The 119,822-nt window shown below is 41.2% G+C and overlaps 2 protein-coding genes across 4 annotated transcripts; both read right to left on the bottom strand.

Annotated features, from left to right (window-relative positions):
• Window positions 1-17,826: 17,826 nt before the first annotated feature.
• On the bottom strand, window positions 17,827-32,389 carry ppp2r5ca (protein phosphatase 2, regulatory subunit B', gamma a). 3 transcript variants are annotated; one of them, XM_084013883.1, is made up of 14 exons: window positions 32,178-32,389; window positions 26,849-27,048; window positions 25,097-25,207; window positions 24,894-24,986; window positions 24,659-24,789; window positions 24,504-24,563; window positions 24,256-24,364; window positions 23,917-23,970; window positions 23,593-23,763; window positions 23,385-23,512; window positions 22,655-22,756; window positions 22,402-22,474; window positions 21,163-21,279; window positions 17,827-20,053 (listed from the first exon to the last, which is right to left on the bottom strand). In XM_084013883.1, exons 1-14 carry the CDS (start codon window positions 32,269-32,271, stop codon window positions 19,919-19,921), a joined length of 1,578 nt encoding a protein of 525 aa, XP_083870009.1. In that variant the 5' UTR covers window positions 32,272-32,389; the 3' UTR covers window positions 17,827-19,918. The 3 variants fall into 3 exon arrangements, with proteins under 3 accessions (XP_083870009.1, XP_083870011.1, XP_083870010.1); XM_084013885.1 differs by having other exon boundaries at window positions 21,163-21,244; XM_084013884.1 differs by lacking the exon at window positions 21,163-21,279.
• An 18,566-nt stretch (window positions 32,390-50,955) lies between these two features.
• On the bottom strand, window positions 50,956-68,861 carry htr1d (5-hydroxytryptamine (serotonin) receptor 1D, G protein-coupled). The gene is made up of 3 exons (XM_084012949.1): window positions 68,596-68,861; window positions 51,549-54,076; window positions 50,956-51,448 (listed from the first exon to the last, which is right to left on the bottom strand). The coding sequence occupies exon 2, from the start codon at window positions 53,325-53,327 to the stop codon at window positions 52,167-52,169; it is 1,161 nt and encodes a 386-aa protein (XP_083869075.1). The 5' UTR covers window positions 53,328-54,076; window positions 68,596-68,861; the 3' UTR covers window positions 50,956-51,448; window positions 51,549-52,166.
• Between the last annotated feature and the right edge of the window lie 50,961 nt (window positions 68,862-119,822).

Below are 119,822 nucleotides of genomic sequence, written 5' to 3'. Positions count from 1 at the left end.
TTACGGCCGTGCCTAGCCTACTGATACACGGACCGGAGAAGGAGAGGAACGATGTAGATACACGAGTGCATACAGTATGCAAAGTAATGGTGCAAACAAGGAATAAACTCCACAAACAGTCAAGCTACCGAAATGCATAAACAATGCAATGCAACATTTCCTAACCTTTGCACATCTCTCAAAGAGATGCTCTGTTTGCTCCCAACTTTTTGAAGGTGACTTCAATAAAAAAACAAACAAACAGAAATCTCCCGTGTCAAAGTCAGTGAGACATACAAATCATTCCGACTTTTTCCCCTACGACCAGCTAGCTAATCAGATTTGTCGTCTGATTGCAGAGGTGGCAGACGCCGTTCGAGGTCGAGCTGAAACGGCATTTCAAGAGTGTCCAGCTTCCGTAACGTGACATATTTTCCGAGTGAGACAGGATAGGCGGGGCATAACGTTGGGAGGAATTCGTTTTGATCGTTCAGGATTGTTCACGACCTTCTTGGCTCTGCCGAATTTGCAAATTAATCGATGGAATGTCATAATATTGATCAAAATTTGTTGGAACTAGCTACGTCACATTTTGTTTTCCAGGAAGAAAATTATAGCTTTTTATATGAATGATTTTTTTCTGCATTTATTGTTAAATAGATGCACAATATGCATGCACACAATATAAGTCTTAAAATGGTATTTTTCATTTTAACTCAACTTTAACAATCCCGTAAAGAATGAGAGGACAGTAATTACTCAGACTACTGCAAGAGGTTGCTTGTCAGAAAAAAAACATAAACATAGGTCATTTTGCTGGTATTTTGTTTCCACTTTGAGATGAGCCCAGACAGAAGATTGACTCAAAAGTATTTCATGAGCTGTAAGACTAAAGAGAATGTAGAATCTCTCCGGCAAGACTTCACTGTGTGTCTTATGTCTCATAAGAGAGAGAGAGAAAAACAGTTCTCCAAACATGAGTTTCAGTCTGGCGAAAGCTGTTGTTGATGCCCTCTGCCTCCTACACAGAACTGAGAAACATTTTGTTTGAAATCATCACATCTTGACAGTCTGGTTGCATAAGGAGTCAACACAAGTCCACTTTCAATTTATGATTCCATATTTAATGTGTTTGTGGGGGAGGTGAGAGGTTTTTTTTTGAGGAGTAAACACCTACCTACGTACCAGCCAATGTGTTAGAGCTGTCTGGAAGGAACATGAGAGAGCCACGGGGAAAGATGCATACTCAGAAGTTTGAGCTGCAAGCCTTACTGAGAGCATTTTAAAGGGCAATAAAACGCAAGTTTCACAAAACTCATTGAAGCAACTTTGTTCAGATTTGAGAAAATAAAGACTTAAAGAAAAGTGTCAAATTCCTAATCCATGAAAAACATTTTCACTGTTAAGGCCCACGGTATATGATGATCAAAACCAGAACTAAGAATTGTGTTTTCGTTACGTTCAAATGAGCTGTTTCTATCTTCATCTTTATGGAGGGGGTCCACCACACAGAGTCCGCCATGTGTCTACAGCAGGGGTCTCAAACTCGCGGCCTGCGGGCCAATTGCGGCCCCTGGAACGATATTTTGCGGCCCCCTACCTGAAATCGAAGCTTTGTGTTAGTGCGGCCCGCACGTTTTTTTCTTCATTTTATCTTCGTTGCCCTGTACGTTTTGTATTTTTTAACACTTGTGGGCTACCATAGCTCAGGCTCGTGACAACACAAATTAGCAACGTTGGTCACTTGTACCGTAATTTCCAGACTATTGAGCGCACCTGAATATAAGCCGCACCCACTAACATTGGTCCCCCTTTTTTTTGTGGAATACTTGATGTGGCCCAGCCTCACCCAGACTCTACCTCCGGCGGCCCACAGGTTAGTTGAGTTTGAGACCCCTGGTCTACAGTAACCCAGAAGAGTCGAAGCAAACACTAGCTCTAGAGAGGGCCTTTTAACGTTTTATTCTACGTTACCTGAAGGCCACCGCGGTTCTCCGACACGCTTAGAAAGGGAGGGGTGTGCAGAGGTGTGTTCAGTCGGATACAATCTGTAACGGCACCACTGCTTCTGTAAATAACGGAATAATCGGTAGAATACTCGATAACTAATGGTCGATGGCTGCAGCTCTAAATGTGACAGAAAAGTGTTGGGTGGTGGGGAGAGCGTTTTCTTTGAGTACATTGTGGATACCATTTACATCTAGTCAGTACTCAGAGTTGTTGTTACCAACCTCTCAAAGCACAGCTATTATACATGCTATTTTGCCAAAACAGAATCAGGTCACTTTTGAAACAGGTTTTAATGACGCCAAGTCATTGTTGGGAAAAATAAGCCCTGACAGGGTAAGTCAATCTGCAGATGAGAAGAAGAAAATAGCAAAACCTGGCTTCACCGCATTCACAACAGGTATTAAAGTGCTATTTGAATCTGAATCGAAAAGTGCGATTAGATCTGCCAGACCTCCAGAGGTGATCTGGCTCACACTGTTATCAGATCTCAGCCATCGTCTGCCAGGTGTCATTTAATGCAGGCCATACAATGTGTTTCTGACATTTGTAACAAAGAAAGTAGGTCATAACTCATTCTGAAGTTTTATTTCGTCCACTCAGACCTTACATTTCACAGAAAGAAGCACAGCTGCAAACGCTGTTACTTTTCATCGTTTCTGTTTCTTCCTGCAAAGAGCCATAAAATCGGATTCACATGGAAACCAAATATTGGCTATAAAGTATCACGTCTACAGACCCCGACGGTAGTCAGCGGAATCAGGTTGCTTGCGGCCGATCATCAGCTCACGCTGCCAATGGGAGCCAGCTCCGGCCATCATCTGGCTGCCACATTTCTCCAAGTTATGCATGTATATGATATCGAGGCATTTAGTTTTAAAGAATTCCACCAACAGGCACGCCGCCTTTACTTCATCTTTGTTTGTTTGTATCTGGTTTCATTCTTGAACAAACCACTACAAATATGCAACCCCTTGCAAAAAGTAGCTTATTTAGGCTGAACGAGGCCACTAAGGCTAGCAGTACATGAACACATCGGTCTACTCTTGGGCCATGCCATTTTTACGACCAGGGCTGTGTCCCAAATCACTCATGTACTATCTAGTGGAGTATATTAACTGTTTTCCATTTCATTTTTTTTTCTGGTAATTTAATAAATAAGTGATAAGGATCAGGACAATTAGTCGACTATTTGATTAAAAGTTGCTACCCTGGTACTATTAATAATGGCAAAGTGAGCTGTTGGGACATTCAGAAGATATTCTTGGTGCAAATGGAACCTTGGCCGCTCTATATATTTCTTAATTGGGTGATAAGAATGAAACCTCAGCCTAAAAGGAACTAAAGCACTTGAAGGACTGAAGTGGGAAAATATGATACACCGGAATCAAAAATGGATAGATGTTCCCAAACAATCTATTATCATCCGAATCTGTTATGCACCTTTATATTGCCTTGTCTCGGTTGTTGCTGCGGAGAGCCGCCACTCCTTCCGCAGCAGTGACAGCTCTCTGCTCTAATCCGAACTCATCAGACGCTTCTGACTCACGTTCTCCGGGGCCCCCGCCTGCCACCGCCTCCTCTTTCCGAAATAGCGGCTTGGATCAGCAGTCAGTCTGGTTCTTTCCTGACCAACTGGCTTGGCAGGCAGACAGGGCCGTATCCAATGTAATAGTTCGTTACACTCCCAAGCTTTGATTGATGTTTCCGAATGTCAGTTATTGAAAGATGCGACCAACATTTTTTCAGTCGCTCTTATCCGCAATATTTAACCTCGGAGGTTCATTCAAAGACAATAAATGATGATATTGAATTATCGCCCAGTCCTAGACCCAATCACAGACCAATTTACAGGTGAGTAATAAAAGCATTGCTAAGTACCTCACATTGCTAAGTAAGTCGCTGAAGTACATCTATAAATGAGCCCAGCAGTTCCACACGCAAGTGATTGATATGTCTGAACATAGATAATCATCTAGAGATCTATCTAAGCCCTTATGAAACTGCATGATGAGGGAGACTGAGCCAAGACATGCTGTTTTAGGGGAGGCTTAAATTGAATTTCCTTGTTTCCTGAATTCTGTGTACAGGCAAAGAATTCCATGAAATCATGGTTCTATATTGTGTAATGCACTTGTTTGCCTTGGTTTTGACTATATAATGTACCTCCAGTGGATTGCCTTTAGTAATCATATATCATAAAAAACATCTGGACCTCAATCGGTGTGTCCCTCAAGGATTACACAGCGAAGGCCACAATTCGCTGATGGAAAGCATCAACATCTTGCGCTGTAGCGTGTGACTGTAGCAGTGGAGGGAAGTTGCACGGCTCATTTCCTCAAGTTGCAGGGGGAATATATTTTGTGAACTGTCAGTATCCTCGTCATCCTCGTTTTTTGGACTTTGCTCGAGAGCAGTTTGGAGATAAAACCTCGCTGTGGTCGAACAAACACAAAGTCAGTTGGATTTAACGCTATGACGCAATGCAGCACTTTTGCTTTTTCCTGCTCCTTCCGTTTGCCCTGGTTGCCACGGAAATAAAGCCCCTCCGTTTTTACATCCATGTCATTGCTGCACTTTTCATTAGGAATGAGATGAGCGGATAGCTTTGCCTACTGTTTATACAACTTGCTTTGCGGGTCAGTGTGTGTGCGTCTGCGTGCGTGTGTGTCTCCTGACCGACTGCATCCCTCTGCGTCTCTGTCTGCAGCTCCCCCCGACTCTCCGTCTTCTGCCATGAATTCCAAACGACATTCCTTCTCACATAGTTAGACCTGACGAGAGTCCAACTTGACACAGTCACATCTCAGATCTTACTTGTTGACATGCTGTGTGCGGCCGGGAAGCGATGGAGCAAAGCAAGCTAATGCAGAGAGAGAGAGGGAGAGAGAGAGGGGGAGAGAGAGAGGGAGAGAGAGAGACTACGCAGCAGCAGGACTCAGCTGTGTATTTGCAGTTTCATCCACCCAAAGTTCAGATGAGGACAGGCTCGTACACTCGCTGCCTTAAGATTAGCCACAGTTTTTTTTTGGAAAGGCAGCAGCCAGGAGAGAAGGAATGAATTTAAACCATGCAAAATGCATCCCATCTCTAACGTGAAATAAATTTAGCTGCTGGTATGTGATGATACACACGAGCCAAAACCTCTCAATCTTTTTTTTCAGACTATTCCTTCCTGTTTGTAAACCTGTTATTCAAGGTCTACAATGAAAATGTAGGCACCATAGGGGACCTTTTAAAGCTCATCAAGCATTAGGGAAGGATCACATATGGAGTTACACATCAGAGCGGGACAAAGGGCCGAAGGAGGAGAAAACGTTCATCTGAGACAGTGAATCGTCTCCGTGGTAATTCTGTTGACACGTAAATGGCTAAAAGGCTATAGGCCTGGGGAAAGGATGGCCTGGACATAATGAGAAGCATGTAAGTAAACATAATGAGGAGCAGAACATGCTCCTACGTGCTCTGCATGTGTGAGGGCCAGCATATCTGTTAACTGGCTTATGTACGACCCTGGTCTCTTTCTGCAGATGAATGTCTCCGCTCATATTTTGTTTATAAAATGCTGCTAAAAAGCACAAATCATTCTTACAAATGTCCTCAAGCTTGCGGCATATTTGGCAGGAAATGCCCTTGTTTTCCAGCCTATGTTCTCGGTTATGTCTCTTGCATTTACTGTGAACTAGTCCCTGAGGTTTCCTTAAACTATGCAGTGAGGCCCTCCTGCTACAGCCTACAGTATGGAACGGTCCAAGAATCTGGGGGCTGTTAACCTAAAACAGCTTTCCCTTGCCAAAAAAAAAAAAGAATTTGAATGTCAGCCTAACAGCTTGCCCTTGGAATAACCAGAAAAGAGCCCGAGTGAATGAGAGTCCATGGTTGCTTTCCACATTAGCCTTCACCCAAAAATGTATGTGGCTAAATAGATTTTTAAGCCTTTCTAATAGGTGTAAGATGCTGTCAAACGAGAGGAAGAACAAATAAACATGCAAATTAATTTGCAACAGCCAGTGCGACCCAGGAACACACTGACCTACTTGATAGAAAAGTTTACAGAGACAATTATTCGGGACTAAAAAAAGCAAAAAAAAAAAAAAAAGAGAAGCTGAATGGGTATCTTTGTCCCATGTCTTCAGTTCACTCGTGTGAAATAGGTCTCTCTTATCTACTTTTTCAAATGAGTTACAGTAAATTTCACAAAGAGCTATGTGATGACTAATCACTTTTATTGTAAGGAGAACATTGTTGGGAGGCAGTGAGGTCTTTCTTGAAAATGGGGGGATGCGTTTGTGATTTGCTGGTTGCATCAGCCAAGTCTCAACTTACATTGTAGAAGAAATGATGCATTTCCAGTAGAAGCTTGGGACTAGTCAAGATACTTTTACTGGAAGAATGAAAGGATAGTTGAAAACAGACTGACTCACTCAAGTTCAACTGAGTGAGACAGCCTGGTTCTGGTATAATGCGCCGGGTGTTTTAGTATCAAGTCAGCTCTATAAACGTGTGCTACAGCTATTATTATTTCCCTTTGCCACAGATGTGCTAAAAATACATTTTTCTACATTCTCATAGTATGTGACCATCTGAGAACCTTACTCAGGTCATGACAATGAAAGCTTTTGAAAATATGACCTAAGCAAACTTGGCATAAAAGATGGAAGCCGCCTTCTTGTATTGCCACAATTAAACTCATCTTAACGTGAGCCATGAAACCTGAGGTTTGTTTTCTGTAAAGCAAATCATTCCTTTACATTAGTTTGTCACTGAAAACGGAGATTGATGGAAAAAGGAGAGGGGTAATATTTCTCAGGATTTCTGCTTGCTTTTGTTTATACCTGTGTAGATTATAGGGTATCTATGTTGAAATGTATTTGCTATCATGATGCTAATTATAGCCCAACCATCGCACCAATCAATAGGTGATGGGAAAGAATACCAATTTGTTCACCAAATTATCAATATCGTACAATTATATGATGAGATTGTCAACTATTTAGATTGTATGGAGGTCAATAGATTTGAATTTAGCCTTTCCCATTGGTTACTGGCAGTAAATGTTGACTTGAAATGTCAAAAATATCATCACCTTAAAGAAAATAAAAAAAATAAAATAATGACGTGTGGCCCATCTCCAGCAATGAATCCTGCACCAATCCCGGAAGCCCATGCAGAATTACGGAATAGTCTAGAAATCATATCAGAACTCAAGGCTAATCGCTCACCAAGTTAGGAAGCCGAGAGCTGCAATCTATCGTAAATGCTGCGGTCCATGTGCTCACTGGGGTCGAGGTTCAAAGGAAGAGCTTAATGTAATTCTCAAGCACAACAGGATTTGTATTAGTCCCAAAAGGGTCAGTGAGGTTAAGAGCCGCTAAGTAGTAGTGTTTAAATCCTTCCTAAGCTCAGCCACCACAATGCAGGGCCCCCCACACTCCTCTGGACTCAGTTCACCTCAGGGTGTGGTTTGAACAACTGGAAAGGCAAAAGGGGAAGGTTGACGGTGAACGCACACATAAGCCAGTATTTCCTTTAGGATTCCCCGTGGTATGTGGCATGAAACACACAGAGCCAGAGTGTGGTGTTGGCTTAAGTTTTGACCTGATTTTTTAGCCAAGCTTGTTATAATTTCAAGGGTCATCCTGGGTAACTCAGACACCCGGGGCTTAACTGTATCACTGGCTAATGTGACTTGGTTTTCTACTAACCGTGTAACTGTAGGTCATTGATGACTCGCCACTATTCTTCCTGATCTTGTTCGCCAAAAAAAAAAGCCGATGTGGTTTGTAATTAAGGACAGATTTACTTGAGATTTCATTAGACATTGGCACGGATGTAACCAGGATGATGGCCATGTTTACGGATCTGCACCTTCGGGTTGGAGGCCAAGGTGTCACATGGTGCATTAGTAGAAATCACGCAACAGACAGTCCTGTTAATACAACACAACCGCGGCACACGCAGGAATAAATGGTAAAGCTCTAGAAGTACTACTTACGATGTTAACTTGATCCGACTAATGTTCACAACCACGGGGATTATTCCATGACCTACGATGATTTTTTGGCAGGATTCACAACATTTGTTCCTCTATGTGCGATCATTCCATTTATTATTCACATTTTTCAAAAGTAGAAATGTCATTCAATTTGGAGCAATTAGGACTTGTGTGCTATTACTTTTCTCATTCACATGTGAAATGTTTTCTGTGAAATGTTCTCCATTCAAATGAATGGGTGAATGTTCAAATTTCAAGTGCATGCAATTTCAGCTGCCAGCTACTCATTCACACGTTCACAAAGATACATCTTTCATACATTTAGGTTATTATTCGACATGTAAATCCTATTAAAACAAGTCACTATAGGACATTCAACTTTCATTGAAGCTTAGCAATAATGCCTGTTTCACATTTATACATTGGTGTGTATGGACCGAATGTTCAGAGTGGGCGAGCCAACAGTCATCATTCCTACAATTTTCACTCTTCATACAATATTTCACACCAAAATGCGGGCTCTTACATACAATGTCACCGTGGAAGCAAACAGACAAACAAACACAGACTCTCACGTCAACTGACACCAATAAAGAACAAACTGCAGGCTACCAGTTTTCTAACCTGCTTGTCAGTCAGATGCAGCTGATTGAGATGAGCTAATTAGTGCAGCGGTTTGATGCACGCACACACACACACACACACACACACAAGCCTTTTCCTATCATCACGTTCCACCACCTCCCCGCTCGCTGGGTGACGTCAGAGGAGAGAACAGTGTCTCTGAATGTTGTTTACAGTGCCATTAAAAGTTATATTCATTAAATGATAGATGTTTGATAAAGTGTCGATCTCCAGACAGGAGCAAACTGGTTTCGTGCCGACGGAGTTTTCAGACTCTTGGTCTAAACCGCATCCCCGATGGAGGTGATTATTTACCCAGTGCAGATTTACCTCGGATGAACCGAAGTATTTGGCTGTGGGTAGACGTGGGCGAGAGAGTAAGTGAGACAGAGAGGTCGTGAGAGAGAGAGAGAGACAGACAGAGTGACAGGTTGAGAGACAGACATAGAGAGACATTTTGTTCCTTTTCTTTATATTCTCATCATTCCTTGCTTTGGCAATATTGTCCTTGTTACATTCATGCCAATAAAGCATATTGAATTGAATTGCGAGAGAGACAGGGAAAGAGAGAGAGAGAGAGAGAAACAGATGGAGAGAGAGGGAGAGAGCTGATCTGAGCAGGCTGAGCAGTGAGAGGTTGATTTACAATTAGAGTGAATGTCTGTTCAATACCCCTGCTGTTCTGGTGATGGCTCCATTGCATAGAGAGGCAGCTTTGCTGCTGTGAACTTAATTTGAATTCTGAAGCGCCACACATCTTTCCAGCATTTACAGATAACCTTGCATGTCTGGGATAATGAAGACTTTAAACAAGATTTTCATTTCTGGATGTACTGCCATATCTCAGTGGTGACAGTCACTTATCAAATATCAGCTATAGCTCGTCTATAAGGATTTAAATTGGCTATCAGATATTATTACCACAGATTAAAGGGAAAAATCTTGAATAATTAATAATTCGGAAGTGCGTTTGCAACAATATCAGCAATTAAGTAAAAGAGTAAATCAATTATATGTTTAGTCAATACAGTGTATTACTGTAATAATACATCATGATAGATAGATAGATAGATAGATAGATAGATAGATAGATAGATAGATAGATAGATAGATAGATAGATAGATAGATAGATAGATAGATAGATAGATAGACAGACAGACTTGTGTGAACTGAACTCATAACAATATGGTATACAAAATCAGGACCTACACGAATACGAATATATAATAATAAAAATATGATGGTGTGGTCAATAAATGAATACACCTGGAGAATATCCAGCATCATATCCAACACCTAGAAATATGCTGAATTTTATTAGGAGTTTAATGCCAGTTGCGCTCATTACTTTGACATCAACATACAAAACACTGATGACTATATGCAGTAGAGGGAATGATGTCATGAATTCCTCCAGTCTCTACACCGCCCACGGCTATAGGTTCCATATATTTATATATATATATATATATATATTTTGTATTTTTCAGTTCCAAGTGTAAACTTCCAGCCATAAAAGATAATAACAGCTTTCTGCGGTTCTTGCGTTCCATTCCAACGTATAGCCAGTAGAGATATACGTTCTCTTTTATTATGCATATAGAAGTTTATTGCCAATGTTCCTGCAATTACTGTAAAGAATGTGTGCCGTCTGAAAAGTGTTCTTCAAAGAGGTATATAAAGATTTAATAACGACAGTTGGTGATGAGTGAACATTCCGTACTTAATATCATTAGCTGCCTCAAATCTGATTCAAATCTCCAGGATATTTGGCTCATAAAAGAAAATGGTACCCGTTTGCACCTAATAAAAGCCACGAACACACATTCAGGAGAAACTGCAGTGTATGTAACATCTTGCCTTCTCATTAACGTGATATTAAAGCGGCGGCCATTATCCCCCTATGCCCAAGCAATAGGTGTTGAGCACCTTCCACATGTTTGATCAGTGTAACTTTCAAACATGCATTCTGTTTCATGTCGGACTGGAGAGTGATGGAAGAGATGTGTGAGGGGGGCAGGACATGTGCACTTACTCAAACGTGGAGGGATCAGCAGGAGACAAGAATGAAAGAGGAAATGTCTGAAGAAAAATCACTATGTGGGAGGAATGCATGCCAGATCATCTTTCATCAGTGGTGAACATTTTCGTCATCACTGCTAAATTCACTAGTAGAATATCGTAATCGTTATTTGATAAAAAAAAAAGGGTTTAGTCTAATAACATGTATGCAATATAATAATATAACACCTTTTCAAATAGTTTAGAATGAGTGTACAGGGATACGACTCCAGCCTTATCCCCGCCACTGATGTCAATGGCAGCAAGTGAAGCAGAAAAAAAAACATTTTTCTTGGAAATAAAATGCAAAATTCTGTCTATTATTGTTATTAATATTGCATTATTATGTGTAACTTTTCCTCTGCCAATAGCTCAAGTCAGGGTATCCGCTTGTTACTATTTTCAATCCGATACCAGTTATTCCCACATTTCAAAGGTGCATCACTTCATACTCAATGGAAGCATTTTTATGCTAGGTACCATGTGGACAGGTATTAATGAGGCACTAAAAACTTGACGATTTGGCTGCACACCATGCTAATTAGTAGTTTAGATTAAACTTTTTAGTACAGTAAAAGTCCCGACTCAACGTGCAGTTCAGAAAAATTGGAAAAAAAAATAAATAAATCATCAAATGGCCTAAGTCCAACCAACAATCCAGAACCTGAAGACATTCAACAGTTTACTATATTGTTAGACAATACAAAGCAGCCAGTTCTCACATTTGACAAGCTGGACCCTTCAAATGTTTGTGTTTTGCAGATTGACTGTTAAATATACTCTGTCAAGTGACTAATAATTAATCATTTTGGCTGTAGTTTCAAGAAAGTCTTTTCTTTTATTTTATGCAGTAAAGTGCTTAAAAAAAATCTAATAGGCCAATTTATTCTACAGGAAGCTTCAATGAAAGTATCAAAGTCTATTCTGCAATTTTTCAAGCTATATGATCACACGAATGTTTCCATACAAGGTCATGTATATGACAAGTAAAAGCCTGCACTCCCACATACCCTATAGCATGGTGACTCATGCACTATTAAGCCATAGGGTACATTTAGTATGTTAAAAGGACAAACACAATTGTAAGTAATGTAAATATTGTCTCAAGGCATAAGCCATGATGTAAACCTCAATGAATGCAGCGTGAGGGTCGGACCCTTCTGAGATTTGGGCTCCAGTGTGTCGAACACTAACAATGCTGCCAACCTGTCTTATTCAACATATTCAGTGTGGCAGCTCACAGGTGGATGGGTTCACTTAGAAAAGACATAGAAAAGACAGTTTGTCAATAGTCTTCACTGATTGGTTGATTAAGTAGTGAATAAGAAGCCATATATTCTAAACATATCCATCAGAGTGCAATTCTAAATGTCCTGCTTCAGGTCCGTGGTCTCTTTGTGACAACAGGTGAACAGGCCCGATTAGCAGGATGACTCTTGCACGCTCTGTACACTCGACACCACTCCAAACAGCCACCCACTCTATTCTTCTATTTCTGTGGAGGGTTTAGTTTATCGCAGTGCACGAAGAGAAAGAAATTAAAAACTTGCATTGGCGCTTGTCAACACCGTACAAAAGATATCGAGAAATGTGTTTGTAATTTGTTCTAATTTGTTCTGCTCTGACTTGAAGGCTCAACGTCCCGGTTGCTGCGAGTGCACGAACCCACTGAGCTGAATGCGAAACAAAAGTTAGAGAGCATTTAACTATACTGAGCCTTGTTTGTTTCATGGTTGAAAGATCATTATGGAGTAAATTTCATGCGGCTCCGCAGAGGATTAGTTAATTACGTTACTATAATAAAACTAAACGGAACTGTCAGCTTCGATTAAAAAAGTACTATAGAGCCGTCTCTGTCCTGCAAAATAATAATAATAATAATAATAATAATAATAATAATAATAATAATACATTTTATTTCAGGGCGCTTTTCTAAACAGCCAAGGTCACCTTACAGCTGAGGTGGGCGGCACCCTTGTCTCCGTCAATGATTGCCTCTGCCTCTGACTCCCGGTCTATGACCTTTGACCCATTCCCGCCCCACACAGGTGGATTGACAATTTTGCGCTACGGTAGCTTTCACCTTTGTGTCGTACTATTTTTACTAAATTGAACATCACAGCGGAGCGAAGGAAGCACCGCCCCCCACGCCCCCCCCCCCCCCCCTGACGCGTTGCGACAAAGTGAGTGAGTGAAAAAGTGAAGGGATTTTCATAATAAATTGCACTAAAATGAAATGCGTTTTTAAATAAAATACAGCACACTTTCAGCATTGGCCCTAAAGGGGTTTACGAGCAAGAGGAAGTGTTTTGTTATAAATCACAATATCTATCAGAAGTACTTTGTGTATCTGAAGTAGACAGAGTCCCACATATGAAGGGCAATTTCACCCACAAGACAAGCAAAGATTAAAATCAACCCACAATCAAAATACACTAAACCATGGCTTCCTGCAGGAGGGGGGGAAGGGGGGGGGGGGGGGGGGGGGGGGGGCTGTGTTTATCACTTATTTTCAAACCACCACATACCTGATTGAAGATAATGAGATGAGGCACATTACAGCTCTTCCCCATCCCCAGAGAGTGAGTGTGTGTGTGCGTGTGCGTGCGCGTGCGTGCGTGTGTGTGTGTGTGTGTGTGTGTGTGTGTGTGAGAGAGAGAGACAGAGAGAGAGAGAAGGATGCGGCGCTGAAGCAGCCAGCAGGGTAATCTAATGGGCTGTGGTGAGGCTTCAGGCTGCGGCGGCCACCGCCGCCTCTCACCTCAGCTGCCCTCTCCTCCCTCTCCATCTCCAGGTTCGTGCTCCAGTCCCTGCAGTGTTACACCTCCCCCTGTAGGCCCGACGCAGCACTTCAGCCTAGAAAACCTCAAACGCTTGGCTGCTTCTCGTGAAGGCTTCTGAGGTGAGTCAACAACCACGGCACGTGTTATGAGTGGATTAACAAGATTGGCAGAATAAGGACTATTTTTCCAAAATCCCATATCTGAACCGAGTGAAGGGCTAAAAGAAAACAAAGGGAATACTAAAACTGGAGAAAGAGCACATTCAAACTCTTCATGACGATGTATAGTGTCCTATATTTGTCATATGTGACAGTTTCTCTTATGCAACCTTTGGGGCAGGTGAATATACTCCTTTTCAATTCCTGCCTGCATGCTATAAATGATAGCAGATTATGACAATTCAGCAAAGGAAATTACATTTTGAGAAACCACACTCCTTAAAGATCATAAACAATGATGGGTATCAATAGGTATGTGTTACAACCGCCTACCACCACCAAAAAAAAACGAGTCAGGATTCATTAGAGACCTGTCGATGAATGTTGTCCAGACTGACTCATGTCTTACTGAACTACGTCACTCACATGAAATGAAGCTCAGTATCTGAAGGAATAAATTGCGGGTAAACATAACTAACTCTCCCCAAAAAGAAAGAGTGAGGCAAAAGCTGTAATCATAAATGTTGAAGATGGTTGTCAAAGTCAAGCCGTCCTCCATCATAACATGTAATTGTGTGTCAGCTGGCCCTGTCGTGCATTTAGCTGATGGTCTACAGATGTTTGTATTAAAGAGCACAACAGAAACACCATAGTTTCTGCTTCAATTCACATCTGTAATGTTAGAATTACAATGAGGGCCCGTTTTGGGGGGCTTCGGCGATCTGGTTTCATCTGGTCATGTCGTCTCAGGGTCGGAATGCCGGTTCCCTGTAATTACTTTCAATTTCACACTTGTGTTTTACAGAGTAAACCTTGAAGTAAATCCAGAGGAATAGAACTCATTCTATGCAACACTATCTTGATTTCTAGGTATGCTGCGTCTGTTCAGGAAAGGCAGACAGACAGATCGACAGCCAGGAAGGTAAGAAGGAAGGCAGACAGACGGACGATGTAACATTTTGCCTATGAGCTGGCTGTTACTGGCAGTCTGTGGTGTTCCAGATGGAGGCAGGTTTCCCTTCCAGCAGTCTGTCAGTCTTGGCTCTGAGCCACCTGTGAGTCAGGTAGGGCATGCGAGGACAGCTTGGCAACAATACACTGTGATGCACAAGCCCAGGAGATGCTGTGGGATTTGAAAGAGCAGCTCTGCCCCGGATCAGTGAGAATTCATTTCTGAATTGCCTGTATTTCCCCGACGCATCACAAAAATCACATAACGTAATTCCTTTTTATTCTGTCTTTTCATGCTACATCTTCCCAGCCCTTGAATGTGTATAAAATACCACATTTCGAATGTTCCTCGAGGATTAGGTGTCATAAAAGTGACAAACATTCTGGCGCCGTAGCAGAGCCCCATGTCACTGGCAGATATCCAACAACACATATCTGATAATTGTATGGTTATGTTAGCAATATAGCTGTCAAAGGAGACACGCACAACAAAGCAACCACAGGGCATTCGGGCCTGCAGTACCCAATCAGACACTTTGATGTCATGCCAGGTCGAATGCACAGATAGAATCGCTCTCTGTTTGCAACCTGTCAGCGACGATGCTTAAAAAGAAAAAAAAAGAATAGATAAAAAAGCAAACGGAGACACCTTGGCTTCAGGTTCACTGTGAATACGCAGAAAGATAGAGAGGCAGAAATCGCTTTGATAATCTTTCATTATCACCGAGGTCACAGCACATTACTAAGAGCAGATTGGCAGCTGCACGGCTGATTTCCCCACCAGGCTACTGAAGACGCTTGTTATGTTATGTTGACGACGTATATCAAAATAATTTGAAATTCTCACAATTACAGGCTCTCCACACACATATCACATGCATTTTTAATCAGAATCCAGTCAGATGGCCAATGGAGGTGCAGAAAAGGGTGAAAAGAAAGCCAATATAGGCAAATGCATACTGGCATCATGGTATATATGATGTGAAATAAGCAGCCAATTGGAAAACAAATGACAAGAATATTAACCAGATAATGTCACAAAAAAGGGGGATTGATTAAACAAAGTATTTCCCTGCTGGAGTGCAGCAAAGGTCTCCAGTTCAGACGGAGAAAAGGAGCACATTGAGTTCTCGTCGGGACCCCGGAGCTGTGCTGGAATGAATAGCATGGCTCCAAAGAAGAAACTTTGCCTGTGGAGACACATGTGATCACATTAACTATTTAGACATCAGAGGACCGAATACAGAATGAGGGTAAACATAAAAAAAAAACTATTATCAATGGTCACTGTAATAAATAACGATGGAACTATTTTTAAGAAGATGGCTAACAGGATAGTAAACAGAATGTTTGCCCAGACTTTTGCTGTGGTGCTGTAACATTTGAGGTTTCTGCATGAGTAGTAGGTCAAATAGCTGAAACAAACCTGAGAGGATAAGCAGACTAAAGAAAATCCATTTCCATACACAGTTATTAATGACTATAATACAGTTTGTTCTTAATAAACCTTATAAATGCATCAATAGAAGTTTTTTGTGCTGCATGTCTGAACATCTAACAGGACTATAAACTAGTATATAAGTCTAGTCATCCATCCTGCTCACCTTGCTTTAATGGAGGAAGGGAGAAGTTAGTTTACAACATTGGTACTTCAGGCCAAATGTGTATCCCGGGTTTATATCCACCGGGGCTGTCAGCTCGGGACAAAGCAACAGATCTTGTGAAAAATGTCTGGGAAATTAAAAAATGTTGACTTCCCTGAAAACACCCCCCCCTCCCGAAAAAAACCCCCCAAACAAACACACTTTGTGACTGATGGCTTCATGTTCACCTTGTGTAACATCGAGATTTAATACTCTCTCAGCACCGGGAGATAATCTACTACAGCCAACTGTTAAAGAAATACAACGATGAAACAGGAAGTAATCCATAAAGCACGTGTTGCAATAAAAAGAAATGTTGATCCTTACTTTTCGCTACTTCTAGGAAAATCTAATTCTTCATTTCTACCTATGAAGGAGCTTTGAACACTCACATCGCTTTCCTAGATGTAGTCTGCTCGTTGCAAAAGAAGAAAGGATGACAGAGATTACTTCATTAAATTAAATCCATGGATTTATATTATGATTACTTTCTTTATAACCTGCTGATTTTTTTTAAATGTTTCTATTGACCGAGTCATTGTTTTGTAAGAAAGTGATTTTCAAATGTCTTGTTTGTTCAACCAACAGTCTAAAACACAAGGATATTCAGGTTATTGTCATATATAACAAAGAAAAGGAGAAAATTGTTATATTCGTGAAGCTGAAATCTGACAATGTTTCACGTGTTTGCTTGAAAAATGACTGAAACAATCAATCATGAGCTCATAATTGATTCTTTTGTTTTTCATTTCAGCTCAACTTCAATGTTAGTTTCTTTGTCATATCAACAAAAACACTGATGAATCTTAAATGACAAACTGTGATGACAATTACTCAAAATTATGACTAAAAGAAAATGTGTTTTTATCAACACGAAAGTAGCAAACAAAGCAAAATGTCAAAGAATAGGACAGTTTTGGCATTGTTTGATATGATTGCATTGCCGACAAGTTGAATCAATTAAAATGGATGTAAAAACAGTCTGAGAAACAGAAAACATTGAAAATCACATGTTAAACTGCTAAGTTTATTTTTGAAACTTATTTTCTGGTGGAACAGTTCCAGAAGAGTTTCTATTATGGAGAAACATTTGTCCACTGATGAACACTGATGTCAAATTATTTCACATTAAGACTAAGTTTGTCGTCGCAAAGGGTTTTTCTTGTCGGGATGTTACACGGAGCATCTGACTGACTGTATTTTTGCTTGGATGGATATTTGTGTACAAGTAAGGTGTCGTTGAGTGTCCTGAAAGGCTCCCATAAATAACATGTATTATTATTCTTTGCTGAATATCATATATATCAAAGATGAGAGTATTGATACCGGGAGGATGAATGCTACCAGTGGTGTTGCAGATATCAGTCTTTGCATTCTGATCAAGACCACTCTGAGTGAATATCCTATTTCAGGTCTCTGGCTCCCCCTTGTGTTCAAACTCACTCGCAACAATACTGCTGTTTAATTCATTGAAAAAAAACAAAACCTCATTGTAATACTAGCCTTATTCACCTTGTTACAGCCAATGGTATAGAGTTTATATAGTGAAGCACACAAGTATGGTTTCAAAATAATAATTTAAAATGTGCCCTTCCAGTCAAGTAAAGCCAAAATGGATGCATGGTTGAAAATATATATTCAAATAATCTCTTTATTCATCCTATATAGTTGTACACCACTAAAGACAGTGATCGGATCACAGAACGGGCATGAACATTTGTCAGTTATATAGAGGAGGGAGGAAATTCCTTGTAGATTTTAATAATAAAAATAAGAACATTTTTCTCAATCCTTGTCGTCACTGAAAGTACATCCAAAAAAAACCCAGGAAAAATAAAAGACGGTATGTGCCAGATTGACTTCTTTCACTTGCTATTGATGTTTTATTCTGTACAGAGGGACAATTTGTACAAAATTAATCTAGATATATAACACTACATGAAACAAGGTAAATCATATATACAATATTAAATGAATCATATAGTACAGATCACATACAAAAGGACACTTTAAGTTATCATGTTTTGGAAATAATATGTGAAATTAAAAAGATCTGCTAAGATCCTGCAGAAAGAGAACAAGCCACCAAATAATTTTTAAATCATCTCTCGCTATCACGGACGACTCGTTTTCCAGCACTAAAATAAAAACCTCAAAACGTCTCTCGACTCCAAACTCATAAAATCCATAAAACATCTCTCCCAGCAAGCAGGACCGTTCCATAAATGCAATGACCTCGACAACAGAAATCAGTTTGGTGAATGGCATTCCTCCAGGGGTAAAAGGTACATGTTTAACATGGTAGTTTTTAATTTACATCTTTTTGCATTCAAGCAAATACAGTATTAATACAGTTAACAAGCCAAGTCACAATGTCAGTTTATTTTTCAGCATCTGGTATTGTTTGTGGCCATTTGATACCAGTCTGTTTCAGCGTTGGGCATCCTGAATAGCCAGAAACAAACAAAATAATAATAATAATCCGAAAACCTGACATCCACACTACTTAACCTCCAGAGACAGGACAAAGAAATACGACACATCAAATATGAAGAAAATCTAGCAGACCTCCTTAGTTTAAACAATGGTACTGACTGAAGAGATTTACTCACCTCCAACACCATGTGGCCGTCCATCTCCTGGATATTGCTCCTGCAACTTAGGTAGCAAATTCCCCCCAAAAAAGCTTTCATTTAGGTTCATCCTCATCTACTAAAATAATAATAATAAAAAAAAAAAACAGCAAGTACCATTGTTTCAACTGTCAAAGTGATCACACTATGGTCTGGTTTTCCAAATATTGCCAATGAACGTATGGAGAGCAAGCATATAAAAAAGAGCTGCATGGCACAAAACAATAAAATGTAAAGTGTCTGATGTCCACAGGACAACTTCTTCTTTTCCTCGCCACCTTTTCTGGACATTGCAAGGCTAAGGACGAGCCTCAGTTTGGTCTGGTGCGCTAAACTAAAAAGAAAAAAAACAACAACAAAAAAAAACACCAGTGACCAAAGACAAAGGCAGGTGTCCCCGTAGAAGTCACAGATAAAAACATGAAACAAACAAACATATAGAACACAAGAGTCTTGGCACTGACAAGATGTCTGTTAGAGCAAAAAATTAAGAAAACATACAACAGATGACAGGAAAGTCTCGTCTTTCCTCGGACCAACAAGGTTCTGTTTTTGTTCCCTTTGACGGAAAAGAAACCCAAGCAGAGACCAAGAGACGATCCTTAGACAGTGAGTCAGTCAGTTCCTATGTTTCAACATCCAAACCACTGTGTTTGCAAGAAGGAATGAATGAACCAGCGCCGTGGCATCCGTACTCCCAGGTTCCACATTTACAGTGAGCGCACACGGGGGGGAGGTGGTGGAAGGAGGAAGGAAGGTGAGAGGAACCTATGTGGGGGGGTGGGGGACACAATAAATGTGGCGAGGGCTAAGAGACACACAAACAAACGCCCCAATCCTCTCCAAATAAAGAAAAAAACCTGAGAAAGCAGAAATCGAAGGAGGAGGATACAGGGCTTCTGCGCTGGGGCAGCAGGAATGAAGGAGAACTGAGGATTCTGGGTAGAAAGAAAGTGGGAGGAGGGATGGATAGCCCAACATGGGTGCCAGTGTAATTCTGGCACCTGGGCAAAGAGGATGTCCATGGCTGTCGAGGGCAAAAAAGGGGGGCAGTTGAAGAAAGAGCCGGGCAGGTGGCGGGACCTAGAGTCCATCGTGGGTGGTCAACATGTCGTCAGCTCTGCGGTGGGACTCCAAGGCTTTTGTGGTGTAGATATCCTGAGGCAACTCAGATTTGCGTCGCACCATAGGCCGCTCTTTCCGCTGCTCATGCTGCAACTGTCGGATCGAGCGGGGGAGGGAGAGAAAGTCTAAATTAGAAGGTTTCACATCGTCCTGTCCACATGTCAAATCATCCGTGATTTATATCTAATTTACAGAGGAAACACAAGACTAATGGAGTTAACACGCGGTGGACAGTCAAGCCATAGCTGGATAAAACTATTAATACAAACACCACCTAAACTTAAACACACAACAGCAGACATTTACGGAGCCCCAAAGTGTTCAATAGGAAATAAATAAGACATTATGAGATAAACAATTACATGGATAAAATGCATCAAATATATATGGATCAAAATGTAATCAAAGAAATGATTGAAACTTTTATTAGACATATTTAAGAAGGAACTTTATTCAATTCGAAATGCTACTTTTTTCCCAAAAGACATTTTGTTTCATGCCTGTTTTACTGCATAATGTAACATATGCTGACATATTGGCTCGTTCATATGGAAGCATAATGCATTTACTTGAGGAAAAAAGATTGTCCCTGTTTTTCTGAATTACCCCTTCATCTCTGAATTTTTGAGAACATTTTTCATGGAAAAAGCTTTTTTCTGCTCCGTTTTTCTGAATTAACGAGATACAACAGAATCCTGTGGGTAACTCTCACCTGCAGCATGGTTGCTACTGCTAATTAGCCAGAGAGCTTCACCTTGGGATTTTGAGCTCCTTTTATTAATTCAGAAAAACAGCATGAAAATGATCCTGGCGATTCTGAGAAACCTTAATTGTCAGGTGAAAGCATTAAGCTTCACATATACTTTACAAAATCTATTAACGTGGTTATTTAACTCATACTTCCTCATTTATTTAGCTAATATTGAACACTTTGGGGCTCCGTACTACTTAGACAACATGCGAGGAGAAGCAGGGACACAAAAAAAGCTCTTGATTCCAGTGTTCAGTCCACATCTGTTTCAATGTTTTAAAATGTTTTTAAAAATCTAACAAAATAAAACACAGACTATCATTTATACAGAAATTATATTAAACAATAGTGCTAGCAGCGTAACTGCAAGCTTTAGTAACACACAAGCCTATTACTATAGAGTGATTATAAGAGGAAAGATGAATAGAGACAGAGAGAAAGTCAGGTTTACCTGAGTGACGCCCGCCTCAACTGTCTTTTTTAACCTCAGAACATCTTCTATCAAAGGGACCTCCGTCTCCATTGCTACAGGACTATTGAGGTCAGAGGAATCAACATACATAAAGAACTATGTTGAAAAGAAAGAGAAACAAAAACAAAACACCAAAAAGAATGGAGAACAGACTTTCAGTCGCATGCAAAGAACAATGAATCATGAGGCTCGAAGGGGATTGAAATGAGAAGCTCTGATTTATCGCATATATCCGTTTCATATGATTTAATGGAGGTGTAGAATCAAAACACATGTTCATTACTTATTTATTGGGATTTAAATCATCAGTGGTTGGGGACAGTAATATTAATTTAAAAATCATTTACTCAAGATTTTGGGAAACATGCTTTTTTTTCTTTGTTGCCGAGACTGAACAGAAGCTAGATACCACTCACATGTTCTCTTGTCTAAATCTGTAAAAAAACAACAACAACTGTTGTTTTGCTGGGGGGGTTATGTGTTTATGTGGTATCAATATTTTCATCTTACTGCAAGAAAGTGAATAAAAGCGTTTCCAAAAAAATATTGAAGTGTTACTTAAATGTCCAACACTTAAATAATATTGTACGTTGGTAATCAGTTTCCGTATAGTTCATCATTAAATGAATCAAATACTTGTTTGGAGCCTTTTAGAGCTGTCTGATTCAAGCATTCACCACAACCAAGCACATTCTTAGACACTCATCAAGATCTTTCCATCTTTATCAGCACTAGAATTTGGAAATCATGATCAATCAATTCATTGGATGAACAAATTGAGTCCTTAAAAAAGGGGGCGTTAGATCTGTCCAGAAAAAAAAAAAAAAAGAAGATCACCAACAGAATCTTTTAGAGGTTTGAGTGTGGAAAACTGGAATGAGCATGCTAACCAGCTAGCCCCGTCTTGTAATACCACTTATAAGTGAGTCACTGTAGCCTCAGTCCAACATGAGTAGAGCTGCCCCAAGGAAGAGGAGCTCTACTTGTGACTGTAAATGTAGATCATATGGACTAGCAGATTGTATGTAGTAGGGGTGAAATGCTGCCCCCTGTCACACATTGCACCCTTAACAGGATAAGATGGAAAGGGAACTACAATTCAACAACACAACTGTCAAAACACAAGACAAGCATTTCATAAAGACGAGTGCTACACCCACACATACACACTCACACCGTGGTAGTAAGGGAGGCTGGATGACGGCACACACTGCTCACCTGTGGATTTGACTTGGCGAGGTTCTCGATCTTGATCCAAGCCTCTTCGCGTTCTTTTGACTTTGCCTTCTCTCTGTTGAACGACCAAAAACCGCGCGTCATTAATCCGTTCCATCCCACTGATAAATGTGAAACCCAACACTCATTCAGCTGCTGTTGGAAAGGCTGATTGCAATTATGTGTCACCCAGACATCCATTGTTTAAAAAAAAAATATATACATAATGAGTGGGAGAAGAGTCTGCGGTGCCTACTTGTTTTTCTCAGCCCTGAACTGCTGTGTGCAATCATCAAAGAGCTTCTGATTCATCTCCATGAAAAGCTTCAGAGCGTTGTAGATGAGGCCGTGGATGGTCCTGGGAACACACACATAGTCTTTATAAGCACATGCAACATTACTTTAAAATGCCGCTTATGTCCCCCAGCTGGAAAAAAACACGATGAAGGAGCCGCAAAATACAAAAAAATGACGCCATGAACTGTTGGCTGGGACAGTTTGATTGGATATTATTTTTAATAAAAAGCAGACATGCTCAAAGTCTTGTCCATGCAACAGTCCAAAAATATTTTTTTTATAACTTGGCTTACTTTATTAAAAGTAGGGATTTTTTTGGCGATCGATTACATTAAAATTATTTTAAAAAGTTGCTGATTTCGGTTTTGTTCATCAGCTAATCAATAAATTGCTTTTGCTTCATATTAGGCATCAGATATCTAAAAGAGTAATTGAAAATATTTTGTTGCAGCTACTTGTATAAAAGGACCTGCAACAGTATGCAATAAAGAAAGTACATTAAACTAGCAAAGTGTCCAAGCGATGTACAGCAGAGTACATTCTGTGACCCAGCTGGAATATCTACACACACTTGAGAGAGATGTCACCACTGTGAGCTGTTCTGTCAGACTGGTGTTGCATGCAGTGTGAAGCACAGAGGTTTCTGAAGGACGCCAGTAGAGCACGTGTGGGGAAACCACCCTTCTTACTTGTTCCAGTGGGTCTTGGAGTTGCGGTACAAAGCCGGGAACATAATCGGCAGAATCTTCGCCGCGTTGTCGCTGATCAGACTCATGATGTACTCGTTGTTCCAGTAGTACAGCGCTCTCTCCGCCACCTGTGGAAAACAACCTCAGTCAGCCTAAATGACTTATTCCCCACGTGACGAAGGCCAGATTGTGATCACCCGTGGGTTACCTGGAAGTGCGGGCTGGACACACACTTGGCCAGCTGTCTGAAAAGAGGCTCCTGCACTTTGACGAACTCGGAGGGCTCAATGACGTCCAGGATCTCCTCCAGCTCGTTTAGGAACATCACTTCCTTGGGACTGTGGGTCTTTGGCCAGTACTTTAGTAAAGCCATAACCACCTGTTGGGTTGAAACAAAGATGAGGGTTAAAAAGTCAATGAAATTATTTGGCAATTCATATTCTTGCATCACTGGTTTCATGTTTTAAAAATCGATCTTCATTCAAAGTGATAATTCTTAAAATGATTAAATTCCTGTTTTTATGGGACATACCGGCTCAGTTAGAGTGCTGTCCTTTTCCAAAAACTGCACCACGCAATAGGCCAGCTGCAAAATGCATAAACAAACAATCATCGGTTAAAAGTATAAAAAGTTACAACGCTAACAGTTAAACGGCGGGAGGGACACGTTGGTGCCTGAGGGACGGACTAGGACATGCAACACCAGTTTCCGACAAAACCTGCAGAATGACCTGCTGCTCTCGAGGAGGCGTGCACTCACAGCAGGTTGGGAGAAGAATATTTAAATACATTTGCAATAAATTGCCCTTGCAAATTATTAATGTGCTACGTGTCTCCTTTTCCATACAACTCCACTGTTCTACAAACTCACCTGTGGATGGTAGACACTGAGTGATTTGACTTTGTGCAGAGGCAATAAAACCTTCAACAGGAAAATCTTGTGCTCTTCCTTTAGTGGTAAGGCAAATCCATTGATTATGCTGTGAAATGAAACACAAAGGAACTATTAGAGCACATTAAAAAGTAGCCAGACGTGATTACACAGCGTGTGTGGAATAAAACAGCTGATCATTTGGCTTTTAAAATTCATGTTAATGCACTAAAACAAAGGGGCCATACCTTCCAAGTATTTCCAGTAGTTCAGCTATACCATTATGGTGCTCTGTCTCATAGATAAACCTGATAGAACAAACACAAACAGAGTCTATATCAACTAACAAAACTAATTATTCATATGTTGTTGGTAAACATAGCAGTGGGAGACGTGCACTGACCTATAGAAAATGTTATTGATCTGTTTTCTGATGTATGCTCTCAGCCCCAGAAACTTCCCATAGATCCTGTGGAGGGTCGTTTTGAGGAAGTCTCTCTCTCTGGGATCCTCACTGTCAAATAGGTCTAGGAGCTACAACGCAATAGAAGTGAAATGTTACCAGAATGTTACTCAAATGTCATACAATCATTGTTTTTTTTTTCTATAGTCAATTAGGCAAAAATGTTCTTTCTTACCTGCATAACAAATTTCTGGTCGATGTATTTCTTCGCTATGTTAGGCTGAAAGTCGGGCGATTCTAAAAACCTAAGGAAAAATTCATAGACGAGCTGCAACAGAAACAAGAAAACTTACCAACCGAATCAACCACCGTTGTCTAACGTCAAATAGAATTTAAACATTTAATGCAAACGTGCGATTAAATGATCTAAATGTCAACCTGGAGGTGTGGCCACGCAGCTTCAAGTGTCGGCTCGTCTTCTTCTGGGTCGAACTCCGCTCCGGTGGGGTTGGATGATGGAGGCAACGTTCGGAACATGTTCACCGCAAACTGGAGGAAGCGACATGAAAGGATGATGTGAGCGTTTATTCCATCGGACGCTATCGGAGATTAATGCCTTTGTTGTTTTGTTAACCTGAATTTTAGAGTTCATGTTGCAACCACAGCAAATAGCTCTAAGTTATAAGAGACTTTCATGAATTCCTAACAAAAAAACAACAAATAGCTAGACCTGGACTTCCTGTCAGAAGCTTCCCACTCTTGAATTCACATTTCCCATCGTGACATATCGAATCCACAACTCGATTTTTAAGCTTTTCACTGCACAATGACTTGAAATTGTTACCATAACGATGCATGATTAGAAAACAACCTGTGCAAAATAAGTTATAGCAGCATTTCTGTTACTGAGGCCTACAACACAGCCGTCTTTGGAACAGGACACAGTCCGCACATAAATGTAGCTTTGAAGTTTATTAGAAACGCTGGCATCATACGAGGAGGACGGCTCAGTTATTCAGTTAGCCTTAGTATTAAATCATTAGGAACATGTCTTAGTGCCACGTGTCCGTATTTATCCCCCCCCAATAAAATAAAGTGCCTATTCGTCTATAATACATTTAACAACATTTTATGTGGGTTTGTAAATGTCCCATCTCAGGCTTTATAAAAATGTTTTTTCTTTTTTAGGTTAATGCTGAACGTTGTCCTTGCAACTGGCCTCCGAGGGTTAGGCCCACAATAATCCAAGTGTGCTGTGTTCCTGGTCTCTCACAGTGTCAACTGACTCCCCTGTGGGCTGCGGTTCCCTGGCAGGCAGATCATGGGACAGTGCAGGTGGCCTACTAAAACACTGGGAGCCTTGTTCCAAAAGACAGCTACAAGGTAGATAGACCAGCTGGACTGTGTGCTGCACTTCCAATTCCACAATGGGATCTGTAAATGGAGATTTCATAACCGCGATTTATAGAAGTTCTGCTGTTGGCTTTGATGATGAAAAGATAACAATTTGCAGGCTAGTCTTCGCCATGTTTATAGCTTTGTTTTCGTATCTCTGCACACTTAAAGGCCGATGAGCTGGTAAGCAGAACATCTATTATTTCGATCATGTTTGCTAGTCTTTCTAATATCACGACTACTACGACGACTACCTTCAAATCGAATAAAACATTTATTACACTCCTTGTACCCGTGGAGAGACTTTCCTAGGAAACACTTATATGAGAGAACGTAATTCCTGAAGGGATTGCACTGCTGGATGTTGAAAAGCTGAAGCTAAACTACACGGCAAGCTTTCAAAGCTGAATAGAAAGGTCTGCAAGTGTATAAACGATATGCTCTCAATGACTAACTGATGGTTAACACATAATAATGGCGCATTTTACTTTAATATAAAGTTTATAAACGAAATTGGACACATTTAATTTGTAGTCTATGAAAAATCCAATTAGTAAAAACTAACAAACAGCTTTTGCAAGTCAACAGAACATTTTAAATGACTGGACACCTCAAGAAAACAAGCTCTCCTGCCCAAAGCAAAAAAAAAGCCACATCAGAACGTGATCACATACATCAGCTGTGCTCAACCACTACCAGCGCCGTCCCACAGCTACATCCTATTCTTGGTTTCACCCTCATCTTAAGTTTTCACCGCAAAAAAAAAAACTTAACCCCTCCGCTGTTTCTACTGACCATGTGCACCACCTCCGGGTAGATGGGCTCTGTGATGACATTCCTGTTGTGGGTGATGTATTCCACCATTTCGCTCAGCGCCGCCCGCTTCACTTCCTTCCATTTCAGGTCGCTCAGCGGGTCGGACAGGAAGTCGAAAAGGACGCAGCACTGGCGTAGCTTCTGGATGAAGAGCTTCTCCTGCTCCGCGGGGGCCACATCTGAGTAGACAAAGAGGGGGGGGGAGACGGTGAGGTTTTGTGAACAGGAGAGAAAAAGGTGCAGGGATGACCGAAAGAGAGTGGAAGACGCAACGAGTGTACGCGGTGGTGATGAAATAAGGTGGTGGAGAATATAGGAGAATCCTGTAGAGTGATGGTTCACAAGAGAAAGCAAGGGGGCGGTTTAACCATCAAGGATGACGGTTAAAAAATAAATAAATAAAAGGAATATGAGGCAGCAAGAGAGTGATGAAGGCTGGCAAATGAGTCATGATGTCTAAAGTGCATTTAGAGAAAGGCTGAGATGGTTAGAGCCCAGGGGGAAGATAACAACGGAGCGGAGAGGAGAAAGCATGGAGAGGGAGGAGGACCGAGGATTTGGGAACTAGGTGAATGGTCACAGTCTAGCCATTCGGCACACACTGAGAATAAAAAAGAAAAGAAAATAATTTTTTTTTATGGAAGGAAACCTAGCTATTTAAGTTTATCCATGGTGGTTTTTAGGACTTCCCGTTTTCAATTATGTTCCACCAGAGCCCGGGCCTGTAAGCAAACAATCTCTGCCAACACTTCACACACGCGACAACACAAAGAGGAAACATCCATTTCGGTTACTCGAAATTCCTACCTGCTCATGCGGTGCAGTAATAACATGCAGTGACACCATAATTATGCAATTATGTCACACAACTTTGATGCAGGCCTTTTCTCTCCCTTATGATGTTTGATTTTATCTGTCATAGTCACATTGGAGGAAACATTTACACATTCTTCAGCTACTATAATAACTACTAACTAATTATGGCACAATTAATTTAATTAAATTAATTAATTGAGGAGCTGGGAGGACATTCATATACACATAGTTGATTTCATTCCATTACTTTTTGATGATGCTCTTCACTGATAAACACTGAACTTTAAGCTCTGAACAGCTTAGCTTAGCATAAAGACTGTATATAGGGGAAGCAACTAGCCTGGCTCTGTCCAAAGCTAACAGCCTGCCGACAAACACACCGAAAGCTCTCTAACTCACACATGTTGTTCATAGTCTCATTAAATGCGAGGTGAAAAGTGAGCGTGTCCTTGATCTTCTCATCTACCTCTGCAAGATGTCATATAATTGCATGAATGCCGGTAAAAATAACCACCTCAAACGGATTCAAACTTGCCTGGCTACCGTTTTTCTGCAACCACAATCCAGTTTATGGTGTAAAGGAAGATGCAAATAAAGGCATTTAGATTCATAGTTTAAAATCACATTACACATTTACCTCTACTTCCTTCATAGATTGGATAGTTCTCAATAAAACAACAGACAGGTTTCTTCCCTGTGACTGATTTAAATCCGATTCTGCACGAGCCCACCCACAGCTGTGATAAAATAGGCAAATTCATAATGTCAACACACCCCTTCACTAAACTCAGATGCAAGTTATTTTAACCGAGACGAGCAGCTGCATCCGACACAGACAAAAGCTCTGTCAGAGCAAGATGTTGATTAACCATGCACCAACAGAACAGACCCAAGTGTGGTTTGCTTGACTCATATTTATGATTTAATTAGCGCCTCTGTGGATAACCTATGTTCTATCTGATAATAAATAAATACATGGGGAGTCATACAAATCACTGCCTACACCAGCACGACACCTACGGGAGCATGACATTGAGATTTTGTTGTATTTTTGCATCCAAAATGAACTCTTACAATTCAATACTACTCCACCGAGTACAAGAATAGGAAAGTAGTGCAGTGAGCACATTCATATCATCATCAGAGGAAGAGCACGCACAGCCTACCCACTGTCTATGGTGTTCAACCTCAAAGAACCCCATCAACGCAACAAAAGCTGCACTTTTCCATACCCCGCAATTACGAATCAGTAAAAGGTGTGGCATTTACAATAGGCTGGCACTGAGGCTCAGAAGCTGCGTCTGCACATGAATGAAGATGTTGGCGCCATGGGTTAACTGTAGATCAGATATTTTACACGTCATACATATCTAAGGGGAAGAAAATGTATCCCAATTGTCTCCAGTGAATGTGCTGTAACCTGTAGGTAGAACGCATGCAATGCCCAATGTAAACAAATTAAGGTTGTGAGACAAATTGTGATTTATGGATTTGGCACAGGGTTCAAATGAGGGAAAAAAGGATACATAACCGATTGAAGGCAACCAGGGCGCTGAAAACGTAGTCTTGTTGTGTTATTACATTGCTGCCATCCACCTTGTTTCAATTAGACTGAAATTAATGAGCAAATAAGCGAACTGGCATGAAATTACTGCAACAATTCAGTGCAGGTGTGTAATAAAGGAAAATACTACTAAGAGGGAAATAATAAAAGGGAGATAAACCTAATCGCTCATGCACTAATGGCAACAAATGTACACAATGAGTGACACACACACGCACGCACACGTGCTCGATATTCTTGCAAATAGGCAGAATCAAGGTAAGAAGAGAGATATCCTATTCAGACATAATGGAGACTTGGCTCAGACCCACGCGCACTTCTGCAGTGTCAGTTTCAAGTCGGCCAATTCGTCCTGATGACAGTGAAGGGTTGGGGATTCCAGAGGAGAGACGACGAAGTGCGTGAGCTGCCATTAACGGCCATTTCCACGGAGATTTGACGGTCAAAAGCGATCTCGCCGTCACAACGGGGGGGAAAAAACGAGCGCCAGTCTCTAACATGCACACGTGTTTCAGAAGAAGGGCCTGTAAGGTCAACTGGGGTGCACCAGTTTCAATCCAGAAGACAACTGGAACACAACAGGAAGGAGGGTTATACTACCATGTATTTATTTATTAATATTATTCACTTTAATTTCCTAAACTCTGTTAGTGAACCTTCTCTTGCCTTGGCAGAAGGTCTACATATGTTTTGCTGGTTGCACTGTGGGACATGAAGCCGCACTGGAATGTGTTGCCATGCCTCGCACGCCTGACCGTGTCAGACTTGTGTGTTGCGCCTATTGCATAAGTCTGTCTGCTTGTGTTGTAAAGTTTCTGTACACTCCTAAAATATCCAGCGGGCCGTTGTGTAACAGATAAAGCCCCAGTGTTGGGATCCCAAAACATTTTTTGTTAAACACAATGTGGCGTCTATCAATGTAGCCAACTGAAGCCTTAGGAGGGGGGGAACAAGCATGAACAAGCATGCGCATGCACGCGCACCGACATCGTGCCTTGAGAAGAACAGAGGAGAGATTTATCTTAATGCCCCCCTGTCCAAAACAAAGTAAGTCAAAAATAAATAGCTGCAGTCACATTGGAGCCACGGTCTCCACTTTTTCCCTGTGTAAATGGGTCAAATGAACAGCTGCTGGTTGAGTCTGGAGTCAGGACTGGTATGGCAATCTGCGTTATCGAACAGTATGTCAGGATCAATGCAAGCATTGACCGATTACTATTTATACCCATGTGTCCCTCTGTGTGTCGGAGGTTGGAAGGCGTATATGAGCAAGCGACACATGAGAACACATCCAGGATACAATAACGGTTCATGTTTTGCATGAATAAATAAGGATAATATCCATGCTTGGGACACTTCCATAGCTACAATGTGGAGGCTTCCTTGTGACTGACAATGGGCGAAAAGTGCTCTGCAGTGCTTGTTATTAAAATAATGTTTTGCATCTCAGAAAGAAACAGACAGGGAGCAAAAAAAGAGAGCTCACACTTGGTGCAAAAATGCATCTTTGGCGACACATTTTTTTCTCATTTCTGGGGCAGCTGTGGGTCAGAGGAAATCGGAAGATCGGTGGTTTGATTCCCGGTTCCCCCAGTCTGCACACGCAAGTGTCCTTGTGTGAATGTAGACATGTAGTATAAAGCACCTTGAGTGATCTACATTACTGATACCATGCATCTGGTTCTGAATGCAGGCATGGAAGCACCTAAAACATACTAAGGAAATGTTAGGATGTGGATCCTGATTCAGAGGTGGCAACAGATTCATGTGCCAAATGCATTCCTAACAACGCTGGAATGACCACCAGATTTTTTGGTTCTGAAGCTCAGGAAACTATCTTAAACACAGGAAACATAAATGGAAGTAAAGGGGTCACTCAAACATCAAAACTTCAAAGATTCAGGCAGCTGGTTTAAAACAGGAATCTGAATCTGACAGTTTTGGATTCAAGACGTTTGTGATGACAGAGACGCACAAAAGATAGAGGAAAAAGGGTAGAAGAGAGTGTGATTGTTCCCCAACACTGAGTTGTCATTCAAGGCAATGGCCTCTGTGGCTCAATAGAGTGTAATCAATAATTGCCTGGGGCTCCAATCTAACGCTGGGCTGCACCCGGGTACAGTGGGAACAGGCTTGGGTCTTTCAAACAAGACTGACTGCCTTCGTGCTCCACACATTAAAATACAAAAAAAGGGCCTGAGCCTAATAAGGACAGCGCCGCCATGGCTGGGTCACATTGAATGACGGAGATGCACTTGAGAGACACATTCAGATTGAGTTTCGTGTGTCTGAATAATGTGGTGCCTATAAGCGTCACTGGCAAAGGGAAAAGGGTGTAGGGGAGCAGAGCAGTGGCCGTCTACAGCCTACACATATGACCAACGTGTGCATGGATGAAGTGGTGTTACAATACATGCCGGGGCTCGAGTAGAGCCGCTACGAAGGAGGCTAGGAGGATTCCTCTTTCGCCTTTTCCACAAAAAAAGGGGCTACAATTAACGGTTGCACACGTAAATACAAAAAAAAAAAAAAACACACACACACGATTCCAATTCAAGCTAAAGGAGAAGACCCTTCCCTGGGCTATGACCTCACTTCCTTTGACATCACTAGCTCGGCGGGGGGATGGGCAGAGAGAGAGAGAGAGGGCAGCTAGCTAGTAAAACCTGATTTTTTTTGTAATGTAGCTTTTAGTGTCCCACAGTAATGCACGCAAACCCAACATATAACCGTCCCCGGTTCCCGTTCACATACAAGAGAGCCGCTGTCCGAACCGCAGACACGGTGGTGTGAGCTCAAACGCCTGAATGCTGACTAACCAAGCGGTAACCAGTGGAGGGGAACAGGAGCACAGCAAGACACAGCTCTCTCTCTCTCGCTTCTTAATTCCCTAGGACAATACGGGGAGAATAATGTGTCCTTACGTACCTCTGAAGTGCATAAGGGCCACCGGCTGAAAAGGCCCATTGGAATTAGGTGCATCCACAACCATCCTGTCTCCAGATTTATTGCATGTCAACATCTAAACCTCAACCAGGAAGGCGATCCACTCAGGGCGAGAGGCCAGCCTCCATTTTAGCACAAAAGCGGAGCAGAAAATGAAGCTCTCTGCTGCTGGAGGGAACTGGCTAGTTAGTGATGTAAGCAGCGAGGCGAGCAGCTGATTGGCTGAGGTCGGGCCGCTCTGGAGCAATGACGGCAAAGGCTGCCGGGAGAGAGGGACGGCCATTGGCTGAGAGGACGCAGAGGGGGCGGGACATGCTTTGGAATTTTTTTTTGGTCCGGCTCCTCCTCCCCACTCTGGTCTCTGGTGACGCTCTGTAAAGGCAGGCCCTGCTACAGATCTTAGATCAGATTGACTTAAATCCTTTCCACAGTTTAACCATTAGCAGGGTTTTCAGAATAATCTGACGAAGGATAAGCAGCTGGAAATAACTTACTGTGGGTGCGCTCAGAGAGAGAGAAGCTCTGGATGAATCTTCAAAGTTCCTCATTGTTTCCTGACATTTCTGTTTGGTTCTGTATCTAAGGGAGGAGGAGAGGGTCAGAGGGGGCCTCACATCTTTGGATTCAATGAGGAACAGGAGGAGACAAGAAGAAACCACATAAGGGGCTGAGGATAGGACGACTGGGGACTCTGGAGCACTCCAGCACAGACAACCAAAGACATTCTGTGGATTATTATTATGCAAAATAATATAAAATCAAATAAATGATTGGATACAGTTAAAAAAAAAAGACCAATAAGATAAATAACACATAAAAAATAAGATTTAATCAACTTTTTCCATTGACTTCACATACTGCAATTGCATTTTCTTCTTATTATCAGTTATTCTGACTGACGTACGATTGCCTTACAAATTTCCTGTCTAAAAGTTTAGAGACTCAAACAAAAAATAAATGAATATATACACAATCTATTAACTTAGAATTGATATAAATATGAAAATATATTTCAAATTTAAAATATATTTCACCATTTTATAAGTCACAGGATTATATAGATAAGAGTTTTTATTACATTTAGGTAATATATATTTAGTCCAACTCTTAATTCAAGAATCTGTAAATAAATTCAACTAACAAATGTATATAATCTGACCTTCATCTTTACATAATGAAGTAGCTGTCCCTCTCATGTGATTCAGAGGACACGCAAAGTGAAACCACATTCGCATCACAAGGTTGACCAGAGTTTTCATAACACTGGGGTTCAACACTATTTTCACAGTCATTTCATTACAAAGGGATTGTGCTGTGTTCCAGCAATCAACACTGTCAGAGTTCATTTAACAACTAATTATCTAAGAGGAGAGCACAAACTACAATATGTCAGTTTTGAGATCTGAGCGTCCTGTTTAAACGGCTATATATACTTTTTTTTTTTGCCTCAGCAGGTGTTTTAATAACTCCATTCACTGATTGTGTTCATTCTCACGGTTTTCTTTATTTGTTATCGGTTAAAGAAGGAGCGGAGAGGATCACTTAGCAAATCAGAGTTGGCATTCTCTCACTGAGGGGCCAAAGCCTCTCCGAGAGGTGCCATTACATTCTGAAGCCATGACAACGGGCGCCGGTATTTTCTGAAAGCTGCCACTTACTTCCTACTGGTGTGACAGGCTGTTGGACTGTGTGTACCGGTTCAGGATGTGGTCAACAAATCTGAAAACCCACCATGAAGGTATACCACCAAGTATTATCTGTGTAGCGTGATATACGTTATTCCTCTGTGCCAATCACCTCCATTGTCCAAAAGCAATTAAAAACATGCACTTGCTTGTTGGATGCTACCATCACACTGTGGTGTTTATCTACTCATAATGCATTTGTATAAATCTGCAGTTGATGCAAATGCTCCCCAGCAGATGCAAAGTTTACTGGTGCACCAGTTTGATCAGCTGGAGACTACAGAGCCCCCTTACTTTTTTCTAAATGAATCAGTATGTATGTAACCCTGTTTTTAGGAGGTTCAAGTCTTGCAGCTGAGTGCCACAGACAGCGTGGAGGAGAAGTCAGTATTGAGGGTTGGCAGACTAACACATATTTGGTTTTGGCTTTGTCAGATTCGTTGTCAGTAAAAGAAAATACAGAGAAAGCCTTATTCTTCAAACAGAGAACAACTGAAATACAACTAGCTAGTTATGTTATGTAGACATCCTCAACATTTGACTGTAAAAGCAAAGCTCAGCCACTAGCTGGAAACACCAGCATTCCCATTTCCAGCCACAAGATGGCAGCACAGACTGGGACCCTTGTCCAGGGAGTCTGTAACTCAAGCCCATCGCTAAATGTTTTACTGACACTTGAACAACATACTGCTTACCCGTCTTCATCAAACATGCATATGTGACCTACTGACATTTTTGCCCACGACAGCAAGGAAGACGTCGACTGTCGTCGCGTGAAAGTCAATAAAGTAAAATGTCTCATATTTGATCCATAATCCAGATAACTGTGACATTTCATTTGCTACTGTCTGCCAGGTAAGCTATTTAAAAGACACATTAATTCGACCTCTCTTGTATTTTGATTCAACTCTCCAAGTAAACACTTGAGACTCAAAGAAATAATCTTTCTTTAAACGAAACATCAAGTTGATTTAGTTTTTTTATTTCTTATTAATTGTCACACATTTTACACACTATGACTGTGTGAAAATCCTCCGGTCTGCACCCCTCTTGTCGTTTCTCTGGAGCGTCACCCAGGTATGAGAACAGAGCCTAGCTGGGTGTAGTTTACAGGAAACCACTTAGGTCAGATCCTGCCTGTAATGCTGCTTGTAAACAAAGAAGCCATGAAAGATTGATGTAAAAATGTTCAAACCTCACAATCTCACCGTCTCGGTGATCAGATACGTACTAATCGATCAATACAGTAAAGGTAAAGGGACTAGCCTTGTTGTAGCCGATTGGTGATAACAGTTATTCATACTGCATTAAGCATATGCTAAATTGCTGCCTTGAAGTGTTTGCAGGACTCTTAGATGCCTGATGCTCCAAGACAAGTCCAAGTTAAAGGGTTCATGTTTAATTTGGGCTTGCATTCTGAGTTATTACTGAAGGGCCCTGATTCCACTACTGTCCATTCAGTCTGTAAGCGTTATCTTACATGGTAAAATATAGTTTTCCTCCAGGAACGGCTGGAGATGCAGCTGATTGCACATCATTTGCATTAGAGATAAAGCTGATGGGCTGCTTAGTTATAAATTATGTAGTGAGCAAAGGGCCTCAAGGTTAAAAAGCCGGGTTATGCGGATCCACCAAGCCTATGCATTTTTAATATGATTCCCTTCATCCATACGGGCCAAACATGCAATCTAAGATAAAGGTCATGTCGGATTTTCCAGGAGACGTGTGGCGGCTTATCTGTGTGACACCATTGTAGCCGAAACCGCCTAGACTGAGACCAAGTCGGGACCGAGACCACGGGTGTATCATGACTGAGACTTCAGACCGGTGAGACTTCATGACACAGGCAGAATCTGAAAAGATCCAAATTCTCGGAAGACATCCACACCAGACCTCTGTCGTGCTAAAACAACACAGCTGTGGTCTAAAACAAGAAAAAAATGTACTTCTGCATTTGAAGAAAAATAGTGATAGCGTCTAATAGAGATACTAGATTTGAGGGAGGCATACCTGCCAGTGCAGGCAGTTTCTGTAGCTCTCTGTTAGCACTGAGGGGGAAAGAGGAAGTGCTGAACCTCTTCTCCCTCTTCATGGCCGAGTGTGACCCCGGCTGCTTCACCCTCATCACCTGAGTTGCGGGAGGCACTTTCTTATTGGAGCCCTGTGGAAACAAGAGTCGCAGAGGATGAGCTCCCGTTACTGGAGCAGGGATACGGACGAGGCGGTTCCTGCAACCCAACAGGAAATGGCACAGGAATCACTTTACTCGAGTGTCACCGCGGGGTTCAAAGGAGGAGAGCGGGCCGCTGTGGTTAAGGGTCGAGTTCCTTTCCGAATCAGATCGGGTGATTCTCGGCGAGGCAACCTGATCACGGTTGGCAGAGGTTGGGATGGACCTCGCTGGACAGTACAATGAGGACGGATGGAGCTGATAAAGCTGTCAGTGACAAACAGCAGATCCAGCAGTCAATCATTCAGTTCTCTTCCGATCTCAAAGAACTGTACTCAGCATCACCGATGCACACCAGAAACGAGAGGGACACAAACAGCCGCTACAATGGCTCCTACTGCATTCAGAGACCAAAGAAGTCATGGTGGGGAGCACTAGGTTGAATGTGAATTGAAGTGTTTTCAGAGAAAATAAAGTCACAACTTTCCCTTCATTCATACGCATCAGGTTATTCAGGCTGTTTGCTTATTATGACACCATTTACTGCAAAAAACAAAAAAAGGACTAAAACATACTTCCTATAATGCACAAAATGCTGTGTGAGAATCAAAATAAAAACCTTGCTTTAGGGTGTTTATCATAGCGTCCTGCTTTATCTTTAAAATAATAAGCTTACTTTATACATTTTTCTATATGCCAGTGATGCATTCCTGATAAACATTATACATTTTTACAAACTAGTCAATGCAAGTCCTCTCTGGACAGTGAAAAGTAAAAAAACCAAAACAAAATACTTACATCTTGGTCGCCTGAAGGCCCATTTTTACTTCCAGACTTTTTAGATCTTCCAGATTTAGTTTCCTGAAGTGAGCGAGAGTGAGGAAGCAACTACATTATAACAACATACATTATATTATGTCAACATGTAATAGTACTATTTGCATGAAACATTCAGTTTACCTTTTCTTTTTTGCTCTTGTGAGGCATGCTGAGATGGGAATCCCCCGTGGTCACACACTGACAGCAGATGCCTGGTTAACGGTCGACACAGAGTGATGTGGCTCTCACAGCTGACCATCCGGACACCATGTGACTGAGTCCGAGCCACGACCAGATCTCATCCTATTTCCACAGGGGCTGCAGCACACGACAAATCATGTGCTGTTAAAAAGACACACTTCACCATTGAAGACAATACCAATTCTGTTCCCTGTCAGCGTCCAAGTTGCTGCTGCCGATGGCTGCACTTTCTGTGTGTCCTCCAGCCTCCCCGAGAGATGTGTGTCCTCAGCTGGTTGTAATATTTATTAACTGCCACGGGGGGGCAGTGTTGTATCTTGAAAAGAGGAGGTAGACTTGCATGGTTGACCGGGGTCTCAAGCTGAGTTTCAGGCATTCATTACTTAGGCTGTATATAGTGACACAACAACAGATAATGTAAAGTTTATTGGAATTATCAAAATGGGAGTTTAAACTTGTCATCAGGTGAGTACATAGCAGGCGGCAACCTCTGGTTCTGAAAGGTGATGCCAATGCTGAAGTGCCTTAAACGTGCATTCTCTATCCTGGCCATCAGGATCCGACTCATATGGTTGCAAGAAGAAGTCCAATTGCCTGGATGTCTGAGAAAATTACTCAACTTCTCCCTTTATTTATTGCAGTAAACATTGTAAACATGAGGTTATGGCCTCAATTGTGCTTTCAAATCTTCTTCAATTCAACATGATGTCTCCTTTCTTTTGTTTTTTTATAGACTAAATACAAAAGAGTGGGTGCTCACAAACACAGCCACACATTTATTTGTTGTTTTTAAAGAAATCAATTGAATATTGTGACACGCAAAGTGTATTTTTTATATATTATGTATTATTTCTGTATAACTTAAATTATTATGAACTAGGGCAAAATTATTGAATGAAAATTCAGAAACATGAAAAAGAAACCCTTAACTACACTGAATAAACATGCCACCCAAACAAATAGAATTGTAATGCAGAAATCCCATATATGAAAACTACAAATGCATATTTGATTAATTTAAGTGTGATCCCATTTATGTGGCTCCCTTGTTAAGGTTGTCCATGAAGAACCACAATCGGATGTGGTTATTTATTTATTTTTTATTGCTCGTCTTCCTCATGTAGCCACGTTATGTTGTAATACGTAGCACAGTCCTAGTGGTGGCAGTGTTGCATTATTTTGTGTTAGATTGATTCCCAGTTTCATCTACCTACATGCAGGTAAATATGAATAATTGATAAAATTGCACATTTGGGGCCAAGGAGTTCATAGGAAACCCTGTCATATGAGATTACTATACAATGATAATGAGTCTAAATGTTCTTTTCACTAAAATTGAACAAAAACTTAAACCACCCATATGTCCTTTAATACTCATTTGCATTGAAGCAACCTGAGTGAGATTACCCCTTATTGAATGTCTTTTTCTGCCTCCTTCTTTAACTCCCACTTAATCCAGAGAGTTTAAACGATAGTTTGCGCTCGTTTTCACATCGACAGCAAGCACATGTGTTCTATCACAAGTGATTGGAGAAGAAAGTGCAGACTGACATGAGCAATGAACAGCGTGCGTGGGCTACAAACGAGAGTAGGATTGTTTTCTATTCTGGGGGTCGATGCAGCACACTGGTGCGTATTGATCAGTTTGTGAGAGTGTTCTGTCCTCTGAATCATTGTGTTTTCATCTCTCCCTCCGTCCGCGGCCAGAGCCTCGTTGTCGTCAACACGGTGTTATTGCTGGGCGATATGGCTCCCCTTCATTTCCTGTCTCAGCACCAGCAGTCAATGCAAGCGCACCGTTTCTTGCGTGCATGTGTGTTGCTGGTGGTGGATGGATGACTCTGCGTGAGGCAGCACAGCGTGTCCTTCGTCTTCACAAAGAAATGCAAATAATGAACGAGGATTTCACAGACAGGTGGTGTGATGAAGAGTAAGATTTCTATTCATCCTTCAATAAATCGTTTATTTTTCCAAATCTTCATCAACTTCAAGCTAAGAAGACTTCTCGTCTCTTAGTTTTTCTGTTTGGCGTTCTTCAAGAATTACCTGGCCCACATTCTTCACCCTTTACAACACCTGACTTCACACCAGAGCTGTGCAGTGAAGAGTGAGTTGCCATAACACCAGCTTGTTTCATGTGAAAAGCTGTCCAGCCAAAGGGGCTAATGAGAGGGGCTGCTCGACAAGAGCTTGTTTATTTTTCCAGGGGAGGGACGGACAAAAGGGTCGAGGTTATTGTAATAGGGGGAGATTGCTGAAGAGAACAAAAGAGGACCAGAGGGCAACGGGGGAGGAGGGGGTTGCTTTGGCTTTGACTGTAATCACGGTGATGTATCGCAGGTGCACGATCCCCTATGATAACACACAAATGTGTATTGATTGTGCGAAGCTCTCACACTTGCATGACCGTCTGTTCGCCTGCATTCGTTGTGAAAGGGAACTGTCATGACTTGGCACATTGATTTAGAGGGTAATTCATGTTTTTTCCAAGAGGGTGAATTCGAATGACTTTGGTCAACATTTCCACCTGTCTGACTTGTCGTTTCATGACAGGATCCCGCTAAAAGTAATGAATATATTCACTTCAGGGTGCAAAATGTGGGCATTTTATATCGCAGGTGTCGTTTGGGTGATGTTTCTTGATTCAATCTGGAGCAAAGAAAAGGAACACACAAAAAAAAAACATTATAAATGAGTTGTAAATCAAATTTTGTCTTGCTAGATCCTCACTAAGCCTAGTTCCGCAGCTCTGAATTGCTGCACCACATCTCAGATTTTTTTTCAGCATCGGGAGGTCAAACGGATTTGCCGTCGTGCCCAATGACAGATGTTTCTGGCTCGGAGAAAACAGTTGACCAATCAGAGCGTAGGCGGGATTAAGTCAGCATCTTGTGAGGCTCTGATTACACAACATTGTTGGGATGATCAACAACATTCCTCAGTCAAAGTTCAATAGTAACAATCAAGTGGTGGGTGTTGACATGTTTAGCATGATGGAACGCTCTCACTGTGGACAGAGATACCCTCACCTCGCCCCAGCAGATGGCTGGTTTGACGGGCCTAGAAGAACATCATGTACCTGCCTCGTCATCATCCCATGGGATTCAACTTTCCAGTTCCTCCAAGGTGACCGTAGTCTTTTTTCGTCTAGTTACTTTCTGCCGTCACCTCGCCGTTTCGAGCCAACTCCACTGGAACTGAACTCACGCTCGGCGCCCCACAGCTCACGCTGCACCAGCTTCAACCTCGTTTCATTTCCCCGGTGTGTTGGAGTGCTCCCCAGGAAGCCGTTTCCCTCGGCTCTACCCTTTTTTGCATTTGTGTTGCAGCCTGATTTCTGCCTTTCACAGTGCTTTCAGACACCTTTTATCATTCACCCAGAAAAGATTTGATTGCATATCTAAGCACATTTAGCTCTCGGAAATAAATCTTGGAATGTTTTCAAAAGCTTAATTTGGAAAATGTGGAGACTCAGTTTCACACCAAAAAAAATCTAAACGGCAGGATGGATTCTCAAATTAGCTGCAGGTCTTTTAATGCAATGTTATTTTTATCCCTTGGAATAAAACAGGCAAGTATTTTTAAATTATGAGCATTTAGAAGATCTTTTGGAGATATCTGTATTATTATCAGAGTGAAAAAAATGTTTTGATTAAACATTTCACAGGTGTTTTGTTCACATAATTTAATTTCAAGAAGATTCTTATACAGCTAGAATTAAACAGAGAGAACAAGAAGGCAAGCCCCTCAGAGTCGAGGTTCTTTTTGTTGTATCTTCCATCCATTACAAGTCATTATGGTTGATGCCAGACAAGTCACTTCTAATCCAGAACTTCATTAACAATAAATTACACCAACCATTCAGCTGTGACACAGACATAATAGCCATTAATTGATTCACTTTGTTTCAGTAGACTCATACACCGTCCGCACCTCGCTGCTGATCTGTCTGTGAAATAGGACTTTATTTTCATTTACTTGGCAATCATAAAATTGAACAGAGAAAATGTCAACAGGAAGTTTGACCTTTAAAAAAAAATGTGTCGTGATTGATTTATTCAAAACTGCATTTGTGGTTTCATTTATAGCATTAAGTGGAACTACGCAGTCATTCGAATAAGCAATGTAAGGTTAATGGTGATCAAGATGTAAAAAGAAATGTTGATTTTAAGGACAAATGCCTTCAATTTAAATTCCCCATCGCCCCGAGAGCACAAACAACATCTCTCTAACCTGGATGGTGGCAGGTCAGAAGGGCCTGGCTTTTAAGAAAAGCCCTCGGGTTTCTCAGAAAATACAATAATACTTCTGGATCTGAATATTTGAAATGCAGATTTGTGTAATTGGATTAAGGTGCACACTGAATCCCTGTTGTATTAAATAGTGTCCTCTGACTGAATCATTGTTGACAAGCTAAGCCTTTGCGGGGAAACCTGAGATGTTAGTTTTCACCCCCCTGAACCCTGAGCTGGGGCCGAGGAGATGATGTGATTTCACCGCAGATATTTCATGGCTTTTCTTTTTCTGCAAGGGGCTCAAGAGAAAAGGCATTTCAGATATTTCTGGAATGAAGAAAAGCCTGTAGCTGTGATCTGTCAGGTGGTTATGAAACATAAGAAGGCAATGTCGTCACACCTGCCTGCACACACATGCATACAAACACATACATACACACAGGCTTTATATGTGATGCAAAGGGTAGACTGTGTTCCCATTTAATGAAAAGTTCAATCCAGCAACTGGTCGCCTTAGCTTAGCATAAAGACTGGAAACGGCTAGCCTGGATTTGGCTTGGATTAAACAAACAAGATATGGTGCCTATATTACTGAGCTTTTGAGGTGCTGGTTGTATGACTTATTTTGTCCAAAACAGCTTGAGCCTTTGCAGTCACTCATGCCTGCACAGACAGACACGGAGCAGCACATACACCCACACACATCCTCTCAAACATGATCCCTTTGACAAGCCCCTTCTATTGTACAATGCAACATGTACAGGCTCAGGGTGAACTCTCTGCTCTGTAAGTTGCCTCTACCTGCTGTCATGTGTTTGTGACGGAGTCTTTCAGCTAGAACGGATTGACAGTCTGCTGCTGCAGCAAGTCAACAATGTAACTGGATCCCCTCTGTGTGTGGTTCAGACGTCTCTTTTTTTTTACCTTCACCTCCATTTATCTATCATAAAAAAGGAAGGAAAAGGGAATAAAGGGTCTATGACAGGCGCAGCTGCAGTGGGAAGGAGGGAAAGCAAGAGAGGGGATTGGTTCAATCAATCAATAGTATATAGACTCAGATTACAAAAGTAATATAAAAACGTATTTTCTTTTGTTATGGCTGGACCAAGAGCAGACACTCGCACACAGAAATCAGCTGAAAGACAAAGTCCGAAGCAAACAAAAGCTGGAAAGCTCAACACAAATTGAGGCAACCTGACAGGGAGGTGGTGTGTGTATACACACCGGGTGACTAATTGGGGATGAGGTGCAGGTGAGGCGAGTGCAGCGGCGAGAGGAAGTAAAGTTGGAGTCCATGAACAGAGTGAGTGAAAAAAACAAAATAAAACAGGAGGTGTTCAGCCTTGACGGGATATGCTTTTTCACTAACTAGTTGCTGTCTGATTGGTCGACACCATCAGACAGTGTTGGATTCCGTCCACTCATTGTAACACTGTCCAGTATTATTTAGAAGGCAAATTAAAATGATATTTTAGTGTTAAATACAGCACATGTGAGCTCCTGCACTCTTCCCCGTACCTGAACGTCACTGCCCAGACACTTCCAGCCTGTGATGCTGTCTGAAGAGCACTTTGTCGAGGGTTAAGCTGTGTTGCTTCTGACTACAAAGTGAAGATCTTGAAGTTAGATCTTGAACTTAAAGTGCACAGCAGCATGAAACTGTGAAACGGGTGGATTAAGCTTAAAGATGTCTGCTTTCTGGAGTCTCCACCTTGCTACCATATTTCATTAGAGATAAAGTCCTGCTGAAAAGCCTTTGAAATGGAATAACGCTCCATCCCTGCCGTCATCCAGTGGTTCGCTCTGACCCCGCTCTTCTCAGACCAGATTTCCTCTCCCTCCGTCCTTTTCACATTTCTTAGTCCTATCTCCTCCTCGCTCTATCCTCTGCATCCTCTCTCAGCCTCGGCTCCTCTCTCTGCCGGTGAGGTAGTCGGGTCAGAAAGTGAGGCAGCTGTCCGTTCTAATCTGAGGAGCACAGGCGGCAGGAGACCGAGACAGAGGTTGACAGAAAGGCCAGCTCTCCACATCGATAAAAGGCTGTGCTTGCGCTTCAAATCGGATACCATCCAACTTGACCTATAAATGTACGCAAACGCCACGGCAAAAAGAAACGCAGCTCCCTGTCTGGAGAGGCTCCATCACCAGACATGAAGTTCAACCTCCCCCTGCAGAGGGAGAAATTTGAATTTGACACCGGGACCTGAGAATGATGGAAAAGATGATGCGGTGCATTGACAGGACTGAAGATAGGAAATAGAAAACCATCAACCAGGGAGAATAATACTTCGCATTTTTCACATCAATCATCTGCCAGTAATAAAACAGCGTTTTGAGCGGGTAATTACATAATTGCATGTTACTGTATGTGTGGGAGTTATGGACTTTTTTATTTTTAATTCATGCTTAAAACCATTTATCACTGCATTGAACATTTTTTTGGGGGGGCTCGGCTTCTTTGCTCAAGGCACAGATTCAGAAATCTAAAGTGAAATTCCTGCCAGCTGTGGATTTGCGTAATTAGATATTAACTAGGTATTTAAAAAATGTGCCCAAAACCAGACTTCTTGCTTTTGCCATTACACACTTATTAGTCCGACTGTTACTTTGCAGGCATTATAGCAAGAATGGAAATTACTTGAGCATTACATCTTGCCTGATGGTCGCATGGCGGCACTTTGCAGAGATAGGAACTTGGGATGAATTTGATTTTCTGGCAAATTAATGCTGAGAGAAATTCTGGTGCCCTGTAGGAAGAGCAATGTCTCGATGGTGTGTTGTTCTGTGAGTGTGTGAGTGTGTGTGTGCACAACTTGGCCGGAAGGGAACACCAGATTTTCAGGATTGTTCAGAATATTTCTGTCCTAATTAAAGTTCAGTGTGGAGGATTGGTAGGAGCAAAAGAAAGGAGCTTCATTAATATCATATGCATGCTCTTATATTTACCACACTCGTGTGCATCGTGCGTACTGGAGCTTGCAGGAAGCCCGTGGAGGTTTTCTTGGTGTGCGTAACAAGTGAGTAACTCAGGTATATGACTGCATAAATATAAAGTCATGTCTTAAATGTTTTTTAAAGATAAATGTGTAATAAACACAGTAAAGATATACAAATACATACATAAATGCATGTTCAAACTTGATTGCTTAACTCTTAAAAACTCTTCTGGCGTGGTGAAAGAAATGACACAATTTTTTTTATTCCTGGAGGAGCAGCAGCTATTAAATATTTATTGAAGTTGTCACTGGACAGCGTAGGAGGAGCTGTCTTCTCAGCAGTGTGGTCCTATTGTAAGTGAATGCAACTGAGGCAGCTATTATCAGTGTCCATGAAGAGTGAAGGATTCTGCAATTGTGTGAAACATACAACACTCATACATACAGGCAGCATAGTAACTAAGTTTCAGTATGAGATTTATATATGTACTTTTATGATCATGTTGTCATTGTACAGAGGGCTTATCCTCCTTCATGCAGCATCTTTTCTTGTTTTAGGAGATAAGGGTCACAGGGCCGACGTCTCCTTTTCACAATCTCTATTCATTTATTCCAGAAAAACAAGCCAAATGATGAATGGACTCGCACCTTTCTTCCATGTCAACATCATTCTCACACTGATAGCTGATTAGAGGACGACCCGCTCCGTCTCCGAGCCACCGCCGCAACATGAAGACAGCCATGCCTCTGCTCCGTTGCAGTCGTGTTCATCATTTCAGCAGTACATTTTTAAGTGTGTCTGTTCATACAAGGCACCTACCTGGAGGTCATAATTAAAATTGTTGTTCTTCCAGTGAGTACACAGCTCATCCTCTCCCGAAAAATTAAAGAATTAAAAATAATGTAAAAAAAACCTCCCAAACAAATAAAAAAAAAAGAATTAGGAGATTATCTTATTCTTCATTTCCCAACTCTGGATGCACAGACTTTGTAAAAATCTGCTTTAAAATAATTTGAATGATAAATTCTTCATTAAGAATTAGATGGATTAGATGATTGCCATGTCTCATTCCATTTGGGTTCAACGGTGGTTCATTTGCTCTAAACTGGATAGATCGCTGACTGGAACAGACAACCTCTGGGCTGTGTGCGTGTGTTCGGTGTGTGTGTGTGTGTGTGTGTGTGTGTGCGTGTGTGTGTGTGTGTGCATGCGTGTGTGTGTGTGTGTGTGTGTGTGCGTGTGTGTGTGTGTGTGTGCGTGCCTATGTCTTCCCCTCCCCTCCCCTCCCCCCGTTTCTCTCTCTTATCCCCTCCTTTTAAAACCTTGCATTTTCTCTGCCAAGATCTCCACCAGCCAGATTAACAGCGTTGTGCAGCAGCAGTCTGTTTCTGTGAGCGTAGCGTGCATCTTCTCGGGTCCGTCCATGGAAACGAGCACATGAAGGTATATTCACTCTCGAGATCTTTCTCTGTTATGGCATCTGACATGACTCGTTTTCCCTTACAAAGCAAAGGTTAATGTGTTCCACCATAGTGACCGCCCATTTCCTGTATGAAAGGCTTTACCAGCCACCTGTGTGCTAATTGCTGATCCTCAGCAACCAAAATGTTACGGTCACCTTTCGTCACCTTTAATATCCTGACCTTTTTCCTGTCCTGCGCCTCGTAGTCGCCCCAAAGAAGAGAATATCAAAGGCTAATTGTGTCATGGCGGTGTAAAAACTGCAATGGTGACATTTTAGCAGAACAACTAGAGCGCAGCCTGTTTTGGACAGCTCAGGTGTGTTGGCGCTGTAAATGGCATAACATTCTGAAACAAATCCCACAAACATAAATTTTTGTCAAGTCTGTAAGTCTCTCAATATAATTTACCAATTTCATGAATAATTGTTACCCATATGTTTATTTTATGCATTTACTGTAAATCATCTTTCACTCTCAATGTCGTTCTCCCCTCTTGCTTTAAACGTTCGTTAACATCATCGTGAGACTGTGGAAAGCACACGAGACACGTCTAAGCTGCTGTATCTCTTTGAAGGAGGCAAAAAGAAGGACAAACAGCTCCCTGATGGGAGTGATTGCTGAATATTTTCTTGAAGATGTGGAGCTTTTTGGAGCCCATTTCAAAGGATAACAGGTCCAAAATGATGGTAAATGGGCCTGGAAAAGTGCACTGAAAGCATCAAAGATTAGAACTTGGACAGAAGAGATGCGGAGCCTCTTAACTAAATGCATACCGCTTCTTTGGAACAGTGCCCTACAAAAAGTATATTCTCTACAACTAGAACTAAAAAAATCTCCCTTCACAAAAACAGACTGATTCTTAGTTTCAGATGATTTTACACTCATGAAAACATAATGAATATTATATTTAATTTCTGCTAAAAGATCTCCCTAAATCCTACAGAATGTGCTTTTTCAAGGGATTAGACTGGTTTTACATTGAGAACGAATGACGTAAGGAAAACCCAACAAAATAGAAATCTGCAGGATATGAATGCAAACCATGTGTGTTCCTCCTCCTCTTCCTACCAGTCCCAGCAGAACCACCAGCCGCCACCACCAGTCTGGACTCCAACGGGGGATTTATGTCACTGCCACTCAGGGTAGACGCCCCACGATTGCAAATCTCCCTGTGGAAGTGCAGAAGACTGTTAACGGCTTTATCATTCCACGTCATCCATTTATGATAAATATTATATCATACTTATTGAATTCATTTTGCACCCTTGTTAACTCACTTCTGAACGCCGCCATCACGGCTATTTATCATGGTTTTATTCCTTCAGCCTGCCAACCCAGCTCTTCTCGCTTGGTTAACCTTCGGTCCAATGTGCAGCAGATCAGCAGATACTCTGGGATTTTAACTCTTATTTAACAGCATCCTGTCTCACCTTCCTCTCAAAATCCAAGCCTCATCGGGGTTTTAAGTCGCACAGCTGGCATAAAGGTTGCTGCTAAACGTGCAGCAGTGATGACCTTGCAGTGTACTCATGCATGTTTTAGACAAATGTTTTTTATGGACCCTTGATGCTCTGGCTCCATACATAAAATATGAATTTTCAGCTTGTGTGGAAAAACTGTTGGCCGTGTACGGACACACAATGGAGAGCCGATAGAACAAAGAACAACCTATCAGCATAACTTATTCATTTGTATTTTGAATAGTTCACAAAAAGAGTGTGTATGAATATACAGGTGACATCGATCTTATTATTGACTTTATTCTCTTTCTTTTTTTGTTGTATAATTCAACCGTTACAGCTTCCCTGTGTGTTTGGGAGATGAATATAATTAACTAGATTTGTGTTGCTACAGTGGTTTTATTTATCCTTCAGCAATTCTTGTTCATGTGTCCCTGGAGTGAAATATTTCATGGTTCTTGGAAGAAATTGTATTTTTCTTTCTTTTTTTTGCAGTAGTATTGGTGCTGTATAATTAATTTCAATCCAGCATCTTTTCCCATTTCAGTACCAATCCATGATTTTTTTTGTGTGTGCCTTAACAGAAAGTGAAGAGTAAAATATTCATGCGGCCTCTTCAACGATTCATCTCCCGTGTTTGCGATCATGTATGTTGAGTTAGCAAAGGTGTTTTCAATGTGTATATACAGGGAGCGTGAAGACTGCACTGAATATGCATGCATTTTTAGAGGCATGGACAGAGTGCTGTGTGACTGCGTATAGGTGGAGAGAAGCTTGTGTAATCAAAATGTGAACTGGTGGCAGACAGAATGCCGTCTCGGGTTGAGAACGCCTGCATCATTTATATACTGTATCCTCTCCTTTCTAAAGAGCATTTGACAGCGTGTCTCTCACAAGATGTTGATATTTGGGGGCATGGTCGGGTCAACGGCAGCTCAACGCTTCAATCTTTCATTCGCTTGAAAAATATTTGATATGAAATATTTATTAGTTAGTTTTCATTCAAAACTAGCAGCACAGAAACAAATCCCACGGGGATTACATTACTTTTTTTAAGCAGTTGATATTGAGTCGACATATCTGTTGGGTTTAATCTTTTTAGCTGGCTAAGTAATGTGATTTATGTGTTGAAGTGGCACCTTACAAGCCCTTACAGTGGCGGTGGGACTCAGAGGGCTACTTTGCTTTAGTGGAGACATGAGTGGAGAAGTGACAGTCGACCCCGAGAGGTTCATCCTGACCTTTCGGTTTCACTGCTCAAGACAGTCTAACTTTATCTGGAGCCATCTCCCATCCACACAGATTTGGAGTGACAGAACTACTTTTGGCTCCCTTTTTTTTTTTGCATTTCAGCCTTTATTTGAGAGGTCGCAGTTAAAACCTTTAGTGGCCTCAGTGATCCCCAAAGGGAAGGATCAATGGCCAATGGGCCCTGAATAATTAGGTTTCAACAATGTTAAGTGTGACCCACCTTTACATTTGCGGGGAACATTTATTTTATTACACCACAAGGGTAATGTGGCCTCTCTTCATGGAGGTGGGCGTATTCCCGGGGCAGTATTTGCTCACATTAGCAATTAGCTTTCATAACAATTGATTATTTATATAATGCTGCAGCCGATAAGTTTAAATGGTAAGAAAGAATGCATGTTGTCCCCCTTTTCAATTACCTCCTATTTACCAGTGCAACTGAGTGACAACTAAGCTGATTACATTTTCACTACATTGCATTGCAATTGATCCTAACAATTACATTAGAAGGACACATTGCACTTTAATGTTCACCCAAAGTGGGACATTTTGGATTCTGATAATAAAAAAAAAAGAGTAAAGTTGCATCCTAAATCTAAACTACACACTAACACGATACAGTATCTACTTCTAAAAAAATTAGCACTGTACAAAATATCAACATTAGGCTACAAATTAATTTTAAGGGAACAATATGTGAGATGTCAGTTGTGTCACTGCCAATTAAACTTCTCAAACAGGCATCAACATGTTTAACTGAGATCTAATTACAACTGAAAAGCTGTGAGCTCCTCAATTTCCTTTTTCAAAAATCAAGGGTATTTCTACATACGGTCTGCTTTAGAATATAAAAACTCACTACATACTAAATAATCAGTTTGTAGTAAAGATTTGGAGCAAGCTGGTCTAATGTTCACTTTGTCCACCATCTTTGTTCCCCACGTGACCATTTGCTAAGCAGCCGAGTGTCATGAAAAATTGTTTTTCCAAATGCTGAAAAACAGAGCACACCAAAAACATAATCTCCGTGTCAAATCAGCGTGAATCAGAAAGTACGGCTGAGGTTGACAGGGATGTCATTAGTTTAGCAGGTTTGGTCAATGAAGTATTAGAAACACATTTACATGATGGGGAATTAGATGAAAAGCTATTATGGCACAATTCAGCCAATAGATGTTAAGACATTTAACTCAAAACCACACATGTCAACCTCATGGTGGCGCTAGAGGGAAAGTCAGTGGATCACCAACATGCATGATGAAATTCCATGAGAATCCAGAGACATTTCAGTCTGGACAGAGTGGAGACTCCACCGGTCGACATAGAGCCGTGCTCCCAGCATGGCTTAAAGCAACCAATCCTTCTGGCATCTACAATGACATCGATAAGATCTTATGAGGCTTGTTCTCTTCTGTATAGTGAGCCAGTGGTTCAACTGCGGCGCTCTTTGGAAATGTAAACAAGCAATTCGCACATTAATAATACATTGACTGTAAGTGGCTATGCTGGTCTCCAGTTCTATTTCCTGTGGACTGAATCTCAAAGAATGTCCACTCCACCGGTTCATCCAGCCAAGCAGTTTCAGACCAGTGGAGAGAGAGTTACAGGGACTCATGTTTGTATGCATGTATACATGTATGTATACATGCATGTAGCAAGCACTCTGAGAGAATTGGTGGCAGAAACAAGAGAAGGTCCATTAGGTCACTCTATGGTCTCGCTTGAGTCACTTGCAAAGACATCGAGACTATAGTGCATCTCTTCTCCAAACGGAAGTGATTTTATTTCTTTTCAGTCACGTCATCATCACAAAGAGGAGGTCTGGAGCGGATCCCAGCTGACATTAGGTGAAGGGAGGGAACATCCTGGACAGGTCGCCGGACTATCACAGGGCTGACATGGAGAGACAGACAACCATTCACTCTCACATTCACACCTACGGGATATTTAGAGTCATCAATGAACCTTAACCTGCATGTCTTTGGACTGTGGGAGGAAGCTGGAGAACCTGAAGAGAACCCACGCTGACACAGGAAGAACATGCAAACTCCACACAGAAGCAAAGCTCATGTGTGACATCAGGAAGCTGTCTTTCATATTTCCTATTTTTTTTACTTGTCACACATAAAACCACAGCTTTCATGCTAGCATAACAGCTTCTTGCTGCCAATGGACCATTCATCTTGCCTGACAATAACGGATGGAGTGGATTGTTGTAGAAAGTTAATTTCACATTGAATGTTGCTGTTTATATGTGATGTAAAAAAACCCTCACATTAAGGTGCTAAGTCATTGTTGTTACCGCTGCATATACACAAGGGTGGATGAATCGTTGCACCTGACAAAATAAATAGAATCATTTCTGTGGTTTTCAATGTGTTTACATGTCGATGTGTGACACTAAAACAGGACAGGAGTGTAAATTTGATGTGTACAATGTCTGATCTGATACTTTAAATGAGCTTTGTCATTCATCACAACTGCATTTTTGCATATTATTGAAGTTTGTATTTCTTTGTTTGTCATTTCATTGTGTCAATGATGCATCTTTTGTGTCTTTATCAAATTATCAGGTTCATTTTACAGTCAACATTCAGTTCCATCTCTCATAGACATGTTTTGCATTTGTAAGCTCCAATTAACATCAGCGTAATGAAGACACTATCAGAAACATTGACATTATAATATAATTATTCTCACGTCATTTTTGTCACACTTGAATTCCAAACAATCACATTAAATTACTCACACATTTTCTCAATTTGGCCCCCGTAGGCCGGGACTCTGATCATTTGCTCTTGCCTTGTACTTTTTATATGCTGGAGCATACGACGTCATTTCTGTAAGGGTTTATTTGTTGCTATGGTATTGGCTGTTACTTAAAATTCAGAGGCACGGTGAAAAAATGTTGTTTCCATTTCTGTCTCCGTAGCGTCGAGCCTCGCCTCGCTGGAGAATAGCATGTATAAATGTCAAACACTTGACAGTCCTCCCTTCCTCAAACACGCATATATTACAGAAAAGTACCTGTACTTAACACACACACACACACACACACACACACACACACACACACACACACACACACACACACACACACACACACACACACACACACACACACACACACACACACACACACACACACACACACACACACACACACACACACACACGTACACCACTTTCAAACATAATTGTCCATATGGCAACATACACCGAATCTCTGTAGTTTGATAGTTTTAAAGTACTTTACTGTACCACAGAAACATTATATGGGAGCAGCAGCATACAGTATGACACCGAGATTAAGACAACATTTCATGGCTTTTCATTTCCGCTGAATTGAATCCAGTGTCTCTGAGTTTGTTTGTTTTTTTCCCATACAGTTACACCACACCTTATTTATTAATACCTGCTTCTGTCCAAGAACATATCAGCAGCGTCTGGCAGTCTTCTTCCTTTATCTTTTTAAGATGAGTTCCACAGTTCTTGGCGCTTATGTTTTTCTCTTTTATTTTTTAGCATGCATGCATGAGTCAATATGAAGAATATCTAAAGAGCTATGGCACAGAGCTGATTGATATAAAAAGAAAAAAACATATCACAATTAGCATGTGTTTACAACACAGTACATTTAAGCTTCAGTACTTCCATTATCATTCTTGTCATGTTTGCCGCTTGCTCTTTGCCTTTCTCGCTCCCTGTTTTACAGGAGGCGTCAGTTTTAACACGTTTTTTCTTATCATTTCACGAGCATCGTCTGAGTTTCATGAGTTTCTGGAAAGCTTGTTTGAACTCATCATTGAATGCGGTGTAGATGACAGGATTGATGAGGGAGTTCAGGTATCCGAGCCAGGTAAATATATCAAAAAGCACCGGATCGAACCAGCACTCTTTGCATATTGCCAAGACGAGCGTGCCCACAAAGAACGGGAGCCAACACACAATAAAAGCACCCAGGATGATGCCCAGTGTCTTGGTCGCTTTCCTCTCCCGGGCCGCACACAGACGCTTCCTCTCCAGCACGCTGTCTGCCAGCTTCACTTTCACACTATTCATGAACAGAGGGGTGCCTCCCTCTCCTCCTCCTCCTCCACCTCCCGCATTAAGAGAGTGCAGGTGTGCTTCCTGGTTGGAGGCAGAATTAAGAGAACAGAGAGAGGAGCCCGCCGAGGTCTGGATGAGCTGCGCTGTGGTGAAACGTTTCCCCGAGCACGACGGCGTCTTGAAGATCCGGGAGCGGGCGGCAACATAGATCCGTCCGTAGAGGATGATGAGGAGCACGGTGGGGACGTAGAAGGCGCCGAAGGTGGAGTATAGGGTGTAAGAGATCTGGTCCGTGTTCACCATGCAGTCTGTCAGCTCCTCGTGGGCCTTGGCTTGCCGCCAGAAAAGTGGAGGCATGGAAATCGATATGGAGATCACCCACACCACGCCGATCATGATGGCCGCCCGGCGCATGGTGCGGCGCTTCGTGTACTCCAGGGCGTCCGTGATGGCCCAGTAGCGGTCCAGTGCGATCACGCACAGGTGCAAGATGGAGGCCGTGCAGAACGTGATGTCAGACGACAGCCAGATGTCACAGACTATCTGCCCCAGGGACCAGGTCTTGCTGACGGTGTAGACGATGCTGATCGGCATGACTAAAATAGACACCAGCAGGTCTGTGACGGCGAGGGAGCCGATCAGGAAGTTGGCAGGCGTGTGGAGCTTCCGGGTTAGAAAGATGGTGGCGATGACGAAGGCGTTTGAGAGCACAGTAGCCAGGGTGACGAGGGCCAACAGTGCGGACAGGGAGATCTGGAGGCCGAGTAGCGTGGCCTCGCTCCATGGCGGAGGTGTAACGGTGTCGGGAGTCTCTGTGAAGTTGCTGGTAAAGTAGTCCAGGGAGCTGTTATCCAGCTCCATCCTGCCTCTGCTCCTTTTAAAACGGTTCTCCGAGGTTCAAAACAGATTCATCGCATCAGAAGCTCGTCTTTTATCCTCCTAGCTTCACATTGCAATATGCCTTGTGTTGCAAGGCGAATTCATATCAACCTTCAGCAACCTTCTAATCCCATCCAAGACTAATGCTCCTGTAATTGAAGCCGGCAAATTTGTCCATTTCGCCTCTCTGATATTGATTCGCTTCACTGGTGTAGCTGCAGGAGAGACGAATCCTTGTTTATATTCAGACAGGCACTCCTTTTTTCCGTCTTCCCAATGCCCTTATCTCATCTCCAATCAGGTGCAAGCTGGCACAACACCTTCCTCAATAGCAAATGCTTTAACGGGCTCCTCCTTTCCAGTGATGTGAAGCGGGAAGCTGCATGTAGGAAGATGCTGACGACGGACACACAAGGTTCGCTCCTGTTGTTCTCACGTCTGCGGGAGGCCTTCTAAATTGAGGTTTGTACGGAAACTTGGATGCGCCTCGTTTCTTTGATGACACCGGGAAGCCAGAACATTACACGACGAGTCGTGTCATCCAGCGCGTAATTGTGTGATATCCATGGCGCTTTATTGCGGTTTTGTTTGCTGAAATGCAGCGATTACATAAAACTTTCTTCAGGTTCCTGGTGTTAAATGCAGGCGTGTGAGTTTCTCCTCGTCTGTCTTGTGGCTGTAGTGTCCAAACAGCTCAGTTTTTGTTATGAAGCTTCCTCTGCACGTTCATCCTAGGTGAGACAAATGAGAGGGGAAAATATAAAAGAAGATTAGTTATATTCGACCTTATCAACCCCCAAGGAACACATGCATACACAAACACACCTCCTACATGACAAATCCCACACACAAGGGGAAATAACAATCGGTAAATTCCACCTCGACCTGTAAATGAAGCATTATGACTCGATATGTGGACTTCACACCCACACCTCCAGTCATTGATATATTACATTTGTTGTAAGACTTAAATCTCCAAATATAAAACATTTGACCAAACATAAAAGCAGTTAATACTATATAATAATTAATATGCTCTTCCATAGCAACTGCCTTTCCTAAAATAATAGTTCACAGTTCATCTATGAGGGACCCCACGTAATATATATAACACCACATCATTCCCTGCTTCTTCTCTCATTAAAAATGGTCATCTCCAAAACTCTCTTTTTAAAAGGAGAAAAAAGTGTATTTATTCAATTTTTAAAATACATTTTTGTCGAAACCAAACAAAGCCCAGTCATGGTTGAACCCAGATAGACCTTTGGACTTGTGACGCATGTTGTTAGTGCTCAGAAATACAAAGAGACACTGACCACGTTGCCTTCAGGTAACAGAAATCGATCTCGGGATGGTGGAGCTGATTGACTTTTAAGTACAAGGAAAGAGATGCAGCTAGAAGTCAAGAGTTGTCCTTGGAGACGAGGACCGTTAATCAGCACAGAATTTTCCTCCCTCCAGCTTTCCATCCATATGTAAAGTTTGCTTTCATTTATTATTTAAGCTCGGCAGCATGGGTAGTGACCACTTATAATTCAGAGGAACGAAGTAAGATTTAAAAAAAAAGGATATGCTAAGTGACACATTTAATGGACCCATAAGTTCTGACTGCTTAAATCACTTGTATCACAACCCACAAAGCAAATCCTCCCGAGACTGACAGAAAAATAAACCGTAATGAACTGGCACTTGTCTCTTGAATACGTCAATGCTATTCAAAATAATGTGCATTACGAAAGCCAAAGTGACCAAGTTGTAAAATAAGGACTGGGTGAAGGAGAGACAAGATTTGATTATTGGAATGAGGTTTGTGTGGTTGTTGATTATTTTGTAGGATTATTTTATATTGCATCAACGAGTGACGTTGCATTTAGGAGCGAAGCTGACAAAAACAAGCGATGGTATTTGCCACACTGATTGCAAATGTTTGTTTTTTCACAGTCAACACACCCTTCTGCTAGCATATTAAGAGTGTCAAGACTGATTTCAGAGCCTTCCTGATACAACTCTGCAAATCACCTCCATTAACTACGTGTTGACTGGCAGCTGGGCTCTTGAGGGGCATTATAGCGCTTCAGCTGTGACAATAAATATGCTTATTAAACAGTAGATGAGAACCGCCTCAGTTTAGCACAGTCATTAAGACTATTTTCTGGGCTTTAACATAAACCAAGATAGAGAAGTGTGTGTACTTTATGTCAAATCTTTGCTCCCTGTCATGATGATTTGTAGAGTCACTGAAAAATAGCAGAAGAAATATTTTCAGAGTGAAAATTAATGAGTGTCCTCAGTAGATGAGGGATGTGCCTCTTTTTTCAATTTCAAAAGTGAACAAGACTGAGAGTCAACATCCATTCTCGCTCTCATTAAGGCTCTACAGCTGATAGAGAACCAACAAAAGCAAATACACAACAGTATATCCAGCATATATAAGCATATGCTTTGCCTCTGCTTTGTCCAGCACCATGACATTCAAATGACCTCGAGGGTGGTCGGCTGGCTGCCCTCCAACAAAGACACGTACTTACTGTTCAACAGTAAAAAAGGGCACAGAGATCTGATGGTATCCACAGAGACAAACGCGTGCTGAATGTCGACGGTGAACAATGGTCGGAGCGCCTGTCTGCAGCTTGTATGATTTTTAATGCTGCAGAACATCGCAGCTCTTTGTCGTTAGTGTTATGATTACACAGTCTTTGTGAGTATCCACTGCTCTTTCCTAAACCGTGTGCATCAGTCCTGCACTGCTCTGTAAATGTGTCCAATTACCAGGTCAAGTACTTTGCAATTTAAAAAGCAAAGGAGGTTGATATTAAGGATTGAGTTCCTTCAAGCTCTGTTTGTTGAAAGAATGGGGAAGCAGTTAACTGGTGTTTAGAGTTTTCTTTTTGTAGGCGTATTACCAGGAAGGCTGAGGTTTCTAAATGCCAATAAGTGCTTGAATAATAAACATAATGATCTGTTTGTTCCCTGAGCCGTTTCTCTTGTAGCTCATTGTGTAGCTCAACACCGGTGACATTGCAATATCAGCATGGTGGTTATTTCCTCAGACTTTCTCTCCAGAACCACAAAGACGTTACACAACTATTTTTCATCCCACAGCTTGTATATAATAAGTTGACGTACTTGCGGTGATGTCACCCGTTGGTTTGTGGACTATGGTTTTGAAGTCTGTGAAAACACACTGTAAAAAGGATTTTATTCGCAGGATGAAATCACTCCCAGACCGGACAACGCCATGGGAGTGACCTGTCAATCACAAGGTAGCCACGCCCCAAATCATACCCTGCTTTATCGTCTATTTGACTCTAAATGACCATACTTTACTTTAATGAAAATCATGCTGTATTGAAGAAGACTTGAAACCAACGTTTAAGAACATTTTCTCATAGGTTTCTATACAAGCAGACCACTTTTTGCAAACAGAGGAGTCTCCCCCTGCTGGCTATTAGAAATAATGCAGGTTTCAGGCACTTTTGAATTGGCTTCACTTTTCAGACCCTGCATGTTGCCCCTGAATTAAACTGAACTTCTTGCGTAAATTAGGGAGTGCCCCTTTAAAACATTGCTCTAGCGCTGAAGATTTTTTGTCTTGCATGTGTTGCAAAAAGAGAACATGACATGCACCTGTATTACAGGTCGCTGAAACTACTGATGGGTGAAGCATTAAAGTCACGCTTCATTGCAACAGCAGAGAAGAGATTGATAAGTGAGCACTGGGTAATAATGTTCAGTCACAGTGTTGTCATGTTCAACGCGTCCCACCGCGAGCTAAAGGAGAAGATTGCCGCGGACAGCATCGACTCATTCATTCGGTTGTCTGTACAGTAGCATGTTTGATGGACGGCTCAATGGCTTATCTGTTTACAAATCAAAGCTCATAAGTGGAGCACAAGGCTTATCTCCTAAGGGTCTGGTTTACAGTACAATGAGGTAATGAGGTTTTGTAATGAATGGATGAGAGGAAAAAGATTTTCAATCAAGAACAGGCCTCGGCTAAATTGGGCCGACTGTTTTGTATGAAATATATGAGCTTCCACATCTGGCTTTGAGATTGAAGATCTAATCTGGGGAGGCATCTCTCAGCCCAATGAGGTGAGATTTATCATCCTTGAAACAAGAAAAACAGGTTTTAAAAAGTGGGTTTAACAAAGTAAGATCACGAAAAAAATACAAAAAAATACAAAAAAATACAAAAATGTTAAAGTTTGTTCATGAAGAGCAGGACTGGAGCTGTATACAATAACGCTTCCCTGCCCAGTCATCCTCATTGCATCAGACACCCATTCACTGCAAATCCAATTCATTCCTTTCAGGCTTGGGCCCGATTCCAAGCAGATGCTGCGGCGTGTGCGGCAGCCTGTTTGTTGGTCTGGGTGGAACGGTAATACCCTGTGAACCCAGCAGGCCTGCAAACACTGCACAGCCCCACTGGAGATAGGCTAATTGATTTAGTTCATAGGAGGGAGGGCCACTGCTGCCGCCGCTGTCAGCTAATGTCTGGTGTTTCCTCAAGCGTGCACTAAATGGTAGGTGAGCATGGATGCACTGTTTCTGTGGGTCAGGAAGTTTACATCGAGAGGGAGGGTGGGGATTGAGGATGCGGCAAATGGAAGAATCCTGACATGGGAGGAGTCATGGGAGCAGACTATTGCAGCTTCACTAAGAATCATGTTGTGAATTATGTTTTAACCAGATCAGCCTGAAACCAGGGCACTTTTAAAGGTTTTGGACCCCAACATTGCCATTTGTGCACTGAATTTACCCTAAAATGAAAAAAAAGTGTTTTTTATTGCCCTGGGTTTCGCCTCTCAGGCTACATACAAGCTGCCTATCTCCTTGGGTGTGGCTCAATAGTCTTTTTTTTGCACAGGAATGTTCCTAACTAAGTGGTAGCAATGATAACAGCTGGTTGGGCTATCTAAATGAGAAGGAAACGTGCTTCAGTGCTTCCTTTCTTATCTCCTTATATATGTTCCATAGGGAACACGTGGCCACCGTTTATGAAAGGAAAGGAGATAATGCCGTCCCACAATTTTCTTACCGCAGCAAGACTTAAAGGGATGCACCATTCTGCCGTTAATACGTTCGCCCTCAATGTTTAATTTTACACTTTGGATGAATTGAAATCAGAACACAAATACATTTTTTACACAGCAGCTTGCTTGGGACAATGCAGATGCTGAATTATAAATAGCTGGGCTGCATCTTGTGTGGGGAAAGTGAAAGGATAAAATATTGATTAGTAGGAATGTTTGAACAGTCAACATGACTTCAGAAGTGATATCTATCAAAGTGCAGCCTAAAGGTTAAAGTGCATACAATCCAAATCAAACAAAGCAACAACAGCAGTATGCTATGCAGAAGGCTAGAAATCCATTTCATGAATGACTGGCGTGCATGAATTGCAACATTGCCATACTACAATTCAGGAAGCAGCAAATGAAATCGCATTATTTCTCAAGGGCTCGAGGGGTTTATCTCTGTTCTTTGCAGCTGCCCGGGAGCGTGGAGAGTAGGTGTTTCGTTTCGAGCTGCGTGGGCCGCACGTGTGCACATGTACGATTGCACATGCATGCGCCATCTGCACCACCCTCCAGCAATCCACCTACGCACGCACACATACATGTAAGCACAGGTGCATATAAAATACCCCACGATAAATCCTCACAGGAACTGGTGGAGTGGAGGACAGTGAAGGAGCTTCACAGGTTCATTTGGATTTATGGTGACTGATTCCTGTGCTGACAAATTAATTGCAAAGAGGGTGTGAGGGAGCTGAAGTTAGACCCAAAACCTCTGGGTACAAACCTCACGACTCATTATCGCGGCTGGGAAGGATAATCTCAGCTCTCCGGTAAGCCGACGGAGAACAGATTTAGCCTTTTAGAATGACAATTATGATTTGTCCGTTTATTAACAGGTTACACAGCAGCATGGGAAAACAGTTTCAAATGCATGTTTCACATATTTTCTGTCTAGAATAAACTTTATCGACCTCCTGCTGCAAAGAAAACCTTGCCACCAGTGTTTTTTTTTTATTTTTTTACATCACTCCAAAGTGCTGTGTGTTCATGACCCTTGGAAAGAAAGAAAGAAAGAAAGAAAGAAAGAAAGAAAGAGCACGTCCAGTGCAAATCTAGGGACACCTGAGAGGCCCTTCATTGAGAGAGGGAGGGCCTTGGATGAGCTACTGCAGAGCTTATCTGACACAGCCGGCTCTGTGTAAATGTGTGTGTGTGTGTGTGTGTGTGTGTGTGTGTGTGTGTGTGTGTGTGAGAGAGAGAGAGAGAGAGAGAGAGAGAGAGAGAGAGAGAAACAGACAGGACAAATGAGGATCTGGTTTGAATCTGGGGTGATGATAAAAGAGCTGCAGGTCAGAACAGTGTTAGTGCTAAGTATGTATAAACAAAACAAAAAGCTACATTTAAGGTAGTCCCTCCCTCCTGTGATCTTACGCAGGAACACAGGAGTTGACGCAGAATGAAGCAGTCGATCTATCATTCGTGAGAGCTTCCAACTTCTTTCATCCTTGCATTATTTATTGCGAAATTGGCGGAATTGCTCCAGTACGATACATTGATTCTTCCCCCCCACCACATAAACTAATTTCGCTTCCATCCACTGTTGTCAGCACAAATACAATGAAATCTGAACTTTAACAAAGCAAATTGTTTGCAAACACACACTTACAACCGGAAAAGTTTCTGTCCCCCCACTGTCATCTTCACAGACATTGCTGACTCACAGGCACTGAATCGCCTCCAACAAGTCCCAACTCAGCAACTCAACCATTTAAATAATCATATGTCAAACTATTGCACAAGCTCATAACAAAAGATCTAAACATATCGAAACTTAATTAACAATTTGTATTGGAATGAAATTCTGTTGGCAACAACTTAAGCCGGAGTATTGAATATATTGTCTAACTCACATTTACAAAAGGAAAACTAAGCAAATAAACTTTTTGAGAGGAATTCATGACTACAGAAGTGTTAATGATTTCCCATCCCCCCCCCCCACTTTTTCAACACTGTTTGTTACTGCAACATTGATTTGAATTGCATAGCAAATTAATTAAAATCATAACAATTAAGCCAACATTTTTGGGGAAATATACTGAGAAGGAGGCAGCCATGTACAACGGCTGCTCTCCTGCCAACAAAGCATTTTATATGAAGACACAGAGCGAACACTGGTGGAGGAGAGGAAGCGCTGTAGACACATCAGCGTTGTAGATGGAGCTTTCAGAGAGGCTAAGCAAATAAGATTAAACTCCAGCTATTAGTTTTGTATCAACTAATGTATGAAGTAACTGAATCTATTAAGCGAAAACTCACCACATCAAAATCATAGCGACTTAATTAATTAGAGTCAAGAGGAATTCATGATACATCTTGCATTGGGAATTGTAGTTTCCAGAGCATCACTGTTGAGCCACAGAACTACGTCTTATCAAATATGCATGCACACTCATGCATTCTCTTTCTTTCTTTATCCTTCTGTTTTATTAAAGTATTCAGGTAGTCTAACCTAAACATAGACTGCAAGAACATAGTCAACATGACATCACCCACTTGTTTATGGACTATGGTTTTGGCCATCACCATCTCAATCTGAATCTGCAGAATTCTCAACACGTGGTTGCCGTGGTCGCAACAAATGTGTCACAAAACGACTTGGTTATGGTTAGTAAAAACATCATGGTTTAACTTAAATTAAACATGCTACGCTATTTAGGTAATGGATGTTAATTAAAACAAGTCAAAACAGAATTTTGGTTTCACACAGGACACGAGCAGCAGACTCCTGGGTGAAAGTCCCGTATTTGTTTGACCCACCCTGGCCAGTCTATGCTAAGAAAATCCCTTGAAATGTAAATGACAATGACGTTTTGTCATATGGGAAAATTATGCACTAAAGAGAGACATTTTCAGGGATTTAGTTGGAAAGTTGCAATGTTACTCTCATGATCCACAGAAGTCAGACGTACAATAGTAATGCAGAGACGAGACTTTTACCGGAGTGTTGGTTTGGCGGTGAAGTAAAAGGTGATTGGCGTGACCAAGGTTTAGCATGTACACTGAAATTGGACCACGAATTGAGCCCTGTGCATGTTGTGCATGTTGTTTTGTGCATGATGCACTGCAGCGGTGAGAGATTGTTTTGTAGCTACAGCAAGCAGATGATCCGGTGTAGAATGATCTCAGCAGAGATGTTCACATGTGGGCTGATTTGATCTTGTGCACAATCTTATCAACCCACTGTGTGGTGTGTGCCAAGGACACACACTGTTTATCTGGTTATTTGTGTGCACCGTAAACATGGCGACTATAGCTCCAGGCATTCAATTAAAACTGGGGTTGTGGTAAACAATATAAAATAACCAAGCATTTAACAGAATATGCGAAGAAGCTCTCAAACAACTTGAATTATTTAGAAAGTTTAGAGACACTGTTGTAGAACCACATTTATATGCCTCATTTAAAGTGCATTTAAAGCAAATACACATCTTTCTGACATGGTTCAGAAATGTAAAACTACACACCTTTAAGGGGGGAAAAGTGTTAATGGTTTGTTCGAGTTTATTTGAAACATGAAAACTATGAGTTTTCGTATTATAAAATGAATGTGACGTGTATGTTTAATTAGTTTTGGACAGTCAAGTCTAGTTGGTGAGTCCTCCACAGACTAGTGATGTGCGATACCACTGACTTTCTTTCTGGTCCGATACTAAGTAAAATTCATGCTGGTATCAATGGTACTGATCCGATACCAATACTTTGTACAAATGTTAATGTGTTTGGAAAATCAACATCAAACGTATTTGAAATTATAGACATCAGACTACTCATTCTTATTGTTTAATTATGAAGCATTATCTTTCAAGAAAAACAACTGAAAAGTTGGATGTTAATTGAGAATCAATTCTAGAACATCCATTTTTTGGAATCGGAAGTATCGATATTTCAGTATCAATCCACACATCACAAACAGCTGACAACTTTCATGGAAACAGTGTATTGTCAATTAAGGCATATCTCCAGACAAATTGTGTGGAAGCTCATTTGTAAGTAAAGAGGGTAGAAACTCTGACATTTCATCTCTGAATTTGGTCTCTGACAGAAAACAAAGGGATGTCAGTTAACAAAACAAACTACTTTAAAAAATGACGGCACTTTTCACTTTGTGTTCGGAAGGATTGTCTGAAAAATAATTGAAGCCTCTGTGTTATATGCTAATGTGTATAACAAAACTGTGCAGAGTTGGAATTTCAAAACAAACGATAACAAACTCCACCTCATATTGGCTTCGCTCAATACTGCGAATCAAATGTGAACATTTCAACCGTATCTAAATATTTAAAAACGCGTATAAACACCGTAACTCAGTGCATCCTTATTACAGATGAATTTTACATGATGTACTTGCTTTGTTCAAAGCTCAAACATTCCTCTCCAAAATGAAAACTATAATTCTTGAATCATTGTATTCATCGCTTTGTGTACGGGCAAGCTTCATTCATAAACATTTGACCAAAGATTCATATTGCAGAGCTTTAAAAGCTGATTTTGGAAAGCAGTGATCTAAAACCAACACATTTACACAGCTGTGATTGACGCGTTACCAGATTAGAGCTATATACTGTGACAGAACTTAACATGATTAGTCTGTGACTAATAGTCAGGAGAGATGGTCACATCGCAGTCAGAGATATTAAAGGAGATGATACTACAGCCTTCAGGAGGCGATGCTACACTGACGGATGCTTCAGAGGACAACAATGGATACTCTTAAAATTGTTGAATACAAACGACATGTTCTTCTAAATCGCTTGAATGTGCCTCTTAACAAATCTGTTGTCTTTGTCTTAAATCTTGCTTGGTAGTGGAATAATAATTCTGTTTTATATATTCCTAAAGTGAAAGTTCCAACATGAAAATGTACAGTAGATGGTGTTCTGTGGCTCAAATAAAACTGTGAAAATGTGCTACAGGACAGGTATTGATTGCATCCTTTTGTATTTTACTGCCCTGTGGTATTTTCCACTTCTCCAACATTCCTCCCAACAAGCTTTCAGTCAACAGATTACAGACTCCCGGATAAGGCGAGACAGCTACCTCCAGTCACTGGCTTTAAGTACCGTAATGGAAACAGGCATCTTTCAACAAGTAGCCAATCTTGAAACACTGACCACTAATGGCCCGAGTGGCACAGCTGCTGTGAGAGTGAGTGGAGGGGCTGTCACTCTCATGGTAATTGATTGTCATGATCTATAATAACAACATTCATCTGAAGGTCCCGATCTTAGGATTCAGCGCTAATCACATGGGCAGCATGACTGTATATTAGTCAGAGATGGAGGGATAGGGCAATGAACAAACACAAGGCTAGGTGATAGATAGTGTGAGGAAAAGGAGTAAAAGGAAAAGAATTGAGGAATGCAACACAAATTAGATCAAGTAAAACAAAAATCACCAAGTGCTCTGAGGTTAAAATCATCCAGAATAAAAACAAAGCGTGATTAACATTTCCCCGAGACAATAACAATGCTGATTGTCCCCTCTCTGCTGAAACAATGGTGTAGAAAATAATGATGAAGAGAGAGAAGGGGATTTTATTTTGGGAGAGAAAGACAGCTTTCTCACACCGAGTCCAATTCCACGCGAATAATCCTGCCCGTAAATCCGATGGGATTACCACTGATACAGTTTCAATGTTATGGATTTCTTTAATTCCAGAGTAAAGAGAAAACACAGCGGCATAGAGTGTGACAAGAGGATTTGATGAAAGAAGTGAAGTGTACATCATATAGAGCCTGGTGTTACGACCATGGCCGTAGTTGATTTCTGTTTAGTAATGCTATAACATACATGTGTTAATCCCGAGTCCGTCATTGGTGGCCCGTTATTTATTTTGGGGCTTTATTAGTAAGGTTATGTCTGTTTTGTGGGCCTTTGCCCACCCTGAGCCATTATACATTAATGTGACCATCTCGAATTGTGTCAATAAATTATATTAACTGTGTCCGTGGCTGCTTGGGGATTTGGGAAGGGTTGAGAGTCAGCTTCATGTCATGCCCTGGCTCCCCCTAGATGGGGCATAAATCTGGGCTGGCAATTGTTTGTATCCTTCCAGTAAGAGTCCCAGCTGTGCCACTCTAAATTCTATTTGGAGTATGTTCATATCTGGAAACCTGTGCTTGTGCATCCAAGTAAATGAATCACTTTTACGGTGCATGTAAGAGTCAACATGAAACCTAAGAGTTTGACGATTCTTTCAACTGCAATTTTCTTTCTAAAAATCTCATATTTTTGGGTTTCCAAAAGGAAAACTCTAATGTATTTGCCATTGATCCAAACTTTTGGACTGTTCGGACAAAACAAGAATTTTAAAGATGTCAGTTTAGAATTTGGGAAATCATGATTGGAATCCTCAGACATTTATAGTAATACCCAAAATCGAAATAATGCATATAATCCTTAGTTTTTGGCAGGATGCCACCACTGTATAGCACCGCAGGATGTTGTGATTGGTATTTCTGGGCTCTAGGGTTAGAGCTAGACTTCAGTGTAGTAATCTCCCATAAATAATAATCTGACACAACCCTTGGGAGAAGAGCAGTGGGGTCGCCAGAGCCAATCGTTTATGATCACGCTTTAAAAACGATCACTTTCTCTGCTGCTGTCAACTGTCATTTGTGTGTCCGATGCAGTTCACCCCCCATTCAACTCCACTTTTCATCAGAACCAGTCTTCCCAATTGGTCCGTTCAAGTGGGCTCATCCCCTCCATCCCCCTCCAGACCATATCCATTTAGATCTTCAGCTACTGCTCTTCCCCACCTTCACCTCCAATGTCGGCGGCTCATTCCTCATATGGCTCTTGGCATGACTAATCGCCAAAGACTCCACACACACAGTATCTCTCTATCTAGGGAATTCTTATCTTCAAGCCCGTCTTTTAACTTGTCTCTCCTGATTGAACTTTGATTCAATCTTTGTGACATGTTTTCCATACTCATGTTATGTTGTACGCATACAGATTTTACACAGAGGGTCATATTTTAAGCACAACCGTGACTATTTGGTGGTTTTGTTGCCCAAACTGAACTGCGACAATTTGATGGCATTAAGTAACACACAAAAAACTAAAATGCGTATTAATGTGACTGTTTGTATGGCATCCCATGAGAGATCTGTAGCACATGGCAGATTCTCACAGGATGGAGATCACAGACGTCCTCCACAATTGTTCCAATCACTCGAGGTCCTCATAATTCTAGTCCCCTGGGATTAGGGCTTTTGTTTCTTTGAAGACCATATTAGGCCTCGGTCATGTTTGGCTGCTGTTTTCATGACTCACAGTTGGATATCTGATGATGGCGACTGGTTCCTGTTCTCGATGCCGCTGATGATTAGTGTTATGTGATGATTATTTCCTCCACTTGTTCTTCCTGTGCCGTTCACTTTCAGCGTTTGATGCCGCGGCTTCTCAATCCTCGTGCATGTTTATCTTACGTTTATCCGAAGGGCAACGGCTACAGCTTGCCAAGTTTATCCATTTGCCTTATGTAATGTTATGCAACTATACGGCATTAGTTTCTATTATAGCAGCTGAGGGAATTGTAAGTAATGCTGCACTGAGACCTGCCGTCACGCTGTCTGATAGCTTCTCACTGAGTTTCGGGAATCAGTTTTGTGTGACAATAGTTAACTCTCTCATTTCAGCGCTTGGGCAAATTAAAATAAAAAGAGTCTAGTGTAAGTGTACAGCTCCTCTTCCTCGTTGCACCTCCACTGTCTCCTGGTCATTAATGTAATGTTGACATCTTCTTGGCACATGATTACAAAGCGATGTAATGAGGAGTGTTTTACAGTCGAACAGTAAAGTCTTCTTCACAGACGCTGCCCCGCCATCTGCTCTGCTGCTACTCAGCAAACTCACGTGATGCACAGTACTGTAAACAGACGTCTGCAGAGCAAACAATGTAGTGATGACACTGTTGAGTTCGCTCAAGTGTTTTTAGTGTGTTTGCCATGTTGTGTCTTGGTGCAGATCCTGAAAAAACTTGACTTTTTTGTACAAATGTTGAAATCGTGGAATAAAGCTGTTACTCTAATACATCTCTGCAAGTGAAATACCTCCAGTGACATTAAACTCCCATCATGCATTGTGAGACCCAAGCAAACATGCAAACAAGAGTGCGTGCTGTGAATATGTCTGTGAATTACAAAGAAGATGCTCTCATTGGGGAGTCTCTACGTAGACCTTATGTCTGCGATGGAAAGTATGATTTTTACAATTGACTGTCAGCTAAGCCCCGCCCCCCGTAGTTACTGTTGCTAAGCCTGTTAAGTTTTCCGTTCCCGCTGAATAACATCTAGCAGTTCCCTACAGGAATAAAAAACAGTTTGACCCCAGGCTAGTGAGCGAGCGAGAGAAAGCGAGCCCCGACATCCTCATCATGTAAAAAGATGTTATTAGAGAAAACTACACATGTGCTGGACTCCTGAAAACCCATCTACATTAATTGCTTCTTCCGACATTAATTATTAAACCTCAAATTTTACACTTCGCCTAATGAGCTCCAAGCAAGTCCTCTTTGTGATGTGCTCTCCCCGTGCCCCAGATGATTGGAGAAAACTGTATGGGTAAATTACATATTCAACAGTATCATAATGTTTCAGTATCTTAATAATTAAAGGCAGTGTCATCATCATTATGGAGGGAGAGAGGATGGCATGGTATGAATAGGAGTTGATTTGAATGGCTTGTCGATTACATTTTCTGTCTTCAGTCACAGTGTGTGTGTGTGTGTGTGTGTGTGTGTGTGTGTGTGTGTGTGTGTGTGCGTGTGTGTGAGAGAGAGAGAGAGAGAAGATGGGGAGAAAAAAAGGGTGTGAGTGCGAGAGGGGAAACTCCATGTGCGAGTCTCCCGGCGAAATGAAGGTACATTGTGTGCTGAAAGGTACTTCTCATCAGAGCACTGTGATGGTGATTCCCTTTGATTCTGCTGAGTATGTCTCACATCAGTCAGCTACTCAAAGCTAAAAAGGAAAAAATAAAATGCAACACTCTCTGTGAAGAGCTAGAGGCTGGTTCCTGAAAAGCTCAAGAGCACAGAGGACAGGTCTATTTTATTTTCTCCAACTTGAAATGGACTTAATGCCTGCAGCTCCTCCTGGTGAGCAGCTGCCGATGGCAAGAGACACATCTTCTCGTGTTATTCAAATAGTTATATTCCTTTCTTGAAGATGATCAGACAGAAGGGTGCTAGAAAATTCTGAAGATTTGAATAATCCTCGTCCGCAACAAAAGTCAAGTAGAACATGAATATTATCATACTCATTTGCATAGCGGCTCATTCAGCCAGATGCCACATTAACACAACATACATGTTTTTTAAGAAGCCCTTATGGCGTATTATCTACAACCAATATCACCGTGCAATTCCACTCTCCTGCCCTACATTTGTTTAATGAACCCAGCTGCGTGTGCCACAACTGTCCGGAGTCGGAGACAAACAACTTTAATCTAATGTGTGCACCGTAGTCAACCCGTGACTCCTCTCACATTCAAAGTTATATTAAAGGATCACACTGGAGTTAAAACATTATGGTGAAATAAAAAATGCTTCATCACTATGAGCTCCTCACCTGCCATCAGCCTAATAAGCCTTAAACTGTTGACCCAGGTTCAAACGATAACGCCTAACCTTCATATTATCATTCATTTTATGGATATCAGGAATAATGACCAGCTCTGTAAAATTGTTTTAAGCTGCTGTTAGATGACCTTGAAGAAATGAAGTGGCTTTTAAAAAAAAATTATAACATTAATTCCTGCATCCTCCAGCTGTTTACTCACCCTGCAAATCAGTTTTGGCACACTGGGGCTTCATGCTGGTTTTATACATGTGGACTTGTTTTATAACACGTTCAAATCCACGAAGCTCTTGTTGCGTCCGCATAAGAAGCCATTTAGTGTGTCTAGTCACCTCCTCGTCCTTCGTGTCATCTATATCTTGTTTGGGGTTATTTTCAGATTCTCTTCAGAGTTGTTTGATCTTTCTAAAAGTAGCCAATTTGAACCTGTGCTGTTTGGCTCAGCGCTCTGAGTCCATCGCCATGGAAGAATGTCATCTGTCCTGCGCTCTCGGGTCCTTGCGTAATGGGAACAAACGCGGACAGGAGGTGCTTATATCTATAAGATCATATATATATTTAAAAAATCGTTAAACTTACCGTGTTTTTTCTTTGTCTTGACAACACAAATGCGACCAGAGAATTCCAGCAGCGGTGTCCTCCATTTACGAGCGTCCAGTACAAACAAGCGCACATACAGACTGGAAACCGGCGCACGGCTTCAGGAGATGCTGGGATTGCTCCGCGTCTCACCGGCTGCGCGCGTCTGTCTGTCTGAAGCCAGTTAAACAAGTCATTTCAGTTGTCCCGAAAAAACTTGGAGCGACTTGATTTCATGACATTCCCCTTCAAAATAAATGTCTTGTTCCGGAGTTGAATCGCCAGAATGCGTTAAAAAAAGGTGTAAAAAAAAAAAGAAACCAAAACAAAAAGTGCGTGCTGCCGCCGGAGCTCAATCTCATGCATCAAAGCGCAGCTCATTGTGGGTTTTCTCCAGCAACAATTAAGCCCCCCTCCCTCCCCCCCTGGGAGAGACTCCCGGTACGGATGCGATCCGCTCCGCTCCGGGGGGAGAGACGTCAACAAGTTGCATTCAAATCGGCGTTTGGGAAGGATTTGGTGGGACTGGCTGCGCGGCAGAGACGGTATACACACACACACACACACACACACACACACACACACACACACACACACACACACACACACACACACACACACACACACACACACACACACACACACACACACAGCCAGGGAATTTAATCGACGGGAACCACACAGGCGTGTTTCCAAGTAATTCAGTGGATGTCTCCGACACTCCATTTCTCGTTGCTGTATAGAGCTAAGATCAGATGCAGGGACACCAGAGGCCCCTGGCATTTTAAGATGGTCCCATAGCACACCATCAACTCAATATCACAACTCATATTTTTTAACAGAATATTTGGGTTAAAAAAAAACACATTCTGATTGGATCCTTCTGGGATTGAATGGACTCTAAAATAATGCCAGACTATTCATTTTCATTTTTTTTTCTTTTCATTTTTTTGAGACGCGAACACTGACCCCATGGAGATGAAGCTCGGCTGTCAAATTATTAAGTTTTTCTCCGTAGATGGATTCAAAGCACAGTTTCAAGTTTAACAGGGGGGGGGGGGGATACTACACTCAGTATAATTTTGCCTCCAGCTTCAGTTCTGTCTGAATCTGCACCAATAAACCCTGTTGAGTTTCAGAGTTGCATGAACATGGTTTCATTAAAATTTCATGATTCCTAAAGCCCCGTCCACACACACATTACTTTCCTGTCGATAGTCTCACATCATTTTAGAGCACATTTTGAGCTAAAAGAATGTTGTGTCTTTAAAAGGAAGATAAAATCACAAACTGACGCACAGATGAAGGTAAAACAGTTCCTGGGCTTTGTGGTGAGTTAGAAATATTAACTCCGCTGAAGCCGTTTGAGCTGTTACGTTGAAATCATGTCAAAGATTTTAGCGGAGTAAAGAAGAAAGCGACAACTTTGAGCCGATATGTCTTCCTCCGTCTCTGGAGGGGGGGCTGTTTACGTGACTGCAGAGACCCGTTTGTTGACGGCTATTGCTAGTTTGCCACTTATTTCCAAAAGTTTAGGGATACCTGTGGAGAGAAACCTTGAAAATGTCATTGATGAGACATCCACATCTCAGCCATTCTTAACTATTAACTGACACCACACTGCAGGGATTTTACTGAGATTTCAGCCACGGTGGCAATAATGAGCAATAACAGCAGCTGCCATAAGAAAAACTATACTTTGACCCCCGTGGAAGACGTTGACAGCTCCTTCTTCAAAGCACGGCTGTTTGAGGATGAAGGATGACACATTTAACATCAAAATTTAAGCACATATAGTTAATGTGTGCAACATAGACTGGACACAAAACCGACATCAGTGAATCAATCTCCAAAGAGTTCTCCGAAAAGCTCCACTTTTAAGGTCGAACAAAGCCTTTTAATATTATTTAACATGCTCCATACTAATTCACGGAAAGAGCGGTCTTGTTAGTTCATTAAATACTCGGATTAAGCTACTTTTTTTCCTCTCTGCCATCTTCTGTATATTTTAATCTTTAATTGAATCAATAGCAGCTCCTTGAAAGCTAATTAACAGGCTCTTCAAGTATAGAAAATGTTAATGAAGAAATGGAGCACATCACTTTCTCTCGCGTCGGCACACAGAGAGGCACTGTTTTAAGTGGAAATAAAAACTGCTGGACTTACAATTGACGGATTCGTCTTTGATCCCATCGTTTCCGTCCTGGGAAACAGAGAGCCCACATGGGAATGAAATACAGCGCAGCGTTGTTTTGGCAGTTTAGCTCTTTGAAATACTTCACAATGAACGGAGGGTCAAAAATGTGTCTGCATTGAGTTTTGCTGGCGGGGGGATATTCTGATATATTTCAGTTAAAGATTTAATTTGCAAGTTACTTTTCATCTTTTCTGCTACTTTGCAGAAAGTTGTGGCTTTTGCAACACTTTGAGGAAATCCGATGCTTTATTATTATATAAGGGTGGAAGCGTGCGTTTGTAAAAAATGTAAAAGCATTCAGACAATCAACATTGTCATTTATGTAAAGCATATTTACATCCCTCCCAGTGAGAAGTAATTGTTCTCCAAATGGAGGTGTTGCACCACATCCTTCTTGCATGAGTATTTTATGCCCTCAGCATGTAGTGGACTGTGGAGAGATGGCAGGAAATGAGGGGAGATGGAGCTACAATATACAGAGATACGATTTATGGTCGGCTCCATAGGTAACCAAGGAACTGCACACAGCATCTTTCAACAGGACTGAGTGGGTGGGTCGGCTCTTCTGCTTCCGCTTTGGAAAAATAACTCTTAGAATCCTGGACCACCACTGGTTTAAATTAAACTTGCTAGAGAGCTGATTAATGTGTGAAGGTTGCAAACAAAATATGCACACTTAAAAAAAATAAACAGTGAACTTGTGTCCGAAAAACACCCAATAACCACAAACACCTCCCTATAATACTCGGCAGTTACAGTTTTATTACTCTTGCAAATCAACGGATCCTAAATTGCCTCTCGGTGAGCCACTGTAGTTGTGCTAATAGCAAGACTCCAATAAATCCCGTCACATCTTTATTTGACAGTTATATACAACTAAGTGGGAGGTGGAGCAGGATGAGTGAGCACATTAAAGTCTCCTGGACGTTTACCAAGAAGGAACCAGATATCTTTATTGCCTCTGCAAATTCAACATGAAAAAGATCAAACTCATCCTCCCTGTTTGTGAAGCACGGAACAAAGTGCATTATTGTATTATAATCGTATCCACAAGGCAAACCAGAACCCTGAAAGCTCAGTGTTGTTTTTCATAACCCTGTACATTAAAACATCACACATACAGATTTTGTTTAAATTAAACTTGAAGCTGAAATCCATACCTTTCCAAAACATGTCTGACTCAGAATCCAATATGGATCAGTATTGCTGACCTTTTGACGTTGATGAATATTAATGGATACCTTCTAAGGTATTTTTCAACTTGGATCCCATATCCGCGTATCTGTGTCTAACTCACTAGTGGGGACAAGACTTTTTTTTCTGTTCAGTATCGAGAGAGAACGCTGCATACAACTAACTGGCAGCAATGTAGCTGCCCGGGGCAACTTCTCACATTTAACATATGTCCACCAATAGAGCTTGTTCTTGCCACTGACAGGATCAGATTTCATGATGCGTGACAAAAATATAGAAAATAACCCTACAGGGATATAATGCATTTCCCTCTCCATTAAGTTTGATCTGATCTGTATGTGTTTGTGTGTTTCGCTCTGAGAAATCTGGTTCTGAAATCTGTCAGATGACACAATAACAAACAGAAAGCTAAAAGGTGAGAAAAACATTTTTATCATTCCCAAAAACAAACACTTTTAGTCAACGTTACTTTACATTGATGCCCGTTTAGTGGCTGCCAGATGTAATGTTCTCACTCAATTATGGAAAGTATGGGAAAGTAGGGTCCAGGTTGAAAAATAGCGTGAACTATATTTGCTATTTCTAAAGATCAATAGCCTGTTTTGATTTATTTGTGGACTAAGGATCATCATGCACTTACTGGAAGTGATTTCATATTCTCATCCAGCCCCACCTCGAACCTCACAAGCAGATTTTTAAAAATGTTCTGCTTATTCATGATATTGTGCATGTTGTGCTTATTTCAGAATCACGTCCCCCAGTATGAGAAATCGAGCTCGCGGTCGATGAGTTAAATATGTGATAGGAGGAAGATTATTTTCATTTATACTCAGGCTGCATCACGGCCTTAATTGATGGCCATAGTGACTGCCATGAATGCCGTCACTGATCCATCATCATTCATCATTAAAGTCATTAGCTCAGATGCTGCATGTTAAGTGTTTTGCTGAATACTCATTTATCCAACGGTTGGTATGAATTAAACTATAGAGGGAGTGTTCAGATCAGTTAGAGGTGCACTGCCAGGGGAACATTTATTGTGATGTTAGAAGGTGGAGCAACCCATTTAGTCTTTCTCTGTTTTGACTGTACGTTGAACCAGATTTCAGACTTAAACACGTTGCTTTTGGTCTTTTCATGATATTTCTCACCAATATTAAAAACACAGAATAATGCCAACCCTATCCTTTAGGCATAAAGTAACCATGTTGTGACGATTTGAGTACACCGCCTGTTTATTCATTAACAACACGCCCTCTGGTGCAGCTTCAACAGCTTGAAGAAGTGATTCCACAAGCAGAAAGAAGTGTCCTCTGGTTCACAGACTGCTGATGTCAGCACTGTAAAGAGATGCAAGAAGTTCTCACAGTTGTCAATTATCTATTTTCAGTTTTAAAAAACATAATGAAAATGTCACTGTAGCGTAACATGTGTCCTGCTCACTTCATCGCTATCATTTTTTTGATTTAAGAAAATAATTAAAAACAAAGTTGCTTTTTGTTTAAAGACAACCTGGCTGAAGAGTTGTGATTTATTTCCTGAAAAATAAAAAGTTGCCGCATTGGAAGATACAAAGGCAATGTGATGTGCAATGTGTCATGTTAATTTATCCAAAAAAGGCCTGAAAATACTGATCTTATGTTGTGAAATTCCAGGGATGAGCTGCGTACCTCTAAGCATGATGCCAGAACTCAAACTGCACAGTGATTTACTTTGACATTAGAGACCTGACTTGACATTTAAAATAGTTAACCAAGGACACAACCTTTCAATTACCTTAAAACATGCTTAATGTGCACACAGGCTGCCAAATATACTGAAAATAAGAAGAGTAAAGGTCCTCACGTCCTGCTATTGATTTATTTGCATGTAGTACTGCACTATGCAGCTATCTCTACAGGGGGTTTTAAGGTCTTTATAGCATAGAAATGTTTACCTTTATACCTGATGCACCTTACTCTGCTCTCATGAAAACCCAAACCTTCACTGTCCCCATCTATTTCTTCATAATGCTGGATTCACTGCTTTTATTTAAGTCATAACCTTGAGATTGTTGTGGTGTTAATGGTAATGATGCCCCTCGTTGCATCCCTGCATTGACATAAACATATTCACAGCGTGATCTCAAGCAACACATCATCAGCGTTGACTACATTTGGCTCCAAACTCTTTCAAAGTCGGACATAATGTTGTATAATATTTAGGGGTTGAAAGTTTGCAATTTGAATTGAAATAACTATGGAAGCGGCGACAAATCAATGCTGACTTCTGGTTTTACACAGGAATAAATACAAATTTATTTTGTGGGATATATATATATAAATGTGTGTAAAAAGCCTACTCGTAGATATTTGCTCAACGATGTGGATATGATAGAAGGGAAGTGCAGTAAGCACTTCCCTTCTATGTTGGCACAAGCACATGTAATAGCAGCTGAGTGATGAACAGACATTGCTGCAGAGGCAGTAATAAACAAGACTAAAAACTGCGCTTTATCCATACTCTTATACAGTTTGATTTTAAAAACTCAAACTCTGAGCAAAAGTCTGCAACACTGCCAAGAATGAGCTGCTGTCATCCTAAATCTAACTTAAAACAACAATGTCCGCAACCCTGAAATGCTTGAGCACAGCTCTGACAGCCCCTTGTGCCAGAGCTGCTTCCTCAGACGTAACGCTACAGAGGCAGGACCAGACGATGAAGAAACACATTTCCAGTGTGAGGAATGACTGGGAATGACAGCCACGATGAAGACGATGCTCCCTGAGTGACATACGAGACAATGTCCAGTTCCAGCGTCTGTGCAACAATGTCCATCCAAACAGTTTGTTATGAAAACACTGCAGTTTATAGTAAAAATACGAGCATTTGAACCAAAACTAAATCTAAGTCGCAAATCATCTGTAAGAAAAGGTGCAGGACATACAAGCTCACACAGTGACGGCTGCACAGCGTGATTGTCTCTAAAGTTCCAACATGTACGTCTGTACTCCACACGCAGGTATAGTAATAATGAATCGATCCCGCTGGTGTATTTTCTTTTTTGCCTTGTTAGACTCAGCAGGTCAGGGGCAGCTGCTCGGTGTGGGAGGATCCCCTTGTGGGACGTCTGCCCAGCGCTGGCTGGCACTCGTTCTCAGTCGGCTTGGAAAGGTGCAGGTGGCTAACGGCTCCAGTCGTGAGCTTTACAGCACTGTTCACTGGGTTTATTTGACATATTTGACTGCCTGATTTCAACGTCTTCCAGGCTGTTGCCTTACAAGATGACATGTAATTGTCAAATAATCTATTTACTAAGTTTGTCAAAACCCAAATCAAAGAGCAAAATAAAAATAACTGGCTGATGGATAAACAGCCTCTCCTTGCATTCCAATGCCTTCATGTGTTTTTGTACCATCTTGAATCCTTAATGTGAATGAAACTGTTCTGTAAGAAACATTATGCCACTTGAATTATGTTTCCACATAATGAGAAGGTGTTTAAATCAGTATCAGCACAATGTTCACGGTGACCATATTTCATTTGTTTTCCTTATATCCACTCGTAGCAACTATGACCCACGCAGACCGCCTCCTTCCTTCACTAGAAAACAACATTCAACAGGTGGTGGAGATTAATGAACTTTCCAACTAGAGCACAATGATGCAGAATAGGGAGGATTGGACCCAAAAACATCACCAGAAATGAGGCAGATAAAGATAAAGTTTTGTCTTTTCACATTAAAACAAGTTAGGAAACCAGGTTCCGGCAGAGAGCCGTGCATGAGCTGATGGAGAAGAACAAAAAGAGTATCTGACAGGAAAGAGGTGGAAATGGGCTGGTATATATGCTGCAAGGTTGATGAGGGGAGTGGGAACAGGTGAGCAGGTAGGTGGGCGTGGCTGTCAGGTGATGGGGGATGGTGGGGCAGGGGATACTGCAGCTTAGGAGGGAGTGGTAGGGTTTAAAATGACTATAAAATTAATGTTGTAGGGAAACAAGCAGACTGACTATTGCAATGAAACTTCAGGTCTTGTTGTATAACATTAAGGATCATCTAATCAGTCCATTGTTTTGGTATAATAATACAAATGAGCATTAGCAGGCCCTCTGTCTCAGCAGCTCAGTAGATCACGGATCACTAATCAGTTTCTTAAATGATGACAATCCGTGATCCCAGATTCCCTTCAGAGTTGTGTCCTGATGAATGTAATCAGAGCAGTCGGGGGGAAACTGTGCAGTGCAATACATCTACAGTAAGTGGAGTCGGGGCCCTCTGTGACTGCAGGCCTTCATGGGATCTATTCAACGGCAAGCCACTAATGATTATTCTTTCCCCCAAATGGATTATAAATAACTGTAACAGTGCCCCATTAACTAAACCCCTGAAGTAATGAACGTGCGGTTATAGACCTGGGTGAGAGCCAGAGCCACACTATTTGGTCTGGCTCTACGGCACAAAGGGAAAGGTCCCTTATGTCCCTTAAACATGACACATCTTCATTTTGTGTGAATTGTTGGATCTATTGTGGATATTAAAGCAGCAAATTACAATCTAAATCAGCTATTCTTATCCAATGATTGGGCCTGAGAGGATGTACCACCAAATGGTCGGATGAAATGACATTTTGGGGGGTAATTTTAAACGCTAGTTATTTTTATTTCTGCGCTCAAGAAATCATCAAATTGCCAAATCGGACTGCATAATTGTAATGACCACAAATCATCACATCATAGAGACAAATGGGTTTTGCCACTGGCAGTTATAACTAACGTTCCCTCGTTGCAGTGACACAAAATGGATTGATTATTGAAAAGAAAAAGTGAGGTGGGAGACTTCCCCAGAGGAAAAGTGACCCTGAATACATTATATTTACATTCATAATGACAGGCGGTGGGTGAGACTAAGTATTTAATTTGGGGAGGGAGGACCTCCTCATCACAAGTGGGCCTTAAGTTGATCTAGACTGTATTTTTGGGAGTCTCACACACAGAAGGGCCTTTGTCTGTACTAGAAACCTTCCTCTCTAAGTTATGCATGAGTCTAAGTCCCGTTGGGATTCTTCCCTCCTCAGTTTGCCTCAGGATAATGTTGTTTCCACATGCCTCACCTGTCCAATGCAGTTAGCATTGGTGAGTCAGTCACATACCCATACACATACCCACCTGCGCTCACACACACACACACACACACACACACATACACACACACACACCTCCTTACAGTGGTGTTGTCTCATAGAAATGATGGAGTCAGGCTCAGCTCATTAATCCTTACGCCAGCTGCCACTGAAAGCTCTTGGTGCTTGATTCTTCACCCGAAGTCTGTCAGATCAAATCCCACCGAGCCGACCGACCTTTAAATGCTGACTAGACAAGGGAATGGACGGTAGCACGGCCAAGTTGTTGTTAAGATACAAGCTGCAAGGGGATTGTCTTTTGTGCCTGAGCTGCAGTTAGTTGTCTCACAGCAAACCCAATGTTGTTTCTCGAAGCTTCGGAGTCATCAAAACATCTCAGCTTCCTCATTAGCTTCGACAGGAAATAGTGTTCCCTCTCTCCCTCCAATGTATGGCAAAACCTGCATCATGCAGCATCTATCATAACCTACCATATGTATATATATATTTAATTTTTGCAGTCTATCACAGTGCTGACACGCACATCGTCACATTCACGCTCACATTCATGCTCACATTCACACCGACGGACAATTTAGAGAAAATCAATTAACCAGTGGGAGGAAGCCAGAGAACCCCGGAGAGACCCATGCTGACATGGGGAGAACAAGCAAATTTCAAACAGAACCCTGGCTCCTCTTGCTGTGAGGCGTCAGTGCTAACCACTACACAACTGTGCTGCCCAATCTGGCAACATCCATCCATCCATCAACCGCTTATCCTCTATTCAGGGTCGCGGGGGGGCTGGAGCCGATCCCAGCTGACATTGGGCAAAGGCAGGGTTCACCTGGACAGGTAACCAGTCTATCAAAGGGCCGACGTGTAGAGACAGACAACCATTCACACTCACATTCACACCTACGGGAAATTTAGAGTCATCAATGAACCTACAATCTGGCAACATGCTCCAAAAATAGGGGTAAGCATTTCACCTCTACTACTGGGTCCATCCAATCTAAAATGACAGTTATCAGTTTATTAAAAAAAAAAAAAAAAGCAAACTAATTAACAGCACAACAAGAATATGCAAAATGTAACCAAACTGCTGAAACAATGCTATAAATTATGCTGCTAACGTATAGCCATCATGTGTGGCTTCGCTGTTTACGTTAGGAACAAGAAAAATACTTTTATTTGGGGATCTTGGATGGATATTCACTGCGCAGTATAAAACCTTGCATCCAGCCTGAAGGTCCGTCTCTTAGCACTACATTTAATTTGTAATTAAATTAGAAAAAAACACTGGTATGTTGGTGTTACCTTGATTCTAGTCGATTGCACACACACTGTTAGATGGCTAACAAAATGTTACTGCAGATATCAACAAACAATAACACATCACCCACAACTTCTCAAAAATCCATCTTACCCAACTGACTGAATACACCGAGTATATAGATGGAAATAGGGAGTAAACAGCTACTGATTCGGGCTTTCTTGAAATGTTTGGAGAGGCACCAAAAATGACAGCAGAGTGTTTACTGAGAGCAGATTGTTTCTGTAATGTCCTGCAACCTGCTCAGCCCAGTGCTGTTCACTGGTATACTGTAATGAGCAGCTACTGACAAAGGCCTCAGCTGACACACACACACACACACACACAGCAGCCAGCAAGGAAAACAGCCAAAATCACCATTAAAGCACATAGCAGTCCAGGAGATTGAACATGAAGAACTCCACTGTGTCTAGGGTTGCAAAATTCTGGGAATATTCAAATTGGAATATTTCCATGGGAATGAGAAATTATGGGATTTAACAGGAAATGAGTGGAATACAGAAATAAAAGCTTTACTTACAATGTCATATCCAGATAGGGAACATTTTAGCATTTAACATTAACATTTAATATAAGCTGACATAATAGATGAAATGCCAAAAAAATCCATTAATTTGTCAAATAAATAAAATGTTAATGTTAGCCAGTGTAAGCTAGCAAGTTAACTAATGGGGAAAGGTATGCTGACAATGCGAGCCGACAAGATGGGCTGTGTACAAACTAAGGGTTTAAAGAGAACATCAAATTTATAAAATACATGTTCTACATTGAAGATGATATAAAAAAGATGAATTAAAACTCTCAATTAGCATTGCTCAATGAGGCTACGTCCTAACAGCTAGCTAGCAAAAACTAGCAGAAGGTGTTAATAGGTTTGAATAGTGTGCTTTGCTTTAGGCTACCATCTGCCAGTTAAATGAATCTGTCTATGTGCTGGAAGAGTGCTAAATGCATGCAGTACCTGTTTACAATTCAATAAGATGAGCATCATTTTAACCAAAACATGCCATGAGACCTAGTTTTTTACGAGCATGCCTTCCAATAATTTAATTTGAAAAACTTTATTTGGGCAAAATTCCAAACCCTAACTCCCCTTAACCCTTTGCAACCACATGAAGCAACTTCAGATTTAACATATTAGTCCAATTTTCCATACCAAAACACAAAGTGTCAATTTCCTTGTACTTTATTCCTTGTTGTTTTGTTTGTTGCTCATGGACGAAATCTCTTGCATGATTTCAAATATGTGTGAAGGCGACTCAGGTGAAGCATGCTCAGTGAGCTGATCATGTTATTCCCTTTGAGAGGTGTCGAGATGTGACGAGTGTAACTGCCAACGCGTTTACACTTGAATGCAGAATGTCTCAGCCTTCAGTCTCGTGGAGTGGATTTGAGATCCTCACCGTGTCTTTTTAGGAGCATCCTTGCCACATTCACCCCTGGACTTTAATGCACACTAACAGTATCAGATAGGCACTTTATGAGTTGAGCCGCAAGAAGGCTATAAAATTTTTAATGTCGAGAAAATTGATTCATTATTACCTGCCACCTGCTGTGTGGACTTGTTAATGAACAGTGAAGAAAATTGTACATTCATAGTGGCACCCACAGGGGGCAATTTATTACCCTTTTTTTTATTATAATTTTTCATTAAATTTTATCTTACACCCGTAATTAACATAAAACAACACGGTAACATTGCAATGTAAAATGGAAGAAAATTAGGAATAAACATTGAAATCACTGCATTAAAACAAATTCATCGTCATTAACCTGCAGCTCAATCTGGTGGTGACAAGTCATGGTTGTCTGTTGTTGTAGCATGGTCACATGTAAACACCAGTTAGAAATATAGTGTAAAAAAACAGCCTGTGTATTGGTGGCATGAAAATCACTATGAAGTGGAGCGGAGGTTTAGCAAAGTTTGGGAACTACTCATCTAGAAAGTTTGACATCAATGACACCATCCTCATTAGAGACATTGGTTGATGCCCCAGAGAGGGTTAATGCTTAGTTTTCACAAATAGGCTACTGAATGTCCAAAAATGCTTTTTCCTTTTGAATAGCTGTAGTATTACAAAATAGTTATATTTACTTACACAAAAAGGTAGTAGAATACAATTTCAATATGTAGCCTAATTTGAGAACAATATTTCTCATTTAGCCTCCTATTAGTCACTCCATTGTATGTCAGAGTAGCGTCCTGTGCTTCATTTTATCATGTATAAGTAAAATAATATTATGCAAGGACATCTTATAAAATAAAAAGAACAGAAAGTTGTGACTTTGCTTTGGGAGATTAGCGTATACAGATCAGAGCTGAAGTTTAAGATCAGAGCTCAACAAATTGCAGGTTTTTCTGCAGCCATAAACATTATACCCTATTATGATAATCAGTATAGAGCATGGTTATGCAAATCTCTCGTAAAAATAGCAGAGTTACATAGAAACTGATTGATGTACGGTATGTAGAAGTACAAAGGCATTGATTTCAGTAGGTCAATGACGTTCTATATACATATTGCGCACTCGTCCCATGGGCGGTCTTGTGTTTCCTCCTTCAAGCTGGGTTCCTCTTCCAGAGGCCTGGGAGCCTGAGGGTATCCATCTTCTTGATGTTGCTGTCCCTTGGGATAACTATATCTATCACTACTGCTGTCTTCTGTTGTTTGTCCACCACCGCAATGTGCAGCTGGTCAGCCATCATTTATCAGTCTGGATCTGGAAGTCCCACAGGATCTTAGCTTGGTCATTCTCAACCACCTTTGGAGGTGTCTTCCATTTTGACCTCGGGACTTCCAGCCCATTTTTGCACAGCCTACTGGGGTCTGGTCTGGCCTCTATTGACCTTGTGCTCAGTTTCTGTCTTGTGCTTCCATGATTAGTGCCTCTGTACTGTCATTCAGACCTTCCCCAACCCCTGATATGAATTCTCGATATTAGTCACTTCTTCTGTTGGTGGTGCATGCCGTGCAGGGGCTTGTCCTTCCACGATGGTTCCCCCTCTTCCTCTGCATCCTCATCCTTGGGTTCCTGCTGTCTGAGACACCCACTAAGCAGCTCATCACTTGGAGACATCTTCCGGATGTACTCCTGGATTTTGTTTGTTTCATCCTGGATAGTGGCTCTGATGCTTACTAGTCCTTGGCCTCCCTCCTTCCTTCAGCCATGTTATTATACCAGCGGGGTATCAGAAGACCAGCACTGCGTAGGTGTTGATGGCTCTGATCTTGTTCTTACCATTCAGCTGACATTTCAGGACTTGCCTTACTCTGTGTAGGTATTTGGCGGCTTTACGATTTCATATATCTTTCCATCTGCTATGTTGCCTTCTGGTAGTTCAACCCCTTCAGTGGGGATCATCTTGCCACTTTTTATGATTATCACTGTAGACAGGACTAACCTTAACTACCTTCTTACTTCCTCTTTATGCTTTGAGATTAAGTCACAGCTTTCCTCATTAGAACTTTGTTTGTTTTAGTGACAAGGAGGCAGACGTCGGGACCGGCCACATGGCGAGTAAGCTTCTATAACAGTTTCTAATGGACAAGTTTGTTTCTCTTCATAAATCATTCTGTGTTCAGCGTACAGTGCACTTAAAGTGTTTCACCACTTACTGTAGTTGGAAAAGTCTATAATCTCCCCAAGGATGTTCCTGCCATCAAAATGTCTGATTAAGTTGAGGGAAAAAGTAGTCCTTATCCTTTACAGTTAAGATGGGATGATGACATAACAAGGCAACAAATCCACACTGAGTGAAGAAAAGCTTTCAGATACAGAAGATAGAGTAGATTTGAATACTGTTGAGACACAGTCTTTGTCCAACATGCCTTTTTACGTTTCATCCTAGTTTTTTATTGTAGATTTAGTTCCCATTGTGTTAACAGTCTATACAAATGGTCATGTCAGCAAAATGAGACTAGTCAAATAAAAAAGGCTTCCTCTCCTGTTTCCATTAGCAGACCCAATTCACAGCCATTGACTCGGGGTGAGCTCAAATAAATGATAATTAATATCTAGAAAAATTGCTTATCAGTCTGTTCGTCTGATTCAATCTCGTGAACCTGATATCTTTGGAACGCCTGGAGGGAATTTCTTCAAGTTTGGCATAACCGTGCACCTGGACTCAAGGGTGGAGTAATTAGATCTTGGAAGTCAAAGATCACGGTTACCTTACCTACCGCAGGGTCGCCATTAGCATGAACTGATTTAATTTTCACACACGTGGGTTCAGTCCCATCAAGTCGCCAAGACTGGACACTATGAAAGTGTAGGGTGACTGTAAATGTAGTTCAGTCAAAAAAAAATCAAATGTGGATTAAGGGTTAAGTTATTAAGATTTAGTGTTCTCTACATTTAAATAATTCCTATTAAAATATAAAAAATCATGTCCCTACTCTGTCTCTGTCTCTCAGTTGTTCCTACTGAAAATGTAAATCTGCAACTGTGGAGCTCATCTTTTTATTTGTTTTGGGGGCAACAACGGAGCTATGGCACAGAGGAATGAGCATTATTAGGCTTTGGTTACATATACAATGCTTATTAATTGGATCGACCAAGTGTTGGTTTTGCTTTTTCATCAGATTTATTGTCACTAAGAAAACATATTAAATACCACAGGCATAATCCTAACTATATAATATACCAAATATCATCCCTCAATAAGCTTTTGGAGAAAGTGAAGACTATCAAACATAACCTCATTCCCACTGTCTCAAGCTCAATTTGGTTCTCATAAAGATAGTCGCACACACACACACACACACTGACGTACTCGCTTCACTGCCCCAGCTTGCGGTACGTAACTCCCTGTCATGGCCAGTTTGGCTCAGAACTGTGGATCTAAACTGAGGAAAGTGTCACGTGACTTTCACCGTTAAATGTGCTGCACAAGCACTTCTGTAATGATGAGTCTTTTTCTAGTTTTTGCCCATTAAATCACATCAAGGTGAAATCAGGGATCCTTCTTGACGTTAGTGGTCTGGAACACCTTTCCTTTTTTCTACTCATCAGTCTCACTTTAGTTTGAGTGCTGTTGAAGTCTGTATCAGAGGAGGCTGCAATGAGAGCCCATAGAGCAAGTGCGCTCGTTTTCTTCAACCCCGCCTCCTGGACATCCGGCTCATGAACAAAGGAAGGAGCGTAACCCAGGATTTGGTCATTGGGAAAAGTCTTGTGAGTCACATGACAAAGTTGTAATTCCACAGTTTCGCCATTATGTAAAATGTGCTTCAAAGCCCAGCACACTTCCTGAGAAAGAAGAGCATGTAGGTGAATGAGGATAAAGGGGGTCTCTTGCGATTCTCAACCAACAGAAAGGGCAGCTTGTTTGCAAATACGTGGCTGTATTCCTGGCCACATGTGACTTTAAGTTCCAGGGGAGATGATGCAGCGCTAGAGGTGAATGAAGGCAGGTGTAATATGCACATTTAATGCTGTCAGCTGGAGTTTGATGAATCGCATGAACACAAGACGGACTGTCACAGCAGAGCATTGACCCTCACTCAGACAATGTTTTTATGTCCTGTTCAATATATGCCAAAGACATTAAAGTTCTTCCCACTTTTGGTTCAGGGCTAGGTTGCAAGGTAAGTTAGCTGTTAGTATGTGCTCATGGAAGTTCAAAGTCACAACAGATTTGGTGAAGACCTTTCCGTAGCCCATTTAGCACATCAACTCTTCTTAGATAAAGGCAAAACCACCTCAAGCGAGCGTTAAGACCTTTTTTTCCCACAAGTGAGAAGGTTTTATCAAATATTGCTGTTTCTATTCAGCTTAATGGTTGTCTTAAAGACTTTAAAATGTGCATAACAATAAGTGTATAAAATACTTCTTCAAGGCTACAAGTAATCACCCAAACACAAATTGTTTCAAAAGCTCATAAGTTTAAAGTATCAGAACATTTTTACCTCGGAGTGTCAATGTGCAACACATCAAATCATTTATCAGCATAACCTTCATTACCTTCCTCCACACTCACAGGAGTGAGGGATTTTCTATTTTGTGAATGTGAATGAGAAATTACCATGTATTGAAATTCCCTGAATGTGCTGTTGGCACAGCGTGCAGCTAACAGCAGGGGTGGGCAAATAAATCACCATGCTTCCCTAGTTTATTCTGTCTGATCTTCTAATCACAAGCAGAAGAGAGAGAGAGAGAGCGAGAGAGAGTGAAAGCGTAAAGGAAGATAAAATGCAACAATAAGTTAGATTGATGGATAGCATGAGGAAATTGCAAATGGGACTTTTTTTCAGGGGTTCAGGGAACCCTATACATCAGAGACCTAGCATAACAGCAGTTAAAAGTCAGAGATTGAAATATTAAATAAAAAGAAAAAGAATGGTAGCTTAGCACAATAAACGGGGGACAGCCCACACCTCTACAGCTCACTAAGCAGCATGTTATTATTTATTTGATCAATCTAAATGAAAACCTAAAAAAAAAAAATGACAAGTTGTTAGGCCCAGTTTCTGCCTGGAGTCATGCTGGTTGCCTGGCAACCTCCTCCACCTCTGTTAAGCTTTCCTTGTGGACGGACGCACGAACACAAGCTGATGCAGAATGGTGAAAAGGAAATGTTTGGATTTTTTAATACTTTTTGCGGGTTTCACCTCGCACATCCTCACTTCTGCCATTTGCAGCGCCGTTAACGTTGGATGTGCAAACCAACGGAAACCCGCCACATGGACCGCTATGAAGGGACGTGTGTGATGGTGTGACACTCAATGCCGTCACGCACACGTCGACATAAATCATGCATTACCATGTCACCTTACTAACAGTATTATAAATCACCGTGCAGTCTGAATGGCCATTGACTGCAAATTAAGGAATAAGTGACAGTTAATGCATTTATTAAAATGAATTAAGTGACTGGAGGAAGCTCCTGAAGATGGAAGAACGTGCTGCCTTTCTCAATTATATATATATTCATTCAACACAAATCATTTTAATATTAGGGTCTTGCAGCAGTGGTGTTAATTTCAGGGAAGAGGCCTGGTTATGTAGAGCAGTGTAGCCGCTGCAACTGTTATGATTCTAAACAATTTGTCTTTAATGTATTCCAACTGCCGCAGATTGCACTTATTGCCTTCATGCAAATTCTGAATCGGGAGAAGGTGTTTAGCCTCAGCTAGCGAGCATCTGTTTCACCGAGCAGTCTGTCCTTAGCACTTCCAAATGTCATTTGTGACTAGAGAGAGACATTTACATACATTTGCATCAACACCGTGTCCTATTCAGTAGGTCCATACTGTAGAAAACATAGGCTGAATATTGGTGATCATTTATAGCTGTAGAAATATCTACCTACTGCAGTATAGTAAAATAAAACTCACCACACAGGCTAGCCACAATATTAGTGGCAGTCCTTGCTTGATTTGTAAATTAAAATGCAGAGTTATATTTTTAGAAAAATCATTACATGTTTTATTAGTGACAGAGGGAGTGCCAGATTCTGCAGAATGTTGTTGGTGCCGGTCCCAAATCGGGAAGGCTCCAATCGTGTTCTGGCATGAGCCTGCACAAATTAAATCCTGGTTTCGTTTCTGATGAAGTGAGGCACCACAGGGATGGAAGCACACATACAGTTTTATCCTCTCCTATCGAAAGGGGATATGTCTTTGTCTGTACCTCAACTCAATCAGAATATTGTCATCCTTTGGACACGAAAACATTTTTTTTTTTTTAAAGTGAAACATGATGTGGAAGAGTTCCTCGACATATTTCTTGGTCAAAACCTTTGTATATCAGATTAGTTTCGAGGTTCAAAGCACAGTTTCTTCATTACTGTGAATTTTCACTCTCTTGCGTCGCAGTTGACATTTGACTAACAGACTGAGGAAAACTGAAAAGGTCACAGCTCTATTTTATCAGGAAGCACTTCTTGTCACTTTTTTTAAAACATCTCCATCTTTCTCCTTCCCCTGCCCATACTCCTGCAGTTTCTTGTCTCTTTGTCCACCTCTTAATTTATCTATATGCACTGCATTGAGGAAGTGTCACATCACACCAGTGGGTCAGCTCGGTCATGTGCCTCACATAGGGGATGTTTCCAACAGTCCACTATAAGCCGGGCTGTCTGGAAGCTTGGACTTAGTGCCACAAGAATCACAGCACAACGTCAGATAAATTCAAATGACTTCAGAAGGTAATAAAACTTGCAATTTGTTGCCCTACAACACAGATTAACCAGCTGTTTGAGCAATTCTCAATGTGACTTTCATGCTGCTTTGCCTGCTGCGATGGGTTTTTTTAATCTCAGCGAGCGGGGTACATGTCACTGGTCATTTGGTCTGGTGCTCTGTGCCGCCAAACGCTGTCAGCAGCCTAATTTCTGTAACGAAACCCGCCTCCAGGTGTTAAAAAAAAGCTGTCCACTGTATTTTCTATGAATTAAACAAGACTAAGGCTGCATTCGTACTGGAAGTGTTACGATTGATGCGCTGCTGCTGCACCAAATTCCAAGTCATCTTATAGTTGTCGATATATTTCACTCTAAACCAGGAATGTCAATTTCTGTACAAAATGTCATCCATAGGAATCCATACAGTAGTTGATGTTGCAAGCCATAGTGCCATGCTACTGGCTAAGAAGCATTCTGTTACTGACTGAAAAGGAGGCCACATTGTTATGCATCGATGCAGACTTACATTCAGCAAATGTGACTCAACACCTCCCTTCATTTCCCCCGACACATTTATCACCTTCTGTCTCCTCCCCCCCATCCAGATGCATCCAGATATCAGCGAGAGACTGTGGGAGGCAGAGTCCTCCGCCACAGGTAGGTGTGCACTCGCGCTGCAAGCCTGATCACTAATTCAGTGAGGTCAAAGGTTATCCACTCAGGTCCCATTTAAAACAAGCGACACCCTCTGCTTGTCAACAGCATATCAGGCAAACAGAGTGACACTTATTACTGTTTTCAGATGGAATAGTTTGCTTGCACAAACAATTTATCAAGAACTAGAAAGCCAACATGTACGCATTGCCTCCTCCCGATAAAAGATGAATAAAAAAATTATAAATACACATTAATTATTATAGAATGATATTGAGAGATTTTGAATACAGAATGTAAATTAAACACAGCTATATGGGTACATAAATATTCACTGTGACTGCCGGTGTGTTGGCATCCAGGTGGAGCAGCTTGTGAATCATGCAAAAGCTCCTCGGAATAAATGAAGAGTTACTGTTAGCCTAACTCTCAGTAAAGTAAAGCTATAGTACCCCTCAAAAAATACACTTCCTATCGACTAGCTAAAATTAATACAGTTATACAGGTGCCCTGCAACCAACCTTCGTGAAGGTTATAATGTGTGGTTTGTTTTGTTGTATAATCAGTATATTGATGCAACATGAAACTGAAAGAGGTGTGAATTAAATCTCTCAGACGCCGGAGCGAATCAACAGGAGAAAGCCTGAGGGGAAATTCAAAAAGCCAGATAACCAAGTTAATCGGACAGGGTCAAAACCTAATTAGATGTTTGCTGAATTTATGCAACTCATTTCTACAGAAAATATTCAGGTTCTGCATCACAGTTTGACTGGGACAGACCTTGTGATGAATCTATATTTTCTGACATTATATCCTAAAGGTGGAAGCAATGGGACACTGGTATTCAGTAACAAATAATCCGTTTTACATATTTCTGCCTGCAGTCAATATTTGCTGACTGCAATCTTTCCATTTGCATGCAGATAACAGTAATCTAAATAGTTTCTAGCACACTGTACACATACATGTATATGTGTTGTTTTAGGCAATATCAAGTTAGAGGCTATAATGAGTTTGGTGGACTCATAATCCTACTTTGTCTTTATATTTCCTGAAAACAGAGAATATCAGGTTTTAAACCTGGTTCCTTGTGGAAATGTACCATCATCCAGCTCTTTGCTGATGAGTCCAAGTTTCTTTTTTCAAAGGGCTTATTACTGGAAGAAATAAAAGTCCTTTCTCCTCTTCCCGGCCCTGTCATCTTCCTCTCCGGAGCAGTGTTACACGGCTCCCCAGTTGTAGCTGAGGGCAGCGAAGTCAGTTTAGAGGTTTCCTCCGGAGACAAGAAGTACAGGGGAGGTTGGTGTAACTGCTGGCAGGTTGCAGTGCATGGGAGGGAAAAGGCCCACCGACATCATCACTAGAGGACCTGGAGCTGGGGCTGAGGGCGGTGAAGACAGCTGCCTCGTTCGGTGAAGGGAGACGTGAGGAGCCTGATGTGACTGCGAGGCACTCTGCAGGAGGAGGCATTGCGACTCACGTTGCCAGTACCAGCAACGGTGTGTGACTGAAGCTGGCAACCGCGAAGCAATTCAATTAAATGTAAGATTTTGCAACAGTGAAAGATGGTGAATGATTTTAAATTAATTTATATCACTGATTGATATTCATTATTCAGTATAATTTGTTTTAAAAACCATGGCAGTGCAGAAATATATTTTGTTTAGCTAAAAAGTAAAACCAAAGAAAAAACAGGAATTTTGTGGCTTTTGCTTGATCTAAAATGAAAGTGACGAATGGGAGCCTCGATTCACAGAGCAATGCAAAACCGCTGAGTCTGCAGATGATTTGGGTGAAAGCAGCTGATACAGTGTATCCATTCCAACTTCTGCAGAGGTAGAACTTGAATGGAATCATCCCCCCTTTGGGTGACAATCTTCACGCTGAAGGACACCCAAGACCAGAGGTAATATTCACAAGGAGAAAAAAAGATGACAAAGTACTATAGAATCTACACTTTTCGACATTAATCATCTTAACCGTCCCGTGGTTCACATCACCGATGAAAAGCTAGAGAAAGCGAACAGAAAAATCTCACTCTACAATATTTGCTCAAATATTAGTTGCCACAGCCTCAACTTGAAGCGTAAAATATGCACCCCAGCCTCAGAATCCTTTTATATTGGCACCTTTTTAAAAGTTGGAAGAATATTACTATCACTCGCTCCAAGAGGCCGCTCTAACCAAATGGCTTTCAGGACATTGTTTAACGCGCTAAGTGAGAATAAAATATTTAACCGGAGTGAATTTTGTCTCAGTGTGGGTGCAGAGAAGAGTGAGGAGAGGCGAAAAAAGAGCAGGAGTAGCTGCGAACGGTTACACAAAGCCTCAAGCAGGAAAATGCTACCAGTCCATTTAAATACCATCAAAGTGCAGGTTTGGGATAAAAAAAAAAAAAACTATAGGTGGCATTTTATTTTTACAGTTTGCAGCAAAATGGTTAGTCTCTCTTCTCTTTACAGCACCAAGCACACCATCGACTAAAACACTTCCTGTTGTGATGCTCACAGCTGTTTGTTTTGACACGCTGCCTTGCCGAGGGCCGTGTGTGACTCCAGACCTGGAGGTATGATGCTGTTACTGGTGTGAGGCTGCAGTGGCATGCACAGTATGATTCATGTTATACACATTACTTTTCATCATGGTCACACTGACAAACAAACCAAGAGGAGAAAAAAAGACATCACGGATGCCTTGGACTCATTGATAGACATGTTTTTGAAAAAAAAAAAAAAAAGTTTCTGTTGACCGACAGCAAATAACAAGTACAATAACATGTCAATTACCTGTTTGGAAATCTTATTATACTGACGTTAGGAAGGAGGTTTTGGATGCAAAACTCTGCAAACTACCCTTACTAGATGATATACGATAAAAAGCTCCAGAAGCAGCATCCACATACAGTAGACCTTGTGGGAACACTCACATAATGGAATGTAAAACTACTAGGTTCATGATTCTGACTCAACTTAATGCCTAAAATCAGCAAATATTGGTGTTAAACTCCAAGTAAAATGCAGCCTCCAGTGTCTTTTGTAAAAACAGGCATTTAAGAAGCCACATTACTGGCATAGTATTGCCCATTGCAGACGTAACAATACCATTTAAACACAGAGCGTCATTTTTTATTCTTCTCTTGCTCCTTTCAAGTCATCTTCCTAAAAATCTTCAGCGGAATTCACACACATGTGCAGTAACCCCAGGACCTCGCTCATGCTTTTATCCGTCTTGGACGAGGTTTCTGCTGTCTAAGTCCCCGTCGGGATCCGCTGAGGAATGTCAATAGCAAGCCGTGTTGGAGAGTGACTTCGAGATCAAAAGACTGACCCTGAACCTTGAAGAGCCTCTCCAATCGTCTTGAGTGGTGCGACTCTATGAATACAGATCATTCTGGCCTTCGTTGCGCATTATCCATTCTTCACTAAGCGCTGAGCAGAAAGCTCTCAATTAACCAGCCCGTTCATGCATTGACCCTCACCTGCGGTCAAAGGCCGTGGTGGCCGAGAATGAGATCGCTGACACAAGCGGCTGAAATGAGATCACTTCATAGGCGAGCTTGGCTCGATGGGGCCTTTATTAGCGCCGATGGATGGAGAGAAACTGCAAAAAATCATTATCACTAATTGAATGTTAACAGTTGACTGAGCAGCAATTACAGTAAGCCGCAAATTATGACCAAAGAGAGATCTGGGGAAAATATTGGAAGTGGTGTATACAGTAGGTCTGCCAGAAGCTATTAGGTAACCTCTGATTAGATCACTGTAATTACAGGCAGTTTATTTAGGGCCCACTCTACAAATTATATTTGCTTATGTGTCATTTTTACTTATTATCCACTTACTTTATAGCTGTGCTATAGGCATAATTTGAAGTTTGTTGTTTATTCGTTCAAACTCAAAGTGCTGTAATCTCGTTCGCTGTGAAATGTATGCAAATCAAAGTTACGATGCACAACACACCCTTGAAAATATCTTTGTGCGAGCAAACAGCCTCTTTCATCCCCATATTCAAGTGTAAATCAGCATATGTGCTTCATGTGTGAAGCTAATCCATCAAGGTTGGAAACCGCGCACCTTCAAGAGTCCTTTTTCACTTGAGTGTCCTCTGATCTGATTTAATACTCCAGGATCGAAAAACCATCTCCTTTTCTCGCTCGCCTGACAAGCAGATAACAGTAGCTCCATTACAGCAACGACAGCAGCCTTGCAGGTCGCGTCCAGTGATTTGAGGGGAGTTGCTGCAAGTCTAAAAAGGTGCTTGTCTTCACCTTTGAATACATATTTTGTAAGAATATTACAAGAATAGAAGAAGAATATATAAGAATATTGCCTTTAAAAAGGGGTTTTACTGATAGATAGACAAGAGAAATAGAATGAGAACAGTTGAGAATTTAAATGACCCACTTCTTTGGATGCTGCACTCTAGAGCTTTTGACCGTAACACAAGGTCCTCGTCGGCAGATGGAGTTCTCTTAGTTGCCAAGGAACTGTAGAATTTACTTTTTGAAAAACAAGAACTTGTCATGAATGTTGACCTCTAAGTTGAACTTGATAATCTGGCAAAAAAAAAAAGGGAATCGGAGCCTTCACAAGCACCGGCCCACAGATACCCTCACACCAACTCTCTCAAAAGGGGATACATGTTTCTAGTGACTCCCTCTTTCCAGCAGAGACAAAGAGCTTCACTGTTACAACGCTGATTGTTCACTCCCCCACATACCTGCACTTATCTCTTTGCATTTTAAAAAATACATCACGCTGGAAGGGAGAGTTTGAGCAGAATTTGAGGAAACGCTACACGTACAATTTCTGGGCAGCCTCTGATTCTGAAAAGGGACAATGCAGAAGTTAATTAAACTGTTCATTAAACACTAAATTGTATAGAAGTCTATGGGAAAATGACCCTACTTCTCACTTGATTTATTACCTCAGCAAACATTGTAAACATGAGTCTTAGATGGGGTGCTACCATGGCGTTGTCAGCATGTTCTTCCTGCAAATTTAACACATTTGCAACATTTTGGTCGCCTAAAAAATGTATTATTCAGCATTTGGTTTTGCTTAGCTCCACTTTCTCGCACCACTTCTGTTCCAAAAAACAGAGGCAGCGACAGCCAAAATGCCAAACTCCAGGCTTCAAAAATCCATAATCTACAAGCTCATGGGTGACGTCACAGTGACTATGTTTAAATTCTATATACACTCTATGGTTGTGGGCAATAAAACCAAATAAATGAGAAGATTTCATCGATAATCAGAAAAAAACATTGGGGCACCCAGTAGTATTGTTAGTGTGAGGACAAAAAGAAGAAAGCGTGCTGTAACCTGATTGCTGTTCCTAATAATGATCCATCTTAGTGTTTCCCAAAGCAGCACTTTAGAGCAAGTATACTGTAAAAAAGCTACTGTCAGCTTTCTGTGGAGCCGAAGAGGATGCTGATTCATCATAAGTAACTATGTTCTTATATATATTCTTATATTCTATGTTTTTGGGCCATAAAACCAAAACAATGAGCAGAGAAAATGCCTAGACATAGTAAAAAAACAATGGAAATGTTTGTGGAATGTGTCAGTATGAAAGCATTTATAGACTAAAGCCTCCACTTGATGATGTGTTCTGAGCTGCAGTACATCAAAGAGATGCTTGTCTTAGTCACCTAATTAAATGGAAGTCAGAAGTGAATAATAGACCATCCGGCTTCACGCATGCCCGACCTAGCGGGGCGACCTTGTAGATCACGGCAGTGTGTGTGGGAGACCAAGGTCATTCCTCAGTTTCTACGTTACATAATCTATCCTCTCTCGCAGGTAGCATCATAGTGTTGTGCTTTATCTTGTGCTTGAATCAATGAACTACTCCAGTTTGGTTCACCTGTAGAGATGAGGTGTTCATGATTAGGTTTCGCTTCCTGCTACTCAACCTCACGTTTAAGCAGTGCATCCATTCAGTATGTTTGCCTGATGATGGTGTTAAATGAAATTGATTCATTATGAGAGGGAAATTAACATGTGTAACACATTTCATGACAATCCATCCAATAGTTGTCAAGATATTTCACTGAAAACCACAAATGTCAAGCACACAAAGGAAGATTCTGGGCATCACCAAAGTCATTGGGATTCATCTGCTGTGAACCATGAACGTACAAAATATAACGTTTTGGAAGATAAAATGTCAAATGTGTAAAAGATAAGCTTTTTGATCGCGTTGGTTTAGCACATCCCAGTTTATTCGATGCACAGATGATATGACCACAAACTGGTTGAAAGCTGCTCTGCTGCTACGTTCTCACATTCAAATATTTAAATCTCTTTTGACTTGACAGCTCTGGAGGTGCTTGTACTGTAATTTTTTTTCCTGCTTTTTTTTTTTGGTGAAGCCATGGTGGGAAAAGCGAATGTATTATTAAGCTGTGGAGGGCAAGAGGGTACAGACACTACATGAATTATACAACGTGTTATTTGAGCTGCAGTCTTCCCCCGTCCCTGAATGGCGAAGGATACAAGATGCTGCTTATCTTTATCTTAGAAACACTATTGATTGGAGATGGATCAAATCCCTTTTTGCCTCTTCACCCCAAAATAGTACATTTTACTGTCTTTTTACATTTTCTTTAAAGCTGAATGACGGTCTCTGAAAACCCACCACGTCTCCAAACCGACCCTGTTAGCTGCATGAAATGGTAAGATGAAAAAGTGAAAGCAATAAATACACTCTGACTACGGCTGCTGTCTTTTTTTTTCCAGCATCATGTAGCTTTTCAATCTCTCCAAGCTGACAACTACTTGATATAAAAGTGTCTTAGGCAGAAGTAAGATTGTGCTGAAAGCTATTCAACCACATAGAAGTGGTTCTTTTGAAGCTCTTGCTCAGTAACAGATGCATGAGACGCATATGGTCTCCGAAAGAGCAGATGTGGCATCTAACCATTACAATGTTAAAATGTCGTACCAGCCAATCTTTCTCCAAATGGTGGCCATATTTCCTTCATAAATTAACTTCTGAAAACTCTCACAAAGATTGCCTTATTGAGGATAAAGCTGTCAACACAACAGCAAATGGAATATCCCCATGTTTATACCATAACACTCTTTAATACTTTAAAGGCAGAGAAGGTCATTTGGAAAAACCACAGAGACTTTGACTTTGAACGCGTCGCCGAACCGAAAAAGTCCTGAACCTTTTGTTCAGACCTCTGTTCAAAGCCGCTCCCCAGAACACCAAATGAGAGCTTGAGATCAGCAGAGTGCATGCAATCAGAAAGCATTGACGGACAGGCAGGACGACCAATTATTTTCTCCAGCCCGACTTTTTTGATTGGACGGGGTTTTTTCAGTCCTGCCACGACCACAAATGACGTTGGTTTTTTTCCAGAGCATTTCATTTATTCATTGCTATCGATATGTTACCAGGATTTTAAGTAACATAACAGAAACAGGCTGCTCTCACTCAGCTTTCGTACTAAAAAGTATGAAAAGTAAAGCATGATATTTTCGTATGATTTCCTACGTATTACACAGAGCCGTATTCACGTAAAAAATGGGCTTTATGCTGGTAGTTAGAGACCATCAGACCTAAACCTGACCATAACCTTCGACCCATAAAATTGCGCATGCGCACTGGTGTCATTTCGAAATTCGTAGGATAATACACACAAAAAAAATTGTACATAACTTTTCGTACGTTTCCATACGAAAATGCATGAGACTACGTTGACAAAAAAGGGTTTCTGAATAGAATCATCTACTCAACCTTTAATATTTTCTGACATTTCCAAGTGTTGAGTAGTGCATACAAATTGAATTTAAGTGCATCAGTTAATTATAATTATTCTATTCTACTACAGTATTTTGGGGTACAGCATTAGCCGGGACATTGCAAGCCATTTTGGCTAAACCCCAACGGGTGGTTCACATTGTGCCAGGGAGCCGTCAGTGTGCTTTCAATGAAACACTTGAAAGTCCACTGTAACATCTATGATTTATTTCATATCAGTGGGTGTGTAGCGATAGGAGCTGCTGTGTAAGAGAGCGGTGAACTTGGTGGTTGTCCCCGTCTCATTCTTGTGACAGGCCTGGGGCCGGGGGGACACAGGGTGAAGAGAGGGAGCCGCCTCATTTCCACTTTGAATCAGAACATGATGCCTGGAGAGTTGGAAAAGAAGGGAACAAATCGCCCGTATACAGCTCAAGAGATTTCCATACCTTCCACATAAAGTAGCTTTATTCCAGTTTATGTTCCTATATTTGACGACAAGTGGGGTGAGGAGACGAGTGGTGAGCAAAGGGCAAGCTCCTCCACATATTTCTAATTTTCTCATTCGTACGGTATAATAAATCAGAAACTGGAGGTATATGTCCTCTCCTCCACATACAGCACATATAGTGCTCTGCATGTGAGGACAGAATGTACCATTTCTTTCTAGTCTGACCCCCTCCACTCCAGCAGCGGTGTTCCCGTTTCGTCAGAGAAATCCTCCCCCAGGTGAACCAGCGGAGGTTTTGTCAGGCCTCAGCTTGTGTCCTCAGCTCTTCTGGCTGTACTTCTCTTAACGCCTCAGTTGGCTTTTCTTTTAAGGGAGATGGAGTGGACTACGAAGCCCTTACATCTAACCCCACATTGCATAACTCCCCGTCTCCAGCTGCTGCAGCAGCGACCCCTGACAAGGAGATCATACTGTGCATGAACGTTTATAATACTGTACATTGTGCACTGATTTTCTGTTCCTGCAGGACACGACATTTGGTGTCGACAGGGTGGTCGTAAAGGAGAATGTCTCTGGGAAAAGTGGTGCTGGTTCCTTTGGCTTATGAATACTTATCACTTAATTCTAATACTAATCAAGTTAAGAGTGGTTGTATCATCATCCAGTGAAGAGCAGCAATACACCCTTCATGTTATAAAGTACCACATGTTATTCTTCCTTACTGCCTTCAGGTCATGAGGACAGATTTTAGGCGCCGAAATTAAAAGGCAGATATTATCAGAGTTATAATAATAACTGGGAATGTGCAGCTGTATAGGACCAGTGTGTATAATACAGGTGTCTTCTAAAGGGCTGCTATGTCCATCAGTATTCATTATTCAAATTAAAAATATTTATACACAAGTATTAAATGTGAGTGCCTGTCTTTGCTTCTTTTTGTGGACCTTAATTGACCCCCTTTGGACAAGTGGTGTTCCATTACATTTCTTTTAACTTGAAAGAAACATTTGGAGGATGTACAGAAGAGTTCAAATGTCCCTTTCAAGCTCACACAAACGGCGCCTTCTCCTGATTGATTAGGAGTGTTTTGGATTCCATTTATATATGAAAAGGATCAGTGGTTTTGGTCTCGTCTCTCTTCTTTTCCACCTCTTATCCCTGTCAGAAAGCAGTTGATTGTATTTCCCCAGACCTTCTTTAATCTCCCGGCGACGAGATGGAAGACGTGGAAAACGTATTTTCTTGCTTACTATCTAAGACTCTGGAGGCAATCTGTCAACTCAATCCCCACCAACCTGTGTGTGTACATTTGTTCGTGTGCGTGTTCTCCTACTCACTACGCCTGTCACCATTCAAGAGTACGAGGCCACCCGTGGTGGTCTCCATCTCTTTTCACGCCTCTGGTTTTCTCTGCCGATGAAGCTGCTTTGCTCCCTGCAGCATCAGTGGGGTACCAGCGATAAGAATTACTACATGAGGTTACAGCTTCTATTAACTGTGGTTGACAGACCAGGGGTGGCACTCGGGAGGATCATTACACAACTCTACAGAGAGGGATCACATGGAAAGCGATGCATTCATTAAATCCCAGCAAAGACTTACAGTTAAAGAAAGTTTTAAACCCAAAATCTGAAGCTGTGAATGGTCTTATCGGGATATTAAGCTCTCCGTACATCAGTACCGAACCATGGAAGTGAGTGAAAAGCTCCTTTTTAAAGGTATAATGCAGCAAATGTTTCACCTTGAGGCAGGTGTTTCTTAGCATCAGGGAAAGTACTGAAGGAATTTAGTATTGTTGAAATGATTAGCTTATTAGTAGACGCAGGTAGCAACTAGCATGGTGAACATAGGGGAATATTTAGCAGCTAAAGAATCATCCCTTTGGAGTTGGTAGAGACCAAAAACAGAGCTGTAAGACAGCAAATATTGGACTTTGATGCATTAGGTGTATTTCCAAATGAATGGCAATGTTGCTCCATAATTGCTTGACGTGTTAAAAAAAGCAACAGTCGACTCACGTCGACTTTTTTCTGCTTTCAAGTGTCCCAAAAATAATTTCAGCTACTGCTCCCGGCAATTGACTGCAGATCCTTTCCAAACGTGAAAAGCGTTCTGGGATGCACACGTCAATTACAACAGATTGGTTATGGGAAAACAAAAACGTACAAGGGGGTGAAAGAAAGAAAAATCTAATGATTAGAAAAGCTCCCAAATGGCCATCTAAATTTAATTAAGAGCAAAAGCGAATCCCTTCCCTCTTCAGAGCAGTTTGGCGGTTCCAGGTATTGTGTGCATTGGGAAACAACGGAGACTTAATTAAACATCTGCAAATGATACAAAATAGAAGCAAAACTGATTAACATAACACATCCCAAGGTATTTGCCTCATCATAAACCAGAGTTTGAGTCCATTAGGTGGGAAATGCAAATGTATTCAATCCCCAGCTTAATCAGCTTTGTGTTAGTGGTATATCTGAACACTGCAACGCTGACATTTAATGACAGCACTCTCATCAGATAATTCTATAAGTTAACGGTTATTATCTCCTGTGAATGTGCAGCCAGGCATCATACCAAAATGCTTCTGTTCTATTTATTTACACAATGGACCTTGTTACTGAGCAGCACGTGTGATTTATTGCATATTTTTAACCGTTTGAGGATCTAAAATTATGCAATTATGTCATAAATTGGCTCTATTTTTGTATTCAGCACAAGGCCCATCAATCCATAAAGCACATAGTCCTTCTCCTAAAAGCCCTTACAATGGGGCTTACTATTATGAAATAGAGGTTAGCCACCCCTCCAGGGGTCCGTTTCACAAAGCAGGTTTAGTGAAAACCTTGAGTTAGTTAACCCTGAGATGAGGGAAACTCTGGTTTTTCGGTTTCACAAAGCCAGTTCAGCATAAATCTGAGTCAGTTACCCAGGTAACATACTCTGTGAACATAACCTGCTCGCTAGCAGGTTTGCTTCAACAAACCCTGAGTTTCTCCCTACATGTCTCCGCCTTTTTCCGGAATCTGAACCAACTCTGAAAAAATGTGCCGTCCTTTCATCGTCAACCTAATCGATATGGAAATAAAAGTGATTCTAGCAGCTTTGCGTCGGGAGAGGATTTTGATTACCTTTCCTTCCAATCACATTAGATATTATCTAAACAATATTCTCCGACATTTTCAACATTTCATATCGCGGACATAATCCGCAACCAGATTCTTTGCGGAGCTAGTGTTTTTGCGAACGGGAGATTTATGAAATGTTTAAGTACATTTCTGTGTTGAAATATCTGCTTATATTTACTGTTTAATATGTGAAATATGATTAATATCATATGCCTTAGTCAACGTATTTGCGCAATATTCTTATGCTTAATTTTCAACTGACGCCACTTTCTTTCTGTGCCTGGGGGGATTACACCCAATGAAAACAAGAATTCATTCAGTGCACTACTTTGTGAACTACGGGAGTTGAACCCCTGTCGCCTGCGCCGTGGGCGGCGTTGCTAACCATTCCACCACAGTATTGCTATGCAAGTCTGAAAATAAAGACTTATTACCTTTAGATCAATAGACTGTTTCATTCAGTTATACACATTAGATCGGGCAGTAATTGTCTGCCACGCCAACTATCGCTACTTTGCTGCAGTTACGTTGCTCCGCTTTCTCAGGATGAGCTCGTTTTCTACATAAACACTCTAAATATCTAATGACGCTCTCCCCGTTGCCATGGTGAATCGTAGTATCGGAGCTCCATTGATGATGGCTTTATAGAGTCGGCAGGCACGCGCGTAACTCAGAGTTTACATACTCAGAGTTGACTGAACTAATTCAAAACCGCTGTTCTGAAACTGAAAACTCAGAGTTGCCCATCTCAGAGTTGGTCAACTCAGAGTTCAGTGTTAGGTTCAGAGTTTGTTGAACCTGCTTTGTGAAACGGGCCCCTGTTCACCAGTGGTAAATAATGCAGAGTGTCTCGAGCCAATAACACAATATATCTACAGAAGATTATATCGTTCTATTGTAGCAGCTTTAACATGCAACCATTTTGCTGTCTCTAGTCTTTTTTTTTATTACAGTTGATTTAACAGATTTATCGTCCACTAGACACAACAGAGTCTGCCAAATCTGTTAGCTCCTCTTCAGGAATTACTACCGTTTGTGTAAATCTCGGTGTGTTTGAGAGCGGCGACGTATTCAGCTGTCACACACAGGATTTATATGTGTGAAGGTTGTAAAAAACTCTGGTGAGAGCTGTAATTCATGGCTTCTAAGTATGAATGACAACACTGTGCTCGCATAGCGACAACCCAGATTAAGACAAAATAGAGATAAATGCAAATAATCGTCACATGGCCCCGCCTCCGGTTACTTTTTGATGATGCCGTTACTGTGAATAAAGATATAGTTCCAATTTTATCTCCAACGTTAAAGCCCTTTTAAATTCACCTCATGGTAGTTTTCCCTCAGGTTCAGCTGGTCCTCTTTAAATATAAATTCAGAGAGGAATTGGACCCAAATGCAGACAATTGCACAGACAGGAACCGCTCAGGGATTTATTAAAGCTACAAGGTATGAAGCTTACTGGAGAGTCCAACACAGAAATAAGGGGTGCACAGGATAGCAGGAATGGGGCAAGGATAATTTCCAACAGACAGGCAAGTAGAGGATGAGGGCTTAGGTGGAGTTCCAGGTTTAGGGTCAGATAATAAGGTTTAGGCTGAAGGCTCGAGAGGCTCAAACGTAAGACAAGCAGCAACTATGATGATCTGGCAGGGAGTGAGTGAAAAAAGGCTGGTTAAATACTGCAAGGCTGATGAGGGAAAGTGGAAACAGGTGAGCAGGAGGGCGGGGGAGGTCAGGTGATTGGGACTGGTGGGAAAGGGGGGAAGGGCGGGCCGGATGTGAGAGTGAGGTGTCCACGCACCTGGTGGACAGGTAGAGAATGGCAATGGAAGGTTTGGGGAATGTGGACGCAGTAATGTTTGGTAAGGTCAGATGACAACACCAAACTGTATAGTCTGAACACACGTACACTCAACAAAAATATAAACGCAACACTTTTGTTTTTGCTCCCATTTTTCATGAGATGGACTTAAAGATCTAAAATTCATTCCAGATACACAATATTACCATTTCTCTCAAACATTGTTCACAAATCAGTCTAAATGTGTGATAGTGAGCACTTCTGTTTTGCTGAGATAATCCATCCCACCTCACAGGTGTGCCAAATCAAGATGCTGATCTGACATCATGATTAGTGCACAGGTGTGCCTTAGACTGTCCACAATAAAAGGCCACCCTGAAATGTGCAGTTTTTTGCTTTATTGGGGGTCTGGGGACTCAGAACCAGTCAGTATCTGGTGTGACCACCATTTGCCTCATGCAGTGCAACACATCTTCTTCGCATAGAGTTTATCAGATTGTCAATTGTGGCCTGTGGAATGTTGGTCCACTCCTCTTCAATGGCTGTGCGAAGTTGCTGGATATTAGTGGGAACTGGCACACGCTGTCGTATACGCCGGTCAAGCACATCCCAAACATGCTCAATGGGTGACATGTCCGGTGAGTATGCTGGCCATGCAAGAACTGGGACATTTTCAGCTTCCAAGAATTGTGTACAGATCCTTGCAACATGGGGCCGTGCATTATCTTGCTGAAACATGAGGTGATGTTCATGGATGTATGGCACAACAATGGGCCTCAGGATCTCATCACGGTATCTCTGTGCATTCAAAATGCCATCAATAAAATGCACCTGTGTTCTTCGTCCATAACAGATGCCTGCCCATACCATAACCTCACCACCACCATGGGCCACTCGATCCACAACATTGACATCAGCAAAGCGCTCACCCACACGACGCCACACACGCTGTCTGCCATCTGCCCTGAACAATGTAAACCGAGATTCATCCGTGAAGAGAACACCTCTCCAACGTGCCAGACGCCATCGAATGTGAGCATTTGCCCACTCAAGTCTGTTACAGCGACGAGCTGGAGTCGGGTCAAGACCCCAATGAGGACGACGAGCATGCAGTTGAGCTTCCCTGAGACGGTTTCTGACAGTTTGTGCAGAAATTGTTTGGTTATGCAAACCAATTGTTTCAGCAGCTGTCTGAGTGGCTGGTCTCAGACGATCTTGGAGGTGAACCTGCTGGATGTGGAGGTCCTGGGCTGGTGTGGTTACACGTGGTCTGCGGTTGTGAGGCCGGTTGGATGTACTGCCATATTCTCTGAAACGCCTTTGGAGACGGCTTATGGTGGAGAAATGAACATTCAATGCACGAGCAACAGATCTGGTTGACATTCCTGCTGTCAGCATGCCAATTGCACGCTCCCTCAATGCTTGTGGCATCTGTGGCATTTTGCTGTGAGACAAAACTGCACATTTCAGAGTGGCCTTTTATTGTGGGCAGTATAAGGTACACCTGTGCACTAATCATGATGTCAGATCAGCATCTTGATGTGGCACACCTGTGAGGTGGGATGGATTATCTCAGCAAAGCAGAAGTGCTCACTATCACACATTTAGACAGATTTGTGAACAATGTTTGAGAGAAATGGTAATATTGTGTATCTGGAATGAATTCTAGATCTTTAAGTCCATCTCGTGAAAAATGGGAGCAAAAACAAAAGTGTTGCGTTTATATTTTTGTTGAGTGTATGTTGGAGAGCTGTATGTAGGTCGATAAGGGACGCAGGACGAGGCAACAGCGTGATCCCTGAGCCAAACATAAAATGTACCCGAGGTCATGATGGCTACAAATTGTATTGTTCTGTAATGTAACTCAGTGAACCATATGAAATGTGTCAACTACATGAACATCTGGATGCAGCTTTGTATGACAGGAGGCAAGATGTACACATACAGTCATATCTAACGTGTGCCGGGGATGGCTACGGACGCCGGGGTGCTAATGGCATCTGCCCAAAAAGAAAAGGTTAATTGCCTCCGAGTTGTCATTTCATACTCTCAGTTCCACTTAACGTAATGCTGCACGCCTGATATTCCTTTGGGTTTGCAGCTCCCACAGGCAACATCTTGTCTACCTTGACCTATTAACGATGCCACCGGTAAAAGAACCGGAGACCTTTCAGCACAGTCTCTCTGACCACCGCTGCTCCGCTCCTTTGATTTACCTCACAGGAGGCTGGAGTTCAAGCAGCTTGGTCTAAACTGAGTCATGCATGATTGAGCATGTGTGAACAACAACAAATATGTGTGGGTTTTACATATCAAACACATGTTTGCAGCTCATTTATGATCAATGTGACCACAGGTATTTTGTCTCTGTAGTTGTTTTGCTAAACGCAGCATGCCATGTTATCTTCATTTTGTCTTAATTTCCTGAAGAGTATATGTTTCCTAAGGCATTCATTTATATTCCTTCATGTCAATTGTCAATGCATTTAGGCATTCCTATACATTCAAAAGGGAATTTCATACTCCATACAATATGTACTTTCAATTTTTTTATCAAATTGTATTCCATTTTAATCATTCATTTTACAATTTTATTATTTTTTTAAATGCAGCATTGATTCCTTTCTGAGAGATAGCAAAGCAGAGGAAAGAGTCATCTCCCTGTTTGTGGTTAAAGTTGAAAAACTAAGTTGAAAACTAGAACGGTTGAATAAATGCAGCCTCGACCTTTGTGTTACAATCGAAATATCTTTAGGCAGTTAAACCTTTCTTCTGCAGGTGAATGCAACTTTAAATCTTTAATTACTTCCTTTTGGGTGAAAAAATATTTCATCTGCATTTTTTGCTGCAACTTTGCTGTTATCTCCTTGATTCTGCAATTTAATGTAGGCTTCACTTACAATACAAACCCAAACAGTAATAAATCTCAGCTTTTATCACTGGGGCATTTTCCTTTTTACTTCTTTGTACCTCATAATCAGGGCAATTTCACGCCTAACTAAACAGATATGTCACAGTCAAGTAGCGCAGTGATATTGATTACAGATTAAAAAGACATCATTATCGTCACTGGGCATGAGCCATTCGTTTGGTGTCAGTGTGTTGGCTCGCCAACCTCCAAATACGTCTATCTGATTGATTAAACGCGTGAGCTAAATGAAAGCAAATGAATCAGCCAATGGAAAACTATTTCACTGGGAATCTCTGAGGCTTAAACACAATGTTCTGAAAGCATTTTACTTTGATCAGCATATAAATGACACTCATTTACTGCTTGTTAGAACACAGTCATTTCACAGCAAAAACACGTGCTAACGCTAATGAGTGTAGACATAATTTGTGCATATTACAAAATATATTCATTGGGTTTAAAAATGACACGTAGCCCTGAGCATGAACACTGATGCTAATGCTATCGATACATACTTACAGTAAAGGATCCACTGTTTGAGTGCATTTATATGCAATAAAGCATAAAGCTTATTATTTACATGTTGGCATGAAAACAGAGGATTCTGTTTAACATGACCACACGATGAGCCATGTGCCAAATATACCACGGCGTATTAGGACCACTGTAAGGGGAAAAAAAAAACAGAGCCGAGAGAGGTGGGCAATATTCTGAGAGAAAAAGTCGTAAATTTGCTACTTTAAAACTATAAAACTTGTCGACTAGACAGATGTACCGATTCTGCTGGGGTAATATTTCCCCTCTGCCTCGGCTGTTCTGTGACACAAAGGTCACTTGATGCTGATAGGTTTACAAACAAGTGTCTACGTGCAGCTAATAACTGCCTCACACATCCATGTGGGTGGAAGCAGATACAGTGAAGTGGGCTCTAACCAGATAAATATAACCCCTCTCGCTGATGAAGCACTGTTCAGATCAGCAAATACAGGGAGGTTTTAAGAAACAATCATAATGAGCGGTTGGAGAAATTAAACCCCGCAGGAAGCCAGAGGAGCAAGATGGCAGAGAGGTAATATATGGAACAGCTGATCGGGAGGTGACCCTCCGCTGGGTAAATTCACTCAACCGCTTGGCAACACAGGATGTCCTGGAATACAGAAATACGGAGGGTTGTAAATCTGATTTAAGTCTGAGAAAAGGAAGGAGGAAGCAACATAAAAGAGAATTAATGCAAATAAAGAGTAAATTGATGGCCTTTTGCTACTTTTAATTTGCCTAATAATAACCTATGGTTTTTCTCTGCAACTCTATGTGGCTCCAGGGATTCCTTATTTATGTGTTTGTTGCTACTTGGGGGCAGTAAACACTGCATTATCACTTTATTTAGTTGTTGTGGAGAACATGAAAGCAAGCAATTGCCTATTTTGCACACCCAGCAGACACGCAGCAATATTGGCATTCATCTTGAGTTGTACGTCGTAAAACTAGAACAACATGAAACCTGGTAAAAATGTCTGCAGAGTGGAGGGAACTGTGGTAATTATTGATATGATACATTTATTTATAGGTGTATCACAAGAAGCCCTTTCATGTGAAACTTAGTAATTTGACACAATATGTGATCATTGATAAAACACAATTCCTGTATTGAATTTCCCCCCAAAAAAATATTAACTAAAGTTAGACTTCATAGCTTTTTTTCAGATCTTTCAATCAAGCTTTGTAGGAGACAGGCGTTCCCCTTTACAAGAGTTTGCATCTATAAAATGCAGAGGCTGTCATGTGAGCGTGGTAGTTGTTCAGAAATATTGATCAGGAGGAGACCCTTCAATGAGAGACTCCTGATAAAGAATTACCAAGAGCTGTTGGTACCGTGGCTGAAATAATAAATGTGCCAGCAGGATCAGGCTGGCGATAGCACCGTAATGACAGTGAAGGAATTGTGCGCGTTCTCTGCCGGAGAGGACTCACTTTGTCAAGGACGACATTAACATAATGTCGTCCTTTACGATCGTCACAATGAGGAAAAAGTCGGTCTGACCTTCTTCTCATGCTGTCATGAAAGAATCTCAAGCACAAAGCGATTTTTTTTCACAGCAGAACACTCGACTGTTCTGACAACTCTCAGCAGAGTAATTCATGATTTCCTACGTATGCCATATGTTCCAAACTCTCCCATGCTCTCTTTTTGTCTAGGATGGAGAAGGCATGATCCATCCTACTCTGCCTCTTATTAGGCTGATAATCTACACTAACCTCACTCCAAATCCTAACCAATCAAACCAACGCAGGTCACATATACTATAGCCAATCAGAGGCAGAGTATGGCAGGCCACTGGTTTGAGGTAGTTGAATGTCTGAGCTGGTATACTGTAGAAGAAAACCTGGAAACTGTCTGGTAAACATCTACAGTCTGTCTTTAACTCAACTTTTGAACAATTTGATGATGCATGTAAACATCACATACAAAACAAAAAGGATGTTGACTGTGTGTGTGTAGATGCACTAAATGATTAGCCTGAGGAGGTGTGAGTATCAGCTGGATCGAAGCTTGAAGGGTAATATGATATGTTATTACTAAGCTGTCGCTTCAGCCGTGTTAGCCTGTCCCTCATAGCAGGAAGAGAATAGTGGCTGATACGTCTCTGTCTGAACGTAATGACAGACAATTAAGTCTGGCTGCGAGGTGAATTTCAGGTCTTATATTCATTCAGAAATGAATCTACTACGGAGCAGATAAATGAACGGGCCAGGCACAGCCACATGTACGGCCCAGGGAGGGACTAGCCATCTGGCATACCGGGGCCGTTGCTGTGAGGACTCATCCCCGGTACTTGGAGTGCCAACTCTACCACTGACTCATCCCGGCATCCCCTGTTTTTTTGTTTTTTCTGACAGACCATGTATGTGTGATCTTATGTGGTGGGCCGGTCTGGGCCAAAATGCCAGGGCCGATTTTTGGTCCCAGTCCATCTCTGGTAGGGCCCAAAGGGTCGGGGGAGCCCTGTTTCAGAGCCTTTGTTTTGCGTAACATCTGTTGTTAGAAAGTCATCCAACAACCACAGAGACCCAAAAACGGCATCTGTAGTAATTTTATGGTCTCATCTTATGTAGGGGTCGGGGGCCCGTTGTACGATCATGCTGTACAAACAGAAGCACAAAGAAACCGACTGTAGGTAACATTCAAACTGCCAGAAGTGTACACGTTTAGTTTGATTGACTTTAAAAAGTATTACTCAACCTTTTCATCCTTGATCTGCGTCGAGACTTCAAATGGCAACTTCAGGTCTGACAGCTGGAGCTGGAGGGAGTTTCAATTTGACTTCCTTGATTTCCATATTCCCTGGTAAGTTTTTTTTAACGGTCTCTGCAGGGCTGACCCCCTTTTCTTGATAGGCTTGTCCTACTAATAGAGTTCTACTTCTGAGACAGGGACCCTGCTATTGTGCTGAATAAAGATCACCCCAGCCCCCCCTCCAAAATAATAAAAAAAAACTCCTGCACATTACACAGGATGACAGAGAGCTAGCGAGGAGGAGACGTGGTGGTGACATTGTGTTCCTGAATGACTTGTTGATAAAATAGAAAAACAGTTCTTGTGGCAGGTGCATTGGGTAAAAAAACAGCTCAGCTTTTACTGACAAGGTGTCAGGGAGCCTTTAATTCAGGGAACGGAGGCGAGCCGGGAAGAGAGAAAAAATCATTGTCAGGAACAAAGCAGCATCTTCGAAAATAATGATAAAGAATGGATGAAGAAGCAGATCTTCTCAGGATGATGAATGCACTGCTAAGAGGCTGCTCCCCACTCTTTTTTTTCGCACCCAAACCCACATTCTCATTACCTTTTTTTTTTTTTTTTCCACCAGTCAGACTGGAAGTAAATGTCAAGAACAGTAAACACATGGTTTAGCATCTTTCTCTGACAGCAGCAGGTCATGTTGGATGCAAATCTTCCTCCTGTAGCAATATGTTCTCCTCTCTATAAATAGATACAGCACAACCATTTGCATTCAATTCATGCAGTCGACCTGTCTGTCTGTCCATCTGTCTGTGTCTCTCTCCGTCTCTGCCCTTGTGCATGTGTGTCATCTTATTCTGGCATCTTACCGCTACTCGCAGATTAAGGAAATTGTATTGGAACAACGCTCCATAATAGACTTCAGCGGTGTGCCGCGGGCCGGGTGGTGCCCCATTATGCAGACAAGTGGAGCAAGTCGCAGGGCTGTGTCAGCATGATATAACCGCTTCGGGGTAAAGACCTGCCGCCGACAACAGAAGCAGAGGTGCCATGTGGAGGTATACGCCGTGCAAATGTGCTTCCTCAGTTGCAGAAGTTGTAGAAAAGTTGTTGTTTTTTTCTGAGGAAGGTGAAACATTTAAATGGAATTATGTTCTCTCCTTTCTTTTTTTTAAGTCCAGTGTCATCCAAATTAAAGTTTATATTTCAATGTATTCAGAAAGCATCATCCTTTTTTGTTGAACTGAATGCACTTATGCTTTCCCTTACATCGCATCACACCTTGATATCTTGTAACTTCAGATGTTTTTAATTAGTTACAGCTTTAATTCCTTTGTTGCAGATTTAATTACATCAGAGAGGATTATATAGTTTGCTCTGGTGGCTCTAGTCCTCTGTAACCTTGACAATAACACTTGAATGCATGGATATTCCTCGTATTGTCCTGCTCAAAACATTAATATTTCAGCATCAATTTGCAAATCACCATCCATATTTTCACTCAACTTTAATGATAAAAGCAGTTGAGGTGAAAGTGATGGGTAATAACCACACATTTTGTGACAATGCCAGAGCAGGGATGATTGATGTTCATATCAATATAGATACATATTATAAATAAGAACTGTGGATCCTTTCACAGAGAGAGAAAAGGTCGAAAGATGTTGCGTTGAGAAAACAATCTCAAGTGCAATGTGTGCTTAGAACGACGAGATGTGATTCGTTTGGTATCAGCTGACTTGAGGATGATAGTTTACTTTGAGTTTTTCCAGTTCTGCAGAGACTCTATGTCCCTGAACATATCATAGGATGTCTTGACACAATAAACAGGGAAAAAAATAAACAAAATGTCTTGTGCATCACTGATTTTCGCTCACAACGCAGCGTCTGTCAGGTCAGAAGCCATTTGTTTTATTGCGTGAGTTGAAGCGCCAAAGCTGAAGACTAAATTCCTCAAAATTTAATTTTCAGCTTACAGTGATTCAAGCCTTCAGGATTACTTCAAACGAGTGATGACGATGGATGTTCCCCTCAGACAAAGGAGCACGTACACAACACCAGACCTGAGATGTAGGCAGAGGAGTCTTATTGTGAAGGTGAACGCTCACCACTTCCAGTGCAGCTCTGCCAAGTTGGAAACGTGGAGGAGATTTAAGCGGATCGCTGTAAGAAAAAAGCTTTTACATCCCTCTTGTTCCAGTATGAATGCGAGCAACATTTTCCAAGAGCAGCGGAGTCCAAATCAAATAGTAGGAGGGAAGTATTTGCATCAGCGGCAGGCCTGAAATAGATCACTGCTCGATTCCTGCCAGCAAAAAATGACGGGAGGTGAAAGAAAAGGCTATAAGCTTTAGATTTATCATACATCAAAACCATGTTTGTCTACTACATGCATTGTAATACGATGTGGGCATGCATGCGTTCATGCATGTAAGACTGTTTTTGTGAGTGTTTAGGCATTCGGTTTTTTCGGTGGCCATCCAACACATTTATGCAGTCCCGCTCTTCTTGGCAGCGTTTCACCTCAAATGCTATTAACCCCCTCGGAGCACAGCTATTCATCATTTGTAACATTTCCACTGGGTGTTTTTCTTTTCACTTTTAAACCGTGGGTTGGATCCCATGCTGAGAAGTTTATTCAGCCGTGAAACAAGGCCCCGTCGTCCCCGGCTAACGACACACATCCTTAACATGGTGAGCTGCTCGCTGACAAATGAGCTCTGCTCAAACGCCATCAGGACAGGCCACTGAAAAAAACGAGCACAGGGACAGAACCACAGCTTGATAGATAAACACCAGCCTGGTCCAAATAGACTGGCTTAATCATTTACAATACACGTCTGTTTGTTTCGACCTGCGTCGCAGCAACGTAGAGGGTTTGTAAATTACTATTTGTGTGTGCGTGACGGCGTTTTGTAATTAGAGCTGCAAATAATGATTATTTTCCACAATGATTAAGCTGACCATTATGTTTCATTTCATTCTTTGGTCGATGAAAAGTCAGAATATATTGAACAAAAATGCTGATCACCATTCAATATAGACCATGAAGTCTTTTAATGATTTTTCTTGGCTATACAAGAGTCCAAAAGCCAAAAAGGTATTACATGTAATATACAGAGGAAAGCAGCAAATTCATTTAGAAGTTCAAACAAGCAAAAGGTTCAAGTCACACAAATCACATATTTGGATCAGACCGGGGGAAAAAAGTTACTTCTCATTTTATTTATTATCCCTGTAGAAATTAGAAGCTTGAGTTTATGGTCTCAATCACTAGCTACAAGTGATTGCAGGGTCTTCATCTGTTAAATTGTGGCCCCATTTAGAGTAAAAAAGATGATGAAGCAGAGGAAAAACACATTTTGGACCAACACTGGATTTCTTTTGTATGTGTGTTCCAGCCTCACAGAGCAGGCACGGCTGCATCCTTTTATTCTCTACTCATCTGATTAGACCTTTTCTACATTTACATTTACATTTAGGTCATTTAGCAGACGCTTTTGTCCAAAGCGACTTACAATAAGTACATTTGTCAAAAAGAAGGAGACAAAGAAACCACAACATATCATTGCCGATAAAGTAAGAGCTTAAAATAGAAGTGTTAGGTCCTCATCTGAGTAAAGTAGTACCTTAAGAGCAACAGTGCAATGATCAGAGTGCTATAGGTAAGGTTTTTTTTTTTTTCTACACACATTTAAACTCTCCACAGTTGCTGTAGTACTTATATATTATTAGGCTAAATCTGAGAAATAAATGTCCATTATGTGTGTGCGGAATGTGTATGATTTAATAGGTGACGTTGTGTTTAAAAGTGTTTCACATTCTATTTTCCACTACGATTATATGATGTCAATAGTAGAATTAAAGTCAGTGAGGAAATGGAATCAACATGTACAATTTAACAGCTTCCATTCAGTTATGTAGATACGATTCTTGACACATTTAGCAGATGATAAGCTCATCTTTTCCATGAATGTACATGAAATGTTAGCAGCGTCTCATTCAAACCCTCTAATAAATGGAAGGTCATTGGTTTAATCCTCGAATCAACCCGGTCCATCCCTTTTAAAAATGTACCCATTTTTGAAGTGTCAACAGGTATAAGATTGTAAAGGTGTCACCTAATCTTGCATTTCCCTGGTGACATTTATATACGTATAGCTTTTGATCGAGCACTATAAGATACCATAAATCCTGACAGCTTTTTTTGAAAAATATTGCCAGTTGAGTCTGAGGAATGAAGTCCAGGCCTCCGGCGTGCATTCGTTATTTTCTGTGGCAGTTTGTCATGCAGACAGAAGATCTTAACTGTTTGAAAGACAGCGTGACTGATTCACTGGATGGGTACGTCTCAATGTGTCACCGAGTTTTGTGGGCTGTGAGCGCAGCAATCAGCCGTGGCTTGAAATTTATGACACTTGAGAGGAGAAGAAGGAACCAAGGTCTTCACCATTCCTCACTGACTAACCGACTGCACACGTATAAATTCCTCAGATTTTTTTACATGTTGTTCAGTGACTCAAATCATGGCAGAAACACGATAATAAATTGTAATACTAATTTTATGCACCTTGTGTTTTTTTCCACTTTATGAAACATTTATGAACTTTGAAACAACAAGCAAACTGGATATAAGCACATTCCAAATGGCAAAATAAAGATGTGAGAATGAGTGATGTGTAGCCTTCTGTATAGATTACATTTAGAACAGTTTAAAAAGAGTTGGAATTGTATCACTATACCTAAAGGCCAAAAATCCCACTGTATGACTAAAATACATTGCAGCTGCATTGATGTAAAAACTCATATCTGCATAGCTGGCTGTTAGTCATATTCCAGTCAGATCTCGGCTGTGTGCAGTAATGGACTGACTGCATCAGCGTAGGATACAGTCAATAACATCTTAAGCCAAAAATAAAACTCTTGCTGGTCCATTTCCTGTCTGCGCTATATTTTATTTAACGACCAAAAGCACAAAGTAAAGCCTCTACTGTGCAGATGAAAACACGCGTGCCCTCAGGTAACCGAAAATACTACTAGAATCAGGGTCAACTCAAAAGCAATATTTTGTCAAATCCAAGTACTTTAATGTTGCTGAGGGATTCCTAGTGTATGTATTTCTACATGTGGATGTGGGCATGTGTGTGTGTATGTGTGTGTGTAGACCGTTAATTATGTAATTCTATGATCTGGGAATGGTGTTAAATCATCAGGGTAAGGCTGTGGTCAAATCATGCTTTTTTTTTTTTTTTTTGCTTCGAAAGGTTCCTAACTGAGTGAAATGACCTGGTAGTATTTAAGTGGCAGCCAAAGAGCTCGTCAAATTCTGTAAATGCTGAGGAAAGATGTGTTTTCACTGTGTTTCGACTTTACATAACAGGCTTCATGTAGTTGATGCAACAAAATCCACCACTGCATGTTGAAAATTATATAAATGTTCCTAAAATCATCTTTGTAATTAGTGTCTTTATGTTGTTGATGAAAAGCCTTTTTCTGGACTCATTCCCAGTGTGTGTGTGTGTGTGTGTGTGTGTCTGTCTGCCTGTCTGTCTGTCTGTCCATGGATGTGTGTGCATTAGTGTGTGCTCTGTTTAGCCAACACCCAACAGGAAATTAACTGACTGCTGATCAGCGGACATCCAGGAAAGGAAGAGATGACTGTCTTATTAAAAAGTCAGTCAGATGCTGCAGGTGTGGAATCAGAAATGTGGCACAACAAACTGCACCAACCTGGTCTCACAGGCATCCGTGAAATGGCCACGGCCCCTCCGTGAAGTAACCACGGACCCTTAACTCAAAATCCGTGACAATACAACGGAAACACCCGAAATTCCGTGAAATGACCACGCAAATCACGGTAACGCAAAACAATGCCACTGTCACGGAATCTTGCCTCTGTGCCTATATCACGGAATCTCGCTGTCCGTGTCTATTTCAAGGAATCTCGCTGTCCGTGTCTATTTCACGGAATCTCGCTGTCCAGGTTGACTGCACAGACAACGTTGCTTACATCGTCACTTTTTGGTTTCAACATTTAAAATAATAGACACATGTTGCCTTTTTTTCTATGTGCACGTGTTTCTATGTGCATGTGTCAAACCAACATGATTGCTTTGGCTTCCGTCAAATAGAAAAATTGCTCTCCATACAGATAAACAGCAGATTTAAATGTAAGCTCTTTTTAAAAAAAAGGTATAATATGCAGGAATTTTCAACAACAAAAAACAACATATAAAAGTCTCAACAATGCAAGCCAGCAGATTGAAAACGGTGACGTGTCATCGAGATGATAACCAGACAGTTGATGAGATGCTGAATTCAAGAGGCTGAAATGAGTTTTCTTCTTCACCCTCAGGAACAGCATGGCGGAGATAACTCTCACCACTCGCTGCATGTTAAACAAAGTCAGTTAAGACAGTTTGGGAAAGCGATGTGTTCTTGAGGAGGTATTCCAGGCATGCCTAGCGGAGAGAAGACCCTAGGGGACCCAGCGCACACTAGAAGGATTACATATCTCATCTACTTAGGATCCCCTCAGGAGGAGCTTGAGGACGTGACTGGAGTGAAGGACATTAGATTTACATTACCGCCATCACAACCTGGAGACGTGGCAGAAAATGAATAGACGTATTGACAGAAATACACAAATTTAAAATGAACAAAAGTGTAAATTATGCAAGAACTTAAAAAAAACAGATACAGCTAACCTTAACAAAAGCTAATTATCAAACGTTTCCCAACCTAAAATCTTTTCTGACTCTTCAACATCCAATAAATTGAGTTTATTACAACTGGTGTATAGATAATGTAGTATGTTATGTCATAGAAATGTGTGCAAAAAAAAAAAAAAAAAATACAAATTAACAGTAAAAAAACTAAACAAAAAACACCAGTGACTCAGCTAGCTTGCTAATAATTTGTATCTGACAATTTGTACTTTTGCCAATAGAATTTGTTAGACTAGCCTCAAAACTTCAAACACTCTTTTCTCAACTTTGCTGCTTTTATTGTTTCCGCTGAGATAAATCTGTAAAGTGAAAAGTATGCTTTTGATAATACAGCTGCAGAGAAAGACACAGTGAGTACCTCTAAAATAGTTATAGCAACAGAATATTTATGCTATGTGCACTTTTCCTCTTTCCCCCTTCCCAAACCACAAAGCTGCCCCCGGCCTGAACCCTAGCTGGATAATGTGCCTTTTTCCTGTAGTGCAAGGGAAAAAGAGCGAGACAGAAATGTTAGGAGTGTTTTAATGTGGGGATGCACATTAAAAAACATCGCCTGAAAGTAATCCATTGCCTGTAATGTCATACCTGAAAACAATATGTTTTCATTTAATAAAAGATCTTTAAAAAGTTAGTTTTAGGAGTATTTCCTTTCCAAGGCCCATCGTATTTAATTGTGTGAGGCTCATGAGTAGCTTCTGACTAAATAAATGTTATGAGGCCATTGCTGAAACTGTATGTCAACTATAAATCATATCTTCAAAACAAAAAACATATTCAACCTAAATCAAATTTAATATAAAAAACTGCCCACTTCGGCCACCTGGTTATTGGGAGAACCTCAAACTCCTGCCAATCAGTTGGGACTCTGGAAACCACACAGTGTCTCAGTGGGTGAAGAAGAAGAAGATGATTATGTAACAGCTGCTTCTGGTCACCACAGAGGTGAATGTAGGCTGCTTCTGCCTCCCACGCTTCTTATCCACCTGATTATTCGGCCATCAAGATGACTCAAAGCTTGTTGTATGGCGACTTGGCACACTGTCACACCCACACTGCTGTCAGATGAAAGCTTTGTCTTCCATTATCAAATTGTAAACTTCTAAGGGAATTTAGAAAAATTAAAAAATCCACCTTATTTCCATCCAATTGCCGACAACAACGGTTAGCATTTTCTAAGGCAGATCTCGCCGCTTTGAAGACTGACATGATGCAATCTGTGAAAGATGCATTCAGCTCCCTGTGCACGTACAACCACGATGCCTGATTAAATTCACCTCAGTCATGTTTCTAAAAGGAGCAGGTTGACACAATGAGTGGCTTGTTTGTTTGGTTTTTTAATTATAGTACCGTGATGGAAGATTCCTCCCCTAAAGCTCAGGGCTTTAGGAAAAGAAATTGCCCTCTAAACCTTTCACATTATGAATCAGCTTCAGAAGGCAACGATCAAACTTTACTATGGCACTTTCCTGTTTTTACCATTGATGATTGCATTTTGTTTCATGATCTATAGGTTTATGTAACTTTTTGTAACAGAAATAAACAAAAAATGATAACAAAATGAATCAATATAAACAGACTATGTACAGATTTAATTTAAGTGAACATGACGTTGTAAACAATGTGACAATAGTGCAAAGGGTGCTGGAATAAAAATGAGATTTTAAATTTCACAGGTTGTTATGGATACACTATTAACTGTGGGTATTAACTGTGCATCATAGTGACAGCCTGTGCTCTCTAGCGCCACCAGAGGGGAGAAGTTGGATCAGGTGATGTCCAGGGTGGGAGGGGTCTGCTGTGATCGGTTTGGTGGCCGATCCAAACCAGACAGTTATGGAATTTGTGGACTAAGAGAGAAAAAACTTTTGTTTGTGATGTTTTGTATGTTTAATAATACATGGAACAGACATACCTGCCATATTTGAGACCACAAAAATAGGAACCCAAAATGGGTTTGAGGGACTAGCATTCTGGTGACTTTTAAAGAATGAAAATAACAAAATGATAATTTCACTGCAACAGCATTTAGTTATACAGATAACTTTTCATGTATTTATTTAATAAACTGATAAACTAATATTAACTATAACTAATATTTGTATAACTCTGGATTGGACTATTAGTGCCCCATGTGACTTCATATCTACAGTTCTTTAATAAATGTGAATTAAGTCCTTTGTAATTCTGAGAACAGTGAGTACAGCTCTCTTCCATGTCACAGAAAACATGTTGTAAACTCCAGGAGGGAAGCAGGAGAGGGCAATGAATCCAGGAGTCTCTTGGGAACATCGTCAGGGTTGGAAATTAAATGAAATAAACTAATAATTCCCCAACTGCCAGACGTATAATTATATTCCATAATTCCAGGGAGGGATTTTGCCTTCATTGTATTTTAATTCAAGTCAAACATTTTGCCTCAGAATATATCAACGGATTTCTTCATGCAAAGTTGCTCCACTAACAAACCTTCGCAGTGTGTGAACCGTCTGTGTGTGTCTGTTAGCACTTTAGCAGAGCAGCTCTTTGTTATTTATGATGGATGGCATCTATTTGCAGTCGAGACTAATGCTCTTATCCGGGTAATTCTCCTTTTAGCTCTTTGCCGGCCAGAATACCAGAGGAGATAAATAAATCCTCCCTGCACAGACAATGTGCATTGAGTTGTTGTCAGTCACACTTTGTTTTCCCCCGTGGGTTTGTGAAGCACAGAATAACAGGTCACCAAAACTTTCCAATTAATGAGTTGTCTCGGGTTTGTTTAGTGGTCTGAACCATAAAACAGACTGAAACTAAAGAGGCAATAACAAATCCTTTCTGCTTTGGTCTAAACCAAGAGAACATTGGTGTGAGTATGTGCACGTTTGTGTGCAGAGAATTTCCAGTTTTCAAGGCGACCATTATTTACAGTGATTTAGCACTCATCAGGGCAGACAAACATTAAGGAAGGCTACAAAAATCAATGGACAAAAACATTTGTGATCCTCTGGTAATGTGCATCAAAACACTAAAATAGCAACACCAGATACATTTGCCTGTGGTACTGGAAATGTATTTCACACCCAAATAAAGAGCGTGTGTTTCAAAGGGTTGGCAAAGGCATCGTATATAAAGGGTTGTGTATGCCGACATAAAAAGAATCAAAATTGTGATTGATTTGTCTCGCAAAGACAAAAATGGGGATCATAAAAAAAGAAAATACACCAGAGAAAATCTGCTGTCATAATTAGCACAGAGATCAAACAAATAAAGGTTCTAGAGATGGAGAAAAATTGGGTTAAAACAAATATAATGAGAACATTGGAGAGACTGCTGAAGCCTCCATGTACTGGAAGTTGCTGTCATTGCTAAACTTTCAGACATTTGCTTATTCAAACTTTATCAAGTCAAGTGTATCAGGTGTTGAACCAGGAGATTTTTCTGGTCATTAGGTTGCCCCACTTAAAGCAACTTTATATCAACTTTCAAAGTAACACAGTTAGCTCTGACATTTATATTTCAGACCTTCAGGGAAAAAGCAAGAAATATATTCGAATATATTACATTCTTTCCCAAAGCTGTTCAGAGTAACTGTCTCCTCTTGCACTAGGCAATCTCTCCCTTTTATTTTATTTTATTTAACCTTTATTTAACCAGGTTTGTCCCGTTGAGATTAAAAACCTCTTTTTCAAGGGAGACCTGGCCAAAACAGTCAGCAGCAAATACACGTTTACAAACATACAAATGGAGACAAGTACAAATACCATTTAAATCACTAAGATTTACATTAAAAGAACAATCAGTGAAGGAACTTTCTGTGAGCCAGTTATTCAGTTAAAACTCCCTTGCTGCAATCAACACAACCGAGCTGAAAGCACCAATATTTCCACATAGTTGGTTGTTCTACAAGCCGCCAAAGCCACCAGGGGAAATAAAAGCACTATCCTCTTGCTGTTTTGGTCACACAATGGTTGACGCACTTCCTTATAGCTGTAAACCAATTCTTCATTTTCCTAGTTTCCTGGTTTCCTATAAGTGAGGCTTATAGGAAACCAGTCTAAATGTCGATAAAGTCTAGCCATTATATTGTGCAATCAACATTTAGTTTATAATGATGAAAAACCATTTCCACTTTAAATGTAGCCTACTGTTCAATAAGTGGTGACTAGTGACTACAGCCATTTACCAGATTATGGATAAATTATATATTTTCTTTGTCATAGCAGCTGGATGAGGGCCCAGGAAATCACTTTTTTTATGCAAATCCATAAAAAGGTCATGGCTTTGCAATAATCATTCCTTATCTATGGAATAACACCGAAATATGAGTGCTGTTTAAATAATTGATTTGAAATCAAATACAAATTAAGCTAAAACAATTCTGCACCGATTTTAGCCTCTGAACCGATTATATTGTTGTGTATTCCCTTCCTGTGTGTTCAGTATATAAGGTTCTCAGGAATCATATATGGGGTTAGTAATGCAGGTCTGATTGGCAGCCCCACTTCCATTTGCTTGTACAATTGCACAGCTCTAGTAAGACCCTGGCACTACTGGTGTGAAAATACCTGAAGGTTCAAGCTGGATGGAGCGATCACATGACAAACATGTAACCGTGTCTCCATTCATTCATTTTCCATACAAATCAAATATAAAAAGCATTCACTGGAAACTTAAGTCTTGAATTCACAGTGGAAAGTTGGGGACAAGACTCTTCATCAGTGGCGAACGTAAGAGCACATCCCGCCGCTCTATTCCGGTGCCTGCTGTCTGTTTCCAGCCCTGTCTCCACTTTCACGGTGCGGAAACTCATTTCTCTCTTCCTTTCATACGCAGAGAACATGATTTGCATTTTAAGACATGCTCATTTCATGATATTTCATGTTGCTGCAGGCAGGAGCTTAGAAAAGTGGAAGACTTCCAGACATGCAAGCTAATTGGGCGGAAAGGCAAGAATTTATGAAAAATCCTATCAACCTCATATATTTTCTCTTTTTTGTTTCAAGCCCCCATTAAAGAAAGGGCTTGGCATGCTAACGAATGTACCGGATAAACAGTGAACCAACTTTTCTGACCCCCAGTGGATAAAACCCAATGCAATCCACAAATGGGTGCTCTTAAAACGGAGAAAACACAATGCAGTCCTCGAGGATGCCCTACACGCTAGAAAAACGTGGAACGGTTTCATGAAAAAAATGCCTCACAACTTTTTTTCCCCCACTCAGAGTCCATCACTGAATAACAAAAACAACAGGTTCAAGAAATTTACTTGCCAGAAGACACTTTTTACTTGCCCCTACAAATCTTGTCATCTTAAATCTTTGTCAGCGTAAATAAATCTGGACTTTCGCCCATATCGTCATACGCCACTCATCTAAGCATCTGCTTGTGTGTGCATAATTCTCTTTACTTGCCCGATCGGGTAGTGAGGTGCTAGATTTACTAAGCCGATGTGTCATTTTACTTACGCTGGGCAAACCATTTTGTTGAGCCCTGAACAATGACAATATCTCAAATTTCATTTTCATGTGGATACATTTTTCAAGATAAGAAAATACTGCATAGGGATGGGATGTATAGACGTGGGTCAAATTTAACCTTGTGGAAATATTTCCCTTAGGCAGCAGCAATATAGAAAGCTGAATTACATGTTTCTATTCTTACAGTCCTCCTCCGTCACTGATTCCATCATTTGAATTGTAAGATAAGGAACATGGAAATGTGTTCCTTTTGAGGCGAAGCTGCTGGGTTGCAGGAGGATACATGTAAAAGTAAAAGTGATTCGCAGTGGGTGTCCATGTATCATAGGCGTGCTCCAATAAACAGTCCAAGCCTTCCTGTATATCATTTGTCAAACCTGTGTATGATGTAATCTGTGAAAAAAATCTCCTATACTCACTTTTTGCTTAAACACATATAATCTCAGTATAATAATAAATATACGCGTCTGTGTTATTTGTAGTATATTATATGGAGTTATTGCAGATGACCCAAACTAACAACCAAATTCAAAAAACATTATAATCCAGGATCCATCTTTTTCCATCAAATTTGCGACAAAATTTCTCCGATTTTGACAAGTTTGACTAAGCGAATCAAACACCATACTTGCACTCCATGCATCGACATGCACGAGCCCAGAGGATGTGTAAATTCATCTGTAACCATCTTGCATGGCATAGTTATTTCTGCAGCATGTAGTGCTGGTCCCTGGAGTTTCATCATGGACCATTAAACAGTTTGTGATGAGAAAAGCTGATGTGATTTATTCAAGGTCACCCACATGTTCATACAGCATTTTGGGAAATTCGGGCGGCTCATCTCGCTACACACAGACAATGGAAGCTCAAATCCATCAAAAGAGCAAAATGTTGAAAGATGATAGGATGGATGACATGAATAACATGCATGGCAGCATGCAGTAAGGAACATTTTCCTATCTGTCAACAACCTCAATGTGTATCGGTTGCCTCGCATCGCTGGATGAAAAAAAAGGAAAGCAATATACAGGAAACAGTTGGCCTTGATATTTTCAATCATATCTGGGGGGAATGTCAGTAAATTCAAGTAAAAAACAGACTTTGCTTATCCTGTGTGGAACCCCCGCATGAAACAGGTCGAGGGGTCATTTTTAAAT

Source organism: Eutrigla gurnardus (genome assembly GCF_963514095.1).
Source record: "Eutrigla gurnardus genome assembly, chromosome: 7".
In the NCBI taxonomy this organism is placed as follows: Eukaryota; Metazoa; Chordata; class Actinopteri; order Perciformes; family Triglidae; genus Eutrigla; species Eutrigla gurnardus.
Note: the sequence above shows the minus strand (reverse complement) of the source record. Positions and strands in the feature narration are given on the sequence as shown.

What these genes read in the sequence shown, in the direction of transcription:
- ppp2r5ca (XM_084013883.1), bottom strand. Translation starts at nt 32,271, where the DNA reads ATGTTGACATGCAATAAATCTGGAGACAGGATGGTTGTGGATGCACCT. An exon ending in ACAGCACTCTAACTGAGCCG is followed by an intron (nt 23,764 to 23,916) that starts GTATGTCCCATA and finishes TCAACCCAACAG; the next exon opens with GTGGTTATGGCTTTACTAAA. An exon ending in TGTCCAGCCCGCACTTCCAG is followed by an intron (nt 23,513 to 23,592) that starts GTAACCCACGGG and finishes TGTTTTCCACAG; the next exon opens with GTGGCGGAGAGAGCGCTGTA.
- htr1d (XM_084012949.1), bottom strand. Translation starts at nt 53,327, where the DNA reads ATGGAGCTGGATAACAGCTCCCTGGACTACTTTACCAGCAACTTCACA.